The 144,179-nt window shown below is 36.3% G+C and overlaps 1 protein-coding gene and 2 long non-coding RNA genes across 3 annotated transcripts; 1 reads left to right on the top strand and 2 right to left on the bottom strand.

The window, feature by feature from the left end:
• Nucleotides 1–11,128: 11,128 nt before the first annotated feature.
• LOC140169812 (uncharacterized) lies at nt 11,129–35,266 on the top strand. Its single transcript, XR_011861409.1, has 4 exons — nt 11,129–11,258; nt 20,125–20,157; nt 21,889–21,992; nt 33,616–35,266. It is a non-coding gene; the product is annotated as an uncharacterized lncRNA (long non-coding RNA).
• A 30,089-nt stretch (nt 35,267–65,355) lies between these two features.
• LOC140169257 (uncharacterized) lies at nt 65,356–126,351 on the bottom strand. The gene is made up of 33 exons (XM_072192513.1): nt 126,138–126,351; nt 121,130–121,495; nt 119,608–120,036; nt 111,258–111,641; nt 108,237–108,587; nt 105,593–106,105; nt 103,915–104,274; nt 99,362–99,880; nt 98,057–98,473; nt 94,062–94,448; nt 89,917–90,212; nt 88,568–88,676; nt 87,292–87,615; nt 86,810–87,157; nt 86,246–86,596; nt 85,628–85,954; nt 85,150–85,251; nt 84,666–84,728; nt 82,916–83,044; nt 81,617–81,742; nt 80,571–80,828; nt 79,747–79,862; nt 79,169–79,391; nt 77,497–77,634; nt 76,898–77,028; nt 74,519–74,665; nt 71,653–72,019; nt 70,822–71,018; nt 70,100–70,267; nt 69,509–69,633; nt 67,474–67,763; nt 67,199–67,262; nt 65,356–65,988 (listed from the first exon to the last, which is right to left on the bottom strand). The coding sequence occupies exons 1-33, from the start codon at nt 126,217–126,219 to the stop codon at nt 65,445–65,447; spliced, it is 8,751 nt and encodes a 2,916-aa protein (XP_072048614.1). The 5' UTR covers nt 126,220–126,351; the 3' UTR covers nt 65,356–65,444.
• Nucleotides 113,623–116,957, bottom strand: LOC140168961 (uncharacterized). The gene is made up of 3 exons (XR_011861297.1): nt 116,821–116,957; nt 115,834–115,918; nt 113,623–114,631 (listed from the first exon to the last, which is right to left on the bottom strand). It is a non-coding gene; the product is annotated as an uncharacterized lncRNA (long non-coding RNA).
• Nucleotides 126,352–144,179: the final 17,828 nt, after the last annotated feature.

Here is a 144,179-nt window from a genome sequence, read left to right as displayed (position 1 = left end):
TTGCATGAATGTTTATTGCATGACTACGCACAGAGAGTGGAAACATTTTTTATTACTTATTTTTTCTTTCTTTCTTTCTTTCTTTCTTTCTTTCTTTTTTTCTTTTTTTCTTTCTTTCTTTTTTTTTTCTTTCTTCTTTCTTTCCTTTCTTTCTTTCCTTCTTTCTTTTTTTTTTCTTTCTTTCTTTCTTTCCTTCTCTCTTTCTTTCTTTCTTTCTTTCTTTCATTCTTTTTTATTCATTTATCTATATATTTATTTAACTATTTATTTATTCATCTTTTCATAATAAGCTTTTATTCATATATTTATTTATTGATCTATTATTTATCTATTGAAAATTATTATTATTTCTTTTATGCATTTTTTAAATTTAGGCATATTCATTGTATATATATATTGTATTCATTGTATATGTTTGTAATTTACTTTTTAAAAGCACTTCTAATAATATTTAGTCTTCATTTAAAATATTTCATTCACTTCCAGCATTATATTTGTATATATTAAGAACATGCACTAATGCGGCATTAAATCGATTTATATTACCTCACTTGTTATTTTAACACCTTTAAAACCACTTGTTGATTCATCGAATTCCTCCGTGGTCTAACGGGCTAAGGCGCTGGGTGTTTAGATTTTCTGTGTTAGACCTATGTAAATGTATTCTTTTATCATGTTATCGGGTTCGATTCCGTGGTTTTTTTTTTTTTTTTTTTTTGTAAATTAAATTAATTGGTGACTTCAATAAAGCATTCACTGCCAAATTCAGTGTAATAAACATGGTAAAGACAAACCTTTCATGATTTGTGTTAAAAAAACAAAATATTCCATGATTTTACTACGATACGTCAATGGCAGACTTAACTAAGCATTGTTACGTGAATCATCGACAAGGTAGCAATAGTGTAGTGGTCAGCATTGACACCTCTCACGCGTGCGACCCGGGTTCAATCCCCGGTAGATTCGGTGGATTCGTACTTACGAATCCACACTTAACCGTTGATTCCTTCAGAAAAGTGTTGATTCGTAGATAATAATCAACAGTAAATTGAATAGAGTGACGTCACGGCAATGGTTTAAGCTTGTATACCCCATTGAGGTCAATGGTCATCGACTTTTATACTGCCTACAGTGAGTGCAGCTGTACTACACGCTGCACGCTGTAGTCCATAACAGGACCAACGCAATATAAAATGGTCACATTTTGAGTTCAAAGCGCACGGCCAATTTTCAAAGCGCATTCTAGCGACTATCATATCTGTTCAACACGTATTTCCAAGTTTATGAGACCAAATCTGGTTTCTTGAGAAAAAAATCATGACGGGAGATATTCATCATTTTCTAACCCGGTATCAGAAGATTTTCGTCTGATATCAAAATCGTGCATAGCAATTCACGTGTATCGATCCCGTGTATTCATTTTAGTGTCCCTTCTGCACCAAATAATTATTAGCCAGGCGGTGTCGGTGTGCGCCTATGCCACCATGGTTGCTTGTGCGGCGGGGACAATGTATAAAACTGTAGCCTGGTGGGGTAAGTTCCCCAATAGCCACTTGATCAGATTCAGCATTTAGCCAGGTTTCCGTTATAAATAGTATGTCTGCGTTACGTTCCAATACATAATCAGAACAGGTTGTAGTCTTATTCCTAATGGACCGAGCATTTCAGTGAAAAACACTGAGGAGGGGGTGTTCTCAGAAGTGTTAAAAGAAGAAGAAGAACCCTGCTCTTGCTTAATTCTACTGGTCTTGTGTCTCTGTTTTGCCTGTAGGCCAGCTCTAACACCTTTACCGCTGTGATTTGGGGTAACTCGTTGCTTCCCTTCTCCAGATACCTGTACTTCAAGTTTGCCCATACCCCACGCCTTAAAGAAAAATGATTATTAACATTTGAATTACAATTAGTACTTAGCATATGGAGATAAATTGCACACGCAGGATTTGAAGTATCATCAACATTTTAAACACTATTAACATTTAAATCAACCCGTTTATAACAAGGCCGGTTTATGTCATTAGGATTTATGGCATTATTTGCATATACATTTTTATCAGCAGAGTTCTTCTTCTTCTTCTTTCTTATATGTGCCTCTCTCATATGTATGAGTATTATCGCACTGCGTACAGACAAGCTGTACTTATTTTTTACTCTGGAACCTAGACAGTCAGCTACCTGCACAACCGATTCTCTTTGTTCTGCAAGGCTCACTCAGTCATTTAATGAGGCAATACAAACGATCGAAATTGGTGTTGAAATGAGCAAAATTTTGAGTTACACCTTTTCAGTGTAAAAATTGTTTTCTCAGCCAAATGAAAAGCAATAATTTTCATTTTTTCAGTAAATGGCTGGAAAAACTATAATGCTTGATACTGATTTTTTTTTAAAATCCTAGTGTTAAACTTAGGCCTGAAATTCAGTCATTTAGTGTAAGATATTCGATTTTTATAGGCTTCAGCTCGGCCCGCGAGCTTTTTCTTGGATCAACCTTTTAGCTTTTCAAAGTAATATAGTTCGCTAATGAAGGATTTTCCCCAACTTTCTAAAGCACATCACCGTGAGCTATATATCATAGTTTTGTCAGAATTTCCGTTTTGATTTCACCATCTTTCACTGTGGGCTGAAAAAATTTCTAAATCAACACGTGAAATCTAAAGGCTAGTACTAGCATTGTGGATCGATATCCCTGGGTTTAATAGGAATACCGGCATGGCTATAGTGTTGCCAGAATTTCAATATAGCAAAGAAATTCCCAGACCTATAGCGCTCCTACTGATCATGTTTAACCAGAACACCCAATTGGGGATTTAATCGCTGGTCGGGCAATTTGCTTTCAATGAAAAATTGACCTGGATAACAACAAAGGAAATATCGACTATTTCTGATGGTTGCTCTCGAGATAAAAGTACTCACCATTGCCTACTTTTACTTAGTTTGACATTTTCGGAGACTGAATGGAAAAGGGTAAAACAAAAACGGAAATTCTGACAAAACTATAACATATAGACCCACACGATGTGCTTTACAGAGGTGGGAAATATCTTTCTTTAGCAAACTATGTTAGTTTGAGACGCTAAAACATGAATTCCGTAAAAAGCTCGCAGGCGAATTCAAGGCCTATAAAAATCAAAAATATCACACTAAAAGACACAATTTGATGCTTAATTTTAACACCAGGATTTAAAAAAATGTATATCCAAGCACCAAGTTTTTAACTGACATTACTGAAGAAAAAAAAAAAATATTGCTTTATATTTGACCGAGAAAATTAATTTCATAGCAAAAAGGTGTATCTCTGAACTGTGCTGATTTTTACATGTATCGATCGACTTTTAGCGCGACTAAGCATTTCTAAAGAATTGGTTGTCCAGGCGGCAGACTGTAGAGTAGATGAGTGTATTTTGAAGTACAGTCAACATGACCGGGATGATCCCCTGCTCTTTTCGAATAGCCTGTGACGTTCTTTAACGTGCACACTACATTAATGTGAGAAAATATGCATGTACACGGGACCGACAGCTTAAAGTGCCCTCCGAAGCACTAAGCAAGTAGAGTGAAGTGTCTTGCTCAAGGACACAAAGAGTCGGACCTTTGCAATTTATACAAAGAGTTCGTATGTTTGGGACTTACTTTAGAGTCCTGGTTCCTTGGTAAACATAAAAATTCGTATTTCTAATAGAGTCAATACAGTTTGGAGCAAGAAGAACAGTTCCTTGTTTGTTAAGATGAAGACCATAGTCCTCGGATAGGTAAAAAGTACAAACGTTCCTGTTGTCAATGAATGTACATCCATACAGGGCCGTTCCTAGGGATTTTGCCGCCCTAGGCAAAGCCTGTCCCTGCCGCCCCACCAAAGCATACCAAAAAGTGTTAAGGGGTCACGCCCTTGAAAACTCATCAGTTTTGACCTATTTGTATTTTTCCTCCGTGTTTTCTTTTTATCCGCCCTCATTTTTTCTTCCCTTTTCTTTCTCCATTCACGTTTTTTTTTTTTTCGCCTTTTTGCGCCCCTCTGCGTTTGCCGCCCTAGGCGACCGCCTTACCTGGCCTAATGGTCGGAACGGCCCTGTACATAATGATTAATATTGTACATCTTAATTGAGCAGTCCATATGCACAAGCGAATGCTGATCTTTATGATATTCAGGTTTTTGTACAACTCATATAACATGTCACTATGCAGGTCATATGTGATGCGATCAAGCAAAATCAGTCGGAACTCGGCCATAATGAATTTTCAGTTTCCTATAGGATAGTAAAAAGCATTTACAAAGCTGGATTTTGCAGAAAACCCCATTGAAATTGAACAACCAGTTCCAAAGATATGAGCAATTTAAGAGTTTCCAAAACAAAAGGAAACAAAAGGAAAACCTTTCTTTGTTTGGCTATATCTCAAAATCAATATTTCCGAGTTCCGACTGATTTGGCTTGATCGCATCACATATGTCTTGACCTTCACCTAGTGTATTTGTTCATCTGTGTATGGAGAGCTGAAACTCAATCGGTAGGGCATAGTTCATTGAACTCACCGGACAGGCATTGAAAGTACTTTCATAGTTTCATAAAATTTATATCCACTAATGGATCGAGGTGATTGCATTGAAATACCTAATAAATTATACATTAGAGTTACGTAATCAATAGATAGTGCGGACACTCCCTCATTTCAAATCTTTAGTTTTGGTTTCTCTTTTGTTCAGAAACCAAAAATGAAGGGATTAAAAAGTAGAGCTGATCTGGTCTGCAATCATTACACTATTATACGCTGGCGAAGTTACGTAATAATCGGATTAACTACCATAGCAATAGGTGAAAACAATTTTTGAATATACCGCGCTGCACTGATACTTTCACGCGGTACCTCTGCATTGAACCATATCATGCTGATCACTTGCACCTGTAAGATTAGTATCTTTGAAAAGACCAGTATTATGTTCAATCTATGATTGCAGACATACACGGGTGATTAGTTCAATCTGCTTGTTGTGTAGCGCGATATGTTCAAAATTGTTTTCACCTATTGCTATGGTAGTTAATCGGATTTATTACGTAACTTCGCCAGCGTATGCTGGGAGGACACAGTATAGGGTATATAACCAGAAGTATACAATAGCCTATTGTGCTAACACAATTATTATCATGATTGATATCGGAAATCTATCCCGCGGACGACAGTTGATGCTCTCTGTCGAAGGTAGGTGGCATATTACACTCACGAGTTCTAGGCCTAGAAATCATATACATGCGCGTATATTGAAGGATGGGGCGGGTGGGGGATTTGTTTGTTTGTATGAAACATAAACGATGCATGGAGATAATTTGATTATGAATTAGTTTATTATCCCGGGAAGCACAACCCATACCTCTTTAAGAGGGGGCTCCCCTCCCTATATAACCACCTCTTCCCTAAATTACCCCTTTCCCCCTCCTCCTCCCCTACATTCGATATCTTCATCTCGAGCTCTCCTCCCCCTTCTCTTTCACTTCCAATGCTCTCTCTCATCTGCTTCTCTCTCTCCCGGCCCATATCCCACTTGCCCTCCACCCCCCCCCACACACACACCCACACATCACACAATCTCTTCTCCCCTCTATCTTCTACTTTTTGCAGTAAAAATTACTTCAGTAAAAGTCATTAGGTTATTAGAGGCCTTCCATCGATTCTGGTACATGGGATTAAGGACATGAATCGATTTTGTTTATAGCACCTATACAATTACAATAGTGGCCCTTTTGTAATGTCGAATGCAAATATTTCGATGGTCTATATTTTTTCACAGGTGAATTAGCCTAGGCTTATTCGGTTTTGTAAACCACGTCTTTCAATGTAGATTACCATGCTCGATTTCTCTCCTTGTGAATATTGCACTGCGAAATTTAAACATTTCTTTTGTACACTTAGAGTAGATAACTTGAAATCAAATAATTTTACGATTCACACCACTTATAAGAAACTGAAACCAAAACCGAAACTGACTGACACAAATGTTCGGTTTTAAACAAAAGGTAGAAACAATGATTTCGATATCTTATGATTCAAGTGGTTAGACAGGACAATAGGAAACCACGTGACCAAAAGCAAAAGCAAAACTTAAACTAAACATTTGAAATGAGGCACTCTTCCCTTGAAAACAATGCGTGATCTTTTTGCGTTGGAAAAGAAACCACGTGAATAAAAAATTAACCTTAATGAAACGACCTTGAAATGTAATGTAACGTATAAAAATACTAGAAGAAGAAGATTTTTTTATCTACACAATGTACAAAATGTGTCAATTTAAAGAAATTTGGTTGAGTGGTTTTGTTACGCCACAAAAAACCTTAAAATGATATAGCATAGTATCCCTCCTATAGTGCCATCCGGACCACTGTGCTTATCGTGCAATATTAATGTTAACAGCGTTATGTGTTTAAAGGTCAGGTATATTGCAAAAACAAGTTTATCTCTATTCGAAGAGAATATTTATTACATTACAGGTTGACACTCGTTGGAATTTTTTTATGCGTAGTTCTCCTGAAAAAAGAGAAATTATGGGGTAACTTCGGGCTCGTACGTTTTAATTTTCAAGGCAGCGGGCTATGACGTAGGTAAATGAAGCGGACACTATATCGTGCTCTCATTTACTTGTGTGACAAGTTTGCCATTAGCAACAATAAGTTGTACTATTATTTACCATAACAATGCTTCATAACAATATGCAGACTATTGTTCTCATTTCGGCAACAAAGGCCACACAGTATTATTACTATGCGTTTGCTTTGTAATATTTCATCCAACTGATATCGCACAGGGAAATCAGATGTACATGAGTTTGTGGACTTAGCACGGTTTATATGCTAGTCATTCTACCGAGACTGCTCTTGTTGACATGGTTGACGATTGGCTGACGAGCATCAACAGCGGTGAATTGACTGGTGTTGCCTTTATCGACCTTAGAAAAGCGTTCGACACCGTAAATCATGATATTTTGCTTAGAAAGCTCCATTATATTGGGGCATCTGAAGATACAGTTAAATGGTTTGCATCGTATTTATCTTGTAGAAAGCAAAGAGTTACTTTTAAGGGTATTGTCTCTGATTCTCTTGAAATAAAAGTTGGTGTTCCGCAGGGCAGTATATTGGGCCCATTATTATTTTTGATTTTTATCAATGATATGCCAAATGTAATATCACATGGGAAAATATCTATGTACGCAGACGATACCACTCTGTCTGTCAGTGGTACTGATACTGATATTATTTCTAAAAAGCTCACTGACGATCTTTCTGCAATTAAGGCATGGTTAAATGTAAACAAATTGTTTCTTAATACTGATAAGACAAATGTTATGCTCATTGGTAGTGAGCCTAAGTTACGTAATGATAAATGCTCTGCTTTTTCAGTTTCCATTGATGATTGTCAACTTGTAAGAGTCCATAGTGCCAAATGTCTTGGTGTAAAGATAGATTCTAAATTACTTTGGCACGATCATGTTAATTCAGTCATACAGAAATTGTTTTGTAAAATAGGACTCTTGAGACGTCTAAAACATTTCTTGACGTTCGCACTCTTAATGTTTTATATAAGGCTCTTATCCAACCGCAGTTCGACTATTGCAGTGTAGTTTGGTTTGGTCGCTTCAATGAAGATGTACGTAAATTATGTGTTTTACAAAAGCGATGTGCTAGAATAATATTGCGTGCCAACTACCTTACGTCTTCTGATATAATGTTTCCTATATTAGGTTGGGAATCACTTCCAAATCGTGCAATGTATTTCAAATCACTGTTAATGTTTAAATGTCTTAACGATATATCACCACAGTACCTTATCAACAGGTTTTCTTATGTACATGAAAAACATAATGTGAACACCAGACAAGCTGCGTCCAATTTATTGGCTCTACCGCCTTGCACAAATGGTTATGACACTGGGTACTTTAAATCATCTTTTTCATACAGTGGGGTTGAGGTTTGGAATAAACTGAGTAATGATGTAAGAAGTTCTATAAATGTGCAGACTTTTAAGCAAAGGTTCAAGTCTTAAAAAAAAAAAAAATTGAGCATGTACTTGTTAATGATGTATTTCTTGTACTTTGAAAATTGTATATATTTCTGTATTTTAATTTTGTATCTAATAGTTGTATATTTTATATAAATTGCATGTTGAAAATTGTTGCCATTTAATGTTATGTAAATGTATTGCAGGGCCCCATGTAAGACCAGCTATCGGCTGAATTGGGCTACCCTGGATAAATATGAATAAAATAAATAAATAAATAAATAAATAAATAAATGATCACGATGAAGTTCTAAGCTCAAAATATTTATTTATTTTTTAGGCCTAATATTTCCCATGATATTGATATACATATGAATTATAATATCACAATTTACTAATATATAAAAAAGAAGCGGCTGATTTTATCCATATGTTCAAAAACCATTAAATTTGTAATACTTTTTTAGAGGTTTTTTTGTGTGAACAACAACAGTATACGTTTTGTCCACTGATAACGTTTATAGTCCCTTTTTCAAAGCATTTCATGACGTCACCTTTTTTCTAGGCTAAATCTGTCTCGTTCGAAGGAACTCACCGCTTAAGTTGGTTTTTTCGGAATATCAATTTTAAACGTCTTATTTTCCCAAAAAAGGAGTCATTTTCATTGTCCTTATAATTATTAGCTTGCCAATGATATGATGTTGTTTTTGCAATAGACTTGCCCTTTAATGATGTGGCAGAATCGCTGAGTCGATATAAACCATAAAACATCCCGAATCACCGCAGCATGCGCCATACGCCAAGTGTTTTTAAAATGTGTAAAAACCCAACTTGATGCTAATGCTAATTTATTGCGGATGCTGAGGAAGTGTAATTACCTTTTTGAAATAGCCGAGTGGGCGGGTATTCAATGAAATCTTTCTGTGTAAAATCTGCAGCATGCTATGTATAAATGAATATATGAATATTAACTGCATATCATATGTAACGATTCGTGATACCCAATTGTGGTACAGGTGATGTCGTTTAGGAGGGAGATAATTTTATTTCAATTGTATATACACCAAAATATTTCTTTAGTTTAGTGAAAATTGAGACTGAAAAGATGGTGACAATTTCATGTAAAAATTACTGCAGACCCCGCCAAAGATTACTGTTTCGTTTTTATGGTAATCTAATTTTTTTTTCTGAAATAAACTTTTGGGTCTAGTGTGGATTTTTTCTATAAAATGGAAAAACCAAAAACGTTTATACAAGAAAACTGGTAGAATCTACCCGACAGACCTACCACGTGCAACCCACCGAAGTCAGAAATCGATACACGTATTGTGTTTATGTACTGTTAATCAACGCACTGAATAGTCTATTGTTCTATTGTGTCCGATTTGAGCGCTGACATATTGGAAAATGTTGCCAATCAATATTCATGAGAGTGCACATTCAACGTCCTATTTTTGAAATTGGGTGACTTGTGCTTGGCAGGTGTAAAATACATCCGACTGGGCGTTTTTTAATACGTAACGCATAAAGGCATTGACATCATCGATATGTAGAAGTTATCTACATAACTTAAGATTGAAGATAGCTATACGTTAGAATTAATGGCCGAGTGGTTTAGCGCGTTGGTAGACGGGTACAGGGCCGGATTTACCATTGGGCCAGATGGGCCCGGGCCAAGGGCCCCAAATTATCCTTGCATCTTCCTTATTATAGTTGTCCTATAAACACCATGTTTTGGACCAAAATAAGGTAACATTTTGCGCTTCGCGTATTTTATTTTAGGCTAAAATAGCCTAAAATATAATTTTTTCACGCACTTTACGCGCAAATGTCATAGTTAAATCTATGCTAGTCTAATCCTTAATTGTAATACTCCCCCAGCAAACACAAAACGTTTTCGACATCATTCGCAAAAGGTTATAAAAGGTTGTTAGAAAACGTTTAGATGTCGGGTTATATAAAGGATACATTAATGGTATAAAACGTTTTCATAACATTAAATGACATTTGTTGGTGATTTTACTGCACAGCAAACACAAATATTTTACAGAAAACATTTAAATGTCGGGTTATATAAAGGGTATAAAAACGTTTTAACAACATTCCAAAAACATTTTTGAAAACTTGGTACAAATCATTCTAAACAGAATGTTATTTTGGGTTGAAAAAATATTTTGCAAAAAATGGTTGCCCAAAATATTGACAATAACGTTTTTAAAATGTTTTCACGACCTTTATATAACCCGACATTTAAATGTTATTAAAACGTTTTGTAAAAAACATTTTAAGAACATATCTGTGTTTGCTGGGTGCAAACATTTTAACATAATGTTATTTAAGTGTTGACAAAATATTTGGCCAAAATGTTTGCAAAAATAGTTTACAATGACATTTTCGAAAACATTTTAAAAATATTGCTGTAGTATAGTGTGTTTTCATACAAAACGTTTTAAAACGATTTCATGACCTTTATATAACCCGACATTTTATAACCCGACATTTAAATGTTATTAAAACGTTTTGTAAAAAACATTTTAAGAACATATCTGTGTTTGCTGGGTGCAAACATTTTAACATAATGTTATTTAAGTGATGACAAAATATTTTAAAAAATGTTTGCGAAAATAGTTTACAATGACATTTTCGAAAACATTTTAAAAATATTGCTGTAGTATAGTGTGTTTTCATACAAAACGTTTTAAAACGATTTCATGACCTTTATATAACCCGACATTTTAATGTTATTAAAACGTTTTTATCTAAACCAAAACCCATAATATAACCTATTTAACGTTTTAAAAACGTTTTTGTGTTTGCTGGGCCCGCCGTCACTGTCGACCTTATACATGTTATACCTAAATCAAAACTTGGCCTTTTTAGTGCACATGCCTTCCTCACGGTAAGTCTGGGCCTCCAGATTTTGGCCTGGCCCAGGGCCCCAAAAAGGTAAATCCGGCCCTGCATGGGTCCCTTAATGGTATTACTATGATAGCGGCAATGTGCTGCACGGGTTCGAGTTTTTTTTAATTTTTTTTTTAAATTTCATTTTAGGGAAATGAGGCCAGGCAAATTTATGTATGGCTTTGAGAGAAGTGATCGAAAATGTGCAATGTCAGTAGAAATGCTTTGTATATAAATATCAAACATATAGACTGAACACACTATTCACCTGCGGAACACTGAACAGAAACTATCACCATGTTGCGAGCAATTATATTTATGTTAGTACTGACGGTATTTGTAACCGTTAATTGTAACTTGCATGAAAGTGCAGATGATGGGTAAGTACAACTTCTTCATTTATTCAGTTTGTAAATTACTTACTAGACACAATGCAGTTATGTTCTGGATCTGGATCTGGGCTGATATTCATAAAACCACGCTAGGCCTAGTTGACAGCTAAAATTGACTTTAGCAAGCTGCTAAGCCTAGCTGATTGCTAATTCTTATTCATAAAACCCAGTTAGAGTTAGCAACATTCTAAAATTTTGCCAAAACTTAGAGTTGATCTGGGGCAGCGCTAAGTCACTAGTTGACAACTAGTCTTAATGATTTTGAACTAAGTTTGACATGATTTATTGTTTTAATTTCATATTAACTGTTGTAAATAAAAAAAAATAATGTTCTCAGAATATTCTGTTTCTGAGGTCTTCAGTGTGTTTTACACATAAGAAACTGTCTTAAAAACACACAACAAATTTAGGGTGAATGAATAAACATTGAACTAAGCCAGTATTGTTTAACCAAATTTGCACAAGAAAAATGATTATGATATAGCAAGTAATCTTTAGTTAAGCAGATATGTTCAATCGAAGCAATTCTGTTCAATTGTTTGATACGTAAAATATATATTTTGGAGACATGTTACCAATGTTCTCTTTGGTAAAGATGCATGACTTATTTTCAATAACAAATTATATGTCAATTTGATAAAGATAAATCATGCTTGGCTTTTGTCAGGACAACAAGCAAGATATATCATATGCTATTAAATTATCTAATATTATTTACACAGTGTTGCTCATGAAGCTAAATGAGCAGCGTTAAGTGGATGCATGTTGTTTTCTATTTGATGAAGCAATATAGTATGTATAGTATGTTTTTACAACAAACCAAGGACTTAACATGTATATGAACTTTACTTGTTCAGAGTATCTTTTTAATTTAATTTGCCGTAACAACCTTGTAGGCCTATATAGCTTACAAAATACACATGTAATTTTATTAACGAAATCTCAATGAAGACCATCAGCAATGAGTCATTACATTTTGATCATTTTGACTGTGGTTCAGAGCTCAAGTATAATAGACATGTATTATATAAGCCTATTGTATTAGATGTTACACAACTGTTGAAGGCCATAGCACCCAAAACACCCAAATAAGTTATCAGCTAAATATTTCTAGTTGATAGCTAGTTAGCAAAGTGTTTAGCAAGGTTTTATGAATAAGAAATTAGTTGATTGCTACGTAGCTATCAACTAGTGGATTTAGCATCTTGCTAAGCACTAGTTGGTTGCTAATTTAGCAAGGCTTTATGAATATCGGCCCTGGACGTTATCCTCTGAATAAACGAGTACCCGCATCGCATCAGAGTTGGTACAAACCAATGACCTAAGACGGGAATTGACGAAATTTAATTGAGGTAGTCCCTAATGGCGGTCTTGAAGTTTTTGTAGTCTGGTATGTCTAATATGTCGTGGGGCAGTCCGTTCCAGTGTGGAATTGTCCATGGGAAAAAGTTATTGCGTAGGTCGCTGAGTTGACTCTAATTTGCATGTATGAAGATGGGTGGTGTCGTCTGGTCATTCGTGTTGGTCGGGTGAGGTGGTCCTGCCAGTCTATGTCACCGAAATTGTGTGTAATTCTGTACATCAAGCTAAGTCTGGTAATAAGGCAACAGATATCCAAACTTGTTTCTAAAACAAGTTTCTAAAACTTGTTTCTAAAACTTGTTTCTAAAACAAGTTGCTGGACGAACGATTGCTGCAATTTTCACCAACATTGGAACAAATAAAATTGTAAGATGGATATCGCTAAATATTTTCTGCCCTTCATGGGACCAGACGAATAATTTGACATTTGTGAAAGTGTAATTGTAACAAGTTCTTTCGGATTTATGAATGGCCAAGTGGTCAAAAAAAACGCGTAAGATAAACGTGTAAGGTTACACGTATAAGATTGCATCTTATACGCGTAAGATTGCTTCTTATACGTGTTAGAATGAAGCGGGATTTTTTAATTGACGAATCACAGAGTAAGAAATCAGAAACAACCAATCATCTCACGCGTAACAAACTTCAACCAATAATATGTAAAGACGTTTTGTGATTTGTAACACCCACGACATCTTATACGTGTAAGATTTGGATTTTAGTGATGGACGATACGTGATATTATTGGCGGCGTACCGATGATAATGAGATCGCGTCACCATAAATCGTAAACGAGGCATTTTCTTAATTTGTATTGACTGCTACAATGTCCTGTATTTTATGACAAATCTCTGTCAGGAATTGTTCCGCTGTTGGTCCGTCATGGTCACATCCCGATTTATCTCACTTTTGACTACTTATCAGTTATCTGGAGTCAATTAATACTCATATCAATTAAATTTCAAGAGGTGATGGTAAAATAATCACGTTTGCGAAAACTACCGCGGTGCAGATCGATATCGAAGCTGAGATTATTCGACACTCGTCGTACCAGTCAAATCGGAATACCGTCCATCCCTAAGAGGCAATTCTTACGCGTATAAGAAATGATATGGTGAGATTTCATTGGTCGAAGATGAATACGCGTAAGATGATAGGTTGTTTGGGGTTTAAATATGGGTTCTTTATATATGATTCGTCAATTTAAGCATCCTGCTAGATTCTAAGACGTATAAAATGCGACCTTACACGCATAAGATGCAATCTTACACGTGTAAGATGCAATCTCACACGCGTAAGATGCAATCTTACACGTGTAAGGTTACGCGTATAATCTTACACGTTTTTTGGTCCACGTGGCCATTCATAAGGGATGATGATCGACCGTGTTCATGAGGAGGACCAAATTCATGATATCCATACCTCATTGGAGAGTTTTGTGTAACCTCCAATGTTGTTTGCCCATCGTTTTTTAACATCTCTATCGGTACTTTACCCATGCCTGGTGACTTCCTATCTTTCATGTTTCTTATTGCCTCTTCAACCGCGGAGGTGAGGATTGGTGGGTCTTCCTCTTGCTCTGGGTTTGCCATTCAGCATTTTTAACCGGTTATGATCTCATGTTAGGTTTTAGTTATAACATTCTTCCATCTGTTTGATATTACCTTCTTCTCAATTACTGTTGTTATACTAGCTTTCTTCGTTGTTTCTCAGATGATTTGAAAAGCTTCTGCAGTGTGGTTACGTGTCGATTACATCACACTACTGATTTGCTTGTTTAGTTGCTTCCTTTACTTCCCTATTAATTCTGCTGCATTGGTATGGTCCACGTTTGCTGCTATAAGTGGAGCAAATCTGCCTTCAATTTTAGCCTCAAATTCAGTGGCAATGTCAGGATCCTTGATCTTGTTTGGCCGAGGTTCACAATTGGTTGGAAACGTTTCCATATATCTGGTGAGTGCCATGTACCTTATCTTGATTCTTTCTGTGGATGATGCAAGGTATTAGTCAATACAAGTGAAGTGGGAGGGTGAATTGTTACCAACTTGCGATTCGCTGATGATATTGACCTCTTGGCAGGACAACCTGGAGTGCAAGGCAAATTAGCATGGCAACTTTTTCATTTTTTAACAACTTTATTGTATGTTTGAGCAGTTTCTGGACGAGAACAACTCAATTTAAAACCATTCTATTTTAAAACAACAATATCAGTTAAATTTAGAAAAAATTGAGTTCACTCACCACTAATTGCAACAGAATCCATTTAATCAGTATTCATTTCAGAAAAGCATTTACATGACACATTACAGTCCCCGTAAATTAAGTTAAAAAAAAGTTGTGGAACAGTTAGTTGTATAAATCCAAAATACCCGCTAATGCAGGGGGTGAAAAAAAAAAAAAAACCATATCAATGTATTGCTCTCATCATAAGGTTTTAGAAAAAAGTATAGTTTGACCGGTCTCCAACATACAGTTTTTGAGTTATAGGCATAAAGATCAAAGGTCAAATTTTGGGGGTCCACATGCGTCTGAAATTAAAAATGCTCCACCAGGATTTTTTGCACCAGGATTCAGGAGGGATTTCTAATGGTAAGTCAGTCTTACAAAAGACTTTGAAGAAAAATATTTTACAAAAATCTTAAACTCGTGGTGGGGCACTTGGGGGCTAAATCCCACCGGATCCACTAAAAGAGGGAGAGAGAAGAAAAAAATAGAAGGGGAGATAGAAGGGGAAAGAGGAGGATAAGAAAGAGAAAAAGAAAAGAAGCGAGAGAGAGAGAGAGAGAGAGGTCAATATATTTAACTTCTGAAGTTGTCACATCTCCTCTTAGACACCTCTACATCGCGGACATCTCCCAACGATATCCACAATCCCCGTGCGATTTTGCCAATATGCCTATATGGTCTAATCAACCAATTTAGAAAAAATGTTGCATCGAATGTCTTCAATTTTGGCTTCATTTTTAAAAAGGATTCAAACTTCTTAGAGGGCACTTAGCCCATTATACACTACCGTTAAAAATGTTGGTCCAATCGGAGCTTTATTTGAACAAATCCCCTTCCAAGTAAAAATACAGTTTAGTTACCCAATGTCAACATGGAGTTTTAAAGGGCATATCTATTGTAAAAACAAGTTTAACTCCATTCGAAGAAAATAATTATTACATTACAAGTTGACACTCGTTGCAAATTTTTTATGCGCATTTCTCCTGAAAAAAGAGAAACTGTGTTGGTAAAATTCGGGCTCGTACGGGTCCTTCCCCCGTTCGAAGCGAAATTAATTTTAAAGGCAGCGGGCTGAATGACGTAAGTAAATGAAGCGGACACTGTAGGGAAAAGTGGGGTAATCCCGAACATCTTTTCATTTAAGCCTATTACTACACATTAAACAACGTAAGATAGAATAAACCATACCAATATCAAGAGTGGTATTACCCGCCGTTCTCCTATGTTTACTATAACACATGAGCCTTGAGCTCTTTTTATGTACATTCATGGATAAATGAGCGGCCTTCAATGGTAAACAAAAGGTTAGCTACTGGCCCATTGAAATTGTTTTATTGCATATAAATACAATATTGATCTCGCTCAAAATATTTTTCATGAACTTTCTCATGATGTTGATATACATTTGAATATTATTGTAATATCACAATTTACTAATATATAAAAAAGAAGCGGATGATTTTATCCATATGTTTAAAAACCATGAAATTTGTAATACTTGATTAGAGTTTTTTTTCTGAGAACAACAACAGTATACGTTCTGTGAATTGAGAGTGTTTACAGTCCATTTTCTCAATGCGGGCACATTTCATTGCATGACGTCAACCTTTTTCTAGGTCAAATCTGTCTCGTTTGAAGGAACTCACCGCTTACAGTTCGTTTTTGCGGAATATCAAATTTAAACGTCTTATTTTCTCAAAAAGGAGTCATTTTCATTGTCCTCATAATATTAGCTTGCCAATGATATGATGTTGTCCGAGCAATATATCTATGCCCTTTAACGGGTACTTAGGTCATGCTTTCTAGATTCTAGATTATTGACTGCACTGGGTAAAAAAGTGGGGTCAACAAGTCATAACTTCCGCCGGTACATTAACAATTTGTGCCCCCGGTTCCAAAACCACTACGCCACTGGTATTCACCCTGTGCAGTAAGGTAGTACCAAGTTTCCCACTATAGACTGCATGTGGCTTAATCACAACAGTAATTATTCACTGTGCGTTTTCAATGGTGGTGCAATGCAAAAGTTGCTGGCCACAGAAGGAGGAAATCCGTAATATTTATAGTGACTTATTGTTAACCCACAATACAATCAGTCATTTCAAATATTAAGTTTTAGTATTGGTTTTGGGTTTGGTCACGTGGTTTCCTTTTATCTTCCCTAAGCTCTTGAATTACGTCATTATCAATATCTTTGTTCGTAACCTTTGTTAGAACTTAAAATTTGTAGAAAGGAGTATAGGTTGTCATTTCAGTTTGTTACATAATGGTGTAAAAAGCATACTCGCGTGGTTTGAAGTATACCTGATCTATTAGTATACAACAGAAATGTTAAATTTCGCAATGCAATATTCATGAGCAGAGAAATCGAGCATGTCAATCAACATTTGATTGCGTGGTCTAGAAAATCCAATCAGCCAAGACTATTTTCATTGTGAAAAAATATAGACCCATCGAAATATTTGCTCTCCAGATTACAAAAGGGGTGACTCGAGTGATATTAAACAACATGATATCCGATCCATATTCTCATTCAATATAAACACAATCGGATATGTGTCCGCTATTTGCTTAGCAAAATCATGACAATTAGTCTGAATAAGCTATTATATACTTAATGGTCTTCTCTACACTAAAGTTTAATGTATTACTCTATCACTGAGCGAAAAGCGGTTAGTATTTGACCAATGAGGTAGTGTCGCTTTTCATAACGCAACAAAAAGAGATCTACCTCATTGGGTAAAGCCAATCGCTGTCGCTCAGCTATGAAGTATAAATAAAGCAATAGGCCTAGATGTTATGATGCGCAGAAATAAATTTTGCTTCCAACGCATTTTACAGATTTGTAATACAATAGCCCATTTTTGAATAATGGCCACTATTTAAGTGGGGTTAGTTACTTTTTTTTAGATGATTATTTTATAATTCGTCGGTCGCAACACATAGTGGCGTAGAGTGATTTTCCGTTTCACATAGTGGCGTATAGGATTGGAGCCGGCTATTATCATATAATAATTATTTCTTTTAACTATCAAAGATACAGTTTAATAGCATGAACTTCAAACTTCAATTTCAAATGGATCCGGACCACTGATAGATAACAGTGGAGAAGTATCGACACCGTTACTTGTAGCATATCCTTCAAAAACGTTTTGCTCGGAAATATATTTTGTCCTTCACGTACGCCACTATGTGTTGCGACCGACGAATTAAATTAAATAAAGAAACGTTGGTACAGATCAAGCCAGTCGGCGGCCACATCCTGGTCATAATTAACTCAAATTTTGAGTTCGACCGTTTTACCATCTAAGGGCCGATTTGGTAAGACGTTACATAAACAGCATGCCCCTACTTTGCCTCTACATTCAATTGGGATAGAGTCTATAGCGTAGAGCCTGCAAGCTTTCATTCAAGGCACGGGTGGTCACAGGATCCTAGCCTTATAAATTATTTCAATTGGTTGTACTGTTGGAGTTTTCTCCCCGGTCACTTCCACAGGAGGAATTTATTGCCTCGCGACTTTTCCCCCGCTACCGAACGTTTTGCTTTTTCTTGATAGTCACAACGTGTAGGTAGCTCGTTGAAACAACATCCAGTGCCTTTTTAATTTCTTTATTTGTCAGGTATTTGAAGCAGGTTCCCAGTGTCTTGTCAGTAAAGCCCTGGATCCAACTTATACAGGGAAGTATTTAAGTTCCCATCCTGCCTCTTGTCCTTCTCTTCAAATTTATCTTTTCGTCAGAGGTTCACTTGTACCATGTTCTCTTCTACTGGTCAGCTCAAAGACTAAACTCAGCTTCTCAGTGGGTGAGTATAATAGATGGTAACGGCCGTGGTCCAGTTTGTTGTAACGCAGTGGCGTAGATTTCTTTTTGACATTGGGGGGATGGTGTTGAAAAAATTCTTGAAGAATAGTGAATGCGGCACCTTTTGGCGACAGAAAATTTTGCTATTTTGAAGCTAAACTGTTGAAATATGGTGCAAAAGTGGAATAATTTGCACTTTTGGGGCTAAAATGGGCAAATATGAGATAAATTTGGTCAGAAACCTATATTCAGGCGTCAACATTGGGGGGGGATGATTGTATGGAGCATCCCCCCCTGGCAAAATATTGGGGGGGATAAATCCCCCCCATCCCCCCGGGATCTACGCCTATGTGTTGCAGGTCCTCAGGTTGGCTTGTGTAGATGTCCAGCTTAGCCATCCACATTGTTGAGGAATACCAACATCTGTTCCTCCGATACTTCTTTCACTAGATAACCTCAACACTTCGTGGCAATTTAATTACAATTCATGTGCGGTATATATCTCCATCTAATAAACCTGTTGGCACCTGATGGAAAGTAGAATCAAGTAAATTTGGACTTTTATTTCTTCTTTTATATACTGTACTTGTGGCGTATAGCGTATTTTCACCCTTTGGTAATATTTTACACCCATCCCAGCTGTGGACCATAGAAATGAGAAACCAAGCACTTAAACTCGTGGGATGCACGGCCCATAACCCAGCAAACACAAAAACGTTTTAAATAAGTTATATTTTGGCTTTTGGTTTAGGTAAAAACGTTTTAATAACATTAATATGTCGGGTTATATAAAGGTCATGATAACGTTTTAAAACGTTTTGTATGAAAACACACTGTAACAATATTCTTAAATGTTTTCAAAAATGTTATTGTAAACTATTTTTGCAAACATTTTTGCCAAATATTGTGTCAATACTTAAATAACATTATGTTAAAATATTTGTATCCAGCAAACACAGAAATGTTCTTAAAATGTTTTTTCAAAACCTTTAAATAACATTTAAATGTCGGGCTATATACAGGTCATGAACACGGTTTTAAAACGTTATTGAAAATATTTTGGCCAAACATTATTCGCAAAATATTTTTCAACCCCAAAATAACATTCTGTTTAGAATGTTTTGTGTCAAGTTTTCAAGAATGTTTTTGGAATGTTATTAAAACGTTTTTATACCCTTTATATAACCCGACATTTAAACGTTTTCTGCAAAACATTTTGTTTGCTGAGCAGTAGATTATCAAAAAATGTTATTTAATGTTATAAAAACGTTTTATACCATTAATGTACCCTTTATATAACCCGACATTTAAACGTTTTCTGACAACCTTTTATAATCTTTTTGCGAATGATGTCGAAAACGTTTTGTGTTTGCTGGGAATATAATAAGACTACTATGTTTGCTCAAAATGTGTTGCTTTGTTGTTATGTTATCACTTATTTCTATTGTTTTTGTTGCCAGATTATCAAATTTGGCGAAACGAGACACTGCGTGGTAAGTATTCATCTAGGATCCTAGTTTATGGATAGAAGAGAAAGGTTCATGGTTTTTACATGGAAAAGTCATAATCGACTGCATAACTAAAAAGAATATTTGTGTCATGAACAAACTTAAATATTACATTCCGTATCGAATACCTCATACTTTGTATTGTACCTTGATTATACCCTATCTAAACTATGATATACAGTAAGCCAACAAATTGACTTGAGGTACCAGTTATGTTCACCCTCTGTATATCCTAAACAAAGACAGATATGTCATAATAGGAACCAGCAGCCAATAGCTGCATCTTGTTTTTCTCGAATTTAAGACACCATTTGTTGAAATTGTTTCAGGAAAAAACCCTCGACGATCCAAATACCCAAGGAAGATGCCAATTTAAAAGTAGCAGTTTGCTCCATTGCAAGGCCTATTGATTTATACACAAAGCGTTCGTGAACAAGAGAACTAGCGCCGTGCTTCCATTGATTAGAACACAAAAGTGCAACTGTCGATTTCGTTTCTTCATTAGGTTTTAGATCACCGTTTCTTTAATTTCTCAGAGCTAAATAGTACGGGTATTGGCTGCTTGTTTTAATTTTATACAGGGATGAACACAACTGGTACCTTAATTTTTTTGGCTTACTGGTTTCACTCAGAACGCTACTGACCACCCTCTATTGTTATGCATAGTCGTGGTGGAAGTCGATCGATACATGTTGGCACAAACACTTTTTTGAAATACATCTTTTACTTTGAAATTAATTTCCTCGGTCAAATAAAACAAATAATTGTGTTTTTTCAGTAACATCAGATAAAGCCATAGTGCTTTGCTATACCGTTTTAAATCTTGGTGTTAAATTAGGCATGAAATTTTGTCTTTAATTGTAAGATTTTTGATTTTTACAACTACGCTCGTGAGCTTTTTTCTTTGTTAACTTTTTAGCATTTCAAACTAATTTATATATTACAGTTCGCTAAAGAATGATTTTCCTTACCTCTGTAAGACACAGCGTGAGGGTCTATGTAGTTTTGTCAGAACTTTCGTTTTGATTTCACCCTTTTTAACTTCAAATTAATCGGAAGTGGACAATGTTGAAATCAAACGAAAATTCTGACAAAACTATGATAGCCCACGATGATGTACGTTAGAGAGTTGAGAAATATCCTTCTTAAGCGAACTATATTACAGCTGAAAAGTTGATCAAAAAAGCGCATGGGCCAAGTTGAAGCCTGTTGAAAAAATGTACAGTATAAAGTATTACGTGTTTTGTTTTCTGACAGTTACTAAAAAAATGAAAGTTATTACTTTTAATTTGGCCGAGAAAATGAATTTTCACGTGAAAAGGTGTAACTAAAATTTTGGTCATTTTAACACCGAATTCGACCGCTTCCAGTACCTAATGAAATGACTGGGTGGGCTTTGTATAGCCAACAAGTGACTAGCGTTGTGCGTGGTTTTACTGTATCTAGAAAAAAACTAACAATTTTTAATTTTACACCATTTGCCCTGAATAAAGGTGACAATGTCAGTTTACAGACCAATTTTACAATATTTGGGATAAGGGGTTGGGGTTGATATTTTCTTTGGGTGTTGGATTTAGGAGGGTAAAACTTTCTTTTCGGGAGTTGTGTTGGCAAACCAACTCATTTGGGGTTTCAACCCCCTAACCACCACAAAACACCAACACTGAAGACAACACTTATAAAACTAAATGTATGTTCCTGTCTTAACTTCTGTAGTAAAATATGCTGTGCAGCGGACTGTATATATCGATTTTGCCCTTCAGCGTGCACAACGAATTGTCCAGCCCAAGGAGTACCAAAAAACTGCAATTAATGAGTTGGTAAGTCATTATTATTATAAACTTAACCTTAAAACCTGATTTTGTTCTTGATTATGCTGCGTACAAAAGGTATTCGTATACTTAAAACTAAAGTTATAGACACTAAATATAAATTACCAAACAAAGTAAATCAGGGGCGGCGTCAGGGCATTTTGATAGGGGGCGATGCAATTTCCAAATGTTGAAAGATTGTTCATGAGGTGTGATAGTGGGGTGTCTGAGAGGGGATGTGCAACCTCCGAATTTGGAAATTTTTTAAATGAAAGTACAAATGAAGCCATTTGATGCACCATTTCATCCTTTTATTGGGTATTTATTTATTTTCCAACCGTATATTTTTATGGATTTCATTCAATCACGGGCCCGACTTCCGAACCTATACGTTTTTCCCCCATGCTTTCCCAGTTCAATTTCACCTTTGTTGAAATAAAATATCTTTTTTTTGAACATGTTTACCCCCATTCCTTACTCCTTCTTCTCTCATGTTATCCTTATACAAATGATCAATTTTTGAGCATATTTGCAAAGTCCCGGTTAAGTCGCAGCGCGGTGTATGTTTTAAAGTTGCAATGTATAATGAGGGTTACGTAATAAATAAACACGATAAAAATGCCTGGAAGTTGAAAAAAATTTCAAAATTAAAGCCGTTATCAGGGGCGTAGGCGCGGTTGGTCGCCCCAATCACCGAAAGCCAAAACGGTTAAATTTGCGAGCGTAGCGAGCGAAAAGAAAGAACACGTTTTTTATGCTTTTTCGGTCAAAAATAGGTCAAAGTTTTGCCCATTAGTGAAAAAAATTAGGTTCTTTATGCTTTCGTGGTCAAAAGAGTCCACAATTTTAGGAAAAGGTTCAAAGCAGGTCCACTTTTTTAAAATTAGCACCTATAAGTCCTGGCTATACGCCCCTGACCGTATTAAATGAAGCCAATTGCTTATTATAGGTACATACTTTTGAAACTATATATTTCTGAGAGAGGTAGTACAAAAATGTGATAAAGTAAAAATTGCGTGTTACAGATATCAGACTGAAAGTAAACATTCTAATGATTAAATAGCTGGCATGGCACAGACTTGCGTACTTGCCGCGCCAGGACCGTGGAGTAGCCAGGATTTGTCCAAAGTAGTACTGATAAGGCAGGAGAGGCCAGGTGACTTTCATGGGGAAAATGTGCCGAAAATGTGCCCAAAATATAAAAACCAACAACTTTAAAACCACGTCGGTCATCATTCCACAGGGGGCAAGATGTCCGAAGGAGGGGGGTTCATCCCTTCGCCTAACCTGGCAATGTCTCCTTTTCTTCTCCTTCTTCCCCTCCTCCCTCCTTCCCTTTTGCTCTATCCTTCCTCTTCTCTTTCTCTTTTTCCTTCCTTTTACCTCTTTTTTGTAAATCATAGGGGGTGTGGCCGCCCATGCCTCCCCTGTGGCGACGCCGCTGACGTAATAATAGATGGATCATTTTGTTCTGCGTATGTTTATACCTCCTTAGGCATGAACATACACACTAGCCAAAAGTATTGCAACATCGCAACATGCAACATGAAAGAACTCGGCAAACTGTAAATTGACGTTTATAATATAAATTAGGCACTAGATTAGCTAGAATCACACCAAAAATATTGTCGTGTGTGTTTATTACGCGTTTAAATGCTATTCACGGTTGTTTGATGTGATCATTTATTAGTTTTTCAAACAAAATATCATTTGCAACCCAATTTTAGGCTTATGCGGTATCATGCTAATGTATACAGTTGCTTTTGATTCATTTTCAACTTTAATTTCTCCTTATTTACAATATTATTACTTTCATAGCATTTTTTCAAGCTTTTTTTGGATACAAAGTGTATCTATTTATGACAAGATTGGTGGCGCTATTTAGACACTGGAAATTACTCTTTCAGGCTTTTAATACAAATAATTCCTTTTTTTTGATATATGTTTATAAAATTTCGTTGTTGCTTGTTTCACCTATTCCAGCTGTTTGAATGGCAGTATTGATTACTAACCCCTGCCAAATTAAGAAATATGATTTATGATAAATAGCGCCACCTATAGTTTGCATTTACTTAATAATGAAGCCAATTCTACATACATCAAACAACCGTGTATTATGTCCTTTTTAGAGTAACCACATGACCTTATTAATGCAATTGAAAATCAGGAATCCCTAAGCCCTTGAAAGACGTCGGCCATCTTTAAATGTTATCTTCGTCCACGCACAACTTGCTTGCAACGTTCTTCCGCAACGTTTTTGATGATAATTAGCAGAAACAAAAATAAACCATTTGGAGAGGCACCTGAATAATTTTAGGACAAAGTTTTATTCGTCTCTGCGTTCAAACATATTTTTATTATTCCGCCATTGTTAGCAATGGATTGATTATCTATTGCTACTTATTTCACACAAAGAACATTGCCATCTACACTATGCAATGTGAAATCGACAGGATATTGAATGAATGTTCAACTAATTACAGTTTGACAAATGTTTTGTGTGCATGATCAAAAAAGCATAACAATTTACCCTATAAAATTACTTTGACAGAGTTATAACAGAAAAGAAATATTAAGCAAAATGTCAATTGATATTACTTTATATATAGAAATTAGAATTGATTCACATCAATATATACTTTAAAAGCTTTTGTTTACAAGCCGAGCCGATAGGGTCATTAAGGGGTCACTTCCGGTGCGAGACAAAATACCTTCAAATTGCATATTCTTCCATAAACAAAAGCTGAGCGACGCTACTTGCACACAGGAAATGACATTAGCCAGCGTCTATAGTATATGTTCACAGATTGGTGTCAAAGGTCATTAAGCCGGTTGGCTTGTTCGTGTTGTATACAACACTAGTTTACTTATTTGATTATGATCATACACATATTCCAAGAATATTTCCATATTGGAAAAGTGAGTGGCAATCTTCTTGGGAATTTCCTGAACTTCAGACTAAATACTCATTCCCATTCAATCACATCAGCCTGATTCTTTTAAAAAGTAGTTTTACCTACCTTTCAGGGAGGTAAATAAGGATAATTTACTATGTGGGCAATTTCATTTATTTTTGCCCTTAAATTAGAAGAAATAACTTACTGGGTGGGCAGCTGTAATTAATGGCATCCAGGCGTTTGGATTTTCAGAAATGTAGACTTGTGTTTGCGAAGAATTTGGCTTTGATGTAAAAAGTGGACTTTACCTTCCCACTAAATGCATCTTATGCCAATGTTATCAGATAGGGCTACATGCTATATTTTTAAAATATAAAGTATTGTCAAACCAGTAATTTGACCAAGTATTTCCCAGTAATTTCCGGTATCCGAGATAAAAAGTTCCGCACTTTTAATTATCTTCAGCCCATTTTAGGACTTTTTATCCAAATTAACACCGGCGTTTGCACAAAGTTCCAGGGTTTTTGAGTAGCCCTAAGTGGCATCTCTGTGGTATATGTTGGTGTTCCCTGTTTTTCGTCACCCAAGCCGGTAAATGAATTAACAACTAATTTGGCTAACCCTGAATTATATTGATCTCTTTCCCAACGATTTAAAGATGTGTAAGAAGTAAATAAAATAATAAAGACCCATAACCATAATACTATTACATGCTTGTGCAAGCTCAAAAACTTGGAATGAGCACTGTATATCTGGATTAAAGGTCCGTAACCCGATCGACAGCATCATCCCCCCGATTTTTTTCATTGTTGATGAGGTTTTGGTATCACATAATAGATACTATTTTTCCCATTACTATCCTGAAATTTGACGCTCCAAGTCGATGTATTTCCAGAGAAATCATGAAACACAGCGGTTTTTACAGGTTACCAGTTTGTAATAATAAAAATTACTCCGGAATTATGGGGCAGGGAATTATGAACGATCATCAATCTCCTCAACTGCTACTTTGGTTTCGCGTCATACACATTCTGTGAAAAAAGCGAACCACACTAACTGCTGAGGAGACTGTGCGCCGTATTTAATTATAAAACTTCCACGCTTCACGTAGTGGCCTGTTTAGCTCAATTGACTAGCGCGTTTGTACTTACCCGAAAGGTACCCAGTTCAAAACCCGGTACCGGAAGGTTTTTTTTCTCTCCATTTTTAACCCAAACTTTTTTATATTCATTTGAAATGTACATATTACAAGGGGAAATATATTTTGTTTCCTTTTTTTCTGAAACGGTACGAAAAAAAAAAATTTCCGTTCAATACGGGCCGGGCATTGTACGTCATACGAACGAGAATTGTTGTTGTTGCTTGCCTGCCCAGAATGCAATTCACGTATACCAAGGTATTGGATTGCAAATTTGGCTATTTATTCACATTTACGCTGAAAATGCTCTCGGTTTTTCACAAAGCAGCATAAAGGGGGCGATATTTGATATTATTATGTAGTTTTAAAGACAATCCATATCCAAAACCAATAAGGTTACCCACCTTTAAGTTTCAAATAATGTTTCAAGTCTAGTAAAAACATACCTCATTCAAGAATCCGAATTTATGGGCTCAATTAATTCTTTCAGGTTTTGTGTGGAAATTGCACAAAACAATATTAATTTATAGCTTTTATACCATTGTGTACTATGTGATATTTATTCATACTCCGAAGTTTTAAACATTGTAAATGAATAAATTGGCATGAATAAATTGGATGTTATAAAGAAAAGATACATTCACATTCATTTTTCAATATAACTTTGATTTCAAGAGATGCACCATGCATGGTACTAGTTTTATGACAATTATTATATGGTGCCCAAAATTTAAAAAAAAGTTGAATTTACAGGGTGGGTAAAATAATTTACAAATGCCCACCCAGTTAACATGTTATTTATCTCCCTGCCATGCTACCTTTTGAACAAATGCACAATTTCAAAGATAGCGACTTAAAAGCGTCAGAGCAACTGACACAATCTTATTCACTATAAAGTGTCTGACTATCATATGGAAAGGTTTGGCTACAAAACCGATTCTCTTATAAACGATCTATGCACAGTTTCCACCTCGATACACCTGAGCACACAATTTCGTCCAAGAGCTTCCAAGCAAGCAGTGAATTATCTCTACACAGTATTTGATAACATTACACGGTTGATTGCATAGCATCATATTAAAGAGCTGTGTGAGCTTCTAGCTGGAAAATAGGCATCTGTGATTGTTTTTTTTTTCAAAACCTCAAATGTTCCTTCATCCAATCAGAATTTGTTTTATATCAAACGCTTTCCCTAAAACCTTCCCCTTCTAAAAACAATTCATTTTCATTAGGTCAACAGATAACGCAATTCAATGTTTATAGCAAGGTGAATGTGATAAATCTGTTGAAAACGACCAAGCACGATTTTTGACCAAAATGTAGGTTTTAAAAGTCAAAACCTTAAGTGATCCTTACAATATTTTTCAGATTTTATGTCATTAAATGAAAGAGCACACTTATATTGTCCATATGCTAGCTTCATTTCATTTCAATGAGCATTCGCCAATTCTCTTTAAAGGTCCGTAAACCGATAGATAACATCATCCCCCCGATGTACAGGGTGTCCCAGAATGATCTGTACCGGGAAAGATGGAATTTTTAGGTATGAAGGTCATGTTAAATGGTCATATTGTTTTGCATTTTAAGTTCTACATATATTTAGCTTTCTCGGATTTTTTAGATTTTAAAAATTGGACGTTTCTAGTAGAAGTTATAGAAGATTGCGTAAAAATGGTGAATTCTAAGTTTTGACAACGCAACCTATTTTGAAAATCTGTAACATTACTAACCGTTCAGCACAAAGTTATTTGGAAAAAGTTATGCAGGTACTTTAGTTGTGCCCGGTTCATATTTCCACTAAATAGCCGATATCTATCTATTATTTATGACGTTACAAAGCAATCATTATATAGAATTAAGGATTTGTGGCCTAATCCCATTCTCTCTTTGGCGGTAGTTTTAAATATAGTTATTGTGGTGTGAGGTCCATGTCATTTGAAATGCTTGCAGAGATCGAACTGGTTGTGGTACAGAAAAGACGGCTCATCGATTTACTGTATAGCAGCGTGCATTTCTTTCAAAACCTTACTTGCAAACCGGCAGCTATATTGAGACGCAAAGAAGATTCACTAGACGATAGTGTATAACGTAAAGAAGTTTGACGAACACGGAACTGCCAGGAATCGGCAGAGTGAAGCTTCAGGTGCTCGTAAGACTGTAAGAACTAGAGCGAACATTGCAGCTGTCCGGCAAGCTTTAACAACAGTAGTTGTTGTCGAAATGCTGTGCCAAACATCCCACGTTCTTCATTTAATCGTATCGTGCCATTTTTCAAAGGTATGCGAGTCGTTTTTCATCGATTTTACATTATTGCATGCCACGCCCAAACAAATAAAGGTAGCGTGCTGAAATTAACAGAATAAGTAGGAGACATGTCCAGCATTATAATGCTGGTTTCAAAAATAGATACACGGCCCGTCTTCTATTTTTAGTTATTTTTGCAAACACGGTACAAATCATTCTGGGACACCCTGTATTTGAAGCTGCCTGTGTGGCGCAGTTGGCTAGAGCGTCGTATTTTTGTACAAGAGGTCCCCGGTTCAAATCCCGCTAGTGATAGGTTTCTTTTTCTTCTCCATTTTTTAAACACAAACTTTTTTAATTCATTTGAAATGTACATATTGCAAGGGGAAATATAATATACTTTGTTTTTTTTTTTTCTGAACCGGTACGAAAAAGAGTTTTAAAAAATCACAATTTTCCGTTCAATACGGGCATTTCCAGCATTGTCTCAGGGCATTTCTGTTTTGTTTTGCTATTGAGCTCTATTGCCATTATGCCATAATTTATACACACGTTTTACAGGTGCACGCGTATATAGTTCAATCGAGCAAGGCAATTTCATAGTACCGGGTCACATAAGGCTACGATCGCATAGAAGTATACTATCGGGTATACGATGCACGTTTTGCAGGTGCACGCGTATAGATTAAATCGAGCAAGGTAATTTCATAGTACCGGGTCACATAAGAGCTATTCGAAAAGGCCGTATACCTGCGTATAGTATAGTATAGTGGGAATCGCGCGTGTTCGATTTTAGTGCAGCGTATACCGTCTAAATTTTAAAAACCTAAACCATATGTGGGCAAATTCATTTTTTTAATAGATGCACTATCTAATTCTGCACATTATGACACCTCATTGAATGCAATGTGACCTCAAGAAGTAAAGTTACAAGCATTTGATAAGACGAAAAAATGGGTAAACTGACATACTCGCTATTCGTTATACGAAATACGCACATTCGATCAGGCTGAGTTCACATAGTATACCCTATATGAACTCAGCCTGATCGAATGAGCGTATTTCGTATAGCGAATACCGTATACTTCTATGTGAACTCAGCCTTACGAATACTCCAATTTAATTACCAACGTTTCCGCGGGCCCTTTGTGTAGATTGTACAACAAAGAAATCATATTATGAATGATACACATAGTCATCATCCCTATATCTTCGTGTTAAAAATTGCCGTGATAGTACAGCGAATCCTCTCGTTTTTTAACGGCTACGCATCGCGATTTTGTTAGAGATAGGCCGAGCGACTCAGGCTAAGCATACCATGACAATCATATGAGATACCACAGCGTTTCTATATTCTACACATTATTACGATTTGTGCATGCTCTAGTACCCCATATGATGTTTCTATTACAAGAAAATAAATTGTTTTCAGGTAAAACCAGGGTTTTGTTTCCAGTACACTCCCTCGAAAAGCAGTACACTAATTAGCGGGGCCTTGCAGCTTGCTGTGGATATCTTTTACTGCATTTTTAATGTAAAAAATTGAAACCAATGTAAAAATTGAGATATATTTAATTTTGAGAATGACAAATATACTTTATAGGTATAAAGGAACGCGTTTAGCCCATTTAGTTAAGTTCCAGGTGCACGTCCTATAACACAATGCATATGTAAACTTTCTTTATCTTTGTCAATAATAGAATATTGATTTCAACGGAGTATTGAGCTGTATGGAAACAAGTATTCCTGAAAAAAATTGGTGTCAGTTCCAATTAACAATGTAATTATTATTTGAATGTAATGTTAAAGAGAAGTTTTGCACTGTAGCGCTGACAAGAACATGAGTGGTAGTTCATATATCATTAAATAGGCCCACGTGTTTTGGCGCAACGTCAGCCTTCTATTCTTCAAATCTTTTCAGAGGGCGCACCACCAAATCACTCCACGATTTATGTACCAGTGAAATTCGGTTAAAATAGTCCACCGCTTATTTGAGCTTGTTGCGGCTTTATTTTCTAAGATAATTGTCAAAATTCGCCCGTTTTCAGCTCATTTGCTTCTGGCAAGTGTCTACATGAAGGAATCTGAGATATTATTTCAGAGGTGAAGTTTTGGCGCAAATTTGAACAACGTCCGGTTTCAAAAATGAGTGATTTTTAGGGTTAAATTTGAAATGGAGCCTTGATCTTTGGTTCGAGTTGTATTTTTTCCTGAATGTATTTTATGCTTTTCTCCCCCACCAGCTCCAAGTACAGATAAAATACAAAAAGCTGAAAAAGGTAAAAAAAAGAAAAAAAAGAGGTGGACACCGTCGGCTTCCCCCCGTGTATTATTCGCCGGTGCCATTATCACGTGACTGTAGAAAATGCTGCTGCCACCAGATATAGGCTAATTAAAACAGCGTATTACTATCAAGACTTATGTTTGAAAGCTGTCCTCAGATCGATGCGTGAAGTTTCCAGTCCATCACACTACGTGCTCTATATTATAATACGTTTATGGGACCTTTGGACGTCCAACCGGTCGATTTGAACGTACCATTGGCCAGGAGAGGAGGCATCTCTGTAGACGATAAATCAATATGACCTTCATCAAGTGAGGATCAGCCAAGCACGAAAAGTTTCTTGTTTTTTTAATAGCGCAACTGGCACATTATCTTTAAACATTTCTTACTGTAGGCCTAATCATAATACAGGCCTGCCTCCAGTGTAATGTGCGAGTAGAATGATTTTGATATTCTTCTTGATTTGATTAGTATTATTACTATTTCTTTTCTTTTAACACCTTTACATCATATAGGCCTATTATGATACAGTTACCATTTACCATATACGCCTTCCAGTTTGCAAAAGGCGTATAGAAAATAACGAAATACCCGCTGTGTGATGGTTGAAGGCTCTGATATAAACTACGGGGATAATTAACTGATGGCATGAATAATTATATATAGGCCTATCAATGAAGAATATTTTGTTGGAACAAGTTAATTTAATGATTATGATTCTCAATATTTATTGCAAAGTATTGGTATGTATGTTATGTATTTTCCAATTGGATTTAAACATGTTTAATACACACCTGCATTTGTAATACTTGTTGGGGGAGTAAACTTAATATTCTGTGTGCGTGGCCTGAACCAAAGGTCTGTAGTGCAAATCTGTTTATTTGTCCAGCGTTTAGAGAACGTGTACTCAACCGTTGCTGTCAAAAGACCTTTGATTCTGGATTCTTGTCCGAGTATATAATAACAATGTACCATATATGCCTACTGTGTATGTGGTGGCATACCATAATTCTCCACTGATGTATAGAAGAGTATTAACAAACTTTAGTACTTCTCGGACCTAAAGATTATAAGGGATTATACACCTGGATGATGTTGTATTCATACTTCCACCTACCTGCACCTACTGCGATGTCGCCCGAAGATAGCCTTTCGAATATGCTCCTTGTGTGGCATGTAAATAAACTAATTAGGTATGAAGCATGCACGCAAGGTTAACTTCGTCACACGTCTGCACATGTCCGTAGGTGCTAGGCCTAGTATGAACTTTCATTTAACATTCTAACCAAGCACATGCACCTCAAATCAAACCTTCTACCTCTCCTCTGGCAAACATAGTCCAAGAGTCCCTTAAACGTACTTTTTATAGTCCATGTCGATATTATCAAGACAGAGATTGCGTCTGATGACGTCATCTGTCAAAGTTGTTGATGATGACCCGGCGGTAACGGCGCCTATTTTAAGCTTATTGTTAATTTTGCACCTTCAAACCGTACAAACCATCTCAAAAGTTAGGTCTTTATAGTAGGAAACTTTCTTTAGCGGGGGCACCATGTCAACAATGCCTAGAAAAGTTGCTTTTTGCCTTGTAAAAGTACGTAATTTTTCGGCATTTCCTGGTATCAGGTCGATTCGGCCCAAACCAATTCGTCCACAGTTGACTTGGCTATATGCCAATTTATGCATTGGCCCCAAGCTAAGTCAGCCACAAACCAATTCGGCTGGCGGTCAATTTTGTTTTATTTCGTGTTTAGAAAATATATCATAAGCTTTAAAATGAAAAATCATTTGACTCCAAACGATACCCAGAAGTAAAAGGGGGTTAAGTGCACAACGTACAAAAAGTGACTATATCTCATTAACCGATGATCCTACAGATATGCGACCACTGACTTTTCTGTTCCTTTTTGACATATGGCACGACTCTCTAAGATATTTGGTTAAAATTTAAAAAAGTGACTATATCTTATTGACCAATGATCCTACAGATATGCGACCACTGACTTTTTTTTTTTGTTCCTTATGACTAAGGGAAAAGTTTGACATATCTCACGACTCTGTAGGAAATGATGTACATCATCATCATCATACATCATCATTTTATTTTCATACAAATCGACACCGGAAATCGACATACAAAATATATATAAAAGACACAACATTTGAATGAGGAGATGCTCAAAAGGCCTGAAGCGAGCACCCCCTTACACTGCCTTAAGTTACAACATACAATTACACAAAGCTAACAAATAAAAGAAAGAGGAGAAGAACATGCAAAGAAAGAAGCAATATAAATATTTATAACATTTCATATCTAGACATTCCACAGTTCACAGAAGAAATTGATAGTTGGGGTGGAGATGGGTGGGGATGGGTGAGGTTATTAAATAATGCCTAAATATTCGAAGTATTTTTTTATTAGACTTGTCTTTATTTGTAACTTAAACTGGTTTACTGATTTTGCCATCTTTATATATTTATCAGTAATATTCCATTTCCTAGGACCGGCAGCTCACCGGAAGCCCGTGTTGTGAGGGCCACAATAACTGCGGCTACGTACCCCGCTAAGTACAGATACGCGAACGCTGACTTTTTTTGTTCTTTATGACCTGAGGAAAAGTTCGACATATCACACGACTCTTTAGGATATTTGGTTTAAAAGATAGAGGGTTAAGTGCACAAAGTACAACGAATTGGTTTGTGACCGAATGCAAGACATCAAGGCATCTAAATATACAGATTTGGTGTAAGAACAACGGTTATGGAGAAAATCACGAAATAGTTAAATTTGGCCAACTTTTTTGTAGGCCTACATCAATATACAGGGTTCGAATTAGCATGTGGGCGAATTGGTTTGGGGCTGAATTGACGAATAGTATTGATATCGATATTGATATTTTTACCCACGTGATATTTCGATATGATGATTCGAATTGTCACGTGATCGTCAAACCTGTACTAAAGGTGTCAGTTCTGCAGGAACTGACACAAAAATATTTATAATACAGGGTGTTGACACTGTGTGATATGATAATACTTATATTATTTACAATTTTTTTTTCATTTCAGATATTTCGGGATACATCTACGGAAGCGACATCGTACATGTGTAATTAAATAAAGTCTAAAATTGTAAAAGTAGTTGCAGCCTCGGATAAATTGAATAAATGGAAATGAAGTAAATCGAAATTCCTTGTAGTCTTTTAACCAAATTAGGCTCCAGTAACTTATTTGTTAAATTTGGCTCTATTTTGCCCAGTTTATACTTTTTATTCGAAGTTGAAATATTCGAATCAACAAGTATCAGTAATTCAATCTATTTCTAGTCGTGTTTAACTTGCATCGAATGTTTTTGACGTAGTATCGATAATTTATATCTACTAAACTTTCGACGTCAAATTTAAAAGGGCATTTCGTGAGCCACAGCCTCACCCCCCCACTGTTCTCAAAAAAAGTTGAGATTTTTATATCACTGGAAACCTGGCTACATAATGTTTATGTACAAAATATTTCTTGCAGATTAATTCGTTTAGCAAAGATATCGTGAAATTTGAATTTCGTTCTGGTGCACCAGAACGAAATTACAACGCATTGTCTATGGAGCAGTGTAATACACATAATCATGCATAACTCGCGAACGCAAAATCGGAATCAACTGAAATTTTGGTAATAGGTTTTTTTCGTGGATATCTAATGACAAATGACATAAATAGAGGATGCTAGGATCACGAAATACTCCTTTAATTGATTTCTCGTCAACGAAAATTGGTTAAAGCCGTAAGGCTGAGTTCACATAGAAGTATACGGTATACGGTATTCGCTATACGAAATACGCTCATTCGATCAGGCTGAGTTCATATAGGAGTATACTATGTGAACTCAGCCTGATCGAATGAGCGTATTTCGTATAGCGATTAGCGAGTCTGGGCATGATAGGACAATTTACCAATTTTCTTCGTCTAATCAAATGCTTGTAAGTTTACTTCTTGAGGTCACATTGCATTCAATGCGGTGTCATAATGTGCAGAATTAGATAGTGCAAAAAAAAAAAAAAAGAATTTACCCACATATGGTTTAGTTTTAAAATTAGGACGGTATACGCTGCACTAAAATCGAACACGCACGATTCCCACTTATTCCCACTATACTACAATACGCAGGTATACGGCCTTTTCGAATAGTGCCTCTTATGTGACCCGGTACTATGAAATTACCTTGCTCGATTTAAGCTATAAGCGTACACCTGCAAAACGTGCATCGTATACCCGAATAGTATACTTCTATGTGATCGTAGCCTTATGTGACCCGGTACTATGAAATTGTCTTGCTCGATTTAAGCTATACGCGTGCACCTGCAAAACGTGCACCGTATACCCGAATAGTATACTTCTATGTGAACGCAGCCTAATGTACGATGTTCGTATAATTTTATTTCTAGTTTTGTTATTCTTTACGCAAACTGCTGAAATACGAGGGTCATTCAAAAAGTTCTATCTCCATCATCGTATCTCTGTTATCTTACTTGCCAGGATATTGAAATTACGTATGATTATACTCTTAAATATTGGCTATAAAATAAAAGTTATTTGATTTAAATGTGATTTTGGGTTGTTAAGATGTGTTGGTTAAAGTGAATACAGATTTGGTACGTCGGAAACGGTCTGAATGAAAATGCTTATTTTGATTAAAAAGGTTTCCAGCATCTATGTGGAAATCATTACAGATTTATTTCTGAAAATGATTAGGTTCTTTTATGTTTGTTCTAATAATCTAATTAATATATAATGCTTGCGGATAGTACAGTTTTACTAGATATTGTGCCTTTTGCACAACAAAGCCGTTCTATGCTCAGAATAGCCTTCGTATTGACCCTTTTCCATAGGTTGTTGACTTCGTTAAAGCCTTAATGTACGATCTTTTTTAATTTTTAGATTTTTCTTTTTTTATTCCAAAATGATAATATGCAATCATTATGAAAGTTCCCAATACATTTGGACGCGAAAAACATTGGGAATTTAAGAAACAACATCATAAACTTCACCTCTATCACTCGAAACATCTCGCACTATTTGGATTAGGACAGCGAGTGCGGCCTCAGAGTTAGTCTCTACGCGGCCAGTTTGGTTACGCTCCCTCCACATGTGGAGGGAGCGTTACCAAACTAGTTTATAGGAGACTACGGTTTGCGATCGTGGCCGACATAAAATCATAATCTAAAAATTATGATTTTATGTCGGACCAACAGAAAATCATCCCGTTTTACTACAAATAGGGCGAATTTGACAGTTTGCTCATAGATTTAAGTTAGAACATGTGTAAGTATTACAAATATGCCAAAAAATCGGTTTTGAAAAACAAAAACAAAGGTAAATTCTGAAAAAGATCGTACATTATAGGCTTTTAAGGAGAATACACGAGGAACTGTTGATCACGAGGAACTCTTGAAAAATAATCCACGAGCGGAGCGAGTGGATTATTTTCAAGAATCAACAGTTTCGAATGTATTCTCTGACTTAAAACATTGCTTTATATACTACCAATAATATTCTCTAAAGCTGTGGAGGGAGCGTAACCAAACTAGTTTAGTAGGAGACTACGGTTTGCGATCGTGGCCGACATAAAATCATAATCTAAAAAATTATGATTTTATGTCGGACCAACAGAAAATCATCCCATTTTACTACAAATAGGGCGAATTTGACAGTTTGCTCATAGAATTAAGTTAGAACATGTGTAAGTATTACAAATATGCCAAAAATCGGTTTTGAAAAAATAAAGGTAAATTCTGAAAAAAGACCGTACATTAAGACTTTAAGGAGTTTCGAGTGTATTCTCTGACTTAAGGGTAGATGAGGTATTGTTGGTCGAAGCAACCTAAAATCGATTTTCATTATCTAGAACAATATATTATTGAAAATTAACACCTTGATGTTTTGCAAAGGTTTATTCTACAAATCGTATACTTTGCAAATTTGTTTAATTTATTGTTGTTAATAAGTTATGTACGTTTTACAAAGGTGTTGTTGTTTCAGCCCTCTTTACAACGTAACTCAAGAACCGCAGCACCTATAAAAGTATATCTGTGATATTTTAATTCTTCTACACGCTCGCTATGAATTGAGCAATGCAGTTTTTGCCAAAGCTCACTACCATTCGTAAGATGCTGTGAACTACCAAATCACAACAGTTAAAAATAATTAATAACCTTAAACCATTGCTTTATACTAACAATAATATTCTCTAAAGCTGTGTATTCGTAAGTTACTAGTAATAATAAATGGAGAAAGCAAACATTACATTGTTCCACATTGTAATTTCTTTATCTGTTGATTCGTATTATTGATATATTTACATTTACAAGGTATCTCACGCACGCAAGACTGGACACACCTGTAATTTCTATATCTGTAGATTCGTATAAAGTCCTTCAAGTGATTAGACAATCAATAGCCATGCACTTCTGATGCGTTTAATAGGTCTCTATTTTGCATAACAAGGAAAATTGTCATAATAGTCACGGGTTCATATCAAATGGTCAATAACAAATCATTGCAGCGTTGCACCTGAAGGTAGCTAGACCTGTGTTTTATTGGAGATCTTCATGATGATTTGTTTTATTTGCTATATACGGAAATTATCGAAAATACTCAGAAGTAAGAATACAAAGCAATGAAACTCTCTTCTCCGTGAATCGAGTGTTCGGTTTAGGAACAACCATGCAATTATGGAAATTATTTGTTATCTTCGTTGAAATGGAATCATTCAAAGGATATATTGTTGATTCACGGGATTTGTTTTGAAGATGTCTTTCGAAAAGGGAAAAGGACCTAAAACATGATTTTTTATTTGGTTGGTCTGAACCATAATACCTACATGTCCCTGAACTTCAGCGGCAAAAAACAAACAAACAAACAAAAACGAAACCACAACAAAACTTCGACGCGGAAAAAAAGCCCTGACCTCAACTTCCAGCCCCCGGAAGTCAAATGGAGTGTCCCTAATATTATAATGTGCGGTCTTTATTGTCAATTACCACACAACTAGGTATAGTCAAATTCAGTAAAAAATAAGTTCACATGAAATACCTGAAAGAACAGTAAGAGCTGCATTAATATAAGCACACACAATTTGTAAAATATCATTATCTTTAGCTCCCATAATAGCAATAAAAATATCATAGTTATGCCTACCCTACTTAGGTTTGTGGTATTCTGCATCTGCATCTGTTAGCTACTGTGTAATCTCCAATAGGATGTCCAACACAAGGCGCTGACGCGGAGCACGGCAGCGGGCAATTAACGAAGAAGGGCCCTCCTGGTTAACTCCAGAGGGTTGCAAGCTTGCAGCTGACGTTTAAAACTTTCCGTAGTTGGGGAATGCCTAATTGAAGGTGGAAGTGAGTTCCACTGTGCCGTTGTCCTAGGAAGAAAGGAATACTTATAGCAGTCCTTCTGAGTGGGAATTTTCTTAAATGAAGTAGCAGATGTTTGTCTAGTAACTCTGTGATGACTGGTCTCCCCCTTGATGCTAAATTTGCTGAGGTCAATAGCTGCAGATTGGTTTGTAGCTTTGTAAAGAAGGATAAGACGGGCTCTCAGGCGTCTCTCTTCTAATGTGGCCCATTCAAGGTCTTTCTTCATGGATGTTACACTACTTTCCATGGTGTAGTTCCCTGTAGCAAATCTGGCAGCACGATTTTGCACCGCTTCAATGCGATCAATGGAAACTTGGTGATAGGGGTCCCAAATTGTGCCACAATATTCAAGCTGCGGGCGCACAAGAGTCGTGTAGGCAATTGACTAGAAGTTTCTACGAAGCAGACCCAGGGTTTTGTTGGCCTTGGTTGTGGTTTTATTGATATGCTGATTCCAATTCTAAATATCAGACAGAAAAACCTGTCTCAGAGTATCCTAAGCTTTACATTTCATAATAAAATGATACTCATCATATTATTATAATATTTAATTATAATAAATATTTATAACATTTAATCATTATAATATTTAATTATCGGATAGGCATACTGGCTACTGATCGATATAGGTAAATATTCGAGCATGCCAAAATACCACCAGATGAAACAAAATGCAGTTTGTACACGAAAGACAAATACAAATTAAACAGAAAATAGATCTACGGTGGCTAATATCATTAATAAACATGCACAAAACAAACAAATAAATAAACAGATAGGCCTAAATGCATTGATACAGAATGTGTATTTTGTAGCAAAGTTTCCTAAATAAAAAATACGTAAGCGACTGAAATAAAAAATAGAAAGAAAAAGAAAAAGAACAGAAAAAAACCGACAACAGATAAAATATTTTTATTTAAAAATAAGTTGAAAAAAGAAAAACATAGGTCTCTGCAAATCTTGGCGGAATAATATATTTATGACACAAATGAAAGTGTAATGGCTGAATTACACTCAAAATGCACAATTTGCGTTATTTTACATACACATACAATTTTGCAGGCCTATACAATTATAAAAGCTCGGTAGGCCTATTATATAATTTTGGAACTTGAAAACGTAAGTTCAGCGCATGTACAAATAAAGTATTGTATTCATTGCATTTTTTAGTGTAAAATGGTTTCATAATTTTTGAATGTCGTTCATTTTATTTTATTTGTTCATGATAATGTTCCTTTTCCTATCACTTAATTTAGAAACAGCCGTAATTCTATTCAATAAACTGTAGATTACATGTTTTGTACGAATCCACACTTCTCTGTACGAATCCACACTTAACTGTAGATTCGTACAGAAAAGTGTTGATTCGTAGAAAATAATCTACAGTTTATTGAATAGACTGACGTCACAGCAATGGTTTAAGATAGGAGGCGCACTTGCTGGTTCAAGTCATATTAATTGGTTCAATAGTTAAAATCAAATAAGTCTTATGCACAGTTTTTGTATTTTGTAAATATACACAATGTTATTCTTATTACCACCTCAAGCAGTATCCATTGCTTAAAATAGGACGTAATTAAGAATTACCCTTAAACGTGGTTATCGAAATCTGGCAAATTTCACTAACATTTGTGTGTTTTGACCTTTGACGTTTTCTTCTCATATAAAAACATGTTTTATTTTGTTTTGAAGTTCTAAACCATGTCAGGGAGCTTAAATATGACCAACATATTTATCCTGAGTAAGCAGTTTGAGTTTCACAACCACATCTTGAAAACATTTTTATGGTCGTTATCCAAATACAAGTTATACTCATTTGAATACAACCACCCATTTTTGTAGCTGCGCACGGTTTCACTTCCCAAGTACCTATTCTATTGATTGGTAAGGCGCGATATTCTATAATGCAAATAAAGTTACGTGGTAGGTGTGGTTTTGATCAATAATCCCTACATGTTAAAGGGTTCTTTTCAATATGAATTTTACCTCATTGCCCTACATTATAATAAAACATTTTAATGGCACCACAATTTACCGCATGGGAGCTCACTTTTCTGTCGACGAAGTATCATGTAACCACGGGTCCCACTGAAGTTCAGCGTCTTTTTCGTCTCCAATTTCCCACAGCTTATCGGATGCCATGATTATTAGGGAGCAGTATATTATAAGAATGTAAACAAGCTCAATGTGCATGGGACACTACGGAACAGACAGCTGGAAGCTTCAGCCAGACCACGAGCTGCTATATCACAAGTGAACATTGCTAGAGTTAGACATGCGTTACAGCAAGACCCAATGATCAGCTCAAGACGCAATCCTTTACCCAACATCAAGCTTCTGCCGGATCGTTCGTAAAGACTTGAATTGAATTGGTATCCCTAAAACTACAGTACCGTCATGGACTTCATCCTGAATTTATATGCATTGTTTGTTGAATATTAATTAAAAGCAAAAGTTGTCATTTCAACAATAAATCCTGTTAGCACTTTGTTGATTCGTCGAAATTAAAATGGATGAAAATCGATCAGCCGTGTGCAGCTACAAAAATGGTTGGCTGTTTTCAAATGAGTATAACTTTAGTTTGTTGTGAGCAATTGCAACAATTCTTTTTTCTTTATTTAGACGTGTAAAATTTGCTCTTTTCAAGGATATCTTCATTTATCGCAGATTCCTTACAGATCGCTAGTTACAGCACCTCAAACATGAGTTTACTTCTTTTTGACTCAACCTGTACGAAATTGGTTGATTCCATCTATTAAGTTGGGACATGTGTAAACATTGCAAATGTAGCCAAAATTAATTAATTTCATATAATACGATGATCATACATTATGGATAAAAAGTAATTGAAGCAAATTACTATTTTTGATGAATGAATATTCCACGTCAAATATATTTGGAACATTAACACAATAATAGTTAGCCTTAAGATTTATTTCATAAGGTCCTATCTGCCATAGAGTTATGTGTGCTGCACAGGGACTCTTATACACATCCATGTGTTTAGAAGTAGAACAAGTTATAACACGGAAAAACAGCGGCATGACCGACGGGAATTATATAAATAAACATTAATTTTCACCAGGTTCGCCGTTGCAAATAACAAAGGAGACAAGGAGAAAAAGTGATCCCGCCTGGGAATCGAACCCAGGACCACGAGACCCATGCCCCAACCACCCGGCCACGGGAGCCCCATGATTAGGCTGGTTGAAATTCGAACCCATAAGCGGTCACTTAAACTTATCTCCTCCCCGCAAATAGCCCATAGTAGCTAGAGCCGTAAATGCGAGAAATTAATTGCCATCCTGTGAGGATATATAACACGGAAAAACAGCGGCATGACCGACGGGAATTATATAAATAAACATTTATTTTCACCAGGTTCGCCGTCGCAAATAACAAAGGAGACAAGGAGAAAAAGTGAACTCGCTTGGGAATCGAACCCAGGACCTCAGGTTTACGAAACCCATGCCCCAACCACCCGGCCACGGGAGCCCCATGATTAAGCTGGTTGAAATTCGAACCCATAAGCGGTCACTTAAACTTATCTCCTCCCGGCAAATAGCCCATAGCAGCTAGAGCCGTAAATGCGAGAAGTAAATTGCCATCCTGTGATTAGGCTGGTTGAAATTCGAGCCCATAAGCGGTCACTTAAACTTATCTCCTCCCCGCAAATAGCCTATAGTAGCTAGAGCCGTAAATGCGAGAAATAAATTGCCATCAATCCTGTGAGGAAATATAACACGGAAAAACAGCGGCATGACCGACGGGAATTATATAAATAAACATTAATTTTCACCAGGTTCGCCGTCGCAAATAACAAAGGAGACAAGTTAAGTGACCGCTTATAATGCACCATACCCAGTCACCTTCATGACAATTGAAACACTACAGCCTGTCTCAAATAAAAATTCCTTTAAAAAGGAACAGGGCGAACAAATGAGGAAGTGTCAAAGGTGTAGTTATTTTATTGTTTGAACTGTTTCTATAATTCGCATCGATCATAATGAGTATGTTTTTACGTACTAGTACCTCAAATGACAAGTACTACGGTACTTAGCCTATGATCTTGCAATGAGACTGTACTCAGTGTATGGACAGTGTAGCCTATTTGTCTAATCATTTTGGCTATTTAATTCTGACCATTGTGATTAAAACAGGCTTTCAGATTGGTGAGCTATTGTGTACCAAGTGATAAGACCGGGCACGTATAATAAAAATACACTGGATAATTCATGACAGCCTATTTACTGGCAAAAGGTGGGCCAAATAAATCTTAGTTGATTCTTGAACACAATTTAAGCAGGAACCTTGAGGCAGAATTTGAATACATATTATCCTGTAACGTTTACTTAGCCTAACAGTCAATGAACGTTCATTGTTAGCATAATAAGTAGCTTCGGGTATCCTATGTTTATGAAATAAAGTGTAAACGAATAACATCTGTTATACATGTATACATCTACTTGCTAATACACCGAAAGTCTTATAGAAATGAAGGATAAGGAACAATTACAGAACATTTATTGTTGATTAATGTACGTAGCTATGGGTATACAATGTTTACAAAATAAGAGCGTTAATGTTTTGTACATGAAGTTAACGTCCTTGCTACATAGCTAGTTGTTAATACATCGAAAATGTGACTAGAGATTTACAATTTGATGACATTCAAAATAATTTAGTATTGAAGAATTTCAACAAATTACAGAACTTTCATTTGTTGACATACTAGCAATATTGTTAACAATGTTGAAAATCATGTTCATAAGCGTAACATCCTCTATCTATTTATTAATATTCATAAACGTATAACAATTTGTTACATCTATGTCTTAATGCTCATAAACGTAACATGCTCGAAACATCTATTTATTAATGTTCATAAACGTCCTATTTCTATTTCAATGCTATTTTATCTCCGTGTTCTGACAATAAATTTGACCCGAATAACATTTGTAAGAGGTAGAAACCTATCAGGCGGCGAGTGGCATGATAGAGCCGGCAACTTGTGACACCGCCCGGCCGTATGGCATTTTCCAATATAGGCCTACTCGGTTAATTTTGTGGGGTTCATTATCGAACCCCAACGGTTTTAGCTTGTATTTATATTATTTATTAACATAGGCCTATTTGTTTGTGATATTTCAAGCGTTTTAAGATTTGAAAATAATCCCATTCAATTACACGGTTGACGGTGGAAATTTACTGAATTTAGAGAATGCACTGCGACCACCACCTGGAACCTATCAAAATAATATTATTAACTAATCCCATAACTGTTCAAATAACAGCACTCACTTAACAGACATTAAGTCTCAATTGACAGATCCATAAGTGCTAAAGTAAATATATTCTCTCTGTTATCGCCTGCCTAAGTTTCCCCATTTAAGGGATGGGGTATGAACGTTTGAACAGTATTTATTGTGGGACATTAGAGCACATCAGACATGTTGAATTGCATTCTGGATACGAAGAATGTCCTTTTGATATAAAATAATTTTATTTTTTGAAATTCGCAAATGATGATTTTTACTTAAAGTGTATGTAGGTGGGATGAAAAAGCCGACGATCAATGTATGACCTTTCGTATTGAAGATATGGATCTTTTTCCCAAAACACAAAAAAATTAGGTCATTTTGGGAAAAAAGTCCATATTTTCAATATGAAAGGTCACAATTTTTCAATTGATCGGCTTTTCCTCCCAGCTACATACACTTTAAGAATATGTCATTAGATTTAATAATTTGTCATAAAATTTGTAGGCCTATTTAATACATCGTGATTTTCAAAAATGAAAATTATTTGATATCAGAAAGACATTCTTCGTATTAGGAATGCAATTCCATATGTCTGATGTGCTCTCATGTCTCAGAAAAAATACTATCGAAACGCCCATTCCAGATCCCTTAAGTACTCTCTTTAATTTACTCAAGGTTGTGTTTGTATAAACGAATTCAGTTATATAAACACAGCCTCGTGAAAAGGTCATGTTGACATAAATTAATTGACTGTGAGGTTAAAATCTCATTAACAGATTCTATACGCTATAGCAGAACAACTAGCACATACAGGCAAGTATTTTGCCAGTATCAATAAAACTATAATGAGGCTATTAATGTAGCCCAACTGTACGTACAATCTGGCAATACCGCTAAATCTTAAAGAAATGAAAAATATCTGTTGCAATTTTCGGATTTGCATAAAAGTAATTCTAGTTCATCCAAGTTGTAAAACAATTATTTCTTTTAATACAAACACATTCCTTGGTAAGACAACTTTATAGCACTGTTTGAATATCAACATGAAGTAGTAATGACAAATTTAAATGTACACTATCGCCTCTGTAGTTTCCTGATTACATAGACAGCACGATTATTTTATTTTTATTCTGCAACGCTGTGAGGAAATAAGTATGCCAAAACCCATCGCAATAAGGACGAAAAATGCTTTGCATTTTTCGCCCAAAAAGGTTGTGCAAGTAAAAAGCGCCCTCTTTGGCAATTAGAAAATACCGTTATGACACTGGGCGTAGTCTTAGCTCTCAAATACCGTTTATTCTGTTCCATTTGCTTGTTTTAATCTCGAGATATGCTTAGTTAACGACGACAGGGTAAAATCACAATTGTGCCACTTTTACTAGGGAAGAGAGCTTTGCATGTAAATCAGCGATAGCATCAAATTTATCAAGAGTTCCTTCGTGAAATCAAAAGAATGCATCAATTACACAATACAATTTTTTTTACTATTTTACTATTTTATCATTATGCAGGAATAATGATTCTCTTTTTCCACAGAAAAGATAAATAAATATTTCACATTCTACTGTAAAATTAAATACATGTGCATGTCAATGATTTTATCATGGTAAATACTGTTCTCTTAGTCACTCAAGACATGTTAAAACACAAAGCAAATGTTAAGGAAAATGTCCTTTCTCGTGGTACTAAATTCCACTTAAATTAGGTCTAACTTTAGACCTGGTCTAATTCTTTTGTGCATACGGACCTTATTTTATATTACTTGTTGTGAGAGAAATTAGACTAAATAATACACGCTGATGTTGATGCGAATAATGCGTCTAATGCACGAGCCCTGATGAAAGGAGAGTGCATTAGACGCATTAGCTATATCATTGATTTTACAGCTCTCTTCCCTAGTAAAAGTGGCACAATTGTGATTTGACCCTTTCGTTGTTAAATAAACATATCTCGAGATTGCAACGAGCAAAATGAACCGAACAAACGTTTGAGAGCTAAGACTGCACCCTTGGCGTTGATGTAAGCATAATGTCACAACAGTTTTTTCTAATTGCCAAAGAGGGCGCTTTTCACTTGCACAATTTTTTTTGAGACAGGCTGTCGGTCAAGTATTAACATCCAAGTTATTCTGTTTTTAGGCAAGCAATTTTAAATAATTGCTTGAACAGGTTTTGTTTAAAAACCAACCTGTTTAAGTTTATAACAATGATAATGAATGGTTCTTATATAAGGCACAATCTCTTTCGATGAGCAACTCAAAGCGCGTAAAGCACGAAATTTACAAACAAACATAAAAACAATCAATTTACAAAGATTGGGTTTAAGCTGACGTTTAAATAACGAAAGTCTGGGGGCGTTACGAAGGTTATTTGGAAGTGTGTTCCAATCAGTTTACTGGATCATAAAACATACAGCGTAATATTTATAGCTATTTATGTTTTGTAAATGAAAGTTTTGTTTAAAATATTGCCCAATTGCATGTAAAGGCCCGATCACACTATGACGGACGATAACGAACGAAAGGTGACGGACGTGAAAATAACAAAATGTTGACGGCAAAAAGAGGAAAAACAAGATTCGCCGACGAGTGGGAACGACCTTCAGCGACAACACGACGGCAAGGGACGAAAGGCTGCGACAGGAAACGGAGACTAGCGACCAAAACCGGACGTTGTCTGGGCGGCGAGGGACGATGTCTCGACGGAGCCTGACAACAAGCAACGAGGTCAGACGGCTGGCAGCGGATTTGCTTGCGGCAAGGAACGGCAGCTGACAGCGGCCGACATCAAAGCCTGTGTGTGAGCGGGTCGTATTGTGCATTTTAGCGTTCCCACTCTTCACAGCGTTCTGGCTATCCACTCAAAAATATCAATATCAATAACAATCAAAAATATTAACCTCAATATCAATAATAACCAAAAATAATTATTAGCATCAATATCAACAATAATCAAAAATATTAAAATCAATATCAATAATAATCCAAACTATTAATATCTATATCAACAAAAATCAAAAAATTAACATTAATATCAATAATAATCAAAAATATTACACATATCAATAATAACAATAAAAAATAATATAAATATCAATAATAATCAAAAATAGTAAAATGAATATCAATAATAATCTAAACTATTAATATCTATATCAATAATGATCAAAATATTAACATCAATATTAATTATCATAATCAAAGATATTAATATCAATATTAATAATAATAAAAATATTACACATATCAATAATAATCAAAAAAATTAATATAAATATCAATAATAATCAAAATATTAAAATCAATATCATTAAAAATCCAAACTGTTATATCAATATCAAAAATATTAACATCAATATCAAAAATAATAAAATATCAATATCAATATCAATAATAATCAAAATATCAATATCAATAATAATCAAAATATCAATATCAATAATAATCAAAAATATTAACATCAATATCAATAAAAATAAAAATATTAATATTTTTTATTATTATTGATATTTCTTTTTATATGAAATTCAAAATTGCATCGTGCCGGACAGTCTATTGCAATCGAACTGACGTCAAAAAATGTAAAAAATGGCACAAAAAGTTTTAAATCGTGGACCATCGTTTAAAAATCGTAACCCATCGCAGACCACCGCTTCAATGCCGCAGGTACTCGCAAACGACCCGCCATCAACAGTCAACATCCGTCACCCTCCGGACAAAATTCGCAAGTCACTGCCGCACCAATATCGTTACAATTTCGTTACTTGCCACAATGTGTCGTCAGGGTTCGAGATGTGAAGTCACTTGCCGTTGTTTTTTCTTCAATGGTCGTTGACAACGACTACCAACGAAATGGTGACGACCTCAAAACGACTAAAGATGGTTTCGTACGGTATGGAGACGTCAAAGAAATGAGGGTTGCGGTCTCCAACGAAATCTGAACGGAATCACAACTACTTATTTTGCCGTCACTAATTTTCAACATGTTGAAAATTTGCCGACGAACGCGACGAATACTATTAGTAATTTCGGCCGTCTGCGGTCGCTAACGGATTCGTCAGCGATAACGGCAACACACGATGAGTGGCGGTAAATTCAAAATTGCAATTCGCAGCTTAACGTCGCTTGCCGTTCACCCCTATTCGTCACAGTGTGTCCGGTCCTTAAGATTATTGGGCAAAGTTGTTTTGAGGAGAAGAACATTTCAACATATTGGTCCGATGATCACGGTGATGATGAAATCAAATAATTAATCACTCACGTGATGAAAGATCCTCATCGTGCTTAATATGATCACTAAGGAGCGTTATACAATGTAGGCCTGGGACTTTCGTTGCAACTTTCTGGCAACACTGTAGCCATGCCGATCTTCCTATTAAACCCAGGGATAGCTAGGGATATCGATCCACAATGCTAGTATTAGGCGTCTTTTATCTTTTCAGTTTCCGTAAGTCCGTAAGAGCACTCTGGACCAGTTCGCGAGGTCGGCTGGGCCAGTGCGCCCGGGCCGGGCCGTCTGTTCAACAAGTGTCAGACCAAATGTGGCCAGTCTGTCTGTAGCCGTAAGTGTGGTAGGTTGACGACTATTTAATTAACATCTCTCGCTCCGAACGCATCCAAGCCGCCGCTCCCCGCTCCTGATTCCACTCCGATCATGGATCAGCCCGAAGCCCAATAATTTGTCATGATGAACTTGGAAGCTCCGGAAATCCGGCGCACAGTAGCCGGTTCCGCTACATTTGGTGCCAGCGGTGGGATCCCCGTGACAGTTGGACTAGTATTCACATATCAGACTGGTAGACAAGTGTTTAGCAGAGAGAACTGTGCAGTGCGAAGTTGATAGACTCAAACACTACGAATCTCCGGAAATCCGGCGCACCGTGTCTCCGAGACATAGTTGCTCCGGATCCGAGTGATTAAAGTGATTGGATTGATTAGAGCAATAATTGTGAAATCTGTGAAAATTATCGGAATAATTAATTGGAACTGTAGCAAAATGAACTTTGTCGCCGGATTGTGCATGCTGATAGCGAGCTAAAGAATGAAGCTAGTCCTCCTTCACAAGTAGTCGTTACTGAGTTAATTAACTTGAAATAAAGAAACTCCGGGGCAATTGAGTTGCTGTGGTAGGAGCAGTGATGCAGTCGACTCCCACGAGGAAATTGAGTTGCCGTGGTCGGAGCGGTGATGTAGCAGACTCCCACGAGGAAATTGCGATGCCGTGATCGGAGTCAGTGATGTAGACTCCCACGAGGAAATTGAGATGCCGTGGTTGGAGTTGAGTCCGGACCAGGGAGAATTAATTTTGTAGTGTTAGTTTTCGGCAGTAGGTAAAGCGCGAGGACAGACATCCAAATCTTACTCTTACAGAGAAGACTGTGGAGGTGACAGCGTGTAAACGAGTCTCGTGATTATAATGCAGACTTGGAGGTGACAAGGTGGATGCCGGATGGAAATTCGTCGGATCGGAGCGGGAGTCTACCGGTGAGTTGTATGTGCACTAGCGAGGATCGTTAGCCTGTCATAGATGTTCGATCTATGATGACTCCTCCTGTGTTCTTGCTCGTCACTGGTAGGCTCTTTCTTTGATGTGATGGCTCCGTAAAGGAGTAAATGGTTACTTATTTTGTGTGAACTAAATACACATGTAATCGTGGCATTAAAGCAATTTTTATGATCATTGGTATTAATAACCAGCGATAATGCGATAACCACTAGATAATTAACCTCTCTCGCTCCGAACGCATCCAAGCCGCCGCTCCCCGCTCCTGATTCCACTCCGATCATGGATCAGCCCGAAGCCCAATAAAGGTGTTGCGCCTAATGTTCTCATATCTGTGTGAGTCTGAGAGTGTTTCATTTGCTAGCGTCAGGTATGATATGGTTCGTACACCCACAACATCCTAAGCCTTACTTTGCCGGTTCCGCTACAATATTTCTACACGTGTAGCTGGTATATACAGGGTTAGTACTTACCATTGAAGGTATACCATGGACATGGTCCTGTAACACTGGCTATAACGCTACCAGGATCCGTGTCTTGACCTACAGGTGTAGCCGGTATATACAGAGTACCATGAGGAGAAGCATCACATATCTCACTTTCACAAATTCCTGTTGATTTGAAATCAGTAAACGACATGCAAACATTAATCAATATAAGGTAACACTGGCAGGTTTTTCACTTTTTTGAACAATATTTCTGAACAAAATACAAGACAACCGTACAAACCGCTTTCAACTTTAATTGGGTGTTTTACAAATTGAAAACTATTTGGAGCAGTAAATGAACATGATGAATAGGATCAGGAATGAAAATTGTTTAGAAGCCCTTTCAGTGACTTGCTCATTTGGAGGATCGTAAAAATCATCATTAGTTTCATAGATGTGCTAACATAGACGGTTAGTGGTTAACCCGAAAGGCGTGTATTAACGACAAATTAGACATTTTACATGAAGTAGAGAAATTAGCTACATGTATTTCAACGGGGCTCCAGCATTGTCAATGCTGCATGTTTCCTTGTTTTTTTGCCCAAATATTTCATTTCAGAACCGCCTTTCAGAAAATTTTAATAACTTAAGTGATTTATACGCAATTTTATTTTTTTATACTTTCGCTGGGATCACTGAATGGAATTTGTAATCCTTTAGAGAATAAAAATTGAAATTATCTTCAAAATCTAATAATTAAATGACAAATAACGATATCGTCAGTGCAATTCAGTTTTGCTGTTGCCTGCAAGACTATGGTAACTGCTATTCTGTACTCGATCCATTTTAGTGCAAGACTGTGTTTAATAGAAGACACAGATAAAAAAGACTAGTTTGCGTCTGACTTCACTGTCAATCAAATTCCCTACGAACCTGGATTGGTTAATAGAGCATAAAAAGGTAATAGCGTGTATTTATCTGGTGCCGATCGTTGAAAAGGAATAGCAGAAAATCGCGAAAGGCGAACAATTACGTACCTTTTCATGGCATTGTTGACATGGTGCCTTCGGAAATGAAAGTTTCCTACTATAAAGACCTAACTTTTGAGATGGTTTGTATGTTTGAAGGTGCAAAATTAACAATAAGGCGCCCGGTTTTACCGCCGCGTTGAACAACTCATCATCACGACACTTGTAAACACTTGATTGACGGATGACGCAAACCAGTCCTTTTTTTTTTTTCTCTGTTTCAATTATAAGTGCTGCACTTAAGACAATCTTGCACTAAACTAAAATGAGTGTACAATGTCGGCAAAGTGGGAATTGGTTCTAGTATCTCACAGAGCTTAAATATATTAACTACCAAACGTTATAACATTACTATTTGTGACCGTACAGCACGAATCGTCGGCTGTATTCCATAGTGGCGTATAGTGAGGCGTCGTGAATAAACAACTTTTCGAGAAAATCGGGTTTGAAGAAATACCAATTTAAAACCGAGTTGTATAAATCAGACATTCATCATGATGTGAAATTTCGGTAGTTAACAAAATAGATTTTATTTCTATATATTTTTCAAAGTGGGAACGACCTTCAGCGACAACACGACGGCAAGGGACGAAAGGCTGCGACAGGAAACGGAGACTAGCGACCAAAACCGGACGTTGTCTGGGCGGCGAGGGACGATGTCTCGACGGAGCCTGACAACAAGCAACGAGGTCAGACGGCTGGCAGCGGATTTGCTTGCGGCAAGGAACGGCAGCTGACAGCGGCCGACATCAAAGCCTGTGTGTGAGCGGGTCGTATTGTGCATTTTAGCGTTCCCACTCTTCACAGCGTTCTGGCTATCCACTCAAAAATATCAATATCAATAACAATCAAAAATATTAACCTCAATATCAATAATAACCAAAAATAATTATTAGCATCAATATCAACAATAATCAAAAATATTAAAATCAATATCAATAATAATCCAAACTATTAATATCTATATCAACAATAATCAAAAAATTAACATTAATATCAATAATAATCAAAAATATTACACATATCATTAATAACAATAAAAAATAATATAAATATCAATAATAATCAAAAATAGTAAAATGAATATCAATAATAATCTAAACTATTAATATCTATATCAATAATGATCAAAAATATTAACATCAATATTAATTATCATAATCAAAGATATTAATATCAATATTAATAATAATAAAAAATATTACACATATCAATAATAATCAAAAAAATTAATATAAATATCAATAATAATCAAAATATTAAAATCAATATCATTAAAAATCCAAACTGTTATATCAATATCAAAAATATTAACATCAATATCAAAAATAATAAAATATCAATATCAATATCAATAATAATCAAAATATCAATATCAATAATAATCAAAATATCAATATCAATAATAATCAAAAATATTAACATCAATATCAATAACAATAAAAAATATTAATATTTTTTATTATTATTGATATTTCTTTTATATGAAATTCAAAATTGCATCGTGCCGGACAGTCTATTGCAATCGAACTGACGTCAAAAAATGTAAAAAAATGGCACAAAAAGTTTTAAATCGTGGACCATCGTTTAAAAATCGTAACCCATCGCAGACCACCGCTTCAATGCCGCAGGTACTCGCAAACGACCCGCCATCAACAGTCAACATCCGTCACCCTCCGGACAAAATTCGCAAGTCACTGCCGCACCAATATCGTTACAATTTCGTTACTTGCCACAATGTGTCGTCAGGGTTCGAGATGTGAAGTCACTTGCCGTTGTTTTTTCGTCAATGGTCGTTGACAACGACTACCAACGAAATGGTGACGACCTCAAAACGACTAAAGATGGTTTCGTACGGTATGGAGACGTCAAAGAAATGAGGGTTGCGGTCTCCAACGAAATCTGAACGGAATCACAACTACTTATTTTGCCGTCACTAATTTTCAACATGTTGAAAATTTGCCGACGAACGCGACGAATACTATTAGTAATTTCGGCCGTCTGCGGTCGCTAACGGATTCGTCAGCGATAACGGCAACACACGATGAGTGGCGGTAAATTCAAAATTGCAATTCGCAGCTTAACGTCGCTTGCCGTTCACCCCTATTCGTCACAGTGTGTCCGGTCCTTAAGATTATTGGGCAAAGTTGTTTTGAGGAGAAGAACATTTCAACATATTGGTCCGATGATCACGGTGATGATGAAATCAAATAATTAATCACTCACGTGATGAAAGATCCTCATCGTGCTTAATATGATCACTAAGGAGCGTTATACAATGTAGGCCTGGGACTTTCGTTGCAACTTTCTGGCAACACTGTAGCCATGCCGATCTTCCTATTAAACCCAGGGATAGCTAGGGATATCGATCCACAATGCTAGTATTAGGCGTCTTTTTATCTTTTCAGTTTCCGTAAGTCCGTAAGAGCACTCTGGACCAGTTCGCGAGGTCGGCTGGGCCAGTGCGCCCGGGCCGGGCCGTCTGTTCAACAAGTGTCAGACCAAATGTGGCCAGTCTGTCTGTAGCCGTAAGTGTGGTAGGTTGACGACTATTTAATTAACATCTCTCGCTCCGAACGCATCAAGCCGCCGCTCCCGCTCCTGATTCCACTCCGATCATGGATCAGCCCGAAGCCCAATAATTTGTCATGATGAACTTGGAAGCTCCGGAAATCCGGCGCACAGTAGCCGGTTCCGCTACATTTGGTGCCAGCGGTGGGATCCCCGTGACAGTTGGACTAGTATTCACATATCAGACTGGTAGACAAGTGTTTAGCAGAGAGAACTGTGCAGTGCGAAGTTGATAGACTCAAACACTACGAATCTCCGGAAATCCGGCGCACCGTGTCTCCGAGACATAGTTGCTCCGGATCCGAGTGATTAAAGTGATTGGATTGATTAGAGCAATAATTGTGAAATCTGTGAAAATTATCGGAATAATTAATTGGAACTGTAGCAAAATGAACTTTGTCGCCGGATTGTGCATGCTGATAGCGAGCTAAAGAATGAAGCTAGTCCTCCTTCACAAGTAGTCGTTACTGAGTTAATTAACTTGAAATAAAGAAACTCCGGGGCAATTGAGTTGCTGTGGTAGGAGCAGTGATGCAGTCGACGCCCACGAGGAAATTGAGTTGCCGTGGTCGGAGCGGTGATGTAGCAGACTCCCACGAGGAAATTGCGATGCCGTGATCGGAGTCAGTGATGTAGACTCCCACGAGGAAATTGAGATGCCGTGGTTGGAGTTGAGTCCGGACCAGGGAGAATTAATTTTGTAGTGTTAGTTTTCGGCAGTAGGTAAAGCGCGAGGACAGACATCCAAATCTTACTCTTACAGAGAAGACTGTGGAGGTGACAGCGTGTAAACGAGTCTCGTGATTATAATGCAGACTTGGAGGTGACAAGGTGGATGCCGGATGGAAATTCGTCGGATCGGAGCGGGAGTCTACCGGTGAGTTGTATGTGCACTAGCGAGGATCGTTAGCCTGTCATAGATGTTCGATCTATGATGACTCCTCCTGTGTTCTTGCTCGTCACTGGTAGGCTCTTTCTTTGATGTGATGGCTCCGTAAAGGAGTAAATGGTTACTTATTTTGTGTGAACTAAATAAACATGTAATCGTGGCATTAAAGCAATTTTTATGATCATTGGTATTAATAACCAGCGATAATGCGATAACCACTAGATAATTAACCTCTCTCGCTCCGAACGCATCCAAGCCGCCGCTCCCCGCTCCTGATTCCACTCCGATCATGGATCAGCCCGAAGCCCAATAAAGGTGTTGCGCCTAATGTTCTCATATCTGTGTGAGTCTGTGTGAGTCTGAGAGTGTTTCATTTGCTAGCGTCAGGTATGATATGGTTCGTACACCCACAACATCCTAAGCCTTACTTTGCCGGTTCCGCTACAATATTTCTACACGTGTAGCTAGTATATACAGGGTTAGTACTTACCATTGAAGGTATACCATGGACATGGTCCTGTAACACTGGCTATAACGCTACCAGGATCCGTGTCTTGACCTACAGGTGTAGCCGGTATATTATACAGAGTACCATGAGGAGAAGCATCACATATCTCACTTTCACAAATTCCTGTTGATTTGAAATCAGTAAACGACATGCAAACATTAATCAATATAAGGTAACACTGGCAGGTACTGCCCAGCTACAAATTGGCCCGGGGGGGGGTGTCACTCCCATTGTGGCCTGTACACCATCCGCGATAATGAAAACGCGTAAAAAGGGTTTTTCGATACGCGCGTAACGTGTTTAGGGTGTCAAAAACATGAAATATTGGACAAAAGGGTAGCAAAATTGCAATTGCTAATACGCGGAAATGAAATTTAGGGTATGAAATTTGATGCAAGGAAGAAAATCCGTGTTTAGGGTATCGTTTTAGCCAAGGGTTAAATCCTTGTTTAGGGTGATTTTCAAAAGTTGATTATCGCGGATGGTGTACAGGCTACAATGGGAGTGACCCCGCCGGGCAAATTGGTCACAAATTGTCAAAAATGCCTAAAATAATACGAGGCACAGCTTCATTGGCGTAGCCAGCGGTGGGAGGTACTGTGGAGAGGGTAGAGGCCCCCTCTCTCCCTAGCAGTGTACACGGAAGGCAAAGGAAAAGAAAAAGAAAGGGGGCGGAGGTGAAAAAGAGAAGGAAGCGCCAAAAACTAGCCCAGTGTAAATCTTTGTGTGACCCGCTGGTTCCACACCATAATTCGCTTTGATCATGTTGCCGCCGCTCCCCGCTCCTGATTCCACTCCGATCATGGATCAGCCCGAAGCCCAATAAAGGTGTTGCGCCTAATGTTCTCATATCTGTGTGAGTCTGAGAGTGTTTCATTTGCTAGCGTCAGGTATGATATGGTTCGTACACCCACAACATCCTAAGCCTTACTTTGCCGGTTCCGCTACAATATTTCTACACGTGTAGCTAGTATATACAGGGTTAGTACTTACCATTGAAGGTATACCATGGACATGGTCCTGTAACACTGGCTATAACGCTACCAGGATCCGTGTCTTGACCTACAGGTGTAGCCGGTATATACAGAGTACCATGAGGAGAAGCATCACATATCTCACTTTCACAAATTCCTGTTGATTTGAAATCAGTAAACGACATGCAAACATTAATCAATATAAGGTAACACTGGCAGGTTTTTCACTTTTTTGAACAATATTTCTGAACAAAATACAAGACAACCGTACAAACCGCTTTCAACTTTAATTGGGTGTTTTACAAATTGAAAACTATTTGGAGCAGTAAATGAACATGATGAATAGGATCAGGAATGAAAATTGTTTAGAAGCCCTTTCAGTGACTTGCTCATTTGGAGGATCGTAAAAATCATCATTAGTTTCATAGATGTGCTAACATAGACGGTTAGTGGTTAACCCGAAAGGCGTGTATTAACGACAAATTAGACATTTTACATGAAGTAGAGAAATTAGCTACATGTATTTCAACGGGGCTCCAGCATTGTCAATGCTGCATGTTTCCTTGTTTTTTGCCCAAATATTTCATTTCAGAACCGCCTTTCAGAAAATTTTAATAACTTAAGTGATTTATACGCAATTTTATTTTTTTATACTTTCGCTGGGATCACTGAATGGAATTTGTAATCCTTTAGAGAATAAAAATTGAAATTATCTTCAAAATCTAATAATTAAATGACAAATAACGATATCGTCAGTGCAATTCAGTTTTGCTGTTGCCTGCAAGACTATGGTAACTGCTATTCTGTACTCGATCCATTTTAGTGCAAGACTGTGTTTAATAGAAGACACAGATAAAAAAGACTAGTTTGCGTCTGACTTCACTGTCAATCAAATTCCCTACGAACCTGGATTGGTTAATAGCGCGTAAAAAGGTAATAGCGTGTATTTATCTGGTGCCGATCGTTGAAAAGGAATAGCAGAAAATCGCGAAAGGCGAACAATTACGTACCTTTTCATGGCATTGTTGACATGGTGCCTTCGGAAATGAAAGTTTCCTACTATAAAGACCTAACTTTTGAGATGGTTTGTATGTTTGAAGGTGCAAAATTAACAATAAGGCGCCCGGTTTTACCGCCGCGTTGAACAACTCATCATCACGACACTTGTAAACACTTGATTGACGGATGACGCAAACCAGTCCTTTTTTTTTTTTTTATCTCTGTTTCAATTATAAGTGCTGCACTTAAGACAATCTTGCACTAAACTAAAATGAGTGTACAATGTCGGCAAAGTGGGAATTGGTTCTAGTATCTCACAGAGCTTAAATATATTAACTACCAAACGTTATAACATTACTATTTGTGACCGTACAGCACGAATCGTCGGCTGTATTCCATAGTGGCGTATAGTGAGGCGTCGTGAATAAACAACTTTTCGAGAAAATCGGGTTTGAAGAAATACCAATTTAAAACCGAGTTGTATAAATCAGACATTCATCATGATGTGAAATTTCGGTAGTTAACAAAATAGATTTTATTTCTATATATTTTCAAAGTAAATAAATACATAGTGTTGTTGGAAAGACTTCAACTTTATATAGTAATTTCTCGGTAATCAAAATGCATCAGTTTTAGACCTTCCAGGCTGAATTTGATGCATTTTCAGGCACAGTTACGAGCACATGTTCACACATTTCAACGTGATATGACCATAAACTCCGTAATTATCAAACTTAATACAGGTGATTCATTTATTTTAACATTTTCATCTTTTACCTCCACAAGATGATTGATATTTACTACCCTATTCTAATATTGTTTTGACGCTACATAACAAATTTAGAATTGTTTGTGAAGATGTCATGATTATGTTAATTCAATGGCGACGTCAAAAATGGCGATATCGCATCCGCCACCGCCTGGGCAAAACTATGTTAATAATGTCGCCCTCTCTCTGTTGTACTATTATTTGCCAGACCATTCAGCTTGTGTACAATGATTATGAAATTAATACAGTACATGGCGCTGTTTAGTGATATTTGGGCATTGGGTGTTCGGTGAGAGCAAAGTGTAAAAATATGGGGTCATTGGGTGAGAGGATGATTTTTGGCATTCGGTGAGAGCAAAATGTAAAAAATATGGGGTCATTGGGTTAAAACATGACCTTTTTTTAAATGGAGCCTTTGGGTGAGAGTCGAAACAATCCTCAAACATTGAATTTCTAGTCTAAATTGCTTCAAATTTCTTTGTGTTTTTTCTTCAAAATAGGCCTAAGTAACAAAATCAGTGATAAATGAGAGTTGCTGTTCAAATTGAAAAATAAGGGTCTTTGGGTGACAGATGATTAAATGAAAAAATAGGGGGGTGCGGGTCTTCGGGTGACAGAGAATTTGTTCGTAAACAAATATGGGATATTTGGGGGACAGCGACGCTGAAAAAGGTGGTCTTAACAGCCCTACATACGCTTCACCTCCAAAGTGGGAGTGCCCCCGGTTCTACCAAAGGCTCGATTCCACCAATAGTACACCAACCTCGCTTCGTTCGCTATTCGCTATGCCCCTTTCTTCACTGCCCAGCTACAAATTGGCCCGGGGGGGGTGTCACTCCCATTGTGGCCTGTACACCATCCGCGATAATGAAAACGCGTAAAAAAGGTAGTTTTTTGTGGGTAGGCACGATACGCGCGTAACGTGTTTAGGGTGTCAAAAACATGAAATACTGGAAAAAAGGGTAGCAAAATTGCAATTGCTAATACGCGGAAATGAAATTTAGGGTATGAAATTTGATGCAAGGAAGAAAATCCGTGTTTAGGGTATCGTTTTAGCCAAGGGTTAAATCCTTGTTTAGGGTGATTTTCAAAAGTTGATTATCGCGGATGGTGTACAGGCTACAATGGGAGTGACCCCGCCGGGCAAAATGGTCACAAATTGGCAAAAATGCCTAAAATAATACGAGGCACAGCTTCATTGGCGTAGCCAGCGGTGGGAGGTACTGTGGAGAGGGTAGAGGCCCCCTCTCTCCCTAGCAGTGTACACGGAAGGCAAAGGAAAAGAAAAAGAAAGGGGGCGGAGGTGCAAAAGAGAAGGAAGCGCCAAAAACTAGCCCAGTGTAAATCTTTGTGTGACCCGCTGGTTCCACACCATAATTCGCTTTGATCATGCTAGTCTTGATTTTATATAGTCCACCCGAAGGCACATAGGGCCTACTGTAGGCCTATTAATACTACGAGGTGCTGTTCACAAGTTATGACTTTTTTTAAAGTAAAATTTTAATTTTACTTCATTAAAGTTTGGCGGAGGCGGGGTTCGAACTCACGGCGCACTGCTTTGGACACACTATGAACCCAGCGCCTTAGACCACTCGGCCACTTGTCTCATTGACATCCATTTGAAACTTATTTGAAGATATAATCGCAACTTCAACATAGGCCTACCACGTGACAAGCAAAGGCAGAAAACGTACCACAGTTTGGAATTTTATTTGCCTAAAAACATTAATGTGTATTATTAGCGCTCAATTGTTGTTAACTGCGTGTTCTATAGGCCTATACAAAAAATTCCAACAATAAACATGATAAATGGGCGTCTATATGGACAATACATTACAGTATATCGATTTTAACACGTGCTCGTGTCTCAGTACATTTCCATGGTCAGTAAAATACTATAGAGGAACCTACCATTTTTCTTGTATACACGTTCGATGTTTTGATCAAGTATGTGAATAATCGACATTAGACCCCAAATGTTTTTTCAGGAAATAAAAGATTAGATTACCATAAAAACGAAACAGTAATCTTTGGTTGGGTCTAATGTAATATTCACATAGAATTTTCAACGTTTTTTCTATCCTTATTCTTGCTCAATTAAAAACTATTTTGGCGTATATAAAATTGAAATAAAATTCTCTCTCTCTTAAACGACATGAAATGTGCCACAATTGGGTATCACGAATCGTTATATATGATGTGCAGTTAATATTCATATTTTCTTTTATACATAGGATGCTTCAGTTTCGACAGGAAAAATATTTTCTTGAAAACCCTCTCACTTGGTTATTTAAAAAAGGTAACCACGCTTCCCTAGAATGTGCAATAAATTAGCATAAAAATTTTTCTTATTATAACAGCAAGCGTTTCTAAAATGCAGTATGGCGAAATGTGGTGTAGTTCGGCAGTGCCACTCGGGCGGGGAGAGGGGCGCTCTTCACCTCGATAGCGGTCAGACGTGATGTTTTTCGTGCCCTGATTTGCAAATAGGATTGCGGCTTTGCCGGACGCGTAATTTCTTTCTGCAACCATAATGGGCCGCAATGCGATAACACATAGTACATACATGTAATTATAGGCCTATGAAGCTAGATATAACACGAGTTTATTACCATTATTATTTCCTCTTACTTAAGGGCTGGGGTATGAACGTTTGGACAGTATTTATTTTGGGACATTAGAGCACATCAGACATTTATCGAATTGCATTCTGAATACGAAGAATGTCATTCTGATATCAAGTAATTTTGATTTTTGAAATTCGCAATTTAATACACATTTTATGGCAAATCATTAAAAATTGATATTTTTGATATTTAACAGTACTTGAAGTAAACTTTATAAATCTTATGATTTATACTTAAAAATGTATGTAGGTGGGATGAAAAGCCGACGATCAATTGAAAATTTTGACCTTTCGTATTGAAGATATGGATTTTTTCCCAAAACACCAAAAAAAAATAGGTCTTTTGGGAAAAAATCCATATCTTCAATATGAAAGGTCAAAATTTTCAATTGACCGTCGGCTTTTCCTCCCTGCTACATACACTTTAAGAATATATCATTAAATTTATATAATTTACTTCGAGGACTGTTATATATCAAAAATTTGAAAAATATCAAATTTTTATAATTTGTCATAAAATTTGTATTATATTGTGATTTAAAAAAAATAAAAATTATTTGATATCTGAAAGACATGCTTCGTATTCAGAATGCAATTCGATAGGTCTGAGGTGCTCTCATGTCCCACCAAAAATACTGTCGAAACGCAATAAACGCTCATTTTGGATCCCTTAATAAAATAAAAAGAAATCGATAGCATTAAAATTCTACAACGGTTTACCTGGGGTTCGAACCCACAATCTATGTATCCATAGTCTAATGCCTACACGACTGTGCTATGATTCGTTGTGCCAGAAAGGTGTTTGTTTATGATACTTATTGATTACGGAATAAAGTGCATACACACAATATACTATAGTATATTAGTACTAATAAATACGAATATAATTCTAACCCTAACCCTAATCCCTAACCCTAACCCTAACACTAACACTAACCCTAAACCCTAACCCTGAACCCTAACCCCTAACCCCTAACCTCTAACCCCAAACCCTTACCCTAACCCTAACAAAAAGACCCTAACCCTAACCATGACAATAATGAACCTTGCCTCGGACTATGCGGTTAGTGATATATTGCGGCCCATTATGTTTGCAGAAAGAAATTAAGCTTGCCGGACGCGTTATTTCTTTCTGTAACCATAATGGGCCGCAATACGATAACACATTAGTTAGGTGAAAAAGTTCAATTTGGTGACCACTCTTTGGCTAGTAAGGTTTGACGATTGATTCGACTTCTATGGACCAGTTAGAAAAAAAATAGCCACCATGTCCCTCGCGAAAATCCCGGCATTTTTCGCTAGAGGCCAAAATCCAAAATGGCCGCCGCCACCATTTTGAAAATTCAAGTTTTGAACCAGAGCACCTATAATCACGCACAAAGACACTTTTTCGGATATGTCGAGTACAAGGGATTCCGATTCTGACATTAGTTTGACATTACGGCATCATTTTCACCCAGTAATCCAAGATGGTGGCCGGCACCATCTTGAAAAATTTAGTTTTGAACAAGAGGACCTAAAATCGTGTACAAAGACACTTTTTTGGATAAGTCGACCACAAGGATTTCAAATTTGACATTACTTTGACATTACGAACTCATATTTACCCAGAAATCCAAGATGGTGGCCGCCGGCGCCATCTTAAAAAAAATAAGTTTTGAACCAGATTACCTAAAATCGTGTACAAAGACACCTTTTCCGGTAAGTCGACCCCAAGAAATCCGAATCTGACATTAATTTGACGTTACAAAATAATTTTTATTACCATTATTATTTCCTCTTACTTAAGGGCTGGGGTATGAACGTTTGGACAGTATTTATTTTGGGACATTAGAGCACATCAGACATTTATCGAATTGCATTCTGAATACGAAGAATGTCATTCTGATATCAAGTAATTTTGATTTTTGAAATTCGCAATTTAATACACATTTTATGGCAAATCATTAAAATTGATATTTTTGATATTTAACAGTACTTGAAGTAAACTTTATAAATCTTATGATTTATACTTAAAGTGTATGTAGGTGGGATGAAAAGCCGACGATCAATTGAAAATTTTGACCTTTCGTATTGAAGATATGGATTTTTTCCCAAAACACCAAAAAAAAATAGGTCTTTTTTTTTTTTTTTTCCATATCTTCAATATGAAAGGTCAAAATTTTCAATTGATCGTCGGCTTTTCCTCCCTTCTACATACAATTTAAGAATATATCATTAAATTTATATAATTAACTTCGAGGACTGTAATATATAAAAAATTTGAAAAAATATCAAATTTTTATAATTTGTCATAAAATTTGTATTATATTGTGATTTAAAAAAAATAAAAATTATTTGATATCTGAAAGACATGCTTCGTATTCAGAATGCAATTCGATAGGTCTGAGGTGCTCTCATGTCCCACCAAAAATACTGTCGAAACGCAATAAACGCTCATTTTGGATCCCTTAATAAAATAAAAAGAAATCGATAGCATTAAAATTCTACAACGGTTTACCTGGGGTTCGAACCCACAATCTATGTATCCATAGTCTAATGCCTACACGACTGTGCTATGATTCGTTGTGCCAGAAAGGTGTTTGTTTATGATACTTATTGATTACGGAATAAAGTGCATACACACAATATACTATAGTATATTAGTACTAATAAATACGAATATAATTCTAACCCTAACCCTAATCCCTAACCCTAACCCTAACCCTAACACTAACCCTAAACCCTAACCCTGAACCATAACCCCTAACCCCTAACCTCTAACCCCAAACCCTTACCCTAACCCTAACAAAAAGACCCTAACCCTAACCATGACAATAATGAACCTTGCCTCGGACTATGCGGTTAGTGATATATTGCGGCCCATTATGTTTGCAGAAAGAAATTAAGCTTGCCGGACGCGTTATTTCTTTCTGTAACCATAATGGGCCGCAATACGATAACACATTAGTTAGGTGAAAAAGTTCAATTTGGTGACCACTCTTTGGCTAGTAAGGTTTGACGAGTGATTCGACTTCTATGGACAATTAAGAAAAAAATAGCCACCATGTCCCTCGCGAAAATCCCGGCATTTTTCGCTAGAGGCCAAAATCCAAAATGGCCGCCGCCACCATTTTGAAAATTCAAGTTTTGAACCAGAGCACCTATAATCACGCACAAAGACACTTTTTCGGATATGTCGAGTACAAGGGATTCCGATTCTGACATTAGTTTGACATTACGGCATCATTTTCACCCAGTAATCCAAGATGGTGGCCGGCACCATCTTGAAAAATTTAGTTTTGAACAAGAGGACCTAAAATCGTGTACAAAGACACTTTTTTGGATAAGTCGACCACAAGGATTTCAAATTTGACATTACTTTGACATTACGAACTCATATTTACCCAGAAATCCAAGATGGTGGCCGCCGGCGCCATCTTGAAAAAAATAAGTTTTGAACCAGATTACCTAAAATCGTGTAGACACCTTTTCCGGTAAGTCGACCCCAAGAAATCCGAATCTGACATTAATTTGACGTTACAAAATAATTTTTGCCCAGAAATCCAAGATGGCCCCCATTTGGCAGAGCGTAAATGTGATTTTTGAATGAGAGCAGAAGCATAAGTGTGTCATTTCCGCCTTATCTGGGGTTCATGTCTCTTATATGGGGTTTAAACTGTCTTATCTTGGGTTTACATCCCTTATCTAGGGATAAGGCGCCTTATCTGTGGTTTAGACGGCCTTATCCTGGGTTTACGTTCCTTACCTAGCCCTGTGGCTAAGATGCATTAACCTTAGCATATCGCAGTCTAAACCCAGATAAGGCATATAAACCCCAGATAATGCGCCGTAACCCCAGATAAGCGACGTAGACCCCAGATAAAGCAGTTGGATATTGGATATTGGTGATAAAGCAGTTATACCGAATTATGTTAGCTTTTGCGCTGTAAAACAAACCAGCTGTCATCGGTTTTCAAAAATGTCATGCCAGAACAATTAAAAATATTGAGATGAAATTAATAGAACGAGTCGTAGACGTGTCCACCAATTTATTGCAGGTATTAAAACTAGAGACATTGCTGATATCATATTGTTAATATTTTATTTTAAACACGGTACGTATCATTTTGGCACACCCTATACATGCTGTATCAAAATTATTGTTCTGCATCTCCTGCCCGAACGCACTATTTACTTGAAAATTTCCAAGAACTAATACTTTATACATCATAAGTTTGTTTATTTCACCTACCTCCTGTGGTGCCTTTGGAAGAGGTAGAAGGCGGGCGATTTTGATACATTCTCTATATTATTTAGGCAGAATAAATAAAACAATTTTTTTGAGAATTTGTACCTATAAGCATAATTTTATTTGACGCATATAAAATGTTTAAAGCGCGTGCTCAAAAGTTGTTAACATTTGTTCCCACTAAACCATCTCTCCATCTAACCCTTCTCTACCCTCACCTCTTTTTCCCTTTCCCTCTCTGTATCATGCAAATTCGATCCAGCTCGATATCTCATTTCCTCATTTCTCTCTCTCCCCTTCACACTCAATTATATTTTATTTCTCACTACTTTTCATTCATTCATTCATTCATTCATTCATTCATTCATTCATTCATTCATTCAAATTTGATAACATGTCATTTGTACAGTTCACCACATAATAGGATTATAATATGAAATAATAACAGTAAATACAATAAAGAATCAATGGTATAATGGGATATCAATAGATTCTTTTTATATTAACATCCAATATCAAAACTTTGAATCATTTTGTTCTTACATCTTTATATTACCATGCATAACAATGATCTGCCTAATAGTATTATTTATCAAATCTATCTTTTATTGAAGCTATAACTCCGTTCAGTGACTCATTTATCAAAACTAAGACTTTGGTATCGGACGAAAACTCATATTTTCTTATTACCCCTCTTATTATCCCAGTAACATTCAACGGCCGAAAAATATTTGTTTCTTTTAGATGGTGTGAACAAAAACGTGTTGACTTGCTGTTAACCACACCCTAGTGTAGTACACTATCCTATGGGGCAACGCCCCTTTCATAGGCTTTTTTTTATCATTACAATTGTCATAGAAATTTTTCTGTTTACAAAATGTGATAAACAATATACGATCTTATACAGTAGTATAAAATTGGTTATTTTTTTTCAAACCTGATTTTTTTGCATATTTGTAATGTTTACACACGTCCCAACTTGCACCGTAATGGAATCAGCCAAATTAGTTGTGTTTGTAGGGTAACAGAGCAAAGTTTGACATAAAGTCATAAGTTATGTCTTCCTATAGAACTGCACGTTCAATGGCCAAGATAAACAGTAGAGTTCCTTTCACTTTGCCTTGTTATTTGAGTGTAGAACAAATTTAAAATGGGAAGGAAATTGTACATTAAGGCTTTAATTATCGGTTTGCAAAAGTTTCGCGCGACCCCGTTTAAGTGGTGCCAACTCACTACCAAAATAAACCTATAAGCGTTAGTTCCACATGTAAAAAATTCAGATTTTTCCATTGGATCAAACCATGAGAAAGTTCCCGGTTAACATCCAAAAAACAGCTAGCAACTTGTTAGTAACTTGTTTGCTGCAAGCATGGCCACATCTGATGGAGTTTATCATAGTGATTATAGTAAAAGAATAAAAAAGGATATTTAAAGAGTAAGAGTATGGACATTTGTGATTTGGCGACCATATTCTGCCCGCGATCCCAACTAAATATTTCCCTTTCAATTTGTTTAGAGTTATTTTAATATAACACATCGTTATTTTAATATAACACAGCGTTATTTTAATATTTACATAGCGCCAATTTTTATCGAGGATTTAAAAATCGTCGCTATGTATTATACAATATAATATTCAAAGAGTTATTTATGCAATCATTTACACAAAAGCATTTAGATGGATAGTTTTGTCAAATATTTACTCATTTGCGTGACTTTGTTCAAATCGTCTACTTTCAGAAGATGTCCAGGGTACAGAAGCCGGATCAAACCTATTAATCACTGGTCTTCTTTTGGGCTGCGAGTTTTGTCGTGTACCACTGCTTTGCTCGCGAGATCTCGATTGAGTGAATGTTTCCGATTTACCTGTGACAAGGGTGTGGAAATCAAACGATTGCCAGAAGCGCAATACTTCGGGTTGCCTGACGCAATACAACACAAATATGGCAACACCTTGGAGTATGTTGAACATACAAAATAGGATCTGAACAATGCCACTAGCGATAAATATCAAACTTAAGTAACCTATACTCCATGTTAAACCCATCAGTGTGAGGATGGTAAATGCGCGGCGTAGACGGTGTTTCAGTACTTCAAGTTTGGAGCCTGCTTTGCCAGCTCGATTGCCTTTCAGGTTGGAGATGCGGTGCACTACTAAGCCAAAGATGACAAAATTGCATGCAAGTATGATCCCAATTGGTAGCATAACTCCGTAAATCAGTGGATCCTTTTCCAGGAAACAACTATAAAGTAAAATATAAATAAATACACAAAATTAATAAGTATTCGAATAATGCAAGCCAAGTGATGAATAGACATTTTATATAATCATTCTAGAACAAAACCAGCAACAATGGTAATCTATATCGTATATTTTCGTCAAATAACAGATTTCTTTAAACCGTCCCTAGCTAAAGCGTTGCTTTATACGATTCACCAAGCGTATTAAAGTATCAATCCCCACAAAAATACACCGTAAAAAGAAAAATCAGTAACAACGCCCTCTATAGACAGAATAATAAACAGAGAGATGCGGACACGGACGGTCTGTAAGTATGCTATTCGGACACGGATGCGGACACGGACGGTCTATAAGTATGCTATCGGACACGGATGCGGATACGGACGGTCTATAAGTATGCTATTCGGACACGGATGCGGACACGGACGGTCTATAAGTATGCTATTCGGACACGGATGCGGATACGGACGGTCTATAAGTATGCTATTCGGACACGGATGCAGACACGGACGGTCTATAAGTATGCTATTCGGACACGGATGCGGGCACGGACGGTCTATAAGTATGCTATTCGGTCACGGATGCGGATACGGACGGTCTATAAGTATGCTATTCGGACACGGATGCAGACACGGACGGTCTATAAGTATGCTATTCGGACACGGATGCGGGCACGGACGGTCTATAAGTATGCTATTCGGACACGGATGCGGACACGGACGGTCTATAAGTATGCTATTCGGACACGGATGCGGACACGGACGGTCTATAAGTACGCTATTCATCCGTATGGAGTGAGCACAGATGAGACAAATAATAAAGTACCAAGACAATGGTCTTTAGAAATGATAATGACCCTTATTATACGTCTAACGTTAATACAATTTATAAATCTCTTTTTAGATATGGCTTCTAACATCATAAATTACATAAAAGGACATCCTTTCCACATTACATTCAATGTTTATTGTTTGTTTTTTTGGTCAAAACAAGAAATGTCTTTAAAAAAGACAACGCCATGGATTATGTTCATGTTTCATACTATTTTACATTGACAAGTACTGCAATAAATATCATTTTATTGTGTTTATCAATGAGGGCAATGTTATTTATTTTTTTACAATACAAAGGCGTTATCACTGCCTTCAGTAAGGGATATGCAGGTTTATAGGGACGAATTATATAGTAATCGTGTATCCGTCTTATCTTACTAGTCTCTCCTTGCATATGGTTTTGCTGCGACTCCGGTAAGAATCGTAATAGCTAGTGGTATACCTATGAATGGAGACAAAAAAGATATTTTCGTTGAAAGTCGGTCATTCAGTTAGTACCATCAGAACACAATCAGAGTAGGCCTAAATATCTTTCTATTTTAATCAAGATATGCTCAACATATTCCAGGGTCGGGAAAACTGCTGTTCTCAGCTCTCACACGGATGCACATTAACAACACACTGATCACGCATATGGACTACAGCAGACTTACCCCATCCAACTGCAAATGCCTTCCTCATGAAATTGGGCACATAATTATTCAGCACCTTCACAAACTGAAGGTACATATTAACGCCCTCAATGCCCATCCAAGCTAATGATGACAACACAGCAAACTGTAGCACTCCAGCTAAGATACTACATCCAATAACGTTGACTTCCGGTGCCAATGGGTTCCTTGTCGAATCCAGAGATACCATGACGATAAATGTGATGTATAAAAGCATCAAGGCAAAGCACATGTTGACTAAAATTTGACTGTGCTGCTTTTTACGAAGTTTTCTGAGAGAAACAAAAAAACGACAAGTAGTACATTACTGTTAAGAATGCTCATGAACACAAATATTTTGATTTATTTTTATTTTAATTTTTTTTATTTTATTCATTTGGCAACAAACATCAAAAAATAGAAAATAACATAAAGCAGGCCTCCTGAGCTGCCAGGGAGCACTGAAAAGCACAGGAAAGCACTGTCGCTAAAAGGCGCAGTGCCCCCCAACTCAGCAAACCTCAAAATAAGTTTACACAAAAGTTATATACAATTTAACACAAGAGACAAGATAAAATGGCTACGATGATGGAAAAATTGAAGTTGAAGCTATGAGATGTTGTTTAGAAAAGCCCTGAGTTGTTTTTTAAATGTGGTAAAGGTGCACGTGACAAGTGAATTCCTGATATCATTATTTATATTTGACCATATGGCTGGAAAAGAAACAAGCAATGTGTTTTTAAATGCATCTGTTTTGGCTGTGATTTCCTGTTTAAAAATGAGATTTCCATGCCGTTCATTTACACTCCACCTACAAAAATAAAAGACATGAGTACTAATTAGACATGAACATGCAAAACATATTGATATATAAGTTCTTCTGTGATTGAGTTTGATGAGTTCTAAAGTACAGAGTCTTTCCTCGTATGACTGTTCCCCCCCTCCGTTGACATAAAATGAGTCTTGTGGCCCTATGTTGAAATTTGCTCCAGTTTTTCAATGTTACATTTGCGATACACCTTCCAAACGGGTGCACAATAATCAATGACAGGTAATATAAGTGTACGATATAGCTTAAGAAGAACTTTTGAGTTGTTTTTGCCTGCAACAACCCTAATAAAACCCAGAAGTTTATTGCATTTTTTAACTACATTATTAACATGACAATTCCAACGTAAGTCACTGGTAATAGACACACCCAGAAGACGCAATGTATCCGTTGTTTCAAGCTGATTAGACAATAATAACTGCGCACCATCTATTTTGAGGTCATTGTGTGAAATCGGAGGGTTTTGTTTTGGGCTGAGGTATTTTTCCGAGGGAGCGGTAGCTCCCGAGTAAAAATACCGAGGCACAAAACAAATCCCGACAATTTCACACAATGACCTCAAAATAGATGGTGCAAAGTTATTATTGTCATTCATTACTGTCGTATCTAATATTTTGAACAAATCAAAATGGCATTTTATGTTATTTTATGCCATAAAACGCTGTTAAATATAACCAGTTTTAATCATTGTTGTAACCTACCCTACAAAAAAAATCAACCAGGCGAATATAACATTCGCGCCGACAACAAGAGCTACCAATCACAGAAGCGCGACGGCATCGCGTAGGCGTGTGCGTTGCCATAACGCGTAGCTTATACACGCACGCGCGCGCAGAAGTCATTGTTGCGCGTCCGGAGTCATTGCGAGTTATTAATGACCTCGCAATTAGTGCGCGGTCAGGCAATCAATTTCTTTTGATTGGATTACAGGCTTCGCGTATATTAATGAGGTTATTAATTCTTTCTATAAACCCTGTAAAAATTAAAAAAATTACATATGGGATGCTGACCTGCGCAGTATGGAATTGTTGGTCTGGTTGACAGGACGTCATACGCCAACTAGTCTTTTTAAATTCTTTTTATAGTTTTAATTGACCGATAGTACCAATGTGCTCAAGGGGTAATGACGAGGAGGCGAGATAAGGTGACCTGCCAAAAGTTTACGGTACTCTTACATGTCTTACAGCGACGGAATACTGTCTTACTTACTTGTATGTAAGGTATGTCAGGAATGTAGCTGCAACTGCTGCAAATGACATGCTACATCCCAACAGGCTGATGATCTTCAAGATTAAAGCTTGAACTTGAGTCAATGATGTCTGACCATAAATATCCTAACATGCAACAAAAATGAGACGCATAATAATAATAATAATAATAATAATAATAATAATAATAATAATAATAATAATAACACTAATAATAATAATAATAATAACACTAATAATAATAATAATAATAATAATAATAATAATAACACTAATAATAATAATAATAACACTAATAATAATAATAATAATAATAATAATAATAATAATAATAATAATAATAACAATAATAATAATAATAATAATAATAATGATAATAATACATGTAATAATAATAATAATAATAATAGTAACATTATGTGAATGCGAATGCAATGTAACAAATAAGTCTTAATACCGCTTACGTATTATGATTATACTAAATTTATATACTAAATATGATATATGGTTTTATGTGTTTCTGGGTTGCCAGTTAGCAGTAGTGCGTCACGTGACACATCCAGTAAAACCATAGACAATAAATATGTCTTACCATCAACACAGCAAAGTTAGTGAGATGATCACATTCACATTCTTGGCGGCCATTTTGAATTTCACCAATTGTTCTACAGCCTAGTGTGGACCAATTACCTCGTCCTCTATCAGCTTCATAGTCCCAGTACACACAAGCTGAATTGTTGGCTGTGTTGAAGTAATCACTCTGAAATAATTTACGAAACACATAACACAATTAAACACATAAAGATTTATAACTACAAAAAACTGTTATCTTCCTTACTTCTCCTGTTTTTATCTGTGTTTTGCATTAGACTGAAATAGCACTTAAGCTAGTAGATATATTGAAAAAAACAATACAACCATTAAGGTTATTGGAAATACAGGACGTATTTTATTTGCATTAACCCTAACCATTAACAAGCCTGAGACTACAAAACACTTCAAGCAACTTCACGGTACCTGCGTGCATCACACGAGATGTGATGACGCAATCACCTTAATTATGGGCACGAATTCGCTGGCCCGGGCAGCGCAAGACCCGTGGCTAGGTGGCGGCGGCCTACTGCTTGGCATGCGAGGGGTCTCGGGTTCGAATCCCACCCAGAGCCAACAACTGCTTCGTTCATTTTCTCGCTTTATTTCTCCCTTATTTCCCTTCCAGTCGCCACAAAGCCCTCCGGGAGTTAGGGTAAAGCAGCATTACGTTGGAGTTTTGGATGATAAAATGGATGAACCGATTAAAAAACATAACATTACCGAAATTCGTTGAAAGACGGTACGTATAGGCTCTTCAAGATTATTTATCCGCCTTCCTCCGACTGTACACGACAACACACGAGTATTGATATCCCGTTGGAAACCTTGATTGTTGCTATTTGATTCAGCGAGAGACACGGATTTGAAGAGTGCAGGTGTTGAGAAAAATGCAAACGTTACTCGGATCATCTCAGATTCTGTTGGATAAAGTATATTAATCTTCAATTGCCACATACTTGAGGTGGATGTCCCGGTTGGGTATCATCCACACCACACTACTTAACTACATCAACGCTGAGATTAAGGCATCAGATTAAAACTCGAATCATAATTTAGTAAAATGTTCGGTGACCCAGTTGACAGTTTCAGCTGCACCACTTTGACTGACTTGGCAAGGTACTGAAACAGCATTGTCATAAAATCAAGCAACTTTAATCTTTAGACATGTACACATACCATGTGGAAATATAAATATTTATTTACATTTAAATTCTATGCAAAGGAATAAAATGAATGTAAAATGAAAAGAAACACAAGTAATGAACATCTGATGATCGTAGATGCACGACAGGCCACATGTTACTTAGGTAATGATTAATATTCATTTGAATGAATGTACATGGATATGAAAGAATGCAGTTTAGAAATTAGCTATAATATTGAGTGATGCGTTTTTCCCAAAGAGATGCGAATAGGTACACCTGTATGTGTTCACTAAATTTAAACTTGTTTCTCGATATTAATGTATACATTAAATGAGAAAAAAATAATAAAATTAACTGGAAATAATAAAGAATCACAAAAAAGTGATATAATTATATTAAATTTTACCCGTATTTCTAACTGCATCAAAAACGGAGGCTGGAATGAATATCATAGTATCTGCTTCAGGTCTGACCTCATCTGCTAGTTGCAGTGAGTCTACTAACATGATGTTCTCATCAAGCAGTGCTTCAGCAGCTGCACCAGTAGACACTATCCCCAGGCCATCTCGAAGATCATTCCTGGAGACTTCATGTACATCTGCTGCAAGATTTGCCCGGACATTATGATAAGGAGTGTCTTCCGAAACAACCACATTCTGTAATTGTGTTTCCAGGGCTAATGTTGCGTCATTGATCGAATCTTGCGATTCTTGTAGGGTATCAGGGCTCACATCCATTACATTATTAATGACTCCGATTACACCATTGGTGACCTAAAGAAGAGGATAATTGAAATTAACAAACATGTCGTCGCTGGACGACGAAAAATCTCATAATGTGTAGTTTCAAAGGTCAAATGCAAATCCTCAAGTGAACCCCAATGACATTAACCTCATTTGTGTTGCAGGAAAGAAAAAGAGCAAGGTACACCAACTTGATGTGGGGAAACAAGTAAAATACAGACTAGACAGTATGCGGGGGAGCAAAACAGCACTATAAGAATTAGGCAAAGTTCGATAGCCAAAAGTTACCAGTTCCAAGACCCTGCAAACATGCAAAAACAACAAGGATTAACGGGAATACAAAAGTGCACTAGAACGAGTGATGAAAATCACTGTAAATTCAATCATTGTATTTGCTTTAAGTTGACAAACAAACAAAGAAATTGATCAAAACTGCGCACGTGAAGTTTATGACTGGGGCCCATGAGGTTTACTATTAGTAGGTATGTCACAGTGGCTGCACAATAATTCTGTCATACTGTGCACGCATACATAACAGTGAATCAAAAAGCGCGCGGATCAAAGTTGGCCAATTTTTGAAAACATACATGTAAAAAAACGATTTCCTCGTTATGTTTCATTGATCACAATAATTTGTCTTTTTAATATATGGTAGGTGAAACATTTCCTAAATCACTATCAACTCCGCCGAAATTAAACACTGCCTAGTTTAAGAGTTAAGACCTGTTTTATGAATTTTTTAGATCGTCCATAAATCAATAAATATAGGTCTCTCGAAATAGAGGACCTAGTACCACCGGTCTGAAATACCAGTGTTTGTTATCATGTATTTTTTTCCCTTGGAAAATGAGTGAAACACTTCCCTATACCAATTGAAAACTCGGTGCACTTAGGCAATTAACTGCAGTTTCTTTATTCAACATCACAGCAGGTTCATATTTGACAAAATCATGCTGTATGAATAAAACATAAATAAAACATTGAAAAAGTAAAATTACATATGCCTAATTAACATAAGAATGGCATAAATATATAATTAGATGTAATTAGCTAATTTGCATAATTAATGACTTTTTGTGTATTTTTGTTACCAAATGAAAGAACTTTGGGTACTTATGTGTGCAAAAAAAACCGCATCCTCATATCATGTACGGTTCTCTGTTGGCATTATTTTTGCATATTAATTAGCTGGACTTGGTCATTTTTTAAGCTTTTATTTGTCTGCAGATTGGTCAAAATGGCTAAAATTGTATATTTGGTGGATTTATTACATTTATTCGAGGAGAGATTTTTAATCTTGTTTTCTTTAACGAAGCCCGGAAAGATATGCAATTAATCTGTGATACTTAAATCAATGCTACCTTTTCAAGTAAGTGTCCGAATAAGCATTACAAATCCCAAAAATTACCATTTTGCCATTTATAGCAATTTGTGGCAGGTTTTCACCCGATTTCCGGGTATCTTCAAGTTGACGTTACATCACTTTGCATTATCCGATTTCAATTCTGTTTTTTGTTTTTTGAAGCATTCATAACGGTGATTCAATTAAAAGCGTCAAATAACATGTTTCTGCTGCGCTTATTTTTGGGGTGATATACCTACTATTAGAACATAGAGGACTTTTAAGATGAAATATTATTAGTACATGTATTATTTTTGTATTTCAATACAATGTTTATACTAATCATAATATGGTTTTTGTGCTATATGTATGCACATGTTTTTGAGTAGATGTGATAAGAAGGCATTGTGTTCCAGGTTTTCAAGTTCAAGTTTTTTTAGCATATTCAGTGTGTTGGTTTGTGCCAGATTACTGCTTTGTGGAGAGTCATGTCGGTGGCATTAGCTCGGTCAATGAATTGGGAACTAACAAAAAGCTTAATTCTTGTTTTACTGACGTATTTTAGTTACGCATTTTGAGGGGAAGGAGAAGGGCCTGTAGAATTATATAGCAACCCTTTTATGTTGTTCGACGATATTTGGTACCAATTAATCCCTATTTTCTTCATAATTATACTTCATATCACGTCATTATGATAGTATAAGAATTTACGAACTAAAGCAAAATCCGGGTCTCCCTATAATGAAAGACAAAGATAAAGACAATTTATCGCGTCTGACGTCACCTGTCAATCAAACTTGTGCACGGTTTGTTTACAAAGTGTCGTGATGATGACTTGCTGAACGCGGATTTATAACCGGGCGCCGTATTGTTAATTTTGCACCTTTCGACATGCAAACCATCTCAAAAGTTAGGTCTTTATAGTAGGAAACTTTCTTTGGTGAATGCACCATGTCCACAATGCCTAGAAAAGCTGCTTTTTGCCTTGTAAAAGTGCGAAATTTTTCGCCATTTGCTGCTATTCCTTTTCTCCGATCAGCACCAGATAGATCGGTCTTCCTTTACGCGCTGATTAACCTGTGTAAACCAATCAAGGATCGTAATTGACAGTGACATCAGACGCGATAAATTGTTTTTATCTCTGTCTTTAATTATAGAGCTGCTCAGTACCAGTAATTGTAACTAACCATTGGCTCTGGTGACTGAACCTCAACTGCGTTTACTATAATGTCGATAGCAGATTGTACACCATCTACGCTTATACTTTGTGACCTCTCTGTTATACTCGTCGCATCATCCAGGACGCTCTGTACATTATCCATGGTCAATTCAATCTAATATATAGGATTTAAAACAAAATAGGCTCATAAATGATACAATTAACATCATCTTCATAAGTCGCTATTTATAGAACCACTGAATAGGACTTCTCTTAGGCCAACAACAAAGTTGTTTGCTTGCCCTCGTCCGACCGACCGTCTCGGCAGTCCCGACCGTAGAACTTTTTTTTTGAAAAAAGTTTTTTTTTTGCGATTTCCCCAAAAATGGCATGTATTTTTCGTCTGAAAAACCGATGATTTAAAAGAAACGTTGTAAAATACCATATCCTGCATGTTTACGTGCCCGGCTGTGCCTGACTGTCGGGTTCCGCAATTTCGTATACCACCTCAGCGTCTAAGCTCTAATACAATTTGCTATCCACCTGCACATTTCGGACGGCGCATCTAGGGATGAGTTTATTTACAGGCAAAATATAACCGTGCATATTTTCCAAGAATCGATACAATATAGCAGATGTTAAAATATGGTAAAAGTAGATAAAATTTGAAAACAGTTGTACCCGATATTCATTTCTTGTTTATAAATATTTAGATTCATGATATTTGTTCGTATCGACTAGGAAGTAACATTGCACTATTTTTTTCAACATGTTTGTTGAGGCTACTTTTATTAAGAGCACAAATCGCTCGGTATAATATGATTTCACTTTAAACATGGCGGACAGAACACGAGTAGTGCTAGCTGTACAGGTGAAGCAAGGGACCGAATACGCTGATTAATATGATAGTTTTGAAAAGCAGAAAACACCACATGTAGGAGAATTGTACACTTCATTAAACGTAGGCCTACATGTAGAATCATGGACTTGGGTGGGTTGTTTTGGATTCATGTATTCAATTGTTTAAGGTGCAAGTGGCGAGCACAGATGCTGGACCATGGCGTGATGTTGCTGCTACGGAAATGCTCGAAGTTCAACCATTAATTGCATTCGGTATTCGCCATGTCTGTTTCTGGGAAACGAAAAAAAAAAAAAAAAACTTTTCCCGACCGACCGACCCAATTTTTAAAATCCATTCGAGGGCAAGCAAACAATGTTTTTTTGGCCTTATTTAGAGTTATAATCAATGAGAATGTTAGGATTTGGATTAGTCACCACTTGAAAACCTAAGAGTAATTGTCTCATATGGTAGTCTAATATCTCTCTCTTTTATATCGTCGTGATATCCAATACAGGCGAATACAAGAATGCTATAAATCGTGTATATTGTTTGACCCAATCCTATTGAACAAGGAACAAGTCGCCAGATATGTTTTTGCCTATAGGCTTGTAAACAAAAATTAAATTTCAAATTCTTAATTTGATGGAATTTGACTGTGAGTCAAGTGGAATTTCAAATTATTAAAAATACTTATTAAAAAGATAATTATTTAATAAATAATTAGCAGTTGCATGTTGTTAATCCCTATTGAATATTGTGTAAAGCAGAGTCTAATTAGTCTATTTCTCAGACTAATAATTTGCGAGGTATATCATTTATAAAATTATTCATATCTTGAAAATTATAAATGCTACTCATAATGTAGGTATAGTTTAAAAGCTTTCGGTTCTAGTGATTTTATTTATATTAAAGGAAATCACGAAAAGTAAAAACCAAAAACCTAAAAACAAAAAAACAAACAAAAAAACACACACACAAACAAAACCCCAAAAAACCCATGACATGTCAAAAAAAAAAAAAAAAACTGCAAAAAGCAAAAATAAAATAAAACAAGAAACCCCCAAAACAAACAAAAAACAAACAAAAAACAGACAAAAACAAAAATGTTGACAATTATATGTGATTCGTCAATATGTACACATCATAACGAATTATTTTGCGTTTATTAGGGGCGCACCATTAGATTTCCAGGGGGGGCATGGGAGTTTTTGAAAAAAAAAAAACTTCGCCCACTAGTGAGACGAAAAAAAAAAAAAAAAAATTTGGTGCTCTCGGAGGCGAAAAAAAAAATTCTGCCTGACCCAAACTCCCATGCCCCCCTGAGAATCTAATGGTGCGTCCCTTATGTACTTCGTTCGACAATTTCAATCATATATAGATTAATGAAAAACGTCAAGCTGCATTTATACTCAACTGCTTCTGCAGAATGTTAATTGCACGCATGCTCAGTGTGCAAGAACCACTTTACGCACCGAGCATGCGCCATTCGCTTTTTGCAAAAGCGTTGGAGTGTAAATCCAGTTAGTGTACAGTTTGCAATAAGGAAAACAGAAGAATGATTATTACCTCAGCGAGTTTCCTAAGTTGTTCATCAACAGTCAAATTTCGCCCACAAGTACAAATAATCGAATCTTCAAGAAAGCGTGGTTGAGACAGGAAGTCGCCATCACAAAATCCACTCACCATTGGTCTGTCAGCTTATTGAGGATAAGTATTAAACATTATTCTAATAATTCTACGATAAAAAATCTATCAAAAATTTAAAACAAGCTAACCTAAACTTAACCTGAAGTGAATGTTTTATATAAAGCTTTCTTAAATCAAATTTTGAGTCATATGAATCATTATTGTCATTTTAATTACCTTTAATCTCTCGGCTGGAATCACGATTGCAATATGTATTATAAGTCGACTCACATAATCTGTGAATATACCCTTAAGGAAATTGCAGATGAAACAACAGTAACATGATAAAGTGGGAAAGCTGTAGTCAAACACCACGAAATGAACTCAGTGTTATCGGGACCCTTTAAGAAAAATACCACTAGTCCCATTGACAGAGTACCATGGCCATGGCCCAGTAACAATGGGTGTAAAGTTATCACGATCTGTGTCGTCACCTACAGGTGTAGCTGGTACATACAGGGTACCACCGTGGTACTTACCATTGAAGGTATACCATGGACATGCCCCTGTAACACTGGGTATAACGCTACCAGGATCCGTGTCTTGACCTACAGTTGTAGCCGGTATATACAGAGTACCGTGAGGAGAAGCATCACATATCTCACTTTCACAAATTCCTGTTGATTTGAAATCAATAAACGACATGCACACTTTAATCAATATATATCATTTCCAGCTTTTTCACATTTTTGAATAATATTGTACAAGATGATCGTACGGACAGTACAGCTTTCAACTTTTTACAAATTTTATAAATTGAAAACTACTTGGAGCAGTAAATGAATAGTTTCAGGAATGAACGGTGTTTAAAGGCCCATTCAGTGATTTGCTCATCCGGAAGATCGTAAAAATCTCATTTCTCTACTTTAGTAGAGAAATTAGCTACGTGTATTTTAATGGGGCTTCAACTTTGTCAATGCTGTTTCTTTGTTGTTGTTTTTCATTTCAGAAACACCTTTCAGACAATCGACTCATCCTTCGCCTTTAAGCGATTTATACACAATTATTGTTAAACTTTTGCTGGGATCACTGAATGGGATTTAAATCTTTTAGACAATAAAAATTGAAATTATCTTCAAAATCTAATAATTTAATGACAAATAACAATATCGTCAGTGCAATTCAGTTTTGCTGTTACCTGCAAGACTATGCTAAGTGCATTCTGTACTCGATCCATTTTAGTGCAAGACTGCGTATAATATAACAGAGATAAAAAAAAAAAGGTCTAGTTTGCATCTGACATCAGTGTCAATCAAATTCCCCACGAGCCTTGACTGGTTAATAACGCGTAGTAAAAAGGAAGGTCGATTTATCTGGTGGCGATCGAAGAAAAGGAATAGCAGAAAATGGTGGGACCTATATAAGGCAAAGAAGCAACTTTTCTAGGCATTGTTGACATGTTGCCTTCGGGAAAGAAAGTTTCCTACTATAAAGACCTAACTTTTGAGATGGTTTGTATGTTTCAAGGGGCAAAATTAACAATAAGGCGCCCGTTTTTACCGCCGCGTTCAGCAACTTTAATATCATCACGATACTTGTAAACACTTGATTGACTGATGATGTCAGACGCAAACCAGTTTTTTTTTATATCTCTGTCTTCAATTATAAGTGCTGCACTTACGATAGTCTTGCACTCAACTAAAATAAGTGTACAATGTCTGCAAAGTGTGAATTGGCTCTAGTATCTCACAGAGCTTAAAAAAATAAAGACCCATTCAGCAAATCTGGATAATCGTACAAATCATCCAAATTCAGATTTTGGTACCTTTGTCTTATCATAGATGTCCTAACATAGCCTGCGAGTGGTTCAGCCGAAAGCCATGTATTTAAAGACAAAATAAGGCATTCTAAATCAATCTGTAATTTATATATTGACAGTATATAAATTAGCTACATGTATTTGAATGGGGCTTCAACTTCGTCAACACTGCTGTTTTCTTCGTTTTTTGCCAAATTGCTCATTTCAAAAATACCAAATGACAATTTGAATGACATATCCTTCACTTTAAAGCAATTTATAAACAATTTTAATTTTTTTTACACTTTCGGTGAGATCACTGAACGGGACTTTAAGTACCAAACGTTATAACATTACTATTTAGCATTAGTATATATTGCTTTTGAGCAACCAAATTTCATTACGTTCCTTACCTGCGCTTTTAACGTTCACATTCGAAGCGTCAAAGTACCAATTATTTTCGTTTGCTATCACTGAGAAACCACGTTCGATTGTGTCAATTAAAGTAATAATTGGTTCACCGCTTTCTTCAATATACATATTCGCATCTGCTATGACACTCCCGTCCGATAATGATGTCACCTGGAACACTAGTGACCTCGGAAGTGATCCAATCGTTGTAAATTGTTGTTCCAACTGGATTTTAAAATTTATGAGATGAAATAGACAATGAAGTAAACATCATTAATTCACACGAACGAGTCATTCCCGTTACAAAGCAATTTCGACTAATATTTTGATCATATGAATTAAATTCCGTTGTTATAAGAAAGAGTGTGCCACAAATGGGCTTTGATCTTTAGAGCGTATTTCAATTATTATTATACATTAAAATTGTGCAAAGATCAGAATTTACCAAAAAATGTAATAGATTGGGCGTCGTCCTTTAGCAAATGTTACGCTATAATTGCTTTAAGGAATTGTTGTTATTATACATTATCGCAGTATAATTGTTTCATTACAAGTACAATGATTGAATGGTTATACTTACAAAGGATTCAATGCGGCTAGCAGTTTCAGCATATGACAATGAGTCTGGATTGGTTAAATCGGCATTAAATTGAAACGATGGAAAACGAGCACCGATCACAAAAAAGAGTAAAATGCCTGTAAAATTACAAATAACATAACATCAATTTAAACATTATTGAGGAAACTCAAAAAACATCCCGAATCAGGAGTGCAGTGCAAACCAATACCTGTGTTATAAGTTATTTTGTTTGCTTGTTTATTTGTTGTTTACTGTCACATAATGCATTAAAAATATAAAGTTACAAATCTCTCGGTCACAAATTACTGCATACTGACGTACAGTCTGTCCACATAGAAGGACAAAGTAAATAGACCTAAGACTCTGGAGGTATGAGAATATTTGTTTCAGTGCAATGCATGTGTAAATGCTTCTTTGGCGCGGGATTTGTTCTTGCCGAGCGCACCACGCGTCGCGTTTTTTTACCCCCGCATCGACTCCCGATGCCACAGATTTGGTTTGTACTTCTATGTGGAAAGACTGTAGAGTAAATTATAAATCAGTCTTATATAACGCGTGAAACGCCTCACATTATTCGCCAACCACAGTTACTGCAACACTGCCCTCTATAGTCATTATAATTCAAAGGAACCGGTTTATAATCCTCCGTGATTCGCTTGTATACGGGCATCTTGACGAATGGTATCGTCTTTATTCAGATAATTAAATATAAAAAAACAATCAATTTTGATTGGTTACAAAGAGGGCTATGTCATGTATGGAGCCAATCAGAGATATGGTAAGAATAATCAGTAGGGCTGAAAGAGATGTCAATCAGTTATTACCTTGTACTATAATAGTAGCATCCCTCTCTACGACAGTTCCATCTGAAGTTCCTTGACCAGAACATGTATAGCGGCCTTGATCTCTTGCACTAACACTTGGAATAGTGATGGTTTCTTCACCGATGTGTTCGGCCAAGTGTCGTCCATCCTTTGTCCATAAGATGGTGTTAATATTAGTAATTCGACACGTAAGTGTGACCACATTGAATAAATTTGCCCTCACTGATACTGGAGCTTCAATAACTATCGGTGGCGAGTCTGTTTCAATGTCATGGAAATGCAATTTATGGAAAATAATTTAAGCAATAATTTAAAAATGAGTTTCATATTTGTATTGAATTGCCATTAAGAGAAATTTTAGGCGTTTTCTCTTAGTGGAGATCTTAAGAAAATGTTTTGAATGAAAATAACACAGATTTGCAATTTACATTGTATTAATAGCAGAAATCATAGAAGACATCATAACAATACATTATACAAACGACACTTAATAGCGCATTTCCAAAATATATATAAAAGAGAAACAAAATGACTACAGCAATGAAAAACAACTAAATACAAGTGGGTTTTTAAACTGGCTTTAAAGGTACTAACAGTGGGAGATGTTTATAACACGTTTAATATTTTTGTGTTTGCTGTGTAATTCAGTCTACGATTATGTTGGGATTCAGAAAATATCAGCGAATCTCTATAAATAGAAACGTCAGTATCGGGTATGTTATAATCATAGAGGAAAGAGATAAACAGAGAAAGTACCACCAGTCCAAATCCCCGTGTATTGTATGCTACCAGTTCTCGCATATTCATGAGGGCCGATTGTTCGATCGTGCCGTGTCAAACAATCACGCCAGCGTTGCGTGCCTTTGCGTATACGCGATAGAGCGTTGCGTGCTTTCGCGATTACGCGATAGACCATGAAAATACGCGGTAATCGCATTTCATGGGACAATCAGCCCTCATTATCGGATGAGGCGGAGACTTTGACTGGTCGTACGCGCTCTGTAGTCCTCTGTGGTTATAATGCTAAATGAAAAATAATTACACACCATCAACCACGGCTGGGTTAGCACAAGTAGTTCCTCCGAATTCTGTCGTACAGACGCATCGATAATCAGTCTGGGATAGTGCATAGCAGGTTCCACGGTTCAAACATGGTAATCTGCTGCATGGATCTGAGAGATTGGAAATGTGATAATGGGCATGAGCTATGTATTTATGTGTAAGAAACCTAAAACAAAGTCTGAGTCTTAGCATTTCATTCATTCATTTCATTCGTAAAAAAGTTGTCGAACCCCCAACAGTGTTTGCTCATAAGACAAATAGGTTGTTATTTGCCTTCCATGTCTTCTTTTACCATGTTAAATCTTAGCAGACATTTTAATAAGAGGTGTATCAATTATGCCTTTCTACAGTGGGCATATGTTTTGATATTAGATCATGCTTGTGCGCGGAAATCTAGCTAGACAGCAGCATAGGCTGAAAGGCTAGTCTTCAAATGGTGTGGGGCTGACAGTTACCTACAGCCCGTCCCACCTGTTTATATTTAAGAAGTAATTATAATTGAAAAAGTTCTTTGTAAAATCCCTCTGTACCTGAGTATTAAAACAATGACTGGTGATTCCACTTCGGATTATTTGCCCGTTTTTAACAAATACCATTCATCTTGGTCGCAGCAATATTTTCTACTTTTCTACTTTTAGAGCACCCGAGCTTTATAAGTTTAAAACTGCTAATTTATCAATTTGAACTTTTTCAACAAAGTTAAACATGTTTTCAACTGTTCAAACATACCTTTTATTCCATCGGACAAACTTTATTTTGTTCCAAAATTTACGTTTTTATAGCTATTTTAGAGCTTGATGCAAAACCGGTGATACCAGCTCCGAATTTACGCTAGCGAATCAAACATTTAAAGCGCGTTCGACATCTTTTTACTGCGTGAGGCAATTCTATATTAAAAGAAGATGGCGAAAATTCCCATATTTCTCAAATTTTCTGTAACTATTCACTCACCTGGTCATCTTTTCATGTGACGGAAGTGATGCTAATTTTATAAAGGTACGTTTCTTTGTAAATGGTCATTTTAACCTGTTTTCAAAAAGTTGTTTTGACCTTATTTTTTACCCCATAATTTCCCTTGTTTATCGAAGCACTGCCCTCCTTCCAATACATTAAACCTTGACTCCAAAGTGTTTGGCAACTTTTTAACCTTGATGCAAAACTAAACCTTGATGCAAAAGTACAAATTTAGTTCTTATATAGCTCGGGTGGTCACAAAGTCATGATCACCCCAAATAGATATGCTTATCTAAAACAAAAGCTGCTACAAAATGACATTCACATACCTATGAAGACAACCCTGTTCTCGCAGTTTCTTCCCGTATATGCTGGAGTGCATTGACATACATATGTAGAGGATACTGCTTGACTTATACAAACGCCCTGATTCACGCAAGGATTGGACCTGCAATCCTCTGTGAGAAATAAATATCGTTAAACGATTAACATGCTGCAAAAAGCGCAGTAATTTATAAAGCCCTACGCACAGGGACAACGCCTAGGCATTGAATCGCAAGTCCCAGCACACTTTACAGGTTGTCGCTGACCTTTACGGCCCCATATCATTTCATAAACCATTTAACAACAACTCAGGGACTTTTAAGCTTACGAGCGCACACCCTAAACATTCTACAATTGAACTTCTCAACCAGAATCAGCTCCACGGGATTCATACGGGTTACGAGACAATAAGTAGGAAGTTCCTTGTCCAAGGGAATTTCAAGCAACTATCTATATTGAATAATTGTTAATTGCTATTACGTTTACTGTTTACAATTTTTACTTGTTTTCAACGTGTAATAGAATGTAGACATACGATTATTCAGTGGTATCCCACATCTTACTTTTTAATCAAAAGTCGTGATTTTCGAAATTTTACAAAATACAATATTACTATTAACCCTAACCGTACCAAAACATCAAAAAACCTCAATTCAGAAAGCGTAGGCACAAGCAGGTATCCCACGTGATACTATTGCGTCATCATGCGAACAGTCATATGGCGACGGAAAGTTTGGCCGGGCAAGCTACTCCCCCGTGGCAAGGTAGGCAAGTGCACGGGCGTGGCACCCGAAGGGTCAGGGGTTCAAAACCGCACCCGAGAAAAAAAGGTTTCTCCTATTCTTCTTTCCTCCTTCTTTCCTTCCCCCTCGCCAAAAAGCATCTGGGACGTTAGGGTTAATAAAAACGTCCCTAAAAGCTCTTTACGTTCACGGCAAAAAAGAGTCGATGCAGGCGTTAGTACAAATTGGATGATTTATAGTTATCTTGGATTTGTCATTATTGAGAATTACGATGACGTGGTCGAGCACTTTCGACTACTTTTGGAGTAGAGACTGTGCTGGAATGCCTTGGTTTGTCATGATTTTGACACCACAGAATGTATATACATGTATATGCATTTATGTTAAGCTGAAACCATGAAAAATTATCCGTCTGATGATCGGTATACCCAATGATCGTAAGTGAGGGTATGCCTCTTTACGGCAGTTTTGATTGACACATCGGCAGTTTGTGTGACGGTTGGTAGGGAGTTTTGTATCAAACTCGGTACCAAAGTAATTGATTGACAGTTTTGGTAGTTTGGTACCCTAAATTAAAAGATGGCGCACATCGACTGCCAATTATTCGGACCCTTCCAAGCCAAAATACGGCTTATTTAGCAAGTCTCGTCATGGGGTCATCGGTTATAATATTTTCCTAGCATATTGAGCTAACTCTTCAGCTATTTGGTTTTTCACGATATGATAGTAATGGAAAGATTCGACCAATTGTCGCCGTTTTTCGCCATTTAATTTTTTTTGGAAACGATGACGTAAATATGCATCATCTCTTCCACAGGTAATACACTCCTACACAGCTTTGCCATCACATGCATGAAGGCGCATAGGCTGAATGACTGACTTCATTTGCGCAAACGAGTGGCTTATCCTATAGTATATTAGTACTCGACAATCCTTGGTGAAACTAGTATAACTGTTGCCTTTTCCAGAGGTCTATACTTTGAATTTGATTATACTTGTAAATATGTATTACCTGTGGGAGTAATGGTGGTAGCTGTAGTCATTTGTCTAATAGTGGCAGGCTTCTGAGTTGTTACTGCAGTTATAAGATACAAATGATATTCGTAAAAGCAAACTCCAACAACAGGGTAATTTTCTCATAGCTACCAAATAATTGCTTTGGATGGTGCGACGCAATGAAAAATTGCTCTACATCCTTACTATCAAATATATTCATTGAATGAAATTAAAAAAAAAAACATAGATAATAACTTTCTGATTTGTTTTTTAATTTCATAATGAGTTACACCATCAATTTTATTATCATCATCAACATCATCGTCGAAACCATCATCTTCATTTTCGTCGCCATCGTCAACGTCACCACCATCACTAACACCACCGCCGCCGGAACGATGCAATTAATGAAATTATTATTATTATTATTATTATTATTATTATTATTATTATTATTATTATTATTATTATTATTAATTATCATTATTATTAACACTCACAAGTCGTTGTTAAGGTATCTTCTGCAACAGTTGTTTTGACGGGAGATTGTGACGTAGTCGACATAGGTCTAGTTGTAACTCTCGGTGGTGGAGTTGGAACGGCTGAAAAGAAATTGATTATATCAACGTAAAAGAAAATGTATCTTACAGCATCAGATAAACGTCTAGAAGTATGCAATAAATAAAACCAGAGGCGCCTAAAGCAAAAGCAAACATACTAAGCAGCAATAAAGTGATTGTAAGACCTTTGGCATATGTTGCTTCATTTCACAGCTACAAACATCAAAACATTTATAAATGTGAAAATCCTACTGGCATATTATTTTGTTGTACTTCTTTTTACGTCGTCACACATTTTGGGCGATTTATCTTTGGACGTGTTAAATAGGGACGGTTTCTGATAACCCGGTGTTCGTCGATATGCATAAATCAAGCCAATAAGGCGAGTTATCATGATATAAATACGATGAATGCTTACCTTGTACATCAATAATAACGGAGGTAGTAACACCTCTTGAATTTGCAGTATTCAGTGCGATACACGTCAGCACTCCACCATCCTGATCCAAAGTCCATGGATAATCAAGATTATAACTGAAATCAGACAGTAATTCATTTTCTTGATTTGTCGTAACGACGCCTGATGTTCCTCCGATAAACACTCCATCCAGATCCCAACCAATGGTGCCTGCAGGTTTGGCTCCAATAGCTGTACATGTAACAATCATCCCACGCCTGACTTCCATCACACTTCCAGGGCCATAGATTCGTGTCCCATCGCTTATTATAATGTTACTCGGTTCAGCTAAAAAAGAAGGAAATAAGCAAATGTCTTAAAATCATTTTACACTCATCATAAAATACAATATCATTTACTTCAGTAATCCATGTGGTAAAAGCCCATTGATCGGCGTCTAATGACTTCATAACATTATTATGAATAAATGTATAACATAAAAAGGCATACGATTTTGTTTTATTTAGGGTCACCAGAAAATTATGTTAATAAGGAAATTTGAAAATACCACCCAATCCTCTCCTCTTCTCCCAACTAATTACAATTATAAAATTTATTTTTATGCAAGACTTTATTTACCAATAACATCCAATGTTGTCATTTCACATAACTCTGATCCTTCATCCTCAATCCCATTTGATGCACAGCATGTAAGCGTAGACTCAATGGAGTCGAAACTGGCTTCCAATATGTAAGAAGAATCGCTGTCAAAAGTGTATCCATCTGAATTGGATGTACTGTTGAACGACGCTGCAGGGACGACTTCATTATTTAGCTTCCACTGGAGACTACTTGCTGGTTTTGCTTTTAAACCTCTACAATGAAACGTTGCTGGACCTTGTATCACTAAAGTGGTTCCTTCTTCAAATGCATTATCAACTGCGTCATTGTTAGGTTGTTCAAGAGAAAGTTCAACATCTAAAGATGGACCTGAAGAAATTGTAACAATATTCCATAATAATTGGACTTGAAAAACGGAAAGAAAATGAGGCAAACTACACATATCCACTGTGTCGTGGTGCACATATTTGCAGTATGAGTCCAAGCCATTGATCGAGGAAACCACGAGATACAACTAATTCGTAGATATAATATCATGTTTAGTTACAATCCAATACACTCAAAACTAATAATTATACTTACTTAATACTGACAATGTCACACTCGTGCTGTAATCATCCGGAGAGCCAGAACCCATTTCAATTGCTTCGTTCACAGCTGAACATGTTAACTGAGCACCATCATGAGTAGACCACGTTGCGAGAATTCGTGTCTCCAGGAAACTGTCACGTAGACGTCCATTTTGGGTATTTACAGTATCATAAGTTGATGTCGACTCTATCGGTACCCCATCCAGCTCAAAAGTGATGTCTGCAGCTGGTGTAGCGCCAGTTACAGCACATGTAATCACATGTCGCTGCCCAAATATCAATACATTATCCTGAGAGTTCCATTCTGGATTGATTGATATCATTGGTACATCCGGGGGGACTGCAAAAATGATGAATACATTCGACATTGTGGTAAAACTGATAACTGATCATTTATTTTGTTTCAGCCAGAATGTCATCATTATCATGCTAAATCTTTAGGTCTAACCATAAAGTATTTCATACTATACTAACCTACGACTTCTAAATAGTTTACTGTCGACTGTCCGATTGCGGAACTACTACACGTAACCGAATCACCGTCATGACTGCTCAATCTAGGCGTAAACGTATAAGTACTTCGCACATCAACGAGACTTGGACTATCTGCATTAGTTTGGTATGTCTCACTATGTAATTGGCTGTCAATTTCTTGTCCATCAAGCGACCACTGTATTCCTACTTGTCCAGGTGCACCACGAAGAAAGCATATGAGAGATGTCCTTTCTTGATCTAAGACTGGTATGTTATTGGATCTATCATAAAGCATGTCGCCAACTCCGATAAAGATTGTTTGTGCTGCAAACAATGGCACACAATAGAAAATTGTAATTTATTTTTTGAAGTACAATGTATAAGAATTATCTACACGAGATATTAAGATAAAGTAGAACCAGTGTAAAGACCCTTAACAAAGTGCTGAATGAGAGAACACCACCAAAGAATAAAATATCTTTGTTCATAGTAGGGCTAGTTACTGATAGAACATTAGTAATAATTAGCAATGCAATTCAATGTCTTGCTTTCTCTCGTATTTAGAATTATCAACACGAGAGATTAAGATAAAGTAGAACCAGTGTAGAGACCTTCAACAAAGTTGAATGATAGAACACCACCAAAGAATAAAATATCTGTGTCTATAGTAGGGCTAGTTAAGGGCTCGAATAGCGTCATTTGCACGTTTTGTTTTGTTTTACCTGAGAGCACATCAGACACACTAAATTGTATTTTGAATACATACGAGGGATGTCCTTCTGATATCAAATAATTTGGATTTTTTAAATTTGGAATATGATATAAATTTTATGGCAAATACTAGTAATTAAAAATTGATATTCTTGAAATTTAACAGCCCGCGAAGTAAATTTTATAAACCTAATGATATGTTCTTAAAGTGTATGTAGCTGGGATGAAAAGAATTGAAGAAATGGTAGTCTTTTTTCCGAAAATACCAACAAAATTAGTTCTTTTTGGGAAAAATGTATATCTTCAATATGAAAGATCATAATTTTAAATTGATGGTCGGCTTTTCATCCAGCTACATACAATTTAAGTAGAAATCATTACATTTACAAAGTTTACTTCGAAGATTTAAAAATATCAAATTCTAAAAAATCAATTATTCGATATCAGAAGGACATTCCTCGTATTTAGAATGCAATTTGATATATTTGATGTACTCTCAGTTCCCACAAAATATACTATACGTTAATATCCGATTCCTTTATGATAGAATTTTCGTAATAATTACCAATGACATTCAATGTCTTGCATTCTCTTATGAGCTGGTTCTTCAAATATGTAGCAAGGTTGGAAGCTTGGCAACAAATTTGCCGTCCGTCCAATTGTTCGGTAGCAATCTGTGTCACAAATGACAATAACAATAAATAGGGATTCAACTTCGGATATTTTGCCCAAATAGTGCTTTTTAGAAGCTAATTTATAAATGTCAAATGCCTAAGCGTGCAATATAAAAATATATAAATAATATATGCATTTGACTTGACATTTAGTATGGAATATTTCTTCACGAAGTGCCAAGACTAATCTGAAAGGGGTCTGAAAAAACCGCACGGGTTAAATATTTATTTGGGTGTGTCGAATAATTTGGGATAGAAAATGTGCATTGTACCTGTTTTTAATGTGGGAGGAGTTTTTGAAAAATTGGCTCTTCAAAGTGGTACGTACTCAGAAAATTCTAATGCTCTCCTGGGGCCAACTGTTATAAACTTACTGTACATAAATAACAGCCTGAGTTCATTGGACAACCAGGAATCCGCGGAGTTGTTTTTGTACCGTAAGTGTATAACATTTGACCCCAGTGGGAGACATTCAAACTTTCTGAGTTCGTACCACTTTGAAGACAGTATATTTTAAGCTCCTCCCATTTAAAAAAAATGGTACATTGCAAGTGCATTCAGCTGTGACAAATGCCAATTGGCAACATTCAAATCGGCATTTCAATAATTGGTCATAAAATTTGTATTATATCGCGAATTTCAAAAAATCAAAATTATTTGATATTGATGGACATTCCTCATATTCAGAATGCAATTTGATATATCTGATGTACTCTCAACTCCCACAAAAATACAAATACAAAATAAAAATACAAAAATACAAATAATATCCGATTCCTTAATGTTATGAAACGTTTAATATCCTTTACATAGATAACTTTATATTTAAGCATTGTCTATGAAAAGTTAAGTTTAGTGTAGCATTTTAAAACTTTAACTATTGAAAGAGCCAAATAACATGCTTGGATTGATATGAATACATTTGTTTTATTATCCTATGAGGTGTTAAAAATAATTTTGTAGTACGTGTTAAATTAGGAATATACTACATCATGAAGTAACAATACGGAGTTTTAAACACGATCTGTGAATATCCCATGATATTATTGCATTCCTGTCGTTCATAGGGTTCCATTAAAACCTAGCACTTTAAAGCATTTAAACATTGTCTATGAAACGTTTGTAGGAAGTGCAGTTAAGTGGAACATTTTAAAACTTCAATCCTTATTTAGACTTTATGCATACACTAATACTTATTTTAGACTTCGTGTCATGTATCTCCTTTCAGTGGTATTCTCACCTCAATGGTTATCATTCTGTTAGTATCATATAAGGTAGCTGGAGTCACAGCATCACTTTCAGGATCAGGAGTATGAATATGTTCTGACACGGACACTCTGGCTTCTATCGGTGGATTACCAATAGCTAATGTCATATCTGATGGCGGACTCGCATTGTCAGCAGTACAAACAAGTCGGTAGGGTTCGTCCTGAAGTAACGTGATTTCATCTTGATTCGATCGTACTCTGGTATTAGCTTCTTGATTGTTTGCAGCGAATGGGTTGCTTACGTAAAACGTGACACTGTCAGGTGGATCTGATAATGAGAATGTTTAGTTATATCCTAATTATGTGGCTGCAATGACATCTTTGTCTTTAACATTTTGGTTATCCTCTAAACCTATCAGCGGCCCTGCTGATACCGATAGTATTTTACTACAAAATTAACGCTGTTCCGTGCAAGGGAGATAATTTCTTAATTGGGTATCACTTCAGAAAGACCCCTGCGTCTGTCACATGACCAGTCCAGCTGCCTGATGAAGTGTGATGGTAGCATTGCTAAAAATAGTAAGTCCAGTATTTTGATTTAATTCCAAATGTCATATTCACCAGTTTCCAGTCACGTACGATAGAAAGAGTCATCGGTGGTAGTGAGCCGCTGATAGCGTTATAGAACCACAGTAAACATTATCCTTTGTGCGAATTGCACCTAATCCTACCACTGGATTACAAATCATATCACTTCAGGTTCAAAACACCAGTTTCAGGGACGAATGAAAAATTACCGAAACATTCTTCTTTATATCAGTACAGACATAAGTACTTATCAGTATTATTGAAGTAAATAACATAGTTAAAAGTGGAGTTCTTAGGATTAAACAAGAATTTGTCTTTAAAAAAGACAAGTTCACGAATCAGGTGTATAGTACATGTACTTTGAGCTACTTTGGTCTAACATTTAATATTCATATCTAACCTACTCTGCACTTATTCAACAACAAATAAGTGATATGAGGCTTCCAGAGTCGATACCTGCGTCTTGACTCTGGAAAACAATATTTTTGAAAAACCTCGTTTTTTCACCCAGGCTTCAGCCTGGTGATATTACATTCAGTTTAGACCTTGTCCTTTGAACCCAAATTGGCTACTTTGAAACGAAGTAGCCAAATGCATTTGCTTCAGTCCTCATTAAAATTATTTTACAGGATAATGCAGAGTATCTAATGGATCTGCAGGCTACTAAAAAACTAACCTCACTCCCCATGACAAAATTCATAAAACTATATTCAGTAGTGTTTGACTTTACCCAGGGAATGGATGGAATATTAACCTCATTCAAGTCCCCATGACAATTATTCGTACAGCTGTTCTGTAGCCTATGAAGTTATTTTTTGACATATAGGGATGATGTTGCAATATGAAAGTTGACCGGTGAATGGCCATGGCCACTAATTCATGAACTTGGCTAGCTGGCTGGCTGGTCTGAGGTCACACTTCTTAAACATCTATGATTTGAATTGCATTGTTGTTCTCATCACAGACTGAAATAGAAGGAACCATTAAACTACTACTAATAAAGTCTGCCATGATGCAGTCATGTCTACAGTAGAATTCATCTCGACCTTTGCAGGACTTAACCCCATTAAAAGCTATTAAACCAAGATAACACTCATTGAAACAGCTCAACTGATTAAATCGGATCTTCTCTGGTTGTGCACAAGTGACTGTTTTCATGTGCGATATCGCAATAAAGCTGGTATTCATAGCTTCAGTTGGGTAACCGATTATAAAGGAAACGAAAGGAAACAATGTTATGTGTGGCTTTGTTCACGAAATCAGACAATGTCGTGCTTTTTGTAAACCAGCATTCTTGAAAATGAGCAACATAATGATTTTTGACTTAACACGGTTTAGAAATAATTTCTTCATATTTTTGGTGTTATCTGTCGTTTACATGTCCTTCCTAAAACACAAAAGTACGACCCTCTCCAAACACCTAAATTAGCTAAAAATTTAGGACATGTTACAAAACTTTATTTTCTAGAACCTATTTAGAATAATTTAAATGTAGCTTTTACCGGTTTTTTGTGGCATCCTTCAGAAGTGAGCGGTCCGATACCAATATTTTCGGTCAAATCTCCATTCAAATAACACGGGGAGTTGGCTAGCTATGCCTTGCCCTCACTCATATTTTACAAAAGTACGACCATTTCTGAACATCTAACCTAGCTGTAATTTTAGGTCATGTTAGAGAAATATATTTGCTAGAAGTTTTGGAGAATAAATAAAATATTGGCTGGTTATTTTTCACACAGTGATGTTAACTAGGCAAGTGTCCATTCTCCCAACATACATCATTTGTAGGGTCACGCGTCAATGGTGAGAGCACTGTGTATTGTGTATAGGAAAACGGACAGTAACTGCAGTATGCTATTATAATCGGACACTAAATTAATTGTAAAAAATCCTCCTGCTCCCATCATGCAAGTTATTCCACTTAGACTGTTTGATATAGGCCTACTTTTATCAAAATAATTAAGCATTGATTAAGCATTTGCCAGTGAAACATTCTCACTCACAAAAATCACAGATACTCAACATGAGAATCTGTGCAATGTTTGACAGAGAAGGTCACTAAATCTGGCCGTCTCAAGTTCATAATTAGTTTTGATTGATCTTCATGTACCAAATCATTTACTTTAAATTGATATCCTAGCTGTGACCTCTGAGCCAAATGTTCTATAGCATAGTAACACCACATGCATTCATATACATTAATATCAAACATATTGGCATAATGGGGATTGATGTTCTCTGACTGCAGTCAGAGGGCTACATGTAGTACCAGTGATGGCTAGTAGTAGCATACAGGTTATTCAGCAATCTTAGCTCAGTTGTGGAGTACTAGTTCTTTGGTTGAATCACCAGCTTCTTGACTGATCAGAAGACCTGTGTTTTATATAGGCTTACTGCATACACTGCCTACCTCTTTGCAGCTATGTGGAGCCAAGGTGGGGCAGTCCGGGGGGGTTTGTGCAGTCATGTGACCTCCGTACGGCCTGGGTACTCCCTTTTAAAGGGATTTTTATTTAAGCCACCTCGGGAGCCACCTACAGGATCTCATTTTGCATTTAGGTTTTTATTGCGTTGCAAAGTAGCAAAACTTTCTTTATATATGGCCCAATTTGTGCCTGGAAAAGGCTATCCCCTCTTACAACCTATCGACACTTCGACAGGTCTGATTTCTATAATGAGTTGTCACCGGGTTTGCAAGAGATAATAATACCAAATCTAAACACCAGGAAATTCACCACATCACGACCAAGCTCACATGGGGCGCCCCATTCCTTTTTTAAAGGAATTTTTATTAAGCATGAAACAAATTTGTTTAACATGAAACAAATTTGGCTATAACTACGAAGAAACTATACGCAAGATGCCTTATCACTAAAGTAAACAAATTACACAGCCATTTGCTCTTGCTAGCTTTTGTCAGGGTCAGGGATATTGGTCTCATGAACATGGATTATGGGTTATTACAGGAGTCAATAAACATTCAATTAACTATAGATAATGGACTTAATAGTTTTGTGCAATGTAGTTATATTGAACTTTTTCTGAAGTAAATCGCCTGCTGCATAGTTTTCTATACAGATGATATGTTTACTTTGTGATTAGGTCTGACCATGACCTGCTAGTTTTGATTAACCAATCAGTTATGTGTATTGTCAGCATGTGATGGCTATAAATTCCTACACTGAAGAGACTCTTTGCCGGGTTTAAGGTAAATAGTAAGTTGTCATGTGGGGCAAGATTAGATAAAGGCATACAAACTAGGGTATGAGATATTAGGAATTATTTCCTAGCCTCTTAACCACAGGGTTAGTGGGCTAATATAGCTATTCAAGACACAGGATATGTAAGGGATAAACTGTGCATATGAAATGTGGGGGCAAGTGGCATCATTTCACTGCCGTGAAAAAACATTACTTAATAATGTTAAAATAACAGAACAGTGTTTCTTAGACAAACTCCATATACATCGTGCATTTTTTCAAACCCCGTTTCCCCTTACAATATACTGAATGTAGAGGGCGCCATTTCCCGTATAGTATTTCTCTATTTTTTATTGTCATGAAAAAGGTAAATTTTTTAATTGACTTACCAACTATATTTAGAGTAATGTTAAAACACACCATAGATCCTGGATCGCAAATCTCAAGAATTGCTTCATTATTTTGTAATGTTAGACCGCCTTCCGGGAATGAAACTACTACCCTGGAGTCAAACAAACCCACACCGATACTGCTAGGTTGAACGGTGACAGGGCTTACTGTAATACCAGACCTGGGTGTATCATTATCAACCGTAACAGTATCAAGTTTGATATCAAATGGGTCTACAGCTGGGTTAGCTCCAGAAGCAATTATCAGCAAATCAAATGGTTGTCCATTACAGAGCGTCATAAGTTGGTCTAACTCATCTTGTTCTCCGTCGAGACCGTCGTTATCGTCATCAGTTGGCCCATCATAGCCAATAATCGATGGAGCCTCTGTGATTAATACAAACAAATTAAAACAAACACATTGCCAAAGAAACAAATATTGGCGTTGGAATATATCATTTAGTGCTTCACTTTATCCCAACCAAATGATCTTGTTACATCTTGAATTACCAGTTAGTGGCGGCGCCATGGCGGCGGCGAGGGGGGGGGGGGGCTTGTGTGTTGTAAGGGCCCCTAGTCAGAACTCTGCTCCTCCAGAAGCCAGGTATTAAATGCGAATATTTTCACTATTTATGACAATTTTGTAACAGCATTTTAACATTTGGGGCCATGGGGCCCATAATATATGACATATGGGGCTCATGGATACTTGTAAATGAAGAGCTTTGTTGCAAAACCCCCTACATCCACTTGTGACTTTTTGAGAAAAACAGCTTTTTTTAATTGTGCAAGTATTACTGGTTCGATTTGATTCAATTTGGGTTTGGATAAAGTGTTGATGAATAGAAACTAGAAGAATATGTTTGGTACAATTTTTAAGCCTTCCTGTATTATTATCTTTTATTATATCTTTTATATCGCGCCTTTTGTGGATGTAAGGGCTTTTGCAACAAAATAAATTTACCCCTTTTCTAGCAACCTTTGCAATCAAATTTGAGCCCATTTGTTTGCACTACTTTATGTAACTTGACTAATGCTTTCTAAATCAAAAAGAATTTCATTTACTTTTTAAGTATGAATTTTTAATTAAATTCGCGAAAATGGCATTTTTTGAGTATTTCCGAAGCTACACCTTTTGTTTAAAGAACATTCCATGACCTTCCCCGGAGGGGAAGGTCATATGAAGGTCAAATAACCACCAAAATGTGTATTCTACCCACACTATAATATCATGCCAATAATTAAATTTCAGTCAGAAATGGATGTAAGGGCTTTTGAAACAGAGCTCTTCAAATGAAGAGCTGATTTGCAAAAGGGCTTACATCCACTTTTTGACTTATTGAGACAAACAGCGTTTTTTAATTGTGCAATTATTACTTGTTCGATTTGATTCATTTTGGTTTTGGATAAAGTGTTGATGGATAGAAACTAAAAGAATAGGTTTGCTACAATTTTCAAGCCTTTCTATTTATTTTATTATTTCTTTTATATCGCGCCTTTTGTGGATGTAAGCCCTTATGCAGCCAAATTAATTTAGCTGTTTTCTAGAAACCACCTTTGCAATCAAATTTGAGCCCATTTTGTTGCACTATGTTATGCAACTTGACTAATGCTTTCAAAATCAAAAAGAAAAATTGAAATATATCATTTACTTTTTTAATTATGAATTTTTAATTGAATTCGCCAAAATGTCATTTTCGGCCATTTTTTGAGTATTTCCGAAGATACAACTTTTGTTAATTAAAATTAATTTTTTCAAACATAGTAACCCAAAAACAGTTCCTTTTGGTTTTAAAAGTTAAAGAACATTCAAGGCTACTTTAAAACATCAAACAATTAAAATTAAACTATTTTCCTAAAATGTTATATTCATTTTAAGTTCAGATTTCCGGAAATTCCCGAAGATTTCCCGACGGGAAAATATACCATATCTCCGGAAGGGAAGGTGGTACGAAGGTCAATCAACCACCAAAATGTGTATTTTTACCCACACTATAACGTTATACCAATAAGTCAATTTCGGCCAGGGGTGGACGTAAGCCCTTTTGCATCTCACCTCTTCAAATATAGAGTACACATGGGGCTATCAGTGTAGGCCTACCAACTCAGGGCCCTGACGCTTCTTTATATGATGGGAAATGGCATGCTTTGAATTTTTACAGTTTTACATTTGGACCCTTGGGCCCGTGACCTTTGAATTCTGGGGCCAAGATGGGCAAAAGGCACATCTAAGGCCCATAAGTGTAACACATAATTATGAGCCTGGCGTCTTTGTAGTTTTAGGGGGCTGGCATTTTCTTCGGAAGGGGGGGTCCCAAAAATACAGGGATTTTCCCCCCGCGCATTCTTTAACTTCGCAATCGAAACGTGCATACAATCTATGCCAAATTTTTACACGCTCCGCGCGCCTTCTTTACACTTACAATAAAAATTTTAACGCGCTCCGCACACTTTCTTCACTTTTAAGTTTTGACGCGCTCCGCGCCTTAGTTCCAGCAATGAATAGTTTTTCTTGAGTCTGTGTAGTTGGAAGGGGGGGGTCATAAATTTTTTTCGACCCGCGATAGGGGGGGGGGTCGTAAAAAAATTTGCCCGCGATAGGGGGTCATAAAAATTGACTCCGGTCACCGACATATTTGGGACCCCCTCCCCCTTCCGAAGAAAATGCCAGCCCCCTTAGCGCCAGATAGAAAAGAGGAAAGGATGAAGAAGCCAAATGATAGCAATATACGGGTGAATGAATTTGGACATAATGTCGATAAGTAGAAATTTGAATTAGACAATTTAAAAATTGCAGCGTAGCTCATTTCATTGTGCTTTACTCACTCCTAAAGTTTGTGTATCTCATTAAATTTAGTCCTCTTATCTATTTTATAATCAGACGGTGTGATATTATTCATGCTTTCATCGAGGTGAATATCCTCAATATAACATTTTATTTGCCTCCACATTGATACACAGTGGTTAAATTTAACTTAACATGGATTCCTGAAATTGGCTAACTATAACATCCAACAACTTTAATTCTTTATGCAATATGTTAAACTTGTCAAAAACCACGAAAAACATGATTAAGCTATGAGTTTCTAAGTTTGTAGTTTTTGATACTGTGTTTATATATTATGTTTAATGTTTAAAGTTTTTGTTTAAAGTAAAAACATGAATTAATTATTACAATATTTAAAGCATCAGTTTGTCCGAGAAGACTTTGATTTCTGGAATTGGAAGCTTCCGAGCTTTATCTTTTTATGTTGTACACTATGTTATATTTTAACTGTCCAAAAAATGTTTGAGCCAAGAATGACAATGATCAATTGTTTACATCTTTACGACTGCTTTTTAATATCATGCGACATTATATTGTCGCATGATATTAAATTTTTGCATTACCATTTCGTCGAAATATTTCAAAAACATTAATGTGTATGAAAACTTTAACTTTTTAGCCAGCTGGAATTCCAAATGCATAAATTATATTAACATTAACAAAAAAGATATTTACAAGAACCAAGCAACATCTTACATGCAAGCTTTCATTTTAATATCGTGCAGTATTTTTAAATTTGAATAAAACCTAATTAACTGTTTTTAAGAAATATATTATTTTAAGAAGAACGAAAAAGATTTCACCGAACAAAATATAAAGCCCATTGACATTATACATGCAATAAGTCAAACCATTCAAATGAAATTAACGTATAAGATGCAGGGTAAGATGAGTTACACGCCGTTCTTTCAATGTTTGGATTCTGTTGCCTATTTTTTGATTTGTATCCAAATTTATTCACCTGGTATTTTTTTGTGGGACACCCTGAAAACATGAGATTTTTAGGATTTTAGTGGAATGTTGGGATTTTGGCCGCCATTTTGGATTTAAAGAAAAATTTGAGGTAAATTTACGTCTGTTATCCAAAACAACATACTTGCTAAGTATGGTTTTTGTAGGAAAATATGTTTTTCCTGGGTTAGACCTGCCTATTGAGCCAATCACTTACTTCTGATATCCAATTTATATTCATCAGACATGTCGTTGTCAAGAGCCACACATCTCAGGCACTTATCATTCTGTGAAGCAAAGTCTGCCAGAAAGGAGGTCCAAATGTCAGAATCCCCATCATGATCAGGAGGAGAACCATTCTGAAGTTCACAATCGGCGGTAGTCTCATGGGGTACAAACACATCTCTGACAAGATTACTGGGATTATGCGCCACACATTCCCCAGTTGCTGGATTCCTATTTACCAGATACCATCGGATATCAGCATCTGGATCAGCTCCTTGAGGTGCACAACTCAATATGTATGTGTCGCCATCATACAAGGATAGACATTTGGGATCGGTATTATCATCCACCTCTCCTCTAAGATTACCCACAAAGTCAGGTGTCACAAGCGTCACAGAAGTTGTTGGATCTGGAATAGTTACGAAAATAATAGATACATAAACAAAAATAAAGTACATTGGATGCACATTGTGTTTTTCTTTATGTTTGAGTCCAAATAGGGTACAATTTTGCTAAATTTTGCCCGCTTCGCACGCACCGGCCCACTACATAGAAAACAACAACTTCAGTTGGGGCTGAAATTGAGTCAGCAATTGCATTTTTGTCGCGCACTTCAAGCGCTAAAAAAGTCTCAGTAAAACCGGATCAAAATATGTTCGTCCCCGACCCCCCTAAATTTGAATGCTTCAATCGTATTGATCAAGATCATCACATATTTTGTTTTGCTGTAATTATATCTGGTAAGTCATCCATTTTTAAATTGAATTATCTGACAAATTATACATTGTCAGATATCATATATCATTTGCAAAGCTGCTCTCTACATGTGGTGTATGTCTTCATTTCTTTGGACGTTGTTCAACATTTAAAACAGGTTGTAATAAATTACACGTTGCTTGATGATGCAAGTCGCCCATTAAAAAGACATTTCGTGATCCACAACCTCATCCCCCACTTTTCTCAAAAAAAGTTGAGATTTTTATACCAATGGAAACCTCTAGCTACATAATGTTTATGTACCAAATATTTCTTGCAAATTAATTCTTTCCGAAAAATATCGTGAAATTTGAATTTCGTTCTAGTATACCTGAACGAAATTACAACACATTGTCTATGGAGCAGTGTAATGCACATAATCATGCATAACTCGCAAACGCAAAATCGGAATCAACTGAAATGTTGGGAATCAGCTTTTTTCGTGGATCTACTGAAAAATGTCATAAAAAGAGGCTGCTAGGATAACGAAGTACTCCTTTAACACTCTTCACAGATCTTGTTAAAATAACAGCGTACTCACTTATATGTGTAATGCGAGCAATAGTAAATGGAAAGTTAGCTGGCACTCCAACATCCGCAGCAAAAGTAGCATCAACATCCGCACGACAAGTGATGTATGTAGGACAGAAATGAGCATCAAGAACTGTGTGTGGAAGTGTGTCAGTTAGATCAAAGGTGACACCATTAGCATTAGCTGTTGCTGGTTCAGCATCATTTTCATCACCATCATTGAAGGTACCTGCAGTATTTGGGCTAGCATTATTTGTGTTGATATAAAAGTCAATGTCAAGGATATCCAGTGCATCAGTCGAGCCGGCTGGACAAACTCCTGTAGCACCATCGGGATCGGGACTGATGTCATATATTATGCATTGAAATTCATAACCTCCATTAACATCAAGGGGTATGTTTTCATTGTGGTGTATGGGAATCCAGGGGTTGGCAGCTGGTGCCGCTGGTGGGGGATCTAGCCTGTAGCTAAGTTGTATTCCAGCTCCTCCTCCTCCTCCTCCATTTTCTCCAGGTACTGTGGAAGGTTCTAAAAAAAAAAACACCCAACAACAATAATAATAACAATAACAATAACAATAACAACAACAATAATAATAATAATAATAATAATAATAATAATAATAATAATAATAATAATAATAATAATAATAATAATGATGATAACAACAACAACAACAACACAACAACAACAACAACAATAACAATAATAATAATAATAATAATAATAATAATACTAATAATAATAATAATAATAATAATAACAATAATAATAATAATAAAAACATTAATGATAATAATATAATAATAATACTACTACACCCCAGTTTACTGCTACTACTACTGCTACTACTACTACTACTACTACTACTACTACTACTACTACTACTACTACTACTACTACTACTACTACTACTACTACTACTACTATTACTACTACTACTACTAAAATGGTGCTCAATAGGGATTTAACAATAATGGCTCTCATCCAGGATCATATCGTTATGAATACGGCAGAGTGACGAATCCGTAAAATCGCTGTTCTGAGTAAACGGCGTTTGAAAATATTGGTACCATTCCATCGGCCCTTCTAAAATATGAGAACATTCGTGAGTACTCATTTGAAATGTATATTATAGAAGTGAATGTACCCTAATTATTTGCAATATTCGCAAGTTCTGAAACAATCGATATTTCCCTCAAAACAGGTATTTACAGCTATTTGGCTTTATGCTAAATCCAAAACGTGTCAACCGCTGCGGAAAGAGTTGTATACGGGGACGAATCCGCATTCAACTACGTGTAAACTATAGCACTCATCCTTGATTTGGGGATTTTATGTTAAAATTGCTGGTTGTCCTCAGGCTATAGCTCCTAAACTTGGTATATAAGTTATAATTAGTCATCCCCGTAATATTTAGTGAAAACTCCAGTTGAAATAATATAACAATATTGGCCTATATTTTGTGTATAATTTTCTGTGATTTCCCAATTTTGCGATGGCGCTCAGACATAATTACGCAATAGCGATATCATGGGGGGAATGTTTGTACTTATTTTGCTATCATTGGATAGAAGATACCTATAGCTACCCATTGGTATCAAAAATAACAATATATGACATGTAATATAAAAAATTCTGAGTTTCCATCTATACTATACAATTTATCAGCCTGTTTTGTACAGCTAAGTATACGATTCGTCTTTTGGTCAAATTCATTAATTGCACTTAGGCGCGATTCGTCCAAATCACAATTTCAATATCTACGTCGGGAAGTAAGATTTATCATTAATTTTTGGTGGAAATGAAAGATCGCCTGATACATAATCACAAGCATACAGTAACTCACTTTGCTCAAAATGCTCGATTCGTCACTCTGCCGAATTCATAACGATATATATCCCAAAACTTTGCATTGTTTGTGACTAACATTACCCGTTAATATGCACTCTATCTCACACTTCTGATATTGTGCATTCTTACCTATTTACAGCATTGTGCATTTTAAGACTTATGCAATAGATGTGCACAGCTAATTTTTATTTTGATCTTGATTGCTATTTTTATCATTTCAAAAACAATAACAAACACTAACATTAACATTAAGTGTCTGATTCTAACATGTGGTGCTTTCAATCTTACGGATTCCGATCACTGAAATAAGATAAGGGAATGGTGGCTCAGTGGTTACGGCCTTGGACTCATAATGTGAGGCTCTTTGCCTTGCTTGCCTCACCCCACCCAGGTCACGGTAATGGGAAGCTGTTAGGGGTAGTCACAGTCGTTGTACTGATGGACCCTGTGCCATTTGTAGGCTGCAAACGTGGATCCGACATATTCTAATGACGGCGGAATAAATGTAAAGCGCTTTGAGGCTGTTTACGGCATAAAGCGCTACATAAATATCTACATTTATTTTATTTTATTTTAAAGATTGAAAACACCATGTATTACTCATAACATTATTATTTCAGAGTTAAATGTTCTAAGACTATTGATATTGAAGCAAATGTTATTCTATTGATCAATTAGCCCATATCAGTCGATAATATGTACAACTGAATAATCATCTTGGTACCATTTTGTTGTGCATACCATCCTCAATGCAACAGATCTAAAGCCTAAAACTAATGGAGTAATGTAGAAAACTGTCAGCTTTCTTTTGACACAAAAATCAATCATATCTAATTGTGACCCAATCAAGACAAATGATGACGTTGTCTAAAATCGTATTGGATTTGCATGTCCCGTGAAGAAAAAAAAATGTGCACATATTTTGTGTTTTAAATTAATTGTTTTGTTTTTGGCTACCATCTATGTCATTCATAATCTTCACATTGACCTGTACAATTTGAAACACAATTTATAATAAGGATGTCAACTCTCATGCATTGGGACACTTTCGCACCCTCTCACACCAAATCTCGTGCATAGTTTTCTTTCTATATTCTCAAGAAAAAATGTTACAATTTAGTCTGCAAACAACATTTCCATCCCAGTACACCCCCGTTGGACAATATTTTACACCAAGCAATTTTGAAAAGTTGACAGTCCGACATGTATTATAAACAAGCGAAAGGTGGATAATTATCCCCTATGACCTGTCAAGAATTTTAATTTACTCTACTTGGCACAAAGTCCGCTCAAAAGTTGCATAGCACAGATAGAGCCACTTTTAGGACCCAGCTCAGGCTTATATCCAGCTGGCAGAGTATCCCCATTCCCATGAAAATATTTCAAGTGTGTATCCCAGAAGCCAATATCAAGTACACAGATTACACCCAGAAGAAATAAATGAAAATATGCACTATCATTTGCATTTATCACATGGAGACAAAGAAGAATGTTACTTTTCTTGACCACAAAACAAATTTGACTCATTCTGTGATTTTGGTTAATCACAAAGACTCTATAGATGCACAAAGCCATGAAAAATTGGCAAACATTGTGTGAATTTGTATGCACCATTTTGATCCCAATTAACAGGTGTCTTTCCAATAAGCAGTCTACGTTAATGGGTATATTTTCACGGGAAAATTTTCTGGACACGGGACCAATGCGTATCAATGTGAATGTGACCTCGAGCCTGATCTCTGACCCCCGGCGGTGACCTCGCTATTCAAGTCTTAGTCATTTTGAATTGGAATAGTATTCTTGGCTGCAATTTCGATAGAAATTCGTGTATTTCAAATTTATTGAATATCATGTAATCTTAGTTTCTTCACAATATTATCAAAACGTAATTTCAAAAATATCAACCTACTGATAAAATATGTATCTACGGAAACTCTTACCATATTATTACCAACTTGCGACAAGTTACTTATTTTGCAGCAAAGATGCAATTCTTCCTATTCAAATACATTAATAGACCAACCGCTGTGCTCGGGGTCACATTCCATAATGCTAATATGTCCCATGGGTGTCACGTGTCCAGAAAATTTTCCCGTGAAAATTTACCTATTAATTCTGACTGATAAGGTACAATTCCATATTCCCAATATGTGACACGCTCTGACAAAACCAGGAACAAGTCGCATATTTGACATTTCATGATTGAATAAAATTGTCAGCACTAGACAATAAGCTTTAATATGATACCAAAATTATATAAATAGCATGAATACTTTACAAGATGGATTATTTTGTAAATGATACTTTGATATTTTTGCCCAAATAGCTATTCTGAGTAATGGGCCAATTAGTTTCCTGCCTTACACAGGATTGAATAGGAATTATCATAGTTCAACTGTTAACCCCAACCCTACCTGGAAGGGAAAGAAGAAACGAAAAAGGAGAGAAGGTGAAGTAAGTTAAAGGCCTATAATTCAAAAATACGTCTGGCGACTTGTACCGGGTTTTGTTGGAGCTGGTCACATATTTATTTCATGCACTGCGCATCCCAAATTTCCCCCGTATTTCAATGATAATTTCCTTGAATGTGGGTTCAATGAAAATTAATACTGTTAAGTCATTATTCAACTTCTGCACCACTAAACTACAACAATAAAGTGAATAAAATATTACTGAATAATACAGGAAATATTAAACTGTCAGCTTACTCCAAATCTGGAACTTAATTTCTTCTGTCTCCGTTCCAGCTGTGCAGCAGATGGATCCACACTGTAGAGCTGCATGTGTCACTTCTGTCAGTTCATATGTCTCTGTGTAGTCATCTGTGACATCGGCACAGTCTAATAGATTATTGTTATCTGTCTCACTGTATGCCGGAATTGGAGTGCCGGTTGAATCCTTCACTGTCCATACAACGTTTACTTCAGGATCAGCATTTACTGTGCACTCAAAGTTGTATGACAAGCCTTCAATCAGGATGGCAGTAGCATCATTATTATCCCCATCTTGGTCATTGTTAGGAAAGCCAGCAGTTGGATTCAATACAAGGGATACAATGGTTGGTTCAACTGAAATGGTTTACAAATAAAGAATTTCATTAATTGAATGCATTAACAAATAATTATCATTTTGGGAATATTTGTCAAGTTAGTGATTAATTAGACACTACTGAAATTCTTCATCTTACCACCTTGTTTTCCCTTATTATGCTGAAATGTTTAAAGTTAGCCTTAAAATAAACCAATTAATAATTAATAGGCCTGCTGAGGTTTATGTAGCCTCATACATGTAGCTATCCTGATAAAATTTGCTATATTAGAACATTTTTTCAAACGCTCTCGAGCTCACTCCATGGTGAATAATGTAGCAAAACATATAAGATGAGGGTTAATGTTAAGGGCCGTGCATAACTTTTTATCCACCCCCTATAGTTATGTACATGAGTCTCATGCTCTCCTGGAGTTCATTAAATTAAACACCAAATATTCATTCCCAATGGCATGTGTAGCATTTCTTTCTCAGACTACAGGACTTCCATAATAAAACATAAACAATAATAATACTTATCAAACAAAATATCTGAAATCAAGGTGTGCATTTTTCCTTGCATCACAAATCCATGATTTAGGGGGTTCTCAACCCAGGCAAAAATTTTGGCATGAGTCATGCCCATGAACATGCCAAGATCTTGCCATGAACATGCCAAGAACATGCCCTATTTTCGCTAGCAACGGGCATGAATTGCCGTGAATTTGGGAATTTTTCATGGCTTGTTCATGTTCACACATGAATATTCATGCCCTTGTATGCTTTTTTTGTCATGCGTATAGTCACAGCCTTGACATGTTCAGGGCATGTTCATGGGTAACTCATGGGCATGAATCGCGGTCAATGTCAAATTTTCTCTACTTCCATGCCCATTAATTCTTTATTCAAGGGCAATCTTAATGGACTCAAAATTAACCACCATGAATCCTTGATAGAGGATGTTCATGCCATGTAGAAAACAAAAGAATCAGAATATCTTGTCACGTTCATGGCATGATTTGCATAGGAACCAGTAGCGAATTTTGGGAATACCTATGATTTTTTTTTTGCCTGGGAAATTTTATTTGGGTGGGGATGAGCAGCTGTGTCTCATAATAATATGAGCCCTGGGGGAGGGTAAAATTGGGGGGAAAATGTTTTCGCTAACTAATTTGTTTACAAACTGTTAACATTTTTTTTGAAAAATGTTAACATTTCAAACCTAATACACTAAATGAATCCAATAATCTAGAACTATAAAAACTCCACATTGAGTTACAACATAATTGCTCATAATGCATCTCTTCATGTATGTTCACCAAGACTAACAGCAAAATAAAAATGAATTTATACACTTACCGGTACGTGCTATTCTGACAGTAATAAATGGATTGCTAGCATCCTCGCTATGTAAAGGAATAGTAGGATCAAAGGCAGCACGACATGTGACTGTTGAAGGACAGGCATCACTTCCTAAAACTGTGTACATGTATGTATCGATTAGATCATAAAGGCCAGGACCAGGACCTGTTGCTAGTTCTGCATCCCCAGATACACCCATAGAAAAGACATCGTTTGCGGTAATTCCATCAACTCTGTTACTAAAAAGGTCAATGTCAACGATATCCCGTACAACTGTGGCTATATTTGATGGAGGACAAACTTGTGCAGGAAAACCAGCTGGAGTTGGATCTACAGTAGTGATGTCAAATACTGTACATTCAAAAAGGTAATTTGTATTGGCAGTTGGATCAAGGGTTTGAAGATGGTTTAATGCTGCAGACCAGGTAGTTCCGCCATCCGTTGAGACTCTAAGTTGTATTCCATCCCCTCCTCCAACACCTGCCCCTCCTGGAGCTAATGTGGGTGGTTCTAGAACAAAAAGAATACACACCAAAAAAAAATAATATCTTATTTGTATTAGCATAATAAACTACACAATGCAAATGGTCATTGCTAAAATATCTTTTGTCATCATGCCTTATTCAATGTTGAAATGTGTTGGCCTATCCTATATTGTATCAATATGGTCATTTCTAACCACAATAACTGATCAAACTATCACACTGAATCATACTGAAATTTCAGGGTATTGAGATATTACACAGCAGGTAGCACATGAAAATACCTGTTGTATAAACACACTGAAAACCTCTGAATATCAGCTGTCATATATGTGACCCGTTCTGACAAAACCAACAACAAGTCATATTTTTGTCATTTCATGATTTGAATAAAAATGTAAGCACTAGACAATAACCTTGAAATGACACCAAAATTATATAAATAGCAAAAACACTTTTCAAGATATGGATAATTTTGTAAATGATACCTTGATATTTTGGCCAAATTGCTATTCTGAGTAATGAGCCAATTGGTTTCCTGCCTTACACAGGATAGGGATTATCATAGTTCAACTGTTATTTATTCAAAATTTATTTATTTATTTATTTATTTATTTATTAAATAATACACCTTTTTAGTAGTACCAAAAAATGGGAATGTCATCTTTAAATACCTCAAATACATGTCTAGCGACTTGTTCCGGGTTTTGTTGGAGCTGGTCACATGTTTATTATTTAGCCCAACTGAAATAGTAACTACCAATGCTATTATTATGGACATTACTGCACGATTCAGATCACTGCTCACTGAAAATACACTAAACACCTTGAGGTTACTGGTTGACATATTATAGTGTCTTGTTGCACCACTAATGAACTGCACCGAAACATCGCTGAAAACAATTTCAGTACAGTGTTATTTTTGTTTTTGTTCAAATACATTTCAGAATGAAGTTTTAGTGGGATCTTTGTTGTAAAAATACATATATTCTATATAAAATCATACAAAATGAAGGAAAAATACACAAATGGCCAAAATGACTGAAATGGTCATAGGCTATATATAACAATCATTGCCTTGTCCAAATTATAATGCAAGGAAGCAAAACTGATAAACTTTGTATAATGCTAGAAATTAAATATTAATAAAAATCAAACTTTGAATATTTAAACACCCACTATAAACTGTCCAGAATTGATACAATCACAAAAAATTAACTCAGCGAAAATATCCCACTATACAGTATAGGTATATTAATGTGTGTACATTATTTCACTGCTAAGGAGAAAAACAAACTCTCATGCCATTTTTGTAAATGGAGATTTGACATTCTTGGTCTATCTTTTATTGTTTTTGATGTAATGTCTATACTGTACACATTTATATTAAGACTGATTTTTTTGAGACTTACTGCATAACTCAGCATAACCAATTTCTTGCTGCCTTTTTGTGATTTGTTGTTGATTGAATTGATTTGTTAATATGTTTTTTGAAATGAATAAAAATCAATAAACACTGAAACATAAAATAAAGCTTATTTCTCAAAAATTCATTCAAAAACTTTTCCTCTGGAAGGTCTACCAAGCACTGGTGTAAAATGACGCATCATGCTCTGAAGTTTTAATATATTTCACTATCTAAACAACACGATTCATGACATCATCAACTTATTTACTCAATTATTTTCTGCGAGAGCTCTTCTGTACAAAATATTTACTGCAGTACATCATTTTTCACTTGGCCCACTTTTTTTTTGAGTCGATTTTACTTACGCTTTCCAACGACGTAGAGTAATAGTACAAGAATTGATGTCCTACTATTTTTAACATTAGTTGTTTTTTCGATTTAATATTTAATACACATATTAATTCGCATCGATCAATATGTGCAAAGTTCCTCTTTTTTTAAATTACGCATTGTAGCTTTATATTTTTTTCCCATTTTTTCCCCGTTTTAGTCAAGATCTGCGACCCCCTTAAGAATTGCTTGTGACCTCAAAACAAAACAAAACAATAACAATAATAATAATAATAATAATAATAATAATAATAATAATAATAATAATAATGATAATGATAATGATAATGATAATGAATAATGATAATGATAATGATAATGATAATGATAATGATAATAATAATAAATGACCAAAACTTACTCCAAATCTGGAAAGTCATTGTTTTTGATTCCCCTCCAGCTGAACATGTTAGGGTGCCACATTGTAGATTTGCATATGTCACTCGATCAGCTGGCAATTGATACGTCTCTGGGTATGGATCTGAGGTACAGTCTATTACACCTGAGTTGAGATCTGTTTCCACTACCTCATTAGAATTAGCAGTTGAAACCAAGGTCCATACAACATCCACTTCAGGATCAGATGTTACCGTGCAGGTAAATTCATATGCCATGCCTTCAATCAGGATGGCAGAATCATCAGCATTATTCCCATCTTGGTCAGCAGTAGTATCAGTCAATTCAAGGGTAATGGCAGGTGCAGTTGGTGGAGCTGAAATGGGCAAATAAAAGAAATTCAAATCCCGGGATTCAAATACACTTCAATTAACCAAACTACCCTCACTAAACACAGCATATACCATGACATATGTATCTGAACTTCACAGAACTTTAGTAAACTAACATACCCTGCAAAAATCAAGACTTTAAGTGCTGTAATTTTCATAAAATCTGACATTTTGAATAAAACGACTGAACAAGACGTTTAATTACTATGATCGAAATATGAGTCGAACATGTACGGGACAGTCAATCGGTCGTAACATATCAAAAGAACCAAGTCAGGTTTGATGCACTGGCTTGCATTGGCGACATTATGCGCTGGTATTAAATAGCAATTTTCTTTGTTATTGCCTCATCTGTATCTGACAGTGAAAACTAACATTTTGTGAAAAAAAAGATTATTTCTTAAGGAAATGTTACAATATGCGCATGGTTTTCATTTACAATAATGCCCCCCTTTACCATTCTGTAGCATCATTTCATGTTTTCTTCTCGCAATTTTACTTCTTTTCTAAAATTGACCAGAATGAAATTTTAAGTCCGAGTATGACATTATACTGCAAAGAATCATAAATTTAGGCAAACATTTCAAAAAACTTTCTTTTGATCTCAGTGAAGATGTTGTCATGGCATGTATATAATATGTCTGTTTTCTGAGTGTGTGCAAGTTTTTTGTATCATTTTTGCATGTCTTCTTTGTTTGTGTTCCGGGATGCTTAATTGTTTTTAATCTGTAAAACCTCATAATATTGTAAAAGAGAAACTGATCAGCAGCAATAATCCCTTTGTTGTCTTTTGCATTGGATGATTCATAATCATGTTTTTTTAATCTCTGCTGGCTGGGTTCTCCTAGTAAGTTCTAAGAATCCATAAAGGCATTGACTAATTAACCCCCTATGGAAGACATGAGCTTAATCTCCCACACAGGGAGTATAAATTTCAAATGCAAGTCACCCATTCAGATAACACAGAAATTCATATTCCCTGTGTGGAAAGATTAAGGGGGTACTACACCTCTGGCCAATCTTGTGCCTATCTTTGCATATTTCTCAAAAATTATAGCGCATTGGTGACAAGTAAGATATATTATAGGGGCAAGGACTACAACTACTGCACTGAAAATTCAGCAACTCAAGGCAAGTAGTTATTGATTTATTGATCAAATATTGGGTTTCCCTTATTTTTGACTGTAACTCCACAACTGTAGTCTGTGCTGAAATAAAATTTCCAGTGCAGTATTTTGTAGTCCTTGCCCCTATAATATACATATCTTCACCAATGCGCTTCACCAAAACTTCAAATTGAAAATTGCCAACATGTGACTCGTTCCTCTTGATCATGTCAAAAATAGGCACAAAATTGGCCAGGGGTGTAGTACTCCCTTAAGGTCATGTCATCCATAGTGGTAGTAAGTATTTCAACTGGAATAGCCCATTTCCATGGAAGCTGCATTGAAATCTTGTGATGCTTCATCAACTTATGTTGGGCAAATTATTTCATTGTCTTTTGGTGAATGTCTTCCCCCGCTCCTCAAATTCAATGTTGGACAAGTCATGTTATCATAGAGGTCTTTGAGACACTCTATCATTGACAGATATGGGGGTGGGGCGGGGAAGAATGGGCTACAGAGGGAGTCTGTACTTCGAATACTGACAAACTTGTTTTGTGATCGCCAACATACTATGGCATGCATTTGAATTGTTTTGAGCTATATTTTTTATTGGGTGCAGCTGCTGTGTATTTAACTTCGCCGGGAACTTTTTTCGGGATTCATTTTTTTGTGTTTCAAACTAATATTCACAAGTTGATTTTTGACAAAATTGGTAGTCGGAATTGAAAAATGGTGCAATAAAAACCGATATTCTGACAAAACTATGACATATAGTTGTTTGGTTTTAGATGCTTTATAAATTTCAGTTGTATATAGCTCCATATGATGTTTTTTTCATTAGCGAACTATATTACTTTGAAAAGCTAAAAGGTTGATAAAAAAAAAGCTTTTGAATATTTCTCTACTGTATTTACTGAAAAAATGAAAATAACTGCTTTTCATTTGGCCAAGAAAATGAATTTTACATTGAAAAGGTGTAACTCAAACTTTTGCTTATTTCAACACCAAACTCGATCGTTTGTATTGCCTCATTAAATGACTGAGTGAGCCTTGTACAACATTATAGCCATCCGTTGACTAGGGTTCTGAGTGAAAATGTGACAAGAAAATCTCTTATTTACCCTGTAACTCTTTTGTGCATGAAGTAGGCCAAAAAAAAGACTGTTTGCTGGTACTCCACAACTTTTTCAAAATTGGGTCGGTCGGTCAGGATTTTTTTTTAAATACTTTTTTTAAAGGTCATAGCCAAAACATCACTATATGCCTTTAATTAGCTTAATAAATAGCCCAAATAGTTGTGAATTTGAATATTTCTCTACTGTATACCACTTAATTCACGTTATTAACAGTTTAGAAGTGTATAGAAACTATAAAAAAACTTTTCAGGATGTCAAAATGTTGGAAAATTTTTTTTTCTGGAATTTCCAAAATTAGGGTTGGTATTCATTTGTACAGTAAAACAAAAAAACCCTTTTTTCCAGATTAGGGTCGGTCGGTGGAGCGAAACAAACAATTCTTTTTGTTGACCTTACTCTATGGTATACCTACCTGATACTTTTACAGCTGCTTCTGTTACTGTTTGGGTACCAGTGCCTGTCAAAGTGTTTGCAGAATTCATAGCACTACATGCTAGATCACCATTGCATTGGGTATCATAATCTGCAGTGAATGTTGCCCTTGCCGAAGTTACAATCGCTTCACGTGTAATCCCAGCACCTTCTGCTTGGTTTGCTTGTGCTGGACTTGGCGTGGTTGCTCCAAGATCCCCTCCAAGGCCTATGGCTATAGATGGAGGAGGTGTAGCCTCTCTAACCACACAATCTACAGTGTACTCCTCGTCATGAATAAGGTTTTCACCACCAGCTAAATCGACCACGGTATTATCACTCGTACGTGTCACTGTCATTACCATGTTTGCTTGCTGAACCTCAACTGGTTAGAAAAAGTTAGATAAGAAAGTTAGGGTTTACAAGTTTTTGTTAAAGGTTAGCGTTTATATATGGCTACTGTTCAGTGTTTGACTGTAGATGGTATTTAAAAAGTGGATTGAAATCGAGCATCTATCCAAATATCAAACACAGTCATCAAATGGGCTATTCCAGTTAAAATCCATACTCCCCCCCATGGAAGACATTACATTAATTTCCCTCACAGGGAGTGTGAATGATATTTTAAATGGAGTCACCCATTCAGATAATCACATTTGAAATTCACACTGTGGAAGGTCATGTCTTCCATATGGGCATATGGATTTCAACTGGAATAGCCAAATTTGTGGTGTGATATCAAGCAAAATGAATCATCTAATTTGACCTAAATTTAATCTAAGAAACAGTTGAATAAATAGAGTGTTCAATTTCATAAAACATGAATCAAATGAAGTCCAATTTGATTGTTGGTCACTGTAGGTCGGTACAATGGCTAAAATAACCAAACTGGAAATCAATTTTGCTCAACATTGACTACATCACATACAAGACAGGTATACAGGGTGCGTCACAAAAATGATATCTCCAGAAGTGATTCCTTTGTCATAATAAGTGATGTATAAATTATACTCAACTTGATTTGTTTGATAACACTTGAAATTATTTAACTTCAGATTTTCATATCAATAATCCATAACATTACTGGATGGTCTCTTGTTTAATAAAATGTACAATATGGACCAAATGGAACATTTCTAAATGCATTCAATTAGCTTCAAAGACACAAGGTTTTCATTGGTTTTTCTTTAACGTTTGTGTAAGGAAATTGAAAGAAAGATGTTTTTACACCCCTAGGACACACCTTGTTTTCACATTTTCCACACCAAAAACACCTTTCTTATTGTCATAGGCGTAGATCCCCAATGTTGACACCTGAATATGGGTTTCTGACCAAATTAACCTCATATTTGCCTATTTTAGCCCAAAAGTGCACATTTTCGCATGCTTCTCGCGCATTTATTCCACTTTTGCACCATATTTAATCAGTTTAGCTTCAAAATAGCAACATTTTTCGTGAGCGTTTTGCGCGCATTTGTACCATAAACTTATTCTGTCGCCAAAAGGTGCTGCATTCACTATACTTCAAGATTTTTTTCCAACCCCATCCCCCCAATGTCAAAAAGAAATCTACGCCACTGCTTATTGTCTCTTCAATTCATGTTCATCCTATTTTAGATACTATAATGGGGTTAAGCTACGTAGATAAAAATTAATACATTTTTATATATTATGTAAATATATGTAATCATATTTAGAATTCAAACTTAGAGATTTGAAAAAACTTTCATAATATCATAACACTGAAAACCTAAATTGGTCAGCTGGACTAACTTAAAGCTAGTCCAGATGGTGCCCACCTGGACTAGCTTTAAACTAGTCAGTTTTGCTGGACTAACAAGGATGACTAACTTATCTTAGTCCAGCATGCTGGACTAGCCTTTAGTTAGTCGCTTGACTAGCTTTTGGTTAGTCGCTTGACTAGCTTGATGTTAGTCCAGCACGCTGGACTAGTTAAGGTTAGTCGCTTGACTAGTTTTTTGACTAGCTTGATGTTAGTCCAGCGTGCTGGACTAGTTAAGGTTAGTCGCTCGACTAGTTATTGACTAGCTTTAAGTTAGTCCAACTGGTGCCCATCTGGACTAACATAGCCCTAGTCAAGCCAGCTGGACTAATGTAACATTAGTCCAGCTGGCTTGACTAACTTTATGCTCGACTAACCTCAAGCTAGTCCAGCTAGCCGAACAAACCTAATGCAAACCATACATGCAGTTGCAGATTGGATACAGTCTGATAAGGGTTATACAATTGGAAAGTAAATGAGCCACATGTGGATTAAGTCTAGATAGATTAATGTTTGCTTATTGCTTCCCTGCATGAATTTACAAGAATTATTCCATATAATCTTGAATCATGCAGCATAAATAGTGAAATATGAAGCAAAAGCAAGCACCAATAATAAGTACAGAACTAGACCTGCATGTTGGCGAGGATTTTGATTTTTCTCTTCTGACCATGTTGTCTCATTTCATCTGGCTACCTAGTACCCACCACAGACTGTATCCTATCCTCTTTTGGACACATCAATAGATTCTGAAATAAGAAACAATTCAAAGTCCAAAATAACATTAGAAAAAACTTTATGACATTCTTATCTTGCATCCAACATTATGATACACAACTCTTCATAATATTATTATAAAAGCCTTAAACATAAATTACAAAGATTTCTGTTTATGAAATTTAGTAAATAAATAACTAATTATAAATGTATTTAATCTGTCAAAACCTTAACTGTTTTTTGTTTAAAACAGCTTGGTTTGACAGATTAAAACATTAATATTGATCATGTTGATTACAATTCACAGTATAGAGTCTATCCAGATGTCATACAAATTAACATACAAAATAAGCGTCATGGATAGGTATAATACCATTTTTCACCCTGATATGGCAGTGACGTCATTGCATAGTCATCCAGCAAACAAACTCATGATGTTCCTTTTTTTAAAATCTACAATTCATATTTGCTAACCTTAGAGAAAGCGAACCTTAGAGAAAGTGGTCCTTAGAGATAGCGGACCACCGCTGGTCGGAAAGGGCATTATATAATTTTTTAATGCCTGATTGTGAGAAAAATAGTCATTAAAGTTTGTCACTCATATTCACAATAATGAAGTCACCACAATCAAAAGTTTTGATGAATCCATTTTGAATGTTTGTCAAATCATGAATCAGACAAGTTTCATGTGCATGATTCAGATAAATCCATCTTTGACAGGCAAAATTAGTGCAAGGTTCTTTTTTTCACACTACTTGTTTGTGTAACGTCTTAACTCGTTATTTTGCACGGCTGATGTACAGCATTTTCTTCTTGATGAGTTGCAATTGTTGGAAGTCTATTTCTACCACAGTTGGGTTACATTTCAGCAGCATCTGAAAGCAAATTATACAAAAAGTTACTATTAGTTAAACTTTAATAGGCAAAATGAATATTCCTGCTTTCGCATCTGGCAGTTTTCTGAAAAAATATTTTGTGTCAGCGAGAACTTTATTTACAGTTTCATACATGTATAGTCTACGGACCCCCCAAAGTGATATGGAAGGAAAAAAACGGAGTCTGACTTAGTAACTCGCGGCCCAGAGATAGTAACTCAGGGCCCCGAGATAGTAACTCGGGGCCATGAGATAGTAACTCAGGGTCCCGAGATAGTAACTTGGGGTCCCGACATAGAAACTCGGGGTCCCGTCATAGTAACTCGGGGTCCGACATAGTACATCATGGCCCGAGGTAGTAACTCAGGGCCCGAAATAGTAACTCAGGGCCCGAGATAGTAACTTGGGGCCCGACTTACTAACTCGGGGTCTGAGATGGTAACTTGGGGCACGAGATAGTACCTGTGGCCCCGCGATAGTAACTCGGGGTCTGAGATAGTAACTCAGGCCCTGAGATAGTAACTTAGGGCCTGAGATAGTAACTCAGGGCCCCGAATTAGTAACTCGGGTCCCCAACTTAGTAACTCGGGTCCGAGATAGTAACTCGGGCCCCGACTTACTAAGCCGGGAATCTGAGATAGTATTTCGGGACCCCAAGTTACGATGTCGGGGCCCAGATTCTGACATTCTGTTGTGTTTTGAAGATATCTCACATTGAGGCCGGCATCACACTAATTTCTGATTTCTTGGTGATGACTTTTGAGTTAAATTGCACTAGTATAGCAGTTTTAACATTTAGCAGCAAAAATGTGTTTCACAATGGCCATAGAACCAATAGTTGAGGCAATAGGGGGGCATTTGCTCCCCCATATTTTTCTTGGCCCCCTCAAATTTTCACTTTTTGCAGCAATTTAACCCAAAATTGGTTGATTTTGCCCCCCCTGAAATTTACTCCCCATCCACCACCCCCCACCCAAAATCCGGTGCCGCCACTGAGATCCATATGTGTGGTAACCACAGTTTATAACATTTAAACACGCTAAACGTAACATATTTCAGGCATAAAATTTCACTTGGGGTTATAATATATGAGCTTTCTTCTGATGCCAAAAAAAATCTTCATTTTGATAAGATATTTGTAACAGTAGGGGGATGAGGCTGCACCGTCAGGCTGTCATCTGGTCATACATTTTTTCAATTACCTTTGTTATTTGAGTGAAATCCTCCAGACTGTATATGTTGAGTCTTTCAAGCTTCACGGTTGCATCGTCAAAAAAGGAACAGAACCTATATGAAAAAAATACATGACATTAAAATGGTATAATTTGACAAACTGTCGACTGTAGATTTTAAAAAGTGATAATTAATAATTTTGCAGACCATGCACATAGCATTTTTTAGTTGAGAGCCCCTGGAGGAATTTCCAAACGGCATGCCCCAAAATGCTTGTCCCCCCCCCCCCCTCTTGGCCTAAAATCCCCCCTTGTAGGTTCCCCTATATGCCAAATTTTTGAGATCCAATTTTGCAAACATGGTCTATATTGTGAGTGGGAAAATTTACATAGCATTTCCGTACTGTTTCCTACGCCTTTTAAGATCATTTTATTTAAAAGGTGCCCCATGAATGTGTGCCAAAATTGCCCCCCCCCCCCCTTTTCGGCTAGCCACCCCCTCTCCCAATTTCATTTCACTTTATTCCAAGTCCTTTGTGGTCCTTGAGCCATGAATTGCACTTTATATTTAGAATAAATTATAGCAACAAACAATAAAGTATCAAAAACAGTACACAACTTTACCCCCATCCCCAGTGGCGGCTTATGTTATATATAATTACACACTGTACACAGGCAGTCCCTAATAATATTTAACTTGGAGGATCTGGGCTCATCAGCTAGCTTACCAATACCCATATATCATTATAAAGGTGCCAAGGCTTGAACTTACACTTTAATTGATGACCAAGGCCCAATCATGCCAATTGCAAGTACATTGTAGAAAATCATAGTGCACACATGATTGCTATAAACAACAAAATTACTAGTAGTAGTACGTATGCATGTTGTATTGTGCTGTTACCACTGCTGTACATAGTGCATAGGCCTGGCATTCTGAGCTATTATTTTTGTCTTTCTGATGTAATATTATAACAAATTGCAACCTTACATATATCAACACAAAGCAAGACTTACCTTCATGTTCTACAAAATCTTGATGAATTAATTCCAGGACATTTTGTGGCAAAAACTTGAGAGTGTTTCTCTGCTCTGTTGTGAAGTTACAGCAGTATCCAGTTGACCTCAGCAGTTGACAGTTACAAAATGTATGTTTCCCCCGCTTATAGATTTCAGTTGGGTTAGAGGTCACATACCACAGACTACTGGCAAATTGACTAACTTAAGCTAGTCAAGCAGGCGTCTTGACTAACCTAAACTAGTCCATCTTCATTTACCAACTTAAGCTAGTCCTTCCCGCTTGACTAACCATAAGCTAGTCAATCCTGAAAACTAGTCGAGCAGGACAAATCACATTAGTCAAGCCAGCTGGACTAATCAAAAACTAGTCCAGCTGGCTGAAAACTAGTCCAGCAGGCTTGACTAGGTTGAAATACTAGCTTAAGCTAGTCAAGCAGGCTTGACTAACCAGTTTGACTAGTTTAAAGCTAGTCCAGCCTGCAATTGACTAGTTTAAGTTTTCAGTGAAAAACAGCAATGTTTTCATATTAATAATAAAAACAGTATGTCTATATTAATTAAGGGGGTACTACACCCCTGCCAAATTGTGTGCCTATTTTTGCATTTTTCTCAAAAATTATAGCTTATTGGTGACAAGTAAGATATGTATATTATAGGGGCAAGGACTACAACTACTGCACAATTTTATTTCAGCACAGACAACAGTTGTGGAGTTACACTCAAAAGTATTTGTAGTCCTTGCCCCCATAATATACATATCTTACTTGTCACCAATGCACTATAATTTTTGAGAAAAATGCAAAAATAGGCAAACAATTGGCCAGGGGTGTAGTACCCCCTTAACTGAATGCCTATAATAATAGCTCTCTTTTCATAAGTTATTCCGCACAAAATTTTCCATTTTCCATTGAAAACTGTGTAATAGACAATTAGTGGTATTGAACCTATATAGCTGTAACTTTGGATGTAGATGATTAAATGAGATGGAGTAATTATTAGCACTGTGTTGAGAAACAATTAATGTTTTCCAACAATCTACAGTAAAAGTACAAGAAATGGGGTCATACTATTTTTAACATTATTTTTCTCCTGATTGTATCATTATTGTGACACAGTACATACATTATTTAGCATCACCTGAAGGTCAAAGGTGTATCAAATGGGGGGGCTTTCCCACAATTGGACACAATACATCAGGCAATGCAAACTATGTGGAGCTAAAAGTACTACACATGGATTTTGTGGATTCGCTGTAACAAAATCAATGCATTTAACAGCACACTACTCCTACAGTAAATTTCCATGATCCGATACAAGGCTTAAAAAAAAAAGTTGCCGTAGGCGGTCCACTTGTTTTTTGGGTTCACTTTTCCTGTTTTTCATTTTTTTTAATTTGAGAAAAATTATATTTTGTAGCAAAATATAAATGACATTATGACAACATTTTTGAAAGATTTTTTTTTGTCATACATTTTGTTTAAACAAGTAATATGAATTCTATAATAATTTTCATAAAACTTCTATGTTCATCTACTTGGAACTGATTTTACAATAAATATGTGACATGCTCCCACAAAACCAGACATAAGTCACTAATTTTGAAAATTGAGTGTTTGATGTCATCATTTAGTATAGGTCTTCACTTTCATTTAATACCAAAATTATGTTTCTGGGACATGTGGTCCTCATTCTACGGTTTTTCAACAGGAAGGGGTTAGCGACACAAAAAGAAAAGGCAAATACAAGAAAAATAGCTTTAAAGTTGTAAAATGACATGTACGTTAAAGGACTTGGTTTTGGCTCAAAAAATGCTAGATTTGGGTGCTTTAGACATAAAAGAATATTTATTTTCAGTGGTAGGTTAAAATAAACATATTAAGGAATCAAAAAATAATAAAAACTGAAAAACGAAATTTGCAAGGTTTTTCACCCCTTTCCCAACTTTGACTCGCTGTATCTCGAAATGACTGAGTGCAACTTATGGCGGATTTCGTCAGAGCAGGTCACATATTTCTAGCGAGGGATAACAAATCCTCATAAAAAAAAACATTTGACATATTCACCTATTCTGCTACTGGCTGGAAACAAACCACTTTTTCAGCCTAAAGCAAGATATTTGCTAGTGCAAAGGCTGCACTAAAATGCACAAGATGCAGCTACTCCCTATTCCAAAAAAATACACCACTAATTTTTTTGGATTAAAAAAAAAAAGATCCTGTTTTGCCAAATAAAACATAGCTATATCCTAATCCTTTAGTAAGTCCTAACTGGCAATAAAAGTCAAATTTTAATATTTTTGCAATTTGAGGGATGGTCCAAAACATGCAATTTGTCATGTTTTCTTACATTGTACTCAAATTCACTTTTGCTTTAGGTTATTATACTAATTATTGGTTCAAAGCTGGTCTATACATTATATTTACATACCGTATTCATTCCAATCTGGGCGCTTAACAAAGTCATTTTGGGTGGGCGCTTATTTTTTACCTGGTTTACCTAATTTTTCGTGAGGGGCGTTTATTAGGGATGAATTTACGTACGTTATAAAAGGGTCCTGAGACGTTCTATAGTAGCTTTTCTGATGTAGAAAATGTATTGCAAGTTTACACAAGATGTGTAGTCCTCCAGCTATTTCACTGTATCAACATCTATCTGTCACTTCAACATTAATGGTACCCTTTAGCAAATTGAATATACCCTGGGTGGGCGCTTATTGGGGCATGGGCGCTTATTGGAATGAATATGGTATTTACTATTAGTACTATCATTGTACTATACACTTACCATTGACGTCTAAACACACACACTCTCTCACAGGACCTGCGGCGACATGCTTATTATCAGCAATAGCACAAAGATATTGGCCGTTGTCATCATTATACTGTACTTCAAAATCATCTAAATTACTGGTGGTAGCAGCAGGACTACACGTGACTGTGTCTGGGTCACCAGCAGGATCATCGAATTCAGGTGTCACTGAAGTGCCTACGTCTGGCCGTATTTCCCACATAAAGTCTGCCTCTGGTGTGACTCCATTAGTAGTACTAGATTGAAAGTCGTACATCTGCCCACAAATTAGGACTAATTTTGTTTCAGTTTGAGCTTCTCCAACAGCTTGGTTATTATTTGTTATATCTGATCCTTCAGCTCCTGTCAATGCAGCTGGCCCATTACTTGTAGACAACAGTTGTAGGTTCACATCATCAGGAGCAACTGTTGCAAATAACATAAAATTGAACTTTATTTTGCTGTTTGCTTTCTATGTGTATGTGTTTTGCCCAGGTGTTTTGTCTTGATTTCCCTTTCGCTCTCTTTTTTTTAATTAAAATTATTTTTTCCATCCACGTTTCAAACACCCTATCAAATTAAACAACTTTGACCCCAGATATTTTGTGAGCCTTGTGCATGGTGTATGTGCAAGTATAAATTTCTATACTTTTAGCCATTTATTATTTTAACCATGTTAACATGTTTAAAGGGCATTTTTTCAAATGATCATGCAAATTGGAACATACATTAGGCTATTCCAGTTGAAATCCATACACCCTCTATGGAAGACAGGACCTTAACCCTAGAACTACTGAGCCATATTTTGTAACACGAACTACGAAGAGGGGGGGGATTGTTGCGACCCCTCTATATATACCGTTATATTTGATGCTAATGTACGAGCTATGGGTATTTTCTGTCCAGTGATACCGAAATAAGTACAAACATACCCCACATAATGTCACTATGATGTCATAATGTGAGGGCGCCCATGCAAGTTTGGGAAATTCTGGCTACGTACAAAAGTATAGCCAACAATTCTACAATAATGCGATTTCACCAAATTTTCTACTAAATATAAAAGGAAATGACTATTTTACTAACAAGTAAAATATCATTGGGGTCTCAACAACCCCCCTCTATGGTCATTTTGATGGCCGGTCCTACCCCCGGGTAAAGTGCTGGGGTGAAAATGTTATCACCAAAATGAGCGCAAAGGATGTATCTACGATTAGCTTAGGTTATTTGGACATAAAAATCTTAGGGGGAGTTGGTTCACCTCAAGTCCAGAAGTGATGTGCGTATTACGCTGGTTCCAGTACCAAATTGCACACGTAAATTGTACTGCGCAGAGCGTACAAGCATGGATCGGCAACCAACCTCACATGTGGCAACGCGGGGAATTGAACCCAGTGGTGAGAAGCAAGCGAGAAGACAACTACACCAACCCGTAATACATAACTATCCTGGGAGTTATTTTCAACGATTAAATTAAAAATGATATAAAATTCTAGTGATATAGATATTTCCAATTTACCAACTACGAGAAGTTGCGTTTGATCCGTCTGTGTATCCCCGGTTGCTGGGTGGTTCGATGTGCAGACCAAATCATCACCGCAATTTCCTTCAACAACCACGTGATAAGTAGGTAACAGAGAGTTGATGGTGTCAATCAGGTTGTTCACTGGAGATGCATCAATGTCAAGGCCATTCAGAGTTGCACCAGGAAGGGTCCATGTGATATCGGCAGCAGGGTTAGCATCCATAACCAAGCAGGTGAATATTAAGTTATCTCCTTCATCAATTTCATGAGTAGCACTGGCCTGTTGTCCTACAGGGACAGCTGGGGTTCCTCCATCGTTACCGCCAACATACATTGTAAGTGAATTGGCTTGTGGGGGCACTGTAAGAGACGTAATCACCATAATAATTATTAAGGGCGACAAAAATCACCAAAATGTACAAATTACAAAAGTGTTTAAAACATTCATAACCCTGTATAAAATTTCTTTGCATTTTGCTTTTACTCACTTCGCTCGCGTTTTTTTCAGTAAAACTTCTATTTACGTGATTTTACATTGAAGAAAATTAAAACCAGCAAAATCATTTTTATTCAAAAAGGTTGCTGTTAAAATACACAGTGAATGGTAGCGCACAGCAGCAAACATGACAAAGCCGAAGGTCAGTCCATCTTTTAAAAACTTTAAGTTCCAATTACCTACAGTGGGATAGCTAGGGGTTGTGGTGCCTGCATGGGGCCAAGTTTACATAATGGCGCCACCCCAATTCTTGAAAGAACCTCGCGCGCGAAAATACCACTAATTAATTTGTTGTTATAATGATAAAATAAATTAATCTTTCAAATTACTATCTGTGCTGAAAATTTTGACTTTTATCTCATTGAGGGGGCGCAGGATCGATGCTGATTGGTCAATTTGGCGCCCCATAGGGAGGCGCACAGGGCACGTGCCCCCTGCCATCACTCACTACGCCACTGGTTAACTAACTAAACTACGCAAAAAAGTTTCTTTATGGTTAGGAAATTATATATGGTCACTATAAAAATCCAGCAACTAATTTTGTACATTTGCCAAACAATCGCATGCGGGGGATTGTCCTGCGCATTTTGACACCTCAATCACTACCCTACGACACTCCTGGGAAAAGATATGAATGTTTAAGTACCAAGGGCTGATTCACTGATCCAAGACGGTTTCATAATTCCCGCCTTTTCAATTTGAATTTAAAGCATTTTCCTTGATGCATGTTGGATAATCCTTTGCTTACTGTGCAGATGAATGATCAAAGACAAAGGTGAGTGGGTACTAAGACATTTTTAAGGTTTTGAGAGATGGGTTTGGAAAAGGGATTCAAAACAGGTCATGATTACAGCCAGGACAGTTGCAGTCCTGGAAGCAGAAGGAATTGAGACACTTGAGTGGCCCTCCAGAGGCCCTGATCTTAACCCCTTAGAGAACCTTTGGGATCAGCTCAAGAGACGAATCAACAAGAAGATAAAGGCAGATACAACTCTGTAGGGATTGCGTCGCATCGTTATCAACGTGTGAATTGGGATTGAGCAATGTAAATGCCTCATTAGATGCCTCATTGATGCCTCATTAGGAGCATGAGACGCCGCGTGGCTGCTGTAAGGGAAGCCAACGGTGGACACAAAGTACTAAAAGACTGGTAAAGAAAGAGATAAATCCCCGGGGATAAATCTCAAGTGAAGTTGGAAGCGGCAGTATGATGCCTGAAATGTGCTCAACAAAAAAAAAAAAAAGAGTTTAGAGTATCACCTCAAACCCCAATAAATTGATAACAACAGAACAAAAGTTCATAAATTCCGAAAGTTTACCCCAACAAAGCCCAAATTCAGTCATTTTAGGAAAATTCACAACAATATGATCAGAATGTAAATTCATGGGAAGCAAATCAAAATATTATTTGACACCATCTGCCGACGCATCCGAAATAATATTTAGCCCGTGCGGTTTTATGCAGACCCTTTTCAGACTAGTATTGAACCTGGTGATAAAATATTTTATTCTTAATGTCAAGGCTGTAGTGTAGTGTATACCAATTTCGGTATAGAAGTAGTGACAAAACAGCAAACGTGTTTGAAGGGAAATTACACGCTTCAGGTTAACATCTCAATTCATATACATGCAGCTGCCGTGTAAATATTATTTTCAAGCTTGATTTATTCCTAACATTGTTTATGTATTATTTCTGCTCAATGTAAGGGATGGGGTATGAGCGTTTGGACGGTATTTTTTTGTGGGCCATGAGAGCACATCAGACATATCGAATTGCATTCTGAATACGAAGAATATCCTTCTGATGTCAAATAATTTTTTGAAATTCGCAATGTAATACACATTTTATGACAAATGATTAAAAATTGATATTTAACAGTTCTGGAAGTAAACTTTATAAATCTGATGATATGTACTTACAGTGTATGTAGCTGGGATGAAAAGCCGATGATCAATTAAAAATATTGGCTTGGTGTATTGAAGATATGGATTTTTCCCAAAACACACAAAAACTTGTGGGAAAATGTATAGGCCTATCTTCAATATGAAAGGTCAAATTATTCAATTGATCGTCGGCCTTTCCTCTCAGCTACATGCACTTTATGTACATATCATTAGATTTATAAAGTTTACTTCGAGGCCTGTTATATCAAAAATGTGAAAAATATCAAATTTTAATAATTTGTCATAAAATTTGTATTATACCACGAATTTCAAAAATTGAAAATTATTTGATATCAGAAGGACATTCTTTGTATATTTAATGCAATTCGATATGTCTGATGTGCTCTCAAAAAGTACTGTTGAAACGATCATTCTAGAGCCCTTAATGAACCATGAACAGCGGTCTGAATAGGTACATTGTATTCGGTTATTAAACGTATTTGTCACGTCTGTAGCGTTTCAACTCTTTTTTTGGCTCCATTTGTCACTCCTTTTTATGCAGACCTTTCTATACATAACCATAACCATAACCATAACCAGGATATTATTATATGTATCTGTCCTATTATTGTGACCCCCAAAATCACCAAAATATGTTAGTATTTTGAAATTTGGGGAAATAATAATAATAAAAAAAATTGTGCCTGATAATTTTGAAATTTGGGTGGCATTCATTTGCAAAAGAAAAAATTGTTTCTCGAACCTTGTAAAAATTGTAAAAGTTGTTTCTCAATCCAGTCGCCTAATATAGTTACAAACTGATAATTTTGATATTTGGGTCGGCATTAATTTGCAAAGGAAAAAATTGTTTCTCAAATCTTGTAAATTTTGGGTTGGTTGGGCCCGTAAAACAGGGTTTACTTTTTTCGTCGCCTAATATAGTTGCAAACTATTGTTTTATTGGGTTAGATCAAGGCAGCTAAACTAATGCACTGGTGCACTCTGTCATTACCGCTCGACAAGTACTGCTCAACCATACGATCAGAAGTATCTGGAAGCACCGTAAAAAAACTTGGCGACTGTTGTCAAAAAAGTTTCGCACCGCGTAAATCGAAGTTCAATTTTCAAAGGGCGAACAATTGTTACGAAAAGAAAACGACTGGCAAAAAAGTTGTCTGTAAACGTTAAAATGGCGAAATTGCGACAAGAACTGTTAGTGACTGTCACCCTTCCGAGTGAAAATACAGCTTATTTAGCCAGTGTCAACATAGTGTCATCGGTTTGAATCTTTTCCTCAGAATTGGACTAACACTACGGCTATATGTTTTTTCACAGTGTAACAGTAATTGAAAGAAAAGTACCAATGTTCGTCAATTTTTCGACACAAAATATTTTGCCAAAAATGACGTCATGGACATAAACAACAATCTCCTAATTTGCATATAGCCGCTATTCCACCAGCTATCTCGTCCAAATTCCTGGTTTGACGGTGGTCTAGGCATTTATATATGATGTGTATGGGTTAGATGGTGTTGTCAGTTCAAATATTTTTCTCCGCTGATTATAGGTGGTACAAAATGGTGGTACAAAAAGAAAGCTTAAGGTGGTGAATAAATTTGTGACTAGTTTTGCATTTTTCTCAAAAAATAACTACACACTGGTGACAAAAGTTATGTATATTATAGGGGCAATTACTTTTAAATTAATTAATTAAATTTCAGTGATTCAAGCAAGTGGTTCATTATATATATTTAACATTATATAATGAGCCACAAGAAATGAGGTACATTCTAGCGGTACCTCTTTTCTTATCATAAATAACGTACCGCTTGTCTTGAGTCACTGAAATTCCAGTGTAGTAACTGGATTCCTTGCCCCTAATATACATAACTATTGTTACCACTGTGTTATTTTTTTGGGAAAAAAGGCAAACATAGTCATAAATTCATCAAAGGGTGTAGTACCACCATAAACATGTTAAATATACCGGTATTTTGTTGGTTTTACGGTCCACAGTTCATGGAGTGAAATCCTGCCTCCTGCAGTGTGATCTCTGTCTTGTTACACCCAATACACACGCGTTAAAATGCTATGTAAGACTCATCGTGTTCACACACATGGTAAACACGGCCCCATATGGACACTGAACGGATAAATATCCCCATAAAGACACTCTACTAACACAAGCAACATAGCTCATTAATCCCCTTTCCGAACACGTTCGGTGGGGGCAAAGATAGGGAGTTGGGGGTAAAACTAATTTGGGGTAAAGTTATTCAAGTAAGGTTAAAATAGTATGTTATGACCATTCATCTTTTATCTTTAATGTGTTTCATTAATACTTTAACGAGTATGTGGCATATCTGAGTTGGAATTACATCTTACAATAGTTTGAGTGTCTACATAACCCAAGAAATAGGGCCTAAACATGTCATGGGTCATATGCAGAGTGGTCAGGCGCCACTGGGTGAAAGAGCAACCCAGCTAGTCCGACATACAAACGCCCCAATACTTAAAAGGCAATTCAACCCGTAAAAAAAGAACAAAATCAGCTACGTTTTCTTTTAAATATAATATTGAATTACACATAATATAATAATAGTATGGCAGTATGGCACCTACCTTGAGCATCAGCCGTGTAACTTATTGTCATAATCATGATAACCACATATTGCAAAAGAGCAACTTGTTGTATTCCCGCCATTGCAATGGGTTGTCTGCCAAGACATTGATTCTCTCACATCACAAATATCCAGGTGTTAAGTTGATTATTCCTCTTATGTCTTAATTCAGATCATTTTGGTAAGAACCGCAACCTGTGCTTAAGCACCATACGGAATTAATGTAAGCAGTACACGGAATTAATCTAACACGGAATTTTTGTCTACGGTGGCAGACTATGGTGTCTGATTTTATTTCCATAATAATTATCTCTTATCTCTTAAAAGTCTAACTTGAACTGAAAATATTATGTTCTTGGCCTATAATATATTTTAAATAGGACCTACTTTGATCAACATTTAGGACTAATATTTATTTGGTTAAAGATGTCTTTTTCCACTTGATTTTAGCACATTAAAGGTTTAGCTACCTGTATGCTTCAATGGTTAAAACTTGACACAATTGTTGATTTTTTTCTGGCTTGTTCCGCAAAGTTAGGGTTAAGTGCAGGTTATACTTTTGTGACTCTTATCTTATGATTCCATGTGTATAGACGTCAAGCGAGGTAGAAGTCTTCCCCACATATAAAGAGAGATGGTCCATACAACTACCGCCTCCCCAATATCGTGTAAATATGTGTGTTTTTGACCTAATTAACCTAATTAACCTAGTTAATATATTTATATTTATTTCATTTATCTTTAATTTTTTCGTGATGGAATCAGTCCAACTTTTGAAGTAAAATCAATTCAGGTTATTCACATTGGGATAGCGTTGTCACTTTAATATAAAAATGTGAAATAGAATTTAAATTTATTGAGCTTTATGATATTTGAGATTTATGATATCCTCGATAAGCACTACAGTGGTTCAGTTACATGTCACGGTAATTGTTGTTTTTCCACTCGTTTTCTTTTCAAATTCTTTAGATTGTCTGAAACTTGTTTCAATAAAGTTGCAGTTCAATAATTTGCAATACATTTGAGTGTAACAACAAATGCATAGACACATTATTACAACGATATATCAACTGTACGTGAACATAGCGAATTATTTTAATAAAAATTATAGATTAATGGATGCGTTTCACTTGTGGTAGTGAAATTGTACAGAATAATACACGAGCCCCGAAGGGGGGGGGGGTGTATTAGACGCATCATTAACGCAGTACAAGTGCATTATTTTGAGCAAGAAGTGATTCATTTATTAACCTATTTCATACACGAGAAAAAATTCCATGATTTTTAACATTTTTATAACAAAATTGTCACTAAAAGTGTTGGAAAATACAAGCAAATATAAATGAATCAACCCGTAAGAAAAATGAACGCTTCCGAAAGTACTGCGAGTAGTACGCGGAGTGCGCGCCCGTGCATTTAGACACAATCAATGCATGGTTTCCATTTTTCTAACGCTTGCTCTGATTGGGTATTGCTATCTAAGACTGTATGAATAATTGAATAATTCCCCCAATAAGTCCAGTGCGTTAGACAAGATAATCACACGCGACCATATGTACTGTTTGTGTAGTTTGGTCGAGAGGCCGGTTCAAGCCACAGGGTCCAGAATTGTGTTGCGTAAACTGTGAGAACATCAGTTAATTTTATGCCTGTTTTACCTTAATTAAATGCTTATCAGATTTAATTTATTTTATTAAAAAAGTTTCCTCTTGCACTTGACATAGGTACTGTAAGTGTCATGTACCGCAATAGTTTAGTGTTCTAATTTCTTTTCAAATTCTTTTTATTGTTTCGTACTTATTTTACCTTTAGTATTTTTGTATGTGACCCCTAATGTACTTTAAATCTGATTTCACCAAATTGGTTCCAAAGGCTGGTGTAAAATTCATTTGAAGCTATTCCTAAGAGTAGCAATAACCTTGCCAATCTAATATCATTGGGCCACTAGAATTTAAAAAAATAATTGCAAATCTTTTTAACCTCCCACGTGTGAAGAAGAAAATAATAGATATAAAAGAATTTTTGTTTGTTTGTTCAAAAAGGAGCTAAAGCCAATGACAGCCATTGTAAAGCTTTGCATTGGAGAACTTTTAGGGGACAAAATTATGTTAAAAATAGTTCGACAGCTAGTTACAAACATACCCATTCCAATGGTTAAATGTAATTTAAAATGTTTAGATATAAATATTAGAAAAATGTGACACAAGGCAGCGCCTTTTGGAAACAAACTCTGCAGATTATAAAGCATATGCTGTCATTTTACTTGGCAGGCAGGTGCTATTGAATATGATCAAATGCTGATCAGGTAAACGACACAGCAGATTATATTGAACCAGTCAGCTCTCAAAGTAAAAGACAGTAACTACTACCAATGAGTAAAGCAGATACATCGCTTTATTTGGTATGGTATGCATGCAGGTATATTCAATAATTGGTTTGACTACAACTTCAAATTGAACAAAACACAAGTAAATAAACTAAACAATGACTTGGGAATTTTTACGATTTACCCACAAAATTATTAGTTATTGTTCAATTCAACCTACATTGGGTCAACCTACATTTAAAAAACACCCACCCTTTGTGGAATTTAAGATTGTAATTATTTAAGATTCAACACTTTTGATCCAAACCAAAGTGATTATACCTTAAGGTGGTACTTATCCTTCACTTTTAAGCAATTTATTAACAATTTAAATTTTTTTACACTTTGGCTGGATCACTGAATGGGTCTTAATATCAGTAACATATGGCCATAACAAACTCTGCTTATTACTTTGTACTTACATGTGTATTATTTCAACAAGACAGGTATGCTTGGTTCATATTCGATACAAAAAGATAAAAAAAGTAAAGAGTAAATATATATATTCTAAGAAAATAAAATACATTAACTTAATGTTATTTAAAATGCATAAAGCTCACCGAAATACAAAATTCACCTAATACACTTAAGAACAGTCTGTTCAAGCTTTGAATTAATGTCAACCGTAAAAATATGTTAAGCGTATTATTAGGCTTCGATTAAAGTTTTGGTTGAAACAAAATATTCTAACCCCCCTGTACATAGCCCCTGAAAGTTTTCGGTTTAGGTTGCCGAATTCAGCAGACTTGCACTATGTTTAACACAGAGCTATTCAATATTACTGATGTAACTTACACAACTGATGATGAACTTGTCTTTGAAGTTGTAGTGTATGAAGGGACTAATATAAGAGTTTATAAGTATACCTAAACTGTTTTCATTTCAAGAATGGGGTCCCATGGAACCAGGGGGGTACACTCAGTTTGTGGACTATATATCACTTTTTCTAAATTTGAAGGATCTGACAGCAATTATTTCTGGAGTGAGTCTTTTAGAATTTTTAACCAAACTGAAATCATCTGGAATAACATCAGTTTATTATGTTACATTATTTTGCTAGATCTAGTTTCTAACTGAATTGTTGGAATAATTCAGGCGGTAGCTCATTATAGTCTTTCAGGAGCCTGAATTACCAGTATGTAGCTTCCATTAGGTATTGTTAAATCACTGTCACGTGCGCATTTCAATTCACGGTAGGCCTACAGCCATTCTACCTGATTCGTCTTCAACGTCAGTGCTCTGTACTAGGCATCCACTTTCGTTGCAATTGTAAAAGTCCCCCCTCCCCCACCCAGGCCACCACCAGTGCTTCATGTTATTCTATATTTATTTTGAGTTTAGCATAACAAATTTAAAATTGGAAGGAAATCGTACATTAAGGCTTTAACCACACCATTCCAGAAAAATACAGCACTAATTTTTTTAAAATATTATCCTGTTTTGCCAAATGAAACATAGCTAAATCCTAATCCTTTAGTTAGTCCTAACTGGCAATAAAAGTCAAATTTTAATATTTGGTCAATTTTTGGAAATAAGGACCAAAAACATGCGTTGTTAGGGTGTTTTTCTTATGCTGTGACAATCAAGCCCAAAGACTTGTATCAAGACTAATTTCAGTTTATGCAGATACATTTTTGGAAAAGATATGTTTCAATCTGATAACCGTTAATTTAATTAAAGAAACACAAAAAAGTTTTGGCATATACTCAAGATTTTGAATGCAAAGACTTGTTCCATGTCTTTGATTTTTGTGACTCGATTGTCAGAAAACATGCCGAAAATGCATGTTTTTGACTCTTTTTTCTAGAAATGAGTAAAATAGTGAATTTTTTCTTTTATTGCCAGTTAGGACTAACTAAAGGATTATGATTGAGCTATGTTTCTTTTGGCAGAACTTGATAATATTTTTTTAATCCCCAAAAATTAGTGCTGTATTTTTCTGGAATAGGGAGTAGTGTAGTACACTATTCTATTCTACACTATTCCCTTTAAATAGGTTTCTTTATCATTACAATTAATGTCATCATCTGTGTAATCGTATTACCCTATTGTATAAGGAATATTTCTATTTACAAAGTAAGATAAACAAAGCGCTGCATGAAATTAACATTCGAAGACGATATAGCTCTTATTCTGATTCATCCTTAATTATCGGTTTCCAAAACTTTCACGTGACCACATTTTTTTGCATCGGTAAAGTGGTGCCAACTCACTACCAAAATACAGTGGCGTAACTAGGGTTGATAGCGCCCGGGGCAAGAAACAAAATTGGCGCCCCTACCGCCACCCGAGAATCTCTTAAACGTGGGCAGTGGCGTAGCTAAGGGTTGTGGCAACCAGGGCTAAGGATACATAATGGTCCTCCTATTCTTTAAACAATTGCGCGCGGAGCGCGCGAAATTTTGGATAAATAGGGCCTACCACTAATTGGTTTATACTAGAAGTCTTAAAATGTTCTTTTAATTGATTTTGTTCTGAAATGCGCGCGAAAATTGTGACTTGCATCGCTTGGAGGGGCGCAGAATCGATGCTGAATTGTTCAATATGGTACCCCCTAAGGGTGGCTTGCCACATGCCCCCGCTAGTTACGCCACTGCCAAAATAAACCTATAAGCCTTAGTTCCACACGTGAAAAATTGAGATTGTCCCATTGGTTCAAACCAAGAGAAAGTTCCCGGTCAAAAAATAAAGAGCAACTTGTAATATTATTTTGTAAGTTTTATTTGTTGGAAGCATGGCCACGTGATGCAGTTTATCATAGTGATTATAGTAAAAGAATGAAAAAGTATATTTTTTTAGAGCATGTACATTCGTGATTTGTCAAACCATTTTTGTGTTCTGCACAATATCCCAACTAAATATTTCCATTTCAATTTGCTAGCGTTATTTTAATATTTACATTTTACGTTGCTATTTATTATTCAATGTAATATTCAAAGAGATAATTATGCAATTTACACAAAAACATTTAGATGGATAGTTTACTCATTTGCGTGACTTTGTTCAAATCGTCTACTTTCAGAAGATGTCCAGGGTACAGAAGCTGGATCAAACCTATTAATCACTGGTGTTCTTTTGGGCTGCGAGTTTTGTCGTGTACCACTGCTTTGCTCGCGAGATCTCGATTGAGTGAATGTGTCCGATTTACCTGTGACAAGGGTGTGGAAATCAAACGATTGCCAGAAGCGCATTACTTCGGGTTGCCTGACGCAATACAACACAAATATGGCAATACCTTGGAGTATGTTGGACATAAAAAATAGGATCTGAACAATGCCACTAGCGATAAATATCAAACTTATGTAACCTATACTCCACGTTAAAATCATCAGTGTGAGGATGATAAATGCGCGACGTAGACGGCGTTTCAGTACTTCAAGTTTGGAGCCTGCTCTGCCAGCTCGACTGCCTTTCAGGTTGGAGATGCGGTGCACTACTAAGCCAAAGATGACAAAATTGCCTATAAGTATGATTCCAATTGGTAGCATAACTCCGTAAATCAGTGGATCATTTTCCAGGAAGCAACTATAAAGTAAAATATAAAGAATACAAAATTAATAAGAAACAAATATAAAAAACAAAAATACCAAAAAAATGCAAAGTATTTGAATAATGTAAGCCAATGATGAATATACATTTTATATAATCATCCTAGAACAAAACCACCATGGTGATCTTTGTCGTCGTACATTTTCGTCATGTAACAAATTTCTTTAAACCGTCCCTAGCTAAAGCGTGAAATGCCTTATACAATTCGCCGAGCGTATTAAAGTATCAATCCCCACAAAAAATACACCGTAAAAAGAAAACTTAGTAACGTCGCCCTCTATAGTCAGAATAGAGAGATGTGGAAACGAACGGTTATAAGAGTAAGCTATTCGTCACTATGGACTGAGCACGGATGAGACTGGGCATAGATGATTCAAAAATTAATGTACTAAGAAAATGGTCTGTAAAAATGATAAGCTAATAAAATTGATAAGCGAATAAATGACCTTAATTATACGTCTAATATAAAAAATTATACGTTAATACAATCGATAAATCTCTTTTTAGATATGGCTTGTAACATCATAAATTACCACACGACATCCTTTCAACATTCAATGTTCACGGTTACCCCGAATACTTTGTTAAAATAACCCCACAGTGACTAATGCCAGATTGCAATAAAGTTTATTTTATCGTGTAGATCAATGAGGGCGATGTTATTAATTTTGTTGGCAATGCAAAGGCGTTATCACTGTCTTTAGTTAGGGATATGTAGGTTTATAGGGACGAATTATAGTAATCGTGTATCCATCTTATCTTACTAGTCTCTCCTTGCATATGGTTTTGCTGCAACTCCGGTAAGAATCGTAATAGCCAGTGGTATACCTGAATGGATACAAAAAAGATAGTTTCGTTGAAAATCAGTCATTCAGTCAGTACCATCAGAATATAATCAGAGTAAATATCTTTCTATTTTAATTAAGAGATGCCCATCATTACACAGTCGGAAAGACTTATTATGGATGACCAAAACTTTTTTTCTCAGCTCTCACACGGATGCATAATAATAACACACTGTATGTATAACGCATATGGACTAACGCGGACTTACCCCATCCAACTGCAAATGCCTTCCTCATGAAATGTGGCACATTATTATTCAGCACCTTCACAAACTGAAGGTACATATTAACGCCCTCAATGGCCATCCAAGCCAATGATGACAACACAGCAAATTGTAGCACACCAGCTAAGATACTACATCCAATAACGTTGACTTCCGGTGCCAATGGGTTCCGTGTTGAATCCAGAGATACCATGACGATAAATGTGATGTATAAAAGCATCAAGGCAAAGCACATGTTGACTAAAATTTGACTCTGCTGCTTTTTACGAAGTTTTCTAAACGAAACAAAAGCAAAACGACAAAATTAACAAGGAATACATTACCGTTTATAAGAGTGTCATTGGTTTTTCCCATAGCCAGCAAACCTTTCAAACATCTATAACATGTTTATATTCTAAATAAAAAAGCACCAAAAACATGAGAGGTTACACAAAAAGCATAAAAAGATTTACGTTTAAAAGCAATATGTGTAAAAAATACTACCAAACAGATTTTAATGCTGACAAAATGTTACTGTAATATTCTTTTGCAAATCAATTTTAAAGAAAACATTTTGCAAACGATTGAATAATAATTTGCAAATGTTTATTTGCAATTAAACGTGGAAGTCTTATAAATATGTTTTATAACTTGTAATTATTCAAGATCAATTCTGGCAACCTTTGCGCGCTCATTTAAACGTGTTGTTTTTGCAGGGAAGTCACATAACCTGATATACCATTTTTCGTGTCAATCACAATCCGGTAATAATCAATTTTAAAATCTTAAATTCATGGAATTGAGTCTAAAAAAGAGAGAATTTGTATTGATTTAATTTAATAAACGTTTATTCTGCTGCAAAAAATATTTTTCCGTACATACATTATCTGACAATATTCTCCCTCTATATACTGTTGGTTGAGATTACCTGTGGATATACTTGCATAATGCTATACTCTGAGACCAAATTAAAAAGAATAGTTTGCATCTGACATCAGGGCAAAGGCAAGGCATGATTGGCATTTTTGGTCTGGTTGACAGGTTGTCATACGAAACTAGTCTTTCCATTCAGTCTCAGATAATAAACAATGAATCTTAAAAGAAGACAAATCGAGGGTTGAGAACCCGAAAACCTGAACTAAAGAAATGCCATTTAGAGAAAAACAAGTTTTAATATTTTTGCGAATTAAACCTATTTATAACTAACAATGTCAGTGTCTGATTTAACTCAAATATGGCCCTAACACTGGAAGTTGTATACTATTCATACTGCGCCAATAAAATATCCTTACACTTGGAAAATAATCACAATTTTAAAACTGAACAATATTGAGGTAAATTTGTTTTTTAATAGATGCACTATCTAATCCTGCACATTATGACACCACATTAAACCCAATGTGACCTCAAGAAGTAAAGTTACAAGCAATTGAATAGACGAAGGTCCAGTTTTAAAAGTGACAAACTGGCCTATACAAGGTGCAAAAAGATTCATTCCAACAAGCGCAACAAAGAGACAACACAGTTTCTTCAATGAAGCGTTATTTAAAGCAGTTTTTATTTCAGTTTTTACTTCTCTGTACTTTTCATAACTTTCATATTATTTGTCAGTTCTTTTGTTTCAGTTTTCTTTTGGTCCTTTTGTTTTAAATTAAAGCCAAACGCATAAATTGGCCAGTCACCACTCTCAAACCAGATGTCTAGTCTGTGGAGGTTTGAATAGACCAGTTTGTCACTTTTAAAACTGGACCTGCGTCTAATCAAATGCTTGTAACTTTGCTTTTTGAAGTCACATTGGATTCAATGTGGTGTCATAATGTGCAGGATTAGATAGTACATCTATTAAAAAAACAAATTTACCCCAATACCGTTCAGTTTGGAAATTGTGATTACTTTTCTAAGTGTAAGGATACTTTATTGGCGCAGTATAGTTCTGTAACTACACTAAAAAGTACATTAAGGTGGATTAGTGTCAATTGTGTCTGGTACTTCAACATAATTGTTTAACCTCAAGTGGTATGAAGGTTAAACTTTGTCATCTTTGGAATGTATATTATAGCAATATATAATTATGCAGGTCAAAAAGACATATCTCAGTGTTTGACCAAATTGAGTTCGGGCTAGAAAGCCTCAACTCAGAGTTGAGGCTTTCTGGCTAACTGCAATTGGCTATATTGGCCGAGTAGAATTGTGCTATATCTGCAATATTAATATGACGTTTGACTGGGTTAAAGTTTTAAATTACAAGAATCTGTGGGTGCTTGTGATTATTTTTGTACCAAAATCTCAAAATGGCCCAAAATTGAGTTAAGGCTTTCTGGTTCTGAACCCTCGAAATGTTTATCATTCTTTTTATACATTTAATTGACCGATAGTACTCAAGCTCTCAAGGGCAATGTCGACATGGTCGAAGAGACAACATTGAACTGGCAAAAGTGACCTACAAAAAGTTTACGGTACTGTAACCACAACAGGATAGTGTCTTACTTGTATGTAAGGTATGTCAGGAATGTAGCTGCAACTGCTGCAAATAACATGCTACATCCCAACAGGCTGATGATCTTCAAAATTAAAGCTTGAACTTGAGTCAATGGTGTCTGACCATAAATATCCTAACATGCAATAAAAATGAGACATATAATAATAATAATAATAATAATAATAATAATAATAATAATAATAATAATAATAATAATAATAATAATAATAATAATAATAAATAATAATAATAATAATACTAGTAATAATAATAATAATAATAATTAAATAATGATAATGATTAAACATAACATGTAGTATCCACTGGTCGGACGGTTCAATACAAGCAGTCTTTTTTCTGGCAATAGATGTCAATGCGAATGCGAATGCAATGTAAAAAATAAGTCTCAATAATACATATTATCAAGAGCACCTGTCCCATGATACTACTAAAGGGTTCACAAAAAATAACTCCCCCCTAAAATTACAAAACATTTTTTTGCATAACTTGACATACAATTCGTGGATTTGAAAAATTTTAAAACCTGTGAATAAAGGAATTGCTTTTCTACCCTCCCAACGTTTTTTCGTCTGAAAATCTTTTTGTTTTGGCCAAAAATAATCACGTTTTCTAAAAATGATACTTTCAGAAAAAGTTGCACTTTTCAACATCCTCATTTATGTCAAAATTAGCTTCAAGAAATCATTATATTGGTTGTATGGGTGACTAAGGGTTCAGAGACAAAAAGGTGAAGGAAAAAAAACCAATTAAATCAATCGTAACATTGATACCGAGAAAGTTTTGTACATTACATGTATGGGATGTTGAAAAGCGCAACTTTTTTTAAAGCATCATTTTGGAAAAATGCGATTATTTTTGACCAAAACAAAAAAGATTTTGAGAAGGGATAACTTTGGTAGGGTAGCAAAAAGATGCCTCTATTCACAGGTTTTTAAAATTTTCAAATCTACAAAATGAATGTTAAGTTATGCAAAGAAATATTTTGTAACTCCTAAATTGATTTTACCATTTTTGAAACACCGGCTCAATAAAATCTTCTAGAAAAACCCCGTACATGTTAATTAGTCATTGTTTTATACTGCAAGATGATTGCATGGGTGACTGGGTAATCGTATACATAAAAGTTAAAGAAAACAAAAACACCATTAAATAAATCAAAACATTGATATCGATAATGTTTTTGTACATTAAATGTATAGGATGTGGAAAAGTGCAACTTTTTCTGAAAGCATCGTTTTTGGAAAATGTGATTATTTTTGGCCAAAACAAAAAGATTTTTTAATGAAAGAACTTTGGGAGGGTAGGAAAATGATTCCTTTATTCACAGGTTTTAGATTTTTCAAAACAACGCAATCTATGTCAAGTTATGCAAAGAAATGTCTTGTAATTTTAGGGGGGGGGGGGAGTTATTTTTTGTGAACCCTTTATAATGTCACGCATATCATTTGCATCCAACGAAACAAAAGACAATAAACTTATCTTACCATAAGCACAGCAAAGTTAGTGAGATGATCACATTCACATTCTTGGCGGCCATTTTGAATTTCACCAATTGTTCTACAGCCTTGTGTGGACCAATCACCTCGTCCACCATCAGCTTCATAGTCCCAGTATACGCAAGCTGAATTGTTGGCTGTGTTGAAGTAATCACTCTGAAATAATAACGAAACACAATCTGACAATGAACATTTCATCGTACTTTGAAGCTAATCGTGTAATAGATTAAAATATAATTTAGGGATTCAATCATGTTTCACCGTTGTTCATCACCGTTTAACAACGATGCGGCCGCGTCGTCTGCGTGGTTTACATCGCGAGGGCAGCTTTAGCTGCCCAAGCGAAGTAAACCACGCAGACGCGCCGGACGCGAAAGCTAAAGATCGTATAATTCACATGATTATTTCATGAGGAATGTCAGTTAAAATCATTGCCACTCAGCCTTACAAAAACTTCGATGATTTCTCTGTTGATATCAGCAATAAAACTACAGAATAAAACTGCAATGTTTAGCCGCTACCTGAAAAATACTGAATTCAAGTTGTAAAGTTTGCATACGCACACAGGTTCCAGGCATGACGAATTTTACGCGCTCTCGCGTAACGCGTAGTCTCGCTCGCGTTAGCGTATACGCTACAGTAAAAGTGTGGATTCATCATGGATTAACAACGGTTGGCTCCTGTACAAAGGTATAGGAAGAGTTGTTGAAAAAGAATCAAACACAACCCGAAAAGAATCATACGAACCCGTAGCTCTTTGTAACATTCTCCAAATATTTGGTTGAGTTAATGGGGCTTTCAAATACACACGTAACAAATTTAAACACTTAAACATTTAAGTGATCTGGAATGAGCGTTTTGAGCGTTTCGACAGTATTTTTTGTGGGACATAAAAGCACATCAGACATATCAAATTGCATTCTAAATACGAAGAATGTCTTTCTGATATCAAATAATTTTCATTTTTTTAAATTCACGATATAATACAAATTTTATGACAAATTATTAAAATTTGATATTTTTCACATTTTTGATATATAACAGTCCTGAAAGTAAATTTTATAAATCTAATGATATATTCTTAAAGTGTATGTAGCTGGGAGGAAAAGCCGACGATCAATTGAAAATTTTGTATTGAAGATTCTTTTTTTTTCCCCAAAAGACCTAATTTTTTTTGGTGTTTTGGGAAAAAAATCATTTTCCATAAAATGTGTATTACATTGCAAATTTCAAAAATCTAAATTATTTGATATCAGAAGGACATTCTTCGTATTCAGAATGCAATTCGATATGTCTGATGTGCTCTAATGTCCCACAATAAATACTGTCCAAACGTTCATACCCCACCCCTTAACAAAAAAGATAAATAAATAATTTAAAAAAAATGCAGAGTAACAGGAAACGTATATTCAAAGTTTTTTGCCGTTTTCTTCCTTACTTCTGTTTTTCTCTTTGTTTTGCATTTAGTTTGATTTAATATATATCATATATATCATGCAACGCAAAATCGGAATCAACTGAAATTTTGGGAATAAGCTTTTTTCGTGGTTATCTATTGATCTATTTCATAAAAAGGGGATCCTAGGATCACGAAATACTTCTTTATAGGTAACACTGATAGAAATAGTGAAATACGGTACGTATATTGTTTACATTATTAGCATTACTTTGGATTTTGGATTGTAAAATAAATGACACGATTAAAAACATAACGTACCGAAATTTGTTGAAAGACGGTACGTATTGGCTCCTCAAGATTGGTTATTCGCCTTCCTCCGACAGTACACGACAACACACGGGTATTGATAGCACGCTGGAAGTCTTGATTGTTGCCATTTGATTCAGCGAGAGACACGGATTTGAAGAGAGCAGGTGTTGAGAAGAATGCAAACGTTACTCGGGTCATCTCGGATTCTATTGGATAAATTACAATTCGGTTTTATTTGCCACATACTTGAGGTGGGTGACCCGGTCTCATCCACACCACTTAAGCTCATAAACACTAAGATTTATGCATCATAATTATGAACTGTTCTATGAGCATTGTTCTATGATCAATACCAAATATATTAAAAGAGAAACAAATAATAAAATCAATTGGAAATAATAAAGTCAAAGTCTCCGCATAATGAGGGCCGATTGTTCCATGGAATGCGACAGGCGAGACTGCTACGCAATTACCGCGTATTTTCATGGTATATCGCGTAATCGCGAAAGCACGCAACGCCCTATCGTGTATACGCGAAGGCACGCAGCGCTGGCGTGATTGTTTGACACAGCACGATCGAACAATCGGCCCTCATGAATATGCGAGAACTGGTAGCATACAATACACGGGGACTTTGACTGGTGGTACTTTCTCTGTTTTCTCTTTCCTCTGTGCAATAAAGTGAAATATATAACAATATTATTTACCCGTATTTCTAACTGTATCAAAAACGGATGCTGGAATGAATATCATAGTATCTGCTTCAGGTCTGACCTCATCTGCTAGTTGTAGTGAGTCTACTAACATGATGTTCTCATCAAGCAGTGCTTCAGCAGCTGCACCAGTAGACACTATCCCCAAGCCATCACGAAGATCATTCCTAGAAACCTCATGTACCTCTGCTGCAAGATTTGCCCGGACATTATGATAAGGAGTGTCTTTAGATACAACCACATTCTGTAATTGTGTTTCCAGAGCTAATGTTGCGTCATTGACTGAATCTGTGTAAGCGATTTCTTGTAGGGTATCAGGGCTGACATCCATTACGTTATTAATAACTCCAATTACACCATTGGTGACCTAAAGAAGAGGACAATTGAAATTTTAAAAAATGTCGTCGCTGGGCGGGAAAAACCTATATGAAATGTCAAAGGTCAAAATGAAAACTTCATATGAACAAGTTAACCCTAGTACATTAACCTCATATGTTGCGGTTTTGTCATTTTTCGTGAAACGCAAAATTGACAGGATTTAAGGGGGTACTACACCCCTGCCCAATTTTGTGCCTATTTTTGCATTTTTCTCAAAAATTATAGCGCATTGGGGACAACTAAGATATGTATATTATAGGGGCAAGGACTGCAACTACTGCACTGGAAATTTTATTTCAGCACAGACAATAGTTGTGGAGTTACAGTCAAAAATGAGGGAAAACCAATATTTGATCAATAAATCAATAATTACTTGCTTTGAGTTACTGAATTTTCAAGTACAGTAGTTGTAGTCCTTGCCCCTATAATATACATATCTTACTGGTCACCAATGTGCTAAAATTTTTGAGAAAAAAATGCAAAAATAGGCAAAAAATTGGCCAGGGGTGTAGTACCCCCTTAAGTAGGAAATGGTGCTGGTTATTTGGTCACTTACACAAACTCATGTTGTTTATTGTTAAAAGGGAAAAATCAGGTGTGTCGGGGTATTTACTTCAAGTTGACAAACAAACATAAAAATTAATAAAAACTGCATATCTATGTAAATGGGACCAATGAGGTTATGCATGCAGCCTTTATAATTACATGCGTTTTTTCCGCCAACGACGATGCATTGTTGGTGGATTACTATCCGAACATAAGAGTACTTAAAGATAAAATATGTGACCCGGCCGCACAAATGAGCCGTAAATTCCCTAAATTGTATTCTGAGTTACGGTGTAAAATGTGTACGAAGGTCATATTCATCGGTAACTTAAGCTGGCACGACATCCGTCTCATTTCGATAGTCAAAACTAATCAATAATCCTATTGTTGAAGTGGATAATAAGCTTCTACCTTAGATGGCTATAGAACTTTTAATAGCTCTGGTCTTTGTTTGCTTATATTGCTAAATCCTGTTCAAGTGGTGGGTTACCAGGCATTGTATTTTGTACAGGTATGCATAACCAACAATTAACAATGAGAGAACTTTCTTAAACCTCGTTGACTTGGGGATGATTTGAAATGACCGCCAATTATGACTGTTTGATATTTATTGCCAACAATGTGGAAAAAGAGACACATGTAAAAACGTTAAAAGCTATAATTTTGTTGAAGGAGCAAAGTTTAACAAACCATAACCCCGCTTCTGGATATCGTTTGAAGTCAAATGATATACCATTTTTAAGTTTATGATGTTTATTTTTAAACACGAAATAAAACAAATTTGACCGGGGGAGGAATTTACGGCTCATTCGCCGTCAACGGTCACATATTGTGAAGTTCTATTGTTATTATCTTCGTCTTTCAATGCAATGTTTATACAAATCATGTTTTTGTGAAGCAATGGCCGTGGCAAAAGTCCGGTCAATGAATGGGGAACTAAAATAAAAAAGAGCTGAATCCTTATTTTACTGACGTATTTTGGTTACGCGTTTTAAGGGGAAGTGGAAGGGCCTGTGAATTAAATACATCAATCCAAAACCCACCCAAGTCCATGGCAAGTGATTTTGAGAAAAAAACTGTGTATCATTTTAATTCCTTCAGGGGGATACTAGGACACCCTTGTATTTCCCCTGTAAAAGTAAAAAAAAACTCTTAACACAAAAAATACACACACAACTTTTAATACCCTGTAATCCCCCTGCATTATTTTACCCTCAGCTTCCCTGTATTCTTCCCTGTAAATTGTTCAAAAATAACAACACAGGATTACACAGAAAAACAATTTACACAGGATTACACAGAAAAACAATTTACACAGGATTACACAGAAAAACAATTTACACAGGATTACACAGAAAAACAATTTACACAGGATTACACAGAAAAATAATTTACACAGGATTACACAGAAAAACAATTTACACAGGATTACACAGAAAAACAATTTACACAGGATTACACAGAAAAACAATTTACACAGGATTACACAGAAAAACAATTTACACAGGATTACACAGAAAAACAATTTACACAGGATTACACAGAAAAACAATTTACACAGGATTACACAGAAAAACAATTTACACAGGATTACACAGAAAAACAATTTACACAGGATTACACAGAAAAATAATTTACACAGGATTACACAGAAAAACAATTTACACAGGATTACACAGAAAAACAATTTACACAGGATTACACAGAAAAACAATTTACACAGGATTACACAGAAAAAAATTCCCTGCATTTCAATCCACCCCAATCCAAATTACACATGAAAAATTCCCCTGTAAATTAACCCAAAAAAAATGCAGGGAAAAAATTCCCTGCATCACAAAATTCAAAAATCCTCAAAAAAAAATAAAAATAATTTTTGGAAAAATTATTTTAATTTTTTTTTCCAATTAATAAAAAATAATTTTTAGTTTAAGAAAATCCCAATTAATAAAAAACAAAATGGATGAATTACAAACGCTAGCTAAAATTACAAAATTTGGTTCATATGAGTCACTTAGCTCGGGGTTATACTACCCTGTTAAGAATGATAATGATGAAACACTTTGGGTCTCATTACCCGATTATAAAAACTTAGATAAAGTCTGTAAAGAATTGGGAGTTACTTATTGTGACCTTGGGATGATAGGTGCTGCGATAATCGGTAATGAAAACCAGGTCAGACTCTGTAAAGAATCCGGTGCTCTTAAATTTAACGACACGATGAAGTGTGCTGCAATACGTGGACGCGAAAACATCGTCAAGCTCTGTATAGAGTGGGGCGCCACCGATTTTGACTCCGCGATGAGGGGTGCCGCATTCGGTGGATACGAAAATATCGTCATACTCTGCAAAGAATCTGGCGCCACCGATTTTGAAGGCGCGATGAGGTGTGCAGCGAACTGTGGGCGCTTTCGTGCTTTTCCAATTTTTTCATGGTAGCCTTTCCAAGAGCTACGCATGCCGCGCTAACTAGACCACCAGCGATGGCGATTCCACCGAGTGGAATGCTCACGATCGCGCCAATTCCACTGGCCAGCGTCCCCACAGCCCCTGTTCCAGATCCGACCGCGATGAGCCCGGAAACTTGAGCCGTGTTGTAGAATATGTTCCACGCTGCCTTGTATTTTCTCCTCAATTTCTCCCTCTCGTTAACCTCGTTGTCCAAGAAATTCCTAATCTCTTCGATATTTTTTAGTCGGAATTCAACTCCTTGATCTTCGCTTTCCTGAGGAAGATCGGGATAAAGTGGCGGTGCGTTAGGTTTCTTCATGCTTATTTATTTATATCACGTTAGTCCAGCAAAACTTCGTGCTCTGTAAAATTCGAGATGTGATTTTCAACAAAATGCTGTATGATTCCTTGCTTGGTTAAATTTTTTTCGTAGAAGCTAAGTATTCCCAGTTGCTCAAAATTCATGTTGATTCCAAGGAGACTTACCAGGGCTTGAGTTTTGTAGACATTTGCTGAAACCCCGTTGATCCAAAAGCAAAGCTTATTTTCAACGTACTCGATCGAGACATGATGCATAATCGTAGTGTCCGTTTGAACGGATGTGGAAAAGAGGGTTTGCCGCGCGTTATTTAGCACTTTGAACGATATCGAGTCGTCGGTCCAAGTAATATTTAGGTACATGAAGAAATTCTGATTAGACTGAAACGTCAAAGAACAAGCGTTCGCTGGGGCGTTCGGCGGGTTCACTCCCGATTTTACCGAAAAAGAGAGGTTCCAAGGCTGAGCAATAAAATGTGGGTTGTTGAAGAAAATTTCTAAAGGTCTAGTGAGTCGCATGGGGTCAAATCTTTCCGGGATTCGGCAAATTCGTAAACCCAGCAGTGATGCCAATTTGCATAGGCCTAGCGTTGAAAGTGTTGTTCATTCCGTTTTTAATTTCGATCAACTTGTCTCTCTCCAAGTCGATGTTTTTTTTTGGCTCGGATGGAAACATAGTGCGTTCCGTCTTCGTTCATCCATACCATGAATCTCCCCAAAACATGCAAGCTGGTATCGTGCTCGTGTCCAATTTGCCGGTCTACGTACTCTTTCGTCACAGCGTCCTTGTTGTCCGTGGGAGTTCGAGACCCGTGACTCTATTGCCGCTCATAGCGAGTTCGCCGGTCATCGAGTCGCCATCCTTCGAAACTTTTCTGTCGTTTAACCATGAGGTTAGGCTGGTCACGGAACCCATAGTAGCTGCATCTTGCGGCTCGGTTGGATTCATCAACCCAGTTATTTTTTTCCCT

This window comes from Amphiura filiformis, chromosome 14 (assembly GCF_039555335.1).
Source record: "Amphiura filiformis chromosome 14, Afil_fr2py, whole genome shotgun sequence".
Lineage (NCBI taxonomy): Eukaryota > Metazoa > Echinodermata > Ophiuroidea > Amphilepidida > Amphiuridae > Amphiura > Amphiura filiformis.
Note: the sequence above shows the minus strand (reverse complement) of the source record. Positions and strands in the feature narration are given on the sequence as shown.

Bases quoted from the DNA above. Each gene is read 5' to 3' on its own strand.
- LOC140169257 (XM_072192513.1), bottom strand. From the start codon at position 126,219: ATGGCGGGAATACAACAAGTTGCTCTTTTGCAATATGTGGTTATCATG. The intron at 81,743-82,915 runs GTATGTGAATGT...CCAATCTCTCAG, and splicing joins GAACAGGGTTGTCTTCATAG to ATCCATGCAGCAGATTACCA. The intron at 77,635-79,168 runs GTAAGGAACGTA...TCAAATCAACAG, and splicing joins TGTGAACGTTAAAAGCGCAG to GAATTTGTGAAAGTGAGATA.